The following is a 129,925-nucleotide window of genomic DNA, read 5'->3' as shown; positions in this document are numbered from 1 at the left end:
TAGGGCTGTAAGTAATTCAAGCAGAATGTTTAGAAAAGGTTAGAGTGGATCAGTGAAGACCTGAAAGAGTCATTAAAGAGTAGGACAATATGCCATCAAGGGAAACATTCAGAAAATGCAATGTCTTTAATAAATCAGATTTAAGAGGTGGCTTAAGGACACCTTATAAGTAAGTACATAGGGAACAAAACTTTAATAAAAGGTGTCTTCAGTCTAACCAATGAAAGTGAACAGAACCCAGTGGCAGAAACGTGATGTTAGAAAAATCAGGTTAGAAACAAGCTGACTTCCTGCTGTCTTACAGCCCTCTCCTCCACATTTGACAAAGTGTTGTAAGGGCTTTTTTTCTTGTTGGCAATTTTTTTGAGTAATAAAGGAATGCTCCTGCAAAGCAATTCATAAATGTATTCAGGAATGAACCAGTGTAGGAAAATTCTGCCTCTTTTGGTATGTTAAAGCTTTAATAAAAGAATCTGGATGTTTTACTCCAAAACTGACGTCTAGACATGACCAGTCTCTGCCTGCCCTTATAGACTGCCCTTATAACTGCTCCTCTGGGCAGCACTTGGGATCCTCTGCACAGCCTGCTGGGTATGGGAACAGCCTGGGCAGCAAGGACCAGCCTTATTCTCTTCTCCTTCCTTGAAACAGGTCTGGCAGCTGTGGGAACTAACACCTTTATTTCTTTATGCTCTTTCTAAGGCATCAAGTCCTCCAGGAACCATTGTCACAAGTCCAGGTATTGCAGGGCCAGTCTTTCAGGAGTCAAATCTGTTTTAAAAGGATGGTATTTTTAGGAAAGCACCAAAACTTCTGAACACATATTTAACTCAAATCTCCTTTCCGTCTGTGCTCAGTGTAGGCTTCGGTGCCTCCTGAACATGCCCCTTAATCTTCTCAAGATGGGTGACAAGTCAGATTTATCTGGGGACCACCACCACAAGAGCAGTGCCATAGCTGGAAGAAAAGATGCTTTCAGTCTGCAACATTTAATCAACACCAGACTAGTTCATAACAGCTACAGTCCTACCACAACAGCCTTTCAACAGAACATATTGTTCCTGGGTCCCTTTGTATCTTTATATCTTTATACCTGCTACGAGGTAACCTGCTTCAATTTAATAGTATTAATACTGTCAATCGAAGATGAAATCAGAGTCAGGAGCACTCAGAGCATGGTTTAAATTACCTAGGAAAATGTTGCAAATGTGACTGTATTGTATGCATGTTGAAAGTTACAGGCAAAAGTAAAGTGTATGAGTAAAGCTGGTAGAGTGGCAATCCCAGTATGACATTTCAGCTACTTAAAGTAGGTGAGTGGGTTCTGCAGATAAATTCAGTACACTTTCGAGCTATTGCAGTCATTTGAAAATCTCTCTGTAACTAGAAGGAATTCATGTTGCATCTTTTTTAAGATACCAATCACCAGCAGACCTAGCACTTCAAGAATCAGTGGAGATTGCTTAATTTCATTGAGCACTGAACCCAAGAAAGAGCATCTCATCTAATTAAGGCTGCTGCTTCCAGTGATGGGCTTCAATTTGCGTACTTGCTGTAAATTGTGCTTGAATAACAGCAGTGCAATATGGCTTACACACTCTAAATTACTAGTACGCATACACTGTCACATTTCTAATCATAGGGCTGTTGGGTACAAACTTTCAGTGACTTAAAAATACAGACTGATTTCCCTAGAGATTAATAAGGACATTTAATAGTACATCAGCTTTATTATTTTCCTTGTGAGCATTTCAGACCTTGCACGTGAATAAAAAAAAATGAAGTTATTCCACTGGTGTATGGGAACTGTGGAATCACGGCCTGAACCACTGATGGATCACCTGAGGTGAGCACTGAGTCAGCTGCAGGAGCACAGGTGAAGGCAATGCACTGTGTGACCAGAAGGGGTGGAGTCTGGCTCCACCTCTCCCAGACCCCATTTAAGGGCTGACCACCACTGGGGAGGGGTCTCTTTCTGGAGATTGCTCCTTTGGAGTTTCTTACTGTGCACCTAGGATACAGGTGAGCACTTTCATTTTTTTTACTTGCTTCTTTCTGTCATGGTAATCTTTCAACTGTACCGTTTATAAAATATCTTGGCTACTGTACTAAAGGGAAAAATAGAAAAATCAAACAATAATTAAAGATGCTGCAAAACATGCACACACAGTAAAGGCGGGACTGGTTTCTCATCATTAGGCTGTACTCATCTAACCTGCTGCTGTTAGGCAAATAAAATGCATTAGATCTAATTTAACTGAACTTCAGTGCATCATTTCCACAGCAGGAATTACTGGCTTAAATAGGAGCTAGGAAGAAGACTGTGAGGTAAGTATGGGCTTAGCTAATAATAGGAAAATAGGATGAGGGGGTGTTCAAAGTGAGAAGCTATTAGTGGTTTCTGAAAGGTCAATTTGGGAGTCTTATTAACATTTAATTTTTTTTGGTCATTAAATTACCAGTCAAAAGTGGGAGTTTTCTGACAAAATATGAGTCAATTGGCATTGTAAATGAGAAGGAAAAGGACAATCTCATTTGGAAAGAACTGAATTATCTGAAGAAAGAAACAATTATAAGTGAGATGAAACATCTTGCTTTTAATAGTATGATCATCTATTAGCTAGACTCCATCTACTAGAAAACATGCAGCTGCATATATCAAGGACATGAAGCAAACAGTGGATGTTATGTACTTGGAGTTCAGCAAGGCTTTTGATGCTGTCTCTTGTAATGTCTTCATAGAGAACCTTAGGGCATGTGGGATAGATGAGTGGATGGTGAGGTGGATTGAGAACTGGCTGACTGTCAGTGTTCATTGTGGTAAGAGGTAGAAAGTCTAGTTGGAGGCTTTAGCTAGCATTGTTCCTCAGAGGTCAGTACTGGGTCTGGTTTTGTTCAACATCTTCATTGATGATCTAGGTGAAGGGGCAGAGCACTCTCTCAGCAAGTTTGTTGATGATACAAAGCTGGGATGAGTGGCTGACACACCAGAAGGCTGTGCAGCAAGACCTGGACATGCTGGGAGAAGAATGTAATGAGGTCTAGCGAAGACAAATCAGTTTCTCACCTGGGGAGGAATAAGCACTTGCTTATTCCCCCTTATTCCACACTTAAGTACAGGTTAGCAGCTGATCTGCAGGGAAGTCCTGGGTGCCCAGTGGACACCTTTGCCATGAATCGGCACTGTTCTCTTGTGGCCAAGAATGCCAATAGTATCTGGGGGTGCACTAGGAAGACCTTTCCTGTGTAACCTGCTGTAGCACAGGGTTGGACTAGATGATCTATGGAGTTCCTTCTAACCTCTATGACTCTGACCATCAGCCACTGAAAATGGTAATTGAATCCTAGATCACATCAGGCAAAGTATTTCCAGAAAACAAATCTTCTGTTGAGAACTGAAGTATCACTTTCAGTTCTGTCACATGCATTCACACAGGTACTGGAATAGTACTTGTGCAGCAAGATCTTGCTTATTTAATGCAACAGTAATGAAGGCCAAAAGGGAAAATGATTGCTGTCACTAAATACACTTTTTAGAAAAGCCTCAGAGAAGAAAAATGAGCTGTTCAGCCTGAAAGATGATGTTGGTACTAGAAAACAAGTATTAAATGGCCATGGATATATTCCTAACATCAAGAGCAAAACCAGTTCACTAATGCTTTACTTTACACCTGCTTTAAGATGAAACCTGTTTTCTGAAATAACCTGTGTTGTGCTGTGGTAATAAGAGAGCAGCTGATGTTGCTGGGAGCTTCTTCTGGACTGAGAACTATCGTTATGGATACTGAGAGAAGCCAGGAAAGTGACTCAGAATTGCCCTGTTATTCTGTTAGCAGTCTTCAAGCTGCCTAATAATAGTTGCAGATCAAAGACTGGCTTGTTAGGAGATATTTTTTTTCCAGCTTATTTTTTTTTAATGTGATTATCTACTTTGATCTGACCATCTTCCCAAATGTTGGAGTGAGCAATATCTCTCCCAAACAGAAAAGTAGTAACACAGTGGGAGTAGAGAAGTGCAACTTATCACTCAAGGAAGGACAAGTAGCAAAGAGACAGTAGGAATTTGTAGCATGAGAATATATGAAACATTTGATGTCTTATTTAATAAATACTAAAGATGATAGATAATGTCAAATCTTGAGAATAAAGTGCCTTTTTATATGGAACAGGGACCACAGATATTCTTGTTGAGCTGCAGCACTGTAAAATCTTTGGGATATAGCTACTCTGCCCTGGTGAGGACTTATCTTGGAGTATTGTGCTCATTTCTTGGTACAAAAAAGACAGATCTCCTCAGAAGAGTCCAGCAGAGGGCCACAAAGATGATAAAGGGTGTGAACACCTCTTATGAAGAAAGGCTGAGAGATTTGGGTCTGTTCAGCCTTGAGAAAAGAAGACTCAGAGGGGATCTGATCCACTTCTGTAAATATCTAATGAGTGGGAGGCAAAGGGATGAGGCTGGACTCTTCTCAGCAGTGTGTGGTGATAGGATGAGGGGAAATGGCCACAAACTGAAGCATAAAAAGTTCCACACAAATGCGTGTGGGAACCTCTTCCCAGCGCAGTGACGGAGCAGTGGCACAGCTGCACAGAGAGGTGGTGGAGTCTCCTTCTCTGGAGACGTTCCAGACCTGCCTGGACGCCTACCTGTGCAACCTGGGCTAGGGAGCTGCTTTGGCAGGGGGTTGGACCCAGTTTATAGAGGTCCCTTCCAACCCCTGCAATTCAGATTCTGCATTTTGAGCTTACGTGAATTGGGGCTGGGGTTTCTTCCTATGCTGCCTTACAGAAGGTGTGAACTGTTGTGTATTTAGCTTTGCTGGGTTCATCATCATGTCTTTCAGCAGGACTGCAAGTTTAACTGCCTTTTTTTCCCCCCCTGTCCTGCAGCTACATGAGAGCCTCAGGAGCTCAGCAGGACAGATGGCGACTCCTCCAAGCTCGGGCAGGGGCGGACGCGCCGCATGATTCACCGGGCACTATTTGCCTTGGCCCCGGCGGCGCAACGTGCGGGGAACGGGATTTCCATTCCCCAGTGTGTCCCTGGGAAGCAGCGGGGGATCCCGTGCTGCCCCTGGGCAGAGCCGCAGGTCAGACGGGGTGAGACGGGGACACCGCGGCCGGGAGCTCGCGTCCCTCAGCATAGAGCGGGAAAGACTGGGCCGACGTGAGCGCAGCCGCCCCGTGAGGGGGGGCGGGGTGGGTGCGCTGTCCGGGGCCGCGCGGAGGGGAGGAGGCTCCCGCGGTCGCTACCGCTCGCAGCCCAGCGGAGCGGCCCCGCAGGTAAGCTCCGCGGAACGGCACCGAGGAAGGACGGTCGTGCCTTGGGGCCCCGCCGGGTGAGAGGGCTCCTTGAGGGGTGCGGGTGGCTCCGAGGGCGGGTCCTGCGGAGAGCCGCGCTGGAGGGCTTCCTTTCGGAGTGCGTGGGGCTGAGGAAATACGCTAGCTCGTATAGCGTGAGCCGCTAGGGGAAAAACTGTATTGTGCAGGCAGTGAGGACTTGGGGTGAGACTTCACCGAGCTGCCCGCAGGTGCTTTGCCGGACTGCTGCGGGAACTGCAGTGCGCGGCTCCGCGGGGAGGGACAGCAGCTCTGTGCCACGGACCTGCCCGGCACACCCAGAATGCTTGGTGCTCTGCAGCCTCGCGGAGGTTGCTGTGGCATGTGTTCTTGTTTCAGAAGACAGTACTTTGAGTGTCAGACTGAGCCTCGTCATCACACTCGGCAGTGTTGGCTCGGAAAGACTGCAGACTCCTGGTCTGTGTTCTACTTCATGGAATCATAGAATGGTTTGGGTTGAAGGGGACCTTGAAGATCGCCTAGTTCCAACCCCGTGCTATAGGCAGGGACACCTCCCTCTAGACCAGGCTGTCACAGCCCCATCCAGCCTGGCCTTGAGTGCTTCTAGGGAAGGGGTGTTCACAGCCTTTGGGCAAACTGTGCCAGTGTCTCACCACCCTCACAGTAAAGAATTTCTTAATATCTAGTCTAAATCTACCCTCTTCCAGTTTAAAACCATTTCCCCTCATCCTGTCACTGTCTGCCTTTCTAAGAAGTCCCTCTTCAGCTTTCCAGTATGCCCCCTTCAAGTGCTGGAGGACTGCTATAAGGTCTCCCTGAAGCCTTCTCCAGGCTGAGGAGCCCCAGCTCAGTCAGCCTGCCTTTGTAGGGGAGTGCTCCAGCCCTCTGATCATCTTCATGGCCCTCCTCTGGACCTGCTCATCATTTCCATGCCCTTCTTGTGTTGGGGGTCCCAGAAATGGACACATACCTCCAGGTGAGGTCTGAAGAGAGCAGAGCCAGCCAGTTGCCAGCCACTAGATTACACTGCCCAGGGCCCCAACCAACCTGGCCTTGAATGCCTCCAGGGATGGGGCATCCATAGCTTCTCTGTGCAACCTGTACCAGCATCTTACCACACTCTGTGGAAAGATTTTCTTACTAACATCTAACTTAAATGTCCATTCTCTTAGTTAAAGGCAGTCTCCCTTGTCCCATCACCATTATACTGTGTAAAATGTTGATTTTTTTTCCCCTCCTGCTTTTAAGCTCCCTTCAAGTACTTGAATTAAACTTGAGTTTTTCTATATCATAAGGAGAGACAGCGCTTAATTACATAAGGCTGAGATCTACACCCTGCAGGCAGTGTTCATACAATTACCTTCCATTGACTTCACTGGGATTTCTCACAAACAACCCCACATGTACGTCAGGGCTTATGAGCCAGGATCCAGTTGTAGCAAAGATGTTTTAATCAGTTCATGTGGACTAGGGAAAGGCTAATCAGATCTAAATACTCTCTTATGACTTATAAACTGTCTCCATGGGAGGGTAAAGCACTATCCTCTGTTCCTTTGCTATTTAATTATAATCTAGACATCATTAGCAAGCTCTTTTTATAAAGTGAACTCAGTGTTAGGTTGTGTTTTTGTTGTGAGCAAGGAGTATTAGGAACAGAGTGTTTTCTATCCCCAGCTCACTGTTTTACACTAGTGCTGGTATTGAGGTCAGTGTGGGTTTGCAAATATGTTTTAGAACTACGGTGTCTTTTTTTTCTTTTTAAGAAAAACTTTCTGTTTGCAGTTAGTCACAGTCCATTATGGTCTTCAAAGAGACAAAACTCAGCAGCTCTCATACATATTGTGTGTCATATAATAGATGGTTTTGTATGAATACCTTCTCAGAGTTGTAAAAGTGAAATTTCTCAGTTTTGCCATACCACTCTACTGCAAACTTAGTGGAAACTCTGATGTCGAGATCCCATTCAGAACCAGAGAGTACAAGTCTGCCCCCAAAGAACATGATAATGAAAAGGTCTATTGTCCGAGTGGAAGCTGAAGGAGCTGTAAAATGGAGATTGATGCTGTCATAAAGTGAAAATTCCCTGTGCTAAAGCTTTCTGTCTGACCATTGGAAACTATGTAGAATAAACCATGCTGCGTGGGCACTGCTTTACAACATCACTGCCAACTTTTGGATGACAAGTTTCTGAAATTATTGAAATGAGGTTCGGCTCTGAGCAGGGGTAGGATCTGATGACCTCAGGGTTCCCTTCTTTCTTTATTTCTTTGTTTCTGTGACTTGGTACTTACTACTTTTACCTCCGTGATATCAGGAAGCCTGTGCGTCATTTAGATGAGTTAAAAAAATATTTAACAGCTCCCTTAGTGTTCCTTATTTTGTTGTAGAAAATTAATTTATAGATGTAGCATGCGTATGCTGAGCTCTAGAAATAACAGTCTGTTGGGTAGAAATCCTACTATAATGATTGCACCTCACTGTAAAATGTAATGCAGAATCAGTGTGCTGATCTTTGCTTTTTCCTTATACACTGCATGTTTTGGTATGCATGCTCTTTAAGATGTGTGTGTGTGTGTCTGACTTCAGTGCTTGAATGGACATGCTGTCCTCTCCCATCCACAGCATTCCTCTGACAGCTTCAAGGATGTGGTCTTCCTTAAGTATTCTGCAGCACTTGAGCCACACTGCATACAGGAACTCCTGCACAGTGCTGGGTTTGTGGCAAGATTTGGCAGACAACCTGGTGTCATTCACATCCCTTTTATAAACTGCCCTGCTTTGGATCTTCCTTTTACTGTTTAAATACATTACATGTTCAAACTCACTGCCATTTTGGTTTTATTATTTATTATCTTGGTTTTATCATGGCATCAATCAGAATAGTTAGGTACACAACTTTTGGTCTGAATCTACTGCAGACTTGGGCTTCTCTTATTGTCTGGGTGCTCGTTTATCTCAGATTGATAAAGGACTTGATGTTGCCAAATCAGCAGTTTTGTCATCATGGTGGATTGCAAAGCTGTTATGAAAGCTACTTGCATTTGGGATTTCTTGTCTGAAAATACACCTCATTTACTAATGTACTTTTAGATCATGGGGTTTCCAAATGCTTTCATGCTACTGACAGCACAAATGGCCTAAGTTAGCCACCTAGAAGGAGCTAATGAATGTGCTAACAGGGGAGTGCCCTCCAGGGCTTGGTGCCATCCTGGGTAGGTTCACACACTCTTGTACACATGGTAGTGCCTGCCATCAGGATTGAGGAGAAATCTGCAAACTTAGAGCACCTGCTGCCTTGTTCCCTCATAATAATTTAACTGCATCAGTGATTTGTGTTTCACAACCATGGTTTTAGGGGAGTTCTACCTGTGCTGTTCTCGTGAGCCTGGCAAAGATCTGCTTGTACAATAAGGAGTCATGGAAAATCCAATTTATCTTTAATGGAACAGGATGACAGGAGTGTGCTCCTCTGTAGGGGTGAAGGCAAGAATGTTCTTCTGCTGATGTGATAAATATTCTCCAGCTGCCCCCACACAACACCTGCATAGCTAGGGCAGATATTTTCCAATGCTCTGAGGAGCTCTGTAACTGTTTATCAGACTAGAAAATGCCTGTGTCAGCAGTCCAGAAAGATAGAGGAAATTATTAATAATCTGTGTCCTAACATCCACGCCACACACAGTGATTTTAATGAGTAATGGGCTGGTAATGCATGTGCTGGCCTGTGGTAGCGAAATACCTTGGAACACATTCTAACTGATAGCTAACGGGGCTGTAAAGTGTCTGCTGACTTTTTTTGTGGTTGTATTTATTTTTTTTAATATCTGAGGCAATGGGAATTGAGCATTAGTTATTTTGTGGCTTGCATGTTATAAGGGATGATTGATTTTCCAAGTAGCTCACTGTGCTTCCCTGACTGGGAATGTGGTTTCTAATTGTATTGGCTTACACTGATCGCTTGCAGTTTCTTTAACTTCATTAAAAGTTCTTTCTTTAATCACAGTTTGCTGTTATCTTAAAAATGGGTGGATAATGAGTGCTGAAAGAACTTGAGAATGTTTCCCATTTATGCATTTCTGGTCTTTATAACATGAGGTGGAAGCAGGGGCAGGTAATGTGAGAGGAGTATAGGGATGCTGCTGAGCTGTATAGGGATGGGGTCAGGAAGGCCAAGGCCAAACTGGAATGGAACTTTGCAAGGGGTGCAGAGAAGGATAAGAGAGGCTTCTGTAGGTACCAGTTGAAAAAGGAAAGTCCAGGTGGGCGTGCCCTCCCTAATGAGCCATGCAGACAGGCTGGTAACAAAGAACAAAGAGAAGGGCTGAGATATTCAACAACTTTTTTGCCTCAGGCTTCACCAGTGACTGCTGTACACACAGCCCTTGAGTGGAAGGTTCAGAAGGTGGGAACTGGGGAAGCATTGCCCCTCCCTCTGTAAGCGAAGATCAGGTATGTGACTGCCTGTGGAACCTGAACATCCACAAGACTACAGGCCCTAATGACATGCAAGGGCATAGCAGGGTATGTTGAACAAGAGGAAATGATTTCAAACTAAAAGAGGGGAGATTTAGATTGGACGTAAGGAAGAAGTTATTTTATTTTAAGGGTGGTAAACACTGGAACAGGTAGCCTAGGGAGGTGGAGGTTGCCCCGTCCCTGGAGGCATCCAAGTTCAGGCTGGATGGGGCTTGGAGCAGCCTGATCTAGCTGAAGATGTCTCTTCTCATTACAAGGGAGTTGGCCTTAGATGACTTTTGAATGTCTCTTCCAAATCAAATAATTATATGAATCTATGATTCTAAAAATACTGAAGTTTGATCTGCTGGCAGCTTAATGAAAGTATGCATATCAACTATCTGTATCTTACCTATCCAACAGTGAAAGCTCAAGGCAACCTCTGCAGCAGTAATTGCTATTTGTGGTCCCTTTTTGTCTTCCTTTTCCTTCCCAGCAATGATGAGAACCTATACAAGTTTCAAGAAAGGGGATGCTTTCTTCAGTTAATAAAGGTGCTAAAATCCTGGGTCACTGCTGAGGATTAATTGCTAAGGAGCAGCAGAAGGCAGTGCATTGAGCCAGCTGTGGTAGCAGCTGGAGAAGGTGGACAGGCAGGGTCTGTGGACTTGCAGTGTCTGATTCAGCCTTGGAAAGGAACTTCTACTGCAAAGTGAGGATTGAGACCACCCAGAGGAGCAAGAAGTATGAGCTGAAACATTTTACTACCCTGGTTTCCTAGTTTGTTTTTCAGCATGATCTGACCAGTGAAGACCTGAATGAGGAAGGTACCTGTGTGAAAGAAATTTTCCTAAGGTGGGGTAAGAGGTGCAAGCACACTAACTTTAGCATGAACCACAGAGCATCTCATCTCCCTTGACATTGTCTATGAGTTAACACAGGATAGACAACAAATATTTATAACATGAACCACGCAATGGAGAAGGTCATTGATACATCACTCCTGGCCCTAAAAAGTTAGTAGCATCTCTTTTCAAAATGTAGCCGTTATTTGCTTCGGAGAGGACCTCCTCAGAAAGGTATTTTAAATTACAGAAGCAGGCTTGCATTATTTGAGTGTTGTCCATTGAAGGAAATACTCATCTGACAGATGAAGTCATAATTTCATTTTTGAACATTCTTCCACTGTAATTCATGAAATTTGAGAAAGTATTAGAGGGTATAAAAAATTATTCAGTAGCATGGACATATGGCTGAGTAAGCACAGGTAAAATTGATGAGAAAATGCCTTGGAAATGTTGGGCTCTTATCTAGCAGCCAGTTGAGGATGAAGGGAAACTTGAAAAGGAAAATGAGTGCTTTTCTTGATATGCTTTGCTTCAGAGGCTTTTGGGATGTTTGTCATACAACAGCTTGGTTTGGCGTCAGCCAAGCTCAGTTGTCTCCTGATAAATACGTTTATACCAGCCGAGGCAGCAGCTGGAATTGAAGTGCTTGAAACATATTTTCCAGGTAGCAACTGAAAGTAGGTGTTTGTAACTTCAGGAGCATGCTCTTAGCTTGGGAGGGAATGGGTTAGTCAGCAATGTGATGCTGCAGAGGGCTGTGCCAGCAGCCTGGCTTAGCCTGCTGGGAAGATGAGGTGTTAAATACCAAGTCTGGTGCTGTAAACGCCATCCAGCTTCTCAAGTGAAGACAGCAGACTGCAGAAAACCTAGAAAATAAACAGAACTGTGGGAGGGCTGTGGGCAAAGGAGCTTTGCAACCGCAATGCAGAATGGTCATGTAAAAATGCAAGCAGCAGCAGTCACAGGTATGTACCTGGAACTTGAGCAAAGCACCCGAGTCAAGGCTGCTGTTGCCTCTGGAAAACAGTATATTTTGGCACGTATCCTCATAGTTGTCTCGTGTCCTTAAACAATGTGCCAGAAGAAAGGAGGCTCTCTTGCAGAGCTCTGTTTGCTGATGTCCTGTGGAGTGAAAAGACAACTTTGGGGAAGATTTCAGCTGTCATCTCCAGCAGAAACAATTGTTGTTTACAACTAGATGTCCCATTTTGAGTGGCTCGTGCTGTTTGCAGTGTCCATCTGTTTCTGCCCAAAGCTGTGGAATTACTCTACCAATAACACCGTCCAGCTGTCCATACTACTAGGGCTCTAAAAGGTTGCAGTTTTGTGGCAACTATAATAAGTGACTGCTGTTTACATTTACCTCTTCTGTATTGAATGTTCTTACATGCTTTATTTCCTGTTATTGAGTTTTATTGAACATTTCAGCATTTTGAAGTTGGGCATTTTGAAGGCAAAGGTTCCCTTTATTTTACCCTGTGGCATGTACACCATTGTGTTCACATTTGGGAATACATCTTAGTTACCTGTCCAGGAATTGCCATTAAAACAAAGTTTTAATTCTGTTGCCACTCAAGTTTTACATGGAACTGCCCTGGTCTTGTTATGTGTGAGTGTTTTTAGCAATCTTGTCCCCATTCCAGGGCAAACCTAGCTCCTATGGCATTTTTTTTTTTCACAGCACACAACAGTAATGGCTTAGGGGAAGTCAGAACACTTGAGGATGTCAGCTACAGCGAACACGGTCAGAAAGTGAATCTTAGCTCTCTGCTCATGGGCAGTCAGCTGTGGCTTTTGATGGTGCCTTTTAACAAACTTTTTTTTTTTTAATTAAAAAAAATTGTTCTTCTGCACGAAAAAGCTTCTTAACTGGCAAGCTCATTGCCTGTCTTCAGAAGTCTTCTCCTGGAGTAAACAAGGTTCCATCTGCACGCTTATCTTCACACTAGCAACAAAGGACAGTCTTCTGAAAGAGAAGTGTGAAGGGTCACCAGTTCACCTTTATAGTTGCTCTTTTTGGAATATATTCCTTATGTACTGCTAACTGCTGCTTTGTAGATCTGATTTCTTGAAAGTGTGTGTATGTTGGTATATCTGTGTGTTGGGGTGTGATGAGAGGGAAGCAATACAGCTGGATGGTTAAAATAGTGGTGGGTTATTTTTGTTTGTTTGTTTTTGTTGAATTACAGAGCTCATCTCTTTCTTTATTGCAGTTTTATATCCTTGAATGTCCTTCTGCTTCTACAAAATGAAGACAATGATTGCATGCTCCTTTTTGCTGTTTGGGCATACTCTGCTGTCCACTGTCACTGTCATGGCAAAAGATCTCCCAGGAGGACATTTTACCCGAAGAAGGGATGTTAACTCTCAAACTCTATTAGGTAAGTTTTCAAAAAGCACAAAAAAAAAACAACAAAAAAAAAACCATCACTACACTAAAAGCAATTTCATATATAAAGATAATTAAGATAAAAAGTAGGAGCAGTTGGCCAAACCTTGTCTGAGTTAGTTTATAATAAAAAAGGAGATTGTCATTTTCAGGCAGGGATATGAGACTCTTTTGATTTAGCAGCTCTTGAAAGAAGGCATTTGCTTTTGGGATACTAGATCTACTTTATTACAAGTGCCATGTATTTGCTGCAGTTTTTTTGTACTGGATATAAAGGATGACTAAACTGAAATCAGTAGTTATTGAAATGGGGCATGTTATTAAATTACTTAATGTTAATCCCTTCATTCGGTCAGATTAATTTTGTTTGTAAGGAGTAGCTCATTTTTACTGTTCTGCTGAAAAGCTGACAACAGGATCTGACAGTTAGTTTGTGGCTGTTGTATTTTAAAACATAGGTTCATCTCTCTTGTTTCTTATTGTCTGTACTTCATCAGATGATTTGTGGGGTCAATCTGGGGGTTGGACTTGATGATCTCTAAAGGTCCCTTCCAACCCCTATAATTCTGTGATTTTATTTCTTTTTTTTCATCTGCAGACTGTTCATGACTTAGAATCTTTTTTCTTTACTCACTGTTTGAGTGGGTACATTATAAACTCAGATTATGGAAAAATAGCATGGACTTAACTTTGGACAAGGCCCACCATTAGGGCTTCGTGATACACATTAGTGGCAGATCTCACTAAATATCTCTCTCCAGCCAGGAGATGTTAAGTGGCCTGCCTCCTTATGCCTGTCACCTGACTTAGGTGAACATGGGGAATGTGAAATGTCCTGGAAAGAAGAAACAATGGGAGAACATGGAAGAAAGCATGACAGGGAGGAGAGCAGTAGGTTTTATCAGAGTCAAACTCTTCTTCAAGAAAAATGTGATCCTTTAAATGTGTAAAGTACAGTTCACACTTTGGCATGAGTTAGCTTTTTTAAATTTTTTTACAGGTTTTCAATTCCTGTAGAACAAAATGACAGTGGGTTTCTTACTGTCTCTCTTGAGACATTTGGGGTTCTGCAACTGGAGGCTGAAAAGCACAGCTCTGGAGATGTAGCCCATTAGAAGGTATGGATGTGAAACAGCAAGAGAAACACCTCCACTCACATTTTATTCATTAAGATTCTTATTCTTTCTAGGATCCTAAACTCTAAAATGAGATTTAAGTGGCAGCCCTTCCAGGAACTTCCAGTCTTCAGCAACTATCTTAACTTAGTTTTAAGAAATGAATCACCAATTTCCCTAGAAAATAAATTTGATAGTAAGGTGCTGTGTAGAAAAAAAAAAAAAAGGTATAGCGTTTCTCAGCTTTTTTTACATATATAAAATTGCTTTTATAGTCCCTTTTTCATATTTTGAATGGTGGAAAAATTAAAAGAACTAGCACAATATTAAATCAAATGCACAGATTAAATTCTTCTTTTAAGAGTCAAGCCATGTTGTGAACCTTAAAAAATTCTGCATCCCTATTCAGTTTGGCATATGCAGGATGCAAACAGTTCTGGCAGATCTTGCTGAAAGAGCTGTTTCTAGACATTAAATGATGCAAGAGACTTGGGACAGTCTCTGGTCCAGCTCATAAAAATACGTGGCAGTTTAGAATCAGACTCTTGGGCATTGCATTCTGTTGCAGTAAATTAGGTCACCTGCTTCTGATTCAGCAGTTGCATGTAAACAGGGGCATAGTCAGAACGTGCCTCTCTGCAAAGAACAGAATGTGTGAAATGCATGCCACTGTGCTCCAAAGCTGTAGTGTTCTTTAAATGACATGGGTAAGAACGGGGCCAAATCATGATCTCAGTGACATCAATTCTATTGACTTAATAAAACCATTCCAGACTTTAAGTAATTTAACAGGGATTAAAAGCCATCCCATTCTGCATAATATGTATATAATAAATAGTAGTGGCAGTGACAATTGCTGCTGTTGCGGAAAGTCTTGGTTAGCAAGCAAAAACGAGCGTTACAGCTGCAGAGGACCAACAGATAAATGGAAAAGCAATAAAAGTTCAGGAGTTTGGGATTTTTTTTGTTGGGTGGAGCTCTCTGTGTTTTTAGGACTAAAATACAGGATTATGCCATGTGAGTATTATCAAAATAATTCTGTTTTTTTCTTACAATTTTTAAAACTGACGTGTACTGATATGGTTGTTTTGTTGTTTTTTTTTTTGTAGAATACAGGTAGTGCTTATGTACAGGAGTAAAAGTCCTTGCTGCAGGAGACTGGCAGTATAAATAAGCAAAATGAAACAGACTAAAAGCCCTGTGGGATTGTCCAAATGCACGTACAAGTACTTTGGGATCAAGCTAAATTGGGATCAGTTTAACTTTTGGCAGCTGTACACTAGTTTTCCATTCCTTAATTATCTTGTTAGGGCTAATGGGTTATGTTTTAAGGAAACCTTCAGAAAACAGAGCCGTGTCTTTTCTGTGTTTTTCTTATCCAGTCTTCCTGCTAAACCTCAATGTGTATTGTGATCATTTTGTAGATATTTGCATTGGTTAAAATTGTTTAAAACTATTACTATAGCTAGTGATTTCCATTAAAATTTGATATGTTGTGTAGGTGTCAGTTGGACATAAAGTATTTGAAACTCTCAGTATGACCTTTGAAAGCCAATCTGCCTTGGATAGGTTTGACTTTTCACACTTTCTTTAAATCCTGAAGCAAACCCCTGGGTAGTTAAAACTTGTCAGCTGTGCTGATCTAATTAACTTTGTTAATATTATCTTAAATCTTCTTTGCAGAGTGTTAACTCCAGATTAATTGTAATTGGTTTAAGAAAATGTATATGCATTTCTTGTGTTCACCAGAACATACATTAAGTTGATGGAAATTAACATTTTAATGCAAGGTACTTGTGCTTTAAAGGATCGTTTCCATGGTCCTGCACGTGCTTGTGAAATAACAGGAAGAGTAGGGATGGCCCATGGAATCTATCTTTCCTGGAGCAGAGAGCAATCCCTTCTCCTCTTAAATGACACATAAACTAAAATTTGCCTTCCCTTTCCTCTCATCAGTAATTCGATCCTGAGTGTTGGATATTTTGGATTATCCTGGTATCTTAAAGGAAATTAATCTGTTGCTTTAGAATCTTCCCTTTCAAAGATTTTATTAGAGTTCTGAAGAGTTTTTACTGAGCTGTCTGACGAAATCTTTGTTCCTGCTGAGTGCAGCTGCTTTGTTATATTACACACAGATCAGTGGAAGCACAGTTTGCCAGCTCAGCTTTGCTTTTGGATACTCAAGAAGAGCAGTAATGGAACTAGAATTTGCTACATGTTTTTGAATATAAAATGGTGTCTATTGCATTAGCTAATTTCCTTCAGGTGTAACCGAGGTGGACCTCTGCCCTTAAATGGACTCATTGACCAAGATCTGTATCAGTTGTCCAGAGTGGTGATAACCACACCATGATTTCAGGACCACAGCAACTGTCCACAGCATCTTTCAGCAGGTTGAATGGTCAGAAGTGACAAACGTCCAGTCCTTGCAAGATACACTTGATGTTGTGTATTAGGGGAGGACAGAGTGGGTGGGAGAAGGCACAGAGATGTTCCTACCCCAATTCTGGCATTGGAAAAAGAAGGGAAAGCAAAACTTCAAAATTGTGCTGAACCCACAAGTGTGGGTTGTTGTTTTTTTTTTTATGAACTCTGTTCTTGTAAACGTAAAACTGATCATATGTTTCATGTCATATGGACATGTTTCTTTGGAGAGCATGGGAATAATTTATTAAATTGCAGAATAATATTGTAAGCACTTACATTCTATCCGCTCCTTAGGAATTTACACCTAAAACTGCAAGAGATTTACTGATACTGCAAAAACCAAAAGAAAGAGAGGGGAAAGGAGGCCAGGAGGAAAATGTACTTGGCCCCTGTTCAGTAGTAACTGCTGCTGAGCTCAACTGTCTCTGTCTGTGTTGAATTACATTTTGCAGCAAAGTATAGCATAATTTATCTCTTGGTTGTATGTATGTGGTTTCAGTAATGATACGGAGGGAAATAATGAATTACACAGTGCTCTCTAAATTTATGAATCACTGCTTTGGTCTGTTAAAATTACTCCAAACATCCCTATATCCAACCCAGTTCTTAAGCTTGTGTATATGTAACTTTAGGCTCTAGAGCATTGTCAGGTTAACCTTACAAGTTTAAATTTTTGCCACAAATAAGAGGGGAAAGTACATGATGGAAGTGAGTGCACTGTGTAATGCTTCTGTGCAGTGCAGAAAAGATTACTGGTTAGTTTTGATTGAGTTCATTGTACATTTATATGCTAAGGGCTGTCCTGAGATCTCTAAATCCTACTAATGTAGGCTACTGAACCACAAGATAACTGCTGTAGGAATGTTATCTACAACCTCAGCCCAAGTGTGTTCATCTTATTTCTTCATATAAATAGAATTCTTTTTTTTTTAATCCTCACAGGTGCTAAATAGAGTCATTTCTAGTGAATTCTGCATTGCAGGTGATGTCTTGACAACTGCATCATGTTTTTGATGTGATATGCTGGTACTATATTTGAGAAGATTAAAACTTTTTCAGGTAGTAGATAAAGGCTGGGAGCAGTTGCAAACTATCTCTCTCGAATGATCACATATTAGTTAAAATGCAACTGCAGTCCTTTTCTAATTAAGAGTAACCAAACTTTTATAAGGTTACAAAGTAATCAAGTTCTTATCAGTTTAGACTCTCGCTAATCAAAACATAAAATGGCCTTATAAAAATACAGATATGTTATATTTGGAAAGAGAGAGCAAAGCATTTTATGGTCTGTGAAATCTCCTGTTTCTTCCCTCTGAGATGTTTATGCAGTCATTGTGCCATGGTGGAGAATTAGCAATTGCATGCTTTGCTTTTCAGCAGTGATAGCTGAAAGGTCTCTCATGGCCTTTATGTCAAGGCTTCAGCTTTCATCTTAATGTCTCAGCTGCCAGCCTCTTCCCTCCAATAGCTGGTGTACTTACCCTACCTGGCAGGGTCTGAAGCAGTAGCAGGAGTTGCACTTGCCCAGACTTCCCCACTCTCTCAGGCTCCTGGGTTTTGTTGGCAGTAAAAGACCATTTCTCTGTAACTCTGAGGCTTGGTAATCTGACTCGTACTAAGGCTGTGCCTCCCCAACCCTTAGTAGGGGACCTGGAGGATGAGAAGCAAGATGTGATTGGGGGCTGTATCTCTCCTGTCAGCTGTTCCCTGCGGAAGCTGTTACCCCTTAAGCAGGACCAGCTTGTGGGATCTGTGGGCCTGTGACAGACTTCAGGGATTTGTGTCCTATTCTGAATGCACTCATGTGCAGCCAGCTGTTAAAGAGATTGGAAAGTTTGGGTTTTGATTTGGGTTAGCCATTTCTAGCCACATAACACTGTTACGCTTGCCAACTGTTGTATTTAGATTTCAATATTCATTTTCAAGTCTTGCTTCAAAATAGCATTCACATTTCAGCAACATAAAGCGCAATTCAGTAATTAATATTATATATGATATCATATTTCTAACAGCACAAGAAATTTTCTATTTGTATAAAACTTCATCATTCCTTAAATATTTCCTCTATATGAATATTTCCTGTAACAAAGCCTTTATGTTTCTCTTTTCTTTCTCTTTCTTCCTTTTGCCTTTCTCCTTCCTCCCTTCTCTCTTCTTTTGTTTCATTTTCTTATCCTCTTTTTTTCCCTCTCTTTTCCTTTTCCTTTGTTTTTTAAAGAGTTTTTTAAATTTTCTGCTTGGAAGAAAGAATATCTGTTTCTACAGGAAAAAAACTGAGTCATGTACCAAATGAAAATGTTCTTTTTCTGAAATTGTTTGTTACACCGCCCACAAGTTACTGTGAAATGCCACTTCTGTGTGAAGAATTAACGTATCTTGACACATGCTAAAGAAAATTACAAGCTCCATTTTATGTGTATTCTCAGAGAGCTCAAAGTTTTCTCTTGAGTATTTTATCTTGAAGGAAGATTAGGCTGAGAAAAGAACATAAATACTGAATATCACGAAACCACAGAACTGTAGGTGTTGGAAGGAACCTCCAGAGATCTCAGAGCCCAGCCCCCTGCCAAAGCAGCTCCCTAGCCCAGGTTGCACAGGTAGGCGTCCAGGCGGGTCTGGAACATCTCCAGAGAAGGAGATTCCACCACCTCTCTGTGCAGCTTTGCCACTGCTCTGTCACCCTTATATGTTAATATATACAAGTATGGTTTTTTTAGCTTCATTATATATCAGCTTAACAATTAAAAAAAAAAAAAAGCAACTGTGCAATATTATGTGGAAGACCTTGGAAAGAGCGTTTTCATAACCTAAGGGACAACTCATTTAAAGAGGTGAGTGGATAATCAGACAGTATTAGGTAAACAAACATGCTCTTTATGTTGCTTTGAAATATGAAGATTTTCTACTTACTTAAGTACTGCTGAACTGATAGAACTGTGGTTTGCCAGTGGATATGATAGGGCATGCACTTTTAGGGGCAGTGGGAGATGGTATATGACAGTATCTCATGGTGCTGTTTATGAAACTATTCTGGGAGAGAGTATAGTACTTAAACTGTTACCAGTGGATAGAAATATGTGGTTTCAAGTCAGCTGATCAGTGAGAAATGTTGAGGTTGCTAACAGCTTTCACTACAAACAAAGACATGGACAGCTTTAAAAAATAGTACTGATAAGAGTTTATAAAACATTACACTAATGTTCTGAAAGGAAGAATACCAACTCTTTAATCACTTTTTTTCACTCCATTTTCTGCAGTCCTGCTAGCAGCTATTTACTTTTTCTAGCAGTTCGTTCTCTAATAATTTGTGTCCCTCAAAGAAGGCAAGATAGAGGTTTCAGATTTTGAAGGAGAGAGAAAATACTTCATCCCTCTTTCCTGGTGTTCCCCTGCCTGCAAGAGAAAGCAACCCCACTCCCCTGTCCCCAGTCTTCCTCACTATGAAAGCAGGCAACCAACGGTTTCCATCTCAGAACAGAAGAAATACGCAAGAACTGAGACAGTTCAGAGCATCCCAGCAACATTGGCTTCATACCACAGACAACACCAAGTCTCATAAAGAACTGGAGAAGTAGTAGGAGTCACTTTGGGACCCTGAGATTAGATGAAACTTTATAGTATTAATGACCTTGTTATTTTGGAAAAGGTGACAGGAAAGTAAGGCACCTCCTGATGTGATGAACTTGCATGTAGGAGAAATGGAAATCTATGGATAAGAGCCTACAGTTCTCCCAGAAATTCTGGAATTTCAAAAAAGATTTTGTCAGAATCAATAAAGAGATGTCTAGAGGCTGTTATATCTGGAGAGTGTTCCCAGATGAAGAAATTTGTAAGGAGGAGTGGGCAAAATGCCAAACTCATAATGAATCTTTGGGCTAGGGCCAGAGGCTTGTGAGTTTGGGAAACAGCTCAGAGCAAGAATGGGGCCAGGGAGCACGAGGGCAGGTCTTGGACTAAGGGTCTGTTCCACAGCTGGAAAGAAGTGGAGTCACCTGAACAGCCAAGTGCAGGACATACATGTGCCAGATGAGGGGGTCCTCAGCAGTTCCTAACGCCAAAGTCAGGATCATAGAGAAAGGTGGTGGAAGTAACTTGCAAAAAATATCTCACTAGAGCCAGGAAGTGTTTAGAATTATTGGTATTTTTCATTTATTCCTGGTGACAGTCACAAAATGTGTTTTCCAAACAGGAATGATGTTTACTGCTGTGTACTTCATTCCTGGACCTGTAAATGAAGCTACTTCAGTTTCCTATAAGGTATACATAGGCAATATGTATGTATGTCTTCCCTCTCATCAGAGTGCTTTGTTCTTGATGTATTTCTGAAAGAATTGCAAATTTGAGTGTTGTTTGTATATATGATTGTACAGCAAGAAAGTCAAACCTTCTGGTTGAACTGAGAAATCCTTTGGAAATAGCTGAGTACCTGTCAAACCTAATCTTTCTGGCTGGATGCTCAGCCAGGGAAAACCACAATTTTGGAATTTTGAGAATATGCAATATCAACAAATTTGTACGTTTACAAAAAATTTGCTAAGAGTCATACCAAAGTTTATAAAGAACAAAGTTGTAAAGAAAAGGAAGGCAAACCAGACTGAGAGAAAACAAAATAATAAAATGACAAAGAAATGAAACGTAGAAAGAAGTTTTATAATATGCTAGCTGACAGAATAGTTCTCTTCTTTTAGTTAAGACTTTAGTTCTGTTACTCAGACAAAGATGAAAGTCTAAGAATGAATGTGGTGTTATTGCTGGCAGTCTCACATGGCATATAATTTTTGTATTTATTAGCTCACTTTACAGTGATGTGGATACAATGTTGAGTCTTAAAATTGCCATTAATGCATTGTCTACTTAGGTAATAATTTTTCTATGATCTCATTTTTTTCTCAACTGATCTCATCTGTCTTTTTCTCTCAAGTTGTCTTAAATTATAACAAAAGTTCTCATGGAACTAGTATTTACTTGTTATAAATTAATTTTTTTTATTGTCTAACTATCTTAAAATTGCTGTAGTGTTTACCAAATGGAGCTAACCTCCTTTTGCTTTGCATGCAGCATTAGCTTTTATAACAGTTATTTATCTCACTTGTTAGGAGAAAGATCCACATTATCAAGTTCTATCCCAATTACAAAATCCATTAAAACATCACAAAGACATAGGACAAAAATAGGAAATAAATAACTTCATTCTTAACAAACTTTTCAAGGCAGTTGGCTTGCAAAAAACTTCTGAAAAAATCATCACTGAAAACCTGGGTCCTTTGAAAATGTTCAGCTTGAATATCCCAAAGAAATGTTTGAGGATGCTGATGAATAAAATAATGCCAGAGGACATCCGTGGGCATTGGGATTCCGCTGTTATTATTCAGTTGCTAGAGCAGACTCTGGCCCATGTTGATTAGCACTCTCTGAACAATCCCTGTGCATGATGCAAAGATTATGGGGGATCAGGGTTTATTACCAGCAGATGTGTGGCCATTTTGCTTCAGTGGGAAAGTGAATTTAATGCTGTGAGTTCAGTTTAGCGTGTGTGATAGACTTCTCTGGCACTGAGACCAGTGGGACAATGCAGCCTGCACTGATACTACTGATTGATACTGAGATTGCAGAGTGCCTGCGTCCATATTGCCTGTTAGATGGGACCCTGGCTCATGCTTATTCCCATATCATGCCTGCATATTATTTGAAAAAGTGTTGATTCTCCTAGGCCAAACAATGCCACGAACCATTCAAATCTTTCAGCAGCATAGAAAATTCAGTTCTTATGCCCAGGAATACTCCATCACACTGGAGTGAATCCCAGCTGGATTCATTAAGGGAGAACCATTGTTCATTCCGCAGAGGTGGAATGACAGTACTCCTTTCTAGACAAGCTCTACATTGAGTGGAGGAGAATGCATTTACTTTTGACCCGGCCTTTAGTTTGCTGGCCTTATCTTTCCAACTTTCCAAGAACCTTGGAATTATGGACAATATAATTCACGCTTTCAGGGCTTTTTTTTTTTAACTTTTGCATTCTCAACTCAAAATATGTGCTAACTTTAATGTTGGTTTCTGTATGAGTAGTTCTTTTCAATGAATGTGTCAGTTTTCATAAGAGTGGAAAGGAATTTCATTGGGATTTGAAGACATTTGCCAAAGTTGTGAAAAAGTTCTTTGTTTAAACATAAGAGCTGGTAGGAGGAAGAGGTTATAGTTTACAAGGCAAGTGCAAATCTGTGGAATTTCTTAAAAGGTAGCATGGAAAGTTTATCTGAGGGAGTTAGTGTTCATCTGTTAGCCATTACTGATTGCCACTCCTCAAAGTACCAGCCACCTGGAGTTTTACTTGGTGAGAGATTTACACTGGGTTTTATGGAACCTGTGTTGTCTGAATCACCATTAATAATCACAAGGTTATTAAAAATCCTCAGAATCTGAAGACAGAGACTTTAAGCGTGTTTGTTTTTTTAACAAGGAAATGTTTGACATTTCTATAGGAAGGATTTTTCTAGCGAAAGTAGTTCAGAAATGCACAAGAGCTGTTCCAAAAATAGTACCTCCTACTTTATTTTGTTGGCCCAAAACTGCAGAGGCAGATGTTGATGGTATTGCAGTAGAGGTTGAACCTTCCCACCAATATTCCATTTCATTTTGTTGTTTTGTGACAGGTGGCAGCAGAGGGACAGTCGGACAGAATGGTGTTTGACATGGAAGCGTGTGTGATCGAATTCCTCTTTGCAGGAAAAAAAAATGTCACTCATTGACATTTATTGTCATTCATTGAATATTTATTGAAAAGATCAAACAATGGATGTGGGCACAGTGAGGTGGTGGGTGGTGCGTTTCAGTGGTGGTGACAGCAGTGTGAAAGACAAGCCATGTTCTGGATGACCACGTATGGCTGTCACACCACTAAATGAAGATTGTCTTGATCAGCTATCTGTACAAATAGGCTCATGGTTGTGGCTGTGTTGAAAAATAGTGTTTTGTAGCTGAGACTTTGCTCTATTTGATAGTTGCAAGCAGCACAATAACACTGTTGTAGTTTCCACGGGACTAAATAGGAAGCATTACTTTCAGAGCAACCCACTTACTATATTCATCTGCATAAGTAATTTAGCAAAATGGGCTTTATTTCTTGTAGTACTATCCAGTAACGCTATCCAAATTTCTTACTGCCCTGTTTCATATGCTACTTCAAAATAACGGACTGAGACTCCTGAGGCAGGGATCCAAATCTATATATTCAAATAAAAAATCCTCCCTGAAATTCAGAATTATTCAACAGGAAGGTTCTTGTTTTTGTAGGAAGTGAAATAACAGTGATTTTACGCTTCTCCGTTCTCTGTCCTTCCCTTCATAGACACTTAGCTTTCTGTAATTAACTTTTTTACCCTGTCCTGCTCCCTTAAATCTTATTTTTGTATTATCTTGTGTTATCTTTATATCATAACTGTATGTATAGTAGTAAGAGAATAGTAGTAAGAGAAATTAATAGATACACAATTGATATCCTAAGATAGAAGACAGCATGTCAGGATATCTGTATCCCATTAAAACTGGAGTTTTATTCTACTCAGTCTGGCTTGCACTCAACGTCCTCTGATTTTGAAAGAATAAGCAACTTGAGCATATTCCTACGCTTATGAATAAAGCCATACTGTAAACTGCACATGAATAAATCCAGGCAGTCATTTTTATTGTCAGCAAAGAGCATTTTTATTCTATGCCCACAAAAGTTCTTGGTAATCTATGAAAGAGGCTTCTGAGTTAACAAGTGAAAATAGGCATCTTTCTCACCCCTCTCCTTGGCAGGAATACATGGTTAGCATTCATCAGCAGTCACAAGCGAGCTCATGTAAAGGCTTGTCTGCAGACTGATGTTCCAGTTGAGTCTTTGATTTGTACTTGTGCTGTGTGACATGACCTTTAATTATACAATCAACCAACTACTTTTTCCGCAGGACATTTGCCTTATTTAATGCCTTGGTGGATAGGAGTGCTCTGGGAACTTAACTGGATTGTGCAGTAAGGGAGATTTCTGGTTGGAGTTAGCTTAGTGAGAGGAGGTTGCTACTGTAGTTCGATGAGATTCATGGTACCGTTAATTGTTCTATTAAATCTCAGTTGATTTCTCATCACCAGCATCCTGTTAAGTCCTTCAAATTCATTTTAAACTTTTACCATACGCTCTTCTGTGGCAAAGCTCAGAGCTCACATCCCCCTGCTTGCTTCAAGCAAGCCTTTCATGTGCTGGCTTTCTGTATAGGAAAAGCCAGTGAATGGTCAATCCGTATCCATTCTTATCATGCAACTTGCGTGTGTCTGCACTGGATTCTGAGCAGGGGCCGGTGAGTGTACCCAGGGCTTTTGAAAGCTTGTAGAATGCCCAGAAGGCAACTATGATTGTTGTTACCCATGATAGCTTGGTTTGCCTTCCTGTGCAATTTTCAGATACAGACATACTCTGTGGTATTTCCAGGGCTCTTGGAAAAAAAAAAAAACTGAAAGCCTGAAACAAGAAATGATGGGAAGTGGGCGGTCTTTTTTTCCAAATCGAATGCCATTGCAGAAAAGTGGATTTTATCTCTGGTGCAGCCCCAGAATCTCTGTGTGATGCTGAGCTAGTCCAATACGTTAGACTTTTCCCAGATGGCCATTAATTATGTGTTTGAAATCATGGGGTATGATTTGCAGGAGTGCTGAGCACTCACAGCTGCAGCTGACGTCATTGAGAGCTGTACTTTGTACATACAAAGTGCTTTTTAATGCCAAGTTCCATGAAAAATCAGTTCCTTCGTATCTCAGTCACTCCAATTAGCAGATACTTTTGACCTGTATTTCTGTTTTCTGTTTTCTTATTTGCAACAAAGGACTAGTACTACCTCATGTCATCAGAGTGTTATCCGATCAGGATTTCTGAATTCTCAGGCCCTACAACAAAAACCATTAAAGTGCAGCCCACTAAAATAATAACAGTGTAACTCAGAGGATTTCTACCACATGTGAGGTATGAGTTCTAAATCTTGACAGTGCCCATTCTGAGCACTAATCTCACAAAAAACTAATCTACTGATCATGTAACAGGCAGATATTAAACAGAAACCAAATTCAGATTACCCAAGGAGCATTATTTACAGCATTTCCTGTTTTTCCTGTATTTTTCCAACTCTTGGCAGGGTGTTTACTTAGCATCTTTCATTGAATAGCTTGGGTTGGAAGAGACCACAAGGATCATCAAGTTCTAACCCCCCTGCTGCAGGTTGCCAACTGCTAGATAAAATCCTAGATCAGATTCCCCAGGACCCCACCTGCCCTTGAACACCTCTAGAGATGGGACATCCACAACCTCTCTGGGCTATATCACCTCACCACACTCTCAGTGAAGAACTTCCCCCTGACATCTAAAGTAAATCTTCCCTCCTTTAGTTTAAGGCCATTTCCCTTTGTCCTATTACTATCTACCCATGTAAGAAGTTGATTTCCCTCCTGTTTGTAATCTCCCTTTAAATATTGGAGGGCCCTTAAGAGGTCTCCTCATAACCTTCTTTTCTTCAGAGTGTACAAGTCCAGCTCTCTCAGCCTGTCTTCGTAGCAGAGGTGGTCCAGCCCTGTGACCATCTTCATGGCCCTCCTCTGGGCCCTCTTGAAAAACTTGGTATCTTTCCTGTGTTGGGGGCCGCAGACCTGTGCTCAATACAGTTGAAGCCTCACAAGGACAGAGTAGAGAGGGACAATTTTTGACACTTCTGGTCAACGTAATCTGATCTGCATTTAAAAAAATTCTTATATTTTTGCTGTCATTTTGTCTTCTAGAAAATACTTGTAACAACAAACGTCTGGACCTTGTCTTCATCATTGACAGCTCTCGCAGCGTACGTCCTTATGACTTCGAAAAAGTGAAGGAGTTCATTTTAACAATCCTGCAGTTCCTGGACGTCGGTCCTGATGCCACTCGAGTAGGCCTGATTCAGTATGGCAGCACTGTCAAACATGAGTTCTCTCTGAAGACATTTAGGCGGAAACAGGAGATTGAGAGAGCAGTGAGGAGAATGATGCACCTGGCGACCGGCACCATGACGGGATTGGCCATCCAGTACGCTGTGAACATCGCGTTTTCAGAGTCAGAGGGAGCTCGACCTCTGAACCAAAATGTGCCTCGCATTATCATGATAGTGACGGATGGCAGACCACAGGATCCAGTGGCAGAAATCTCTGCTAAAGCTCGCAACTCTGGAATTCTGATTTTTGCCATTGGAGTGGGAAGAGTGGATATGAACACGCTCAAGTCCATTGGGAGTGAGCCACATGAAGAGCACATCTTTCTGGTTGCTAATTTCAGTCAGATTGAAACTCTGACCTCTGTCTTCCAGACAAAACTATGTGGTAAGCTTTTATATAGACAAAAGTAAAACACGGAAAGAAAAAAAAAAAGTCATGTATTATCATTAATTGATTCATTTTTTAAAATGGAACCTAATCTGTTAGATTATGTACATTGAAAAAAAGGGAAACTAGCCAGACAGTATTGAGAACAGTAATTATTCATACAGGGAAAAGCTCATTCTATTGCTCAGTGCCCTAAAATATAATTCCTAGTGATTGTAAGCAGCAAGATAAACACACATGCCATGATTTTCCTATTTTTTTTTGTTTGTTTGTTTTGATAAGCTGTTTCATCTACTGATTTTAAAAGTGATTTCCATTAGAACTGAAACTTCAGAATGGTGAAAGTTATTGGCTATTAAAAAGATTCTGTGGGTTTCATGGCTCATCCAAATTTGTATTAATTAAATGCAAGCAATTATCTCTTAGAATGCCTTGTGACTGGAAGAGACACAAGTATACAAATACAGTATTCTAACCGTTTTAAATATAAAAAGTTAGGAAAACCCTTTACCATGATTTTCATTCATACCATAAAATAAATAGTATTTTAATAGGTATTAATTTACAATAGAGAAATCACTTCCATCTGTAATTCCAAGATAAAAAATTACCCTTTACGAATACAGTGTCATGCAGAACTTGTTTTATTCCGATCTGGGTACTTAATATAATTTTAGTTTTTCCTGAGATATGTTGGAAGGATCTTCATATAGATTTGGCATGAAAGTGGAGCATTTCTAGCAAAGTCCAGAAAATGAATGCATGATGATTTGGATGCTCAATCATCTCTAGGGATGCTTTTGCCAGGAAAGAACTGAGGCTTATTGTCAGGATAGCCTGGAGAATTTTCCTTACTTGGTCTTTTCCAAAGTTGTTACAAAGAACAACAGAGCTCCAGCTGAACTGCATCAGCACAAGACACCATCACAGACAACTTGAGATAATAGATTTTTTCCTGTTTTTAACTTGCCATATTTTTAGCTGGCGTAAAATCCATTTAAAAAACAAACAAAAAAGTAAAATTAGCATCAGTTGAGAGCTTAAATGAAACAGATTGGAAATTATATAAAATTCAATTTTATTGGATTTTTAATAGCATTTTAGAAACAAATCCAGTACAAGTACGGCTTACTCCTTTTTTTTTTTTCTGAATAAGCAGTGCCCAGTAAATGTATTAAAGTTTTGTAGTTCACCTTTAATCCAAATAGACGTGATCCTCAATAAAACCGTTCGCCCTGCAGATGGAGGAGTATGGAGGTCACAAGGATTGCTGCTGCCTCCCTTTCTAAGGGAGTGCCTCCACAACATTTGCTGTTTCGAGAACTGAAGGTGAGATACAAAACAACCACTGACAGAACAAGTTCAACAAAGAAGTTAAGGTGCCAGCCTTTTATGGATGGATTTCAACGTAAAGGACTGAATGTCTGATAGGATCTTTAATGTTTAGTCGAGTGTGGGCTGTGAAGTGTTCAGCCTGCTGAATTTCATAGAGCTATAGAATATCCCAAGTTGCAAGGAACCCACAAGGATCATCAAGTCCACGTCCTCGCTCTGCACAGCTCCACCCAGAATTCAAACTAAGAGAAGAGTAAAGAAGTTGTCCCCTCTGTGAATCCAGATGACTCTTGAACTCCAGCAGCTCAGGGCTGTCGCTGCTGCCCTGGGGATCCTGTTTCAGTGTCCACCACCCTCTGATAAAGAACCTTTTCCTATCATCTAACCTACCCCTGCCCGGACACAGCTCCATGCCATTCCTTTGGGCCCTGTCGCTGTCGCAGGGAGCAGAGCTCAGCGCTGCCCCTCTGCTCCCTGTGAGGAGCTGCAGCTGCCATGAGCTCTCCCCCCGCAGCTCTTCTCTGGGCTAAACAAACCAAAGGGCTTCAGTGCTCCTTGTATGTCTTTTCACTGCCCTCCTTTGGATGCTCTCTATTGGTTTTATGTCCTTTTTGGTGCCTAAACCCACACTCTAGGTGAGGCTGCACAGTGCAGAGCAGAGTGGGACAAGCCCTCCCCTCACCCCCTGTCAGTGCTCGCCTGGTGCATCCCAGGATATAGTTGGCCCTTTAGGATGCGAGGGTACACTGCTGACTAAATTCAACTTGCCATCAAGAGAAAATATAGGCATTTGAGCCCCTGCTCCCTGGAGCACCTAGGTTCCTCTCAGGAAATATGGTTAGCTTTTAGATGTTGTCCCCAGTGAAAGCCCAGAGAGATTTACATAGTACTTGGACACCTTGGTTTTTTCCTGAAGCAGTTTAAGGCACCCCTCTGGTCACAATCTGCTAGGCTTCATTCATGCCTTGGGAAAAGAACTGGATTCTTCAGTTGCGTTTGCTCTGTGGGCAAGATAAAACATAAACTGAATTAGCTACTCTTACCTCATGGATAGTGGGGATTCCCCAGACCTTAGCAACTAAATTCTCAGAAGAATCCATTTAAACTGTGTGGTCTTTCCTTGTGGTTACTGCATCTGGCTCCTAAAGGTTCACTGGTGCTAGATACAACAGTTCAGGCCAGAGGATCCTGTGGACCTCTTTCTATTGCCAGTCAGCAAGATAAAGTAGAAGGAAGCAATATCTTGGGAAATTAGAAGCATGAGGAATCATAGGGGTTGGAAGGGACCTCAAGAGTTCATAGAGTTCAACCCGCTGCCAAAGCAGGTTCCCTACACCAGGTAAGACAAGATGAAAATTTAGAAGGGAAATGTAACTGGAGACAGAATCTAGGAATGGAGATGGAGATAGAATAAAAGAAGAGTGAGAAAGACAAATAAGTTGGGCTGGACCAGTCAGAAGGAAGTAGTCTTTTTTAATCTGCTAACAGAGATAGTGTTGTCATCATTTTATACTCACAGAATCACAGAATTGTAGGGGCTGGAAGGGACCTCTAGAGATCATCTAGACCAATCCCCTGCCAAAGCAGCTCCCTAGACCTGGTTGAACAGGCAGGTGTCCAGGTGGGTTTTGAACATCTCCAGAGGAGACTTGATCCTGATGATTCTGGATATACTTGGATCCTTCATGATCCTGGATAAACTGCAGCTTAATTTCTCTCACACAGCTCTGAGTGTCCTGTACAGCTGAGAGCTGCTCCCACATACAGCTTCACCACCTGTGTTGCAGTAGTCCCCTTGGGGAGCTCAAGGAACAAAAACACAGAACGAGGGTTAAAACTGTCAGCATCGTCCACTAACTTTAAAACTTTGATTGAGTGCACTCAAAGGTCTGATTTTCTGGAGCACTTAGCATTTTCAGCATGATGGAATATATCAGCCACGACACTACACCCATCACATGCAGCCAAGAGCCCTGCATTCTTGCAAATCCAGTTGCAAGTATTTCTAGCTGAAAACACGGAGTGTGAATGTTGATGTGTCCTTGAAGATACTGATATTATTGACTTGCCCAGAGACAAATGGGGGACCTCTGACAAAGGTGGGGATAAAATCTAATTCACAAGGTTTTCATTCCAAAACTGTACAATCCTTTCTATTATTGAAATCTCTGGCTTTGTCCACCAAATAACTCCTGCAACAAATCACGCAGAAGCTGAACATGCAGCAGCCTCTTCCACCACAGCAGTCTGACTGATGCCCAGAGCAGCACTGCTTTTTAAATGGATGCAGCAGAGGCCCCTTGTGGGAAAAAGTATTAATCATGTGAAGTTGGTAACAATTAGTGGTAATGTATTCTCAAAATGAATTCAGTAGCAGCAGATGCTTTTTTTTTTTCCCTCTCCTTCCATTTTTGAGTACTCTTATTTTACTGCTTTACATGATTTGATACTGGAGGTCTGACTTTTTGAAGGATTATTCTGGGGGAGTATTACAGAGGAATATGGTGAGATTTTCTGATATATAAACTGTTGAAAGTACTGTTTTTTTTAATTTGTCATATTTTAAGTGCCCCTTTGGTCATAACAAACTGTACCTGATGTTGAAAACTAGTGAGACCATGAACTTTACTTTTAGAAAGACAGAAGTATGAGGAGACCAGAAATACCAGCAGGTGTGCATTCACGCAGATAAAAAGTACTTGAGATGTTTTGTAATGACAGAAAATGAGTTCCAAAAGGCTCATGAAGAGATTTGGGAATTGTGGTGGTCTGTGTATTAGCAGTAAATGGATAACTGTGGCAACTGTTCCAAAGACTCAATAAATACTGTGTATCTCAAATAACTTTTTTTTTCCCCAGAATTTCCATGCATACCACATGTAAAGTTATTTATTAGGCTTTTACTGTGTCTGTTAGAAAATTACTGTTGAATATCTATTCCATAAATGTTAATGTTTGCCAAGCTAGCAGCATAATGAGCATAATGAGCACATCAGTCTCTAATCGTCCTTGAGAAAAACAGATTACTGTCCACTCATTGTTCTCAGAGAACAATTCACCTGTATATTATAGGAATGACATAACAGCAGTGCTCTAGTGGAAGAAAAAAGGTTTATGATATTCATTACTTCCCCACAGAAAATCTGATATGGAAAAAAAAAAAAACACTGAGTAATGAACTTGGCAGAATAGGTCTACTTTGTGGGTTTTTTTCTTCCTGTCACAGTCTGCTGCATTTTGCTACTTGCTATTAGAGACATAAAATACAAACAGAATAAAAAAATAGGCTCAAGAACAGTTATGCTCTGGAGTGTAGCTCAGCTCAGTTTCCTCTCATGGAGTTTTGGAGATGCTTGACTTCACTGTAGTCATTTCTTGTCCAAATATTCCTCAAAATTAATGAATTGGCAAGCAAGATGTATCATCAATCTTTTTTTTCCAGTTGTTCTTTTTTAGTATTGTGCTGTAGGGTACTTCATTCAGGAAATTAAATGTTCTCTAGAACAATTTGTAATTAAATTACACTTATTTTTAAATTTGAATGTGCTGCCTGTTTCATTGTTTTCATGGAACCAGCAAGTAATTAGTGTTTCCAGATGCTCTATTGTAATTTTTTGTTGTTGTTTATATCCCTCTTCCACAAGTAGTTTCATGACCAACGTCAACCAGATAATAAGTAAACTCTTATTTTTATTATGAATAAAAATATAATTCTGTTTGGTAAGGATTGTTTTTACACTCAAATATAGGCTTTACCCCATTTTTGTCTTGACTGTTGAAATTTAATTTTTTTTTAAGTGACTTCAGTAAAGTATTTTAAACCATTTATTACTCAGTTGTGACAACAAATAAGCATGCCCAGTGATTAATAACCTCTTACTTTTCTCTTTCAGTGCCCCATATGTGCAGTATAGCTGAGCATCACTGTGATCATTTCTGCGTAAATACCCCTGGCTCTTATGTATGCAGATGTAAACAAGGTTACGTCCTGAACACTGACCAGAAGACTTGCAGCAGTATGTTATCTTTCTTAACTATTCTCGTGCCCCTCTAAAGCATTTAACATCAGCGGTTTGAGTTTGGTTCATAAAGAAGAGCTGAACTTGTTGTATAATTAATGGTAATCACAAAGAGTCTAAAAAAGTGAAGTTGTTTTTCTTTTTTTTAATGAAGTTCTTGTAAGCCTTTGTGAAATACATCCAGCTCTAATTATTGTATGTGACTGCAGTAGTACACAGTGACTGCATGTAATATGCTCAAGAATGAAACAACAGCCAAAGAAAGAACTGTTACATCATCTCATATTAAATTATCCCAGCTACTGTAGTAACCTGTCTAGATAGTGGCCTACTGGTTGCTGTTCCTAAGTAGCACAGAAAAGAACAGTAAACCTCATATTAGAAAACTGGGGCATAACTTGCCATTCTGGAAAACTCTTCCTAACCTGTGCTTGAAGTATAACCTTACAGTCTTTCAGAAAAGAGTTTCAAAAGTCTTTCTTGTGCTGTCATTTCTTCTATAACAAGATCATTTTCTTTTAAGTAATTGGCTTTAACAATACAGTTCATAGCAACAAACAGTACTTCAGTTTAATTATGATCTCTGTAAGCAGTATTTCTTTTGTCCATTCTGTCTTGCTTCCTCATAATTAACAGTGGACTATGTGACAAAGGCATGCCAAATTTATTTCTCTATCCACAATTATTTTAAATTTATTGTGAGGTAATAATTTTTATTATCTGTGAAAAATACTCTTGCTAAAAATGCAGTTCCTTACCCCACTAAACTCTGTGAATTCAAACCAGGTTTGCCAAACTGATTTGATTCAGAAGAATTCTTTTCAATAATGTCTTTTGAAAGAACTGGAGGAAGCCATCATGGTGCGGGCAAAGGATGTTCCCCTCACTATACATAATTTAGAAATGAGGGGAAGCATGCAGGCTCAAATCCTGCCCTTGTGTGCTCAGCATCTTAAGTGAGTAATTTGGGATTAGAGGGTTCTTTGTCTCCTTTGTGATGAGCAAAGTAATGGGAATATGTCAGTATCTGAGAGGACTCTGCAGATTGATTATTAAGGCATTTACATATGCAGTGGGACATGGTTTTAGTCAGAGCCTCAGCAATGAGAAATGAGGACCAGAGGATGTCAGCACTGGAATTGTATAGTGATTTTTGCTGGAGTATGGAGACATGATCAAATTCTTTGGATTATAGGAGGAAACTGCTTTTTTTTTGTTTTTTCACTGTGGTGTTGAGCCATGGGATGAATGAGTTTGAAGAATCATTTTCTTTGCCCTTCTTCCTAGCATCCCTTATCAAATGTAGATACTTGTCATACACACCTGTCTGTATAATGGTTAGTGTTAAGTTTCAACAATTTATTCAACGTTTATTTGTATGTTTGTTTAGGTTTTTGTTTCCTTAAGAAGGAGTAAAAAAAGAAAATGAAATGTAATCTGAAATCGTTTCTGATTATTGCTTGGTTTAGCAGCTGAGCCAAGACAAGAATAGTGAAAAGAATAGTTTTTATAGAGCCTGTTCCCATGTTTCCATGCATTTATGCTTCTGAAAACAAGTGTTTGGAATCCCAAATGAAGGCTCCAACTATGCAGTCATATTTCAGTAATATTCCCTAACTTCATTCTTCCCCTTTTAAAATGCTTCTCATTTAAAAGCTTTATATATCCTTTAATCTTTCGCTTTAAACTCCTTTTGTGCTCTGCATTTCCTTGTACCAAAAAAAAAAAAAAAAATTGAAGGAAGAATTCATTTTCTCTCAACATTCTGGAATTTACTTTTTAAATACAAAATCTCTCCTTTCTTAAAATTCCTTCTTACACAATTTCCTTCCTCACCCCTAACATCAGTTTGGACAATTGAGTTTGGAGAAAATACTAGTAAAACTGGAAAATAATTTGGTTCAACTAAGGCTAAAACATTCAGAAAATCTTAATTGCAAGTATGAAAAATAGTTTATTGTGTCTCCTATTGTACTGTGTTAGATTTTCATTGTTTTTGTTAGCCAGTAGTTCATCTTTTAGTCACTGCTACAAATTATGGATTAATTTCCATGAGAATTTTGGAATTGTGTGGAGTTTTCCTTCAGATGGCCCATGCCTAGTAGCCCTCAATGAGTTGCTTCTATACAACCTTTCAAAGCTCACTGCTTTACTTTTCTTTTTTGAAGTTTCTTGTTATGATACATTTTTCTCTATTTATCTGTCACACATGATATGCTTGACTATACACTTGTTTTGATCATCAATGAAATGATAGTAGATCTGAGTTTGCTAAATATGAAAGGGACACAAGTCCTTCCATGTGTTTGTGGCCTATTTTTCTACATTATTAAACTCTAAGCTAGTTTGAGTACTCAAAATCTAAGATTAGATTATAAACTATATAAATAGTTTATATTAATTAAAGCAGGATAAAAGCTCAGAGAAGTAACAGAATTTGTGAGCAGAGGGGACCAAAGCTGGACAAACTGGTCAGCTTATTAATGGAGTGAGGGTGAAGAGCAGTGATTGAAGAACCTGAAGTCTGTGACCATGCTGGTTACTTTCATAGGTTGCTTATTTTTCATCAGTGCACAAGGACAACGTGTTCTTCACTTGACCTCTAAGTAAAATAAATCTACATTATATAGATGTTTAGTGCAGTACATGATCAACATAAAACAGATGTATTTATCTAAGTTTTGAGTGTATTTATTAGCTCACTCACGAATAGTTTCCTCACATGTATGTTTTAATACTTATTAAAATAAACAATGAATAAAGAATGAACTGCATGTGCATAAATATATATTCTTTTCAACTTTTGGAACTGTTTATGTTGTGAGAGTACAGCGTGTCACTGTTCAGTTCTTAAAAGCCCTTAACCAAATGGCTTAAATCAGCAATGAATTAACAAATTTGCTCCAGGCTGGAAAAGGACATTTCTTTTTTTGGGTGGATGGTAGTTTTGTTACATAATGCATTTCAGTACTGCATAGAAAGAAAGAAATAAATTGCTATATTTGTGATTTGTTGTATTCCACGTGAAAGGGAAAAAAAAATAGTTCAACGCATCTATCTTCCAGGACAAAATCAGGAAAAAAAGTTCCTTTGTTTAACCTACAATATTCTCGCATTTATGTCATTTAGGCGGTTTTGTTTTGCATCTTCTTTGCAGAAGATGGAAATCACTGAGATAGTTTTGTATTCGTGCAAGGATGAAAACCTCCTGTTGCTCCTTTTACCAACTCTCATCTAACTTTTCTAGGGAAGAGTGGCTATGTCAGATAGTGGCTTTTCTGTACTCATTGCACTGCTTGCTTAGTTTAGTCTCTTTCATTCTTCTGTAGTTATGCTCGAATCTTACATCATTACACAAAATAGTACCAAAGAGCATATGTGACTGCAAAAATTAACTTATTTTTGGATGTTTATATATAACAAGAGCATTAAATTACTGTTTATGCTGTTCATCATGCCCCATGATATGAAGCAGAGAGCTATAAAATAAAATTAGTATTTGTTTGGCTAATGTCCTTAAACATGTTCCAGAAGCTTTTTTATAGCTGTAAATTATACTTATGTGCTGAGCAGATTCCAGGCCTGATCCTGAGCAACACAAAGTACTCTGCCTTCCAGGGATTTCGCTGGGGAAATTTGGGATTCTCAGAAAGCCACTCTATTGAGTCTATTATAAAGAAAGAAAAATGTGTTTCATTACACCAGGAACTGAACTGGCCTCATTTGCTGTAGTAATTTTTCTAATGAGATTGCTTAGGAGGGGTAACTTACGCTATTTTGCATGAAACAAAAAAATGATAAAATTCAGAAATGAAATACTCATGAATCTTTCAGTGCTTCATTTACATTTTCTTTCCCTTTCCATCTTCATTGCTAATTTGAACACAAAAGGGGGGAAAAAATGGCACAAACACTAAAATTACTTTTCAATAAAAGTGAAGTGAGTGCAATGAAATGTACACTGAAGCAAATCTACTAAGTACCAGTGTCCCGGTAATTGTTGTTCCCTTCAGCTGAAGAGATGAGCTCCTCAGCTTTGAGTGGTTGTTCTTACTGGTGTAAGAGTTTTTCTACTTGACAGAATATTGGGATGTCCTGTACTAAAATGAGCTCAGTTCTAAAGAGTTCTTCATAGCTTCCTGAAATTTATTTTCAGTCTGTAGTCAACCTGTGCAATATTAAAGGTCAAAGAACTTCATATTTGTTCCATTGTGTCTTGTAGCTCAAGACCTTTGTGCTGTGGAGAAGCATAACTGTGAGCATATTTGTGTGAACACGCCTGGGTCTTACGTCTGTCAGTGCTATGAAGGGTACGAGCTGGATGTGGATGGAAAGAATTGTGTTGGTGAGTATGAGTTTAGCAATTTGTGTTTATCTCTTGACACAAACCAAAGGGAACTTAAATGTAAAGTATTGACCAGTTTAGACCTAACAATGTTAGGAAGCTCTTTTCTCTCACGTGAGTGCTAAGTATGGAAGTACGTATATTGGCATGTTTTTAGGCCTTTACTTATAATTTCACACAACAAGTAACTGTACTGTCTTGAAACGATGTACCTAATGTTTTATTGTATATCCATGCAGGTGACCAACACTGTACTGTTGTGATATACAATGCAACAGTTTTTGAAGGAAAACATTATTACCATACATGTATCTCGTTTCTCACTCCTTCCTCATTAACACACAGTAAAGGTTTTTAAGATGTTCTAGTTCGTTAGACTATCATCCTTCTGATAAACATTTCATCTCATACATTTCAGGAAAATACGGTCTTGTAGAAGCAAACACACACGCATGTGCTCACACTCCTGCGCACAAACACACACTCATACATAGTAGCCTAGAGAGTCTTTAAAGAAAAAAGGCTTTATTTGTTAGGCATTCTTTTCAGGCAAGCACTTAAATGCATGCTTAATTTCAAAAACATGCTGAATTTCCATGGAAGTAAATCCAAGTTGAATGCTTGGCCCAGAGTCTTGCCACAAGCCACTACAAATTACCAGGAAAAACAGCTTCCAACAGTTCACGCTTTCTTATTTTTTATAAGAGCTCTAATGTAATACAGTCTCTCTCTTATTACCTTCATAGAGTGACTGTCTTGCAGAATAATCCTATTTTGAGGTGCATAATAGAATTTGTTTGTGAAATTAAAAATTCCACTTGTGTGTTCACATGGGACACAAAAATGATGTTTTGAAGTTTTTTTCAGACTTAGAATAATATGGAACTTGGTGTAATATGAGAAAATAAACTCATCTCCTGGAAACCTTCCTTTACGTGTAGCTTCATTTTCTCAATGTATGAGCATTTACATGTTTTCACATAATTTAACCTCAGCATAATTTGAGCGCTAATATAACATTTTAAGTACCTGCTTTCTGAAAATTAAATGTTTTGAACATGCAGTTAACTATGGATATTTAGACAAGAAGCCTGTTAGATGTTACGTCCTACTTTTCTACCTCTAACACATCACAGAAGTTCATCAGAAGCACGAGCCTTAGCTAATCCTCCTGCCCTTCACCTGTGTGAAGGTCAGACGTTTCTCTGCTGTTGATGTAAATACAATGTGAAACTTCTCCAAAGGCGGTATTAATTGTTTTATTGACAAAGCTGCCAGCCAGCTACCTGCATGGCAATAATTAAATAAAATCTCACAACAGGAGCTTACAGTGCATCCTTATAAAGTGACCACTGAATGGACAAGCAAGTAGTCAGAGTGTTAGCAATGCACAGTTTATGGAAAATGTGTAGATTTAAACAGTATTTTCAACAGTAATTACAGCTAGCAGATTAACATCATTTGACTTTTTAAAAAGCTTTCCATGTTAACTGTCTGTCTGTCAAAATCCTGTCAGTTCAAGTATGGTGGTGATGAGCCCTACTTTCTCCATTATGCTTCTGAACAGGCCGTCTTCTCAATCCTAGTCCCACTCTCTCCATTTTACTGGTGTAGCTGCCTTTCCTGGCACTGGTGGACTATCTACAGTACTTACTTAACATTACCATTTATTCCTAGGCTTTATTCCACCCTTTTCCCTAGCTTACTGCATTCTCTTAAGCCTGAAAAACCTGTATAAACACTGGTAGTAAAACAGCAGTACCAGGGAAGGTTGATTTGTGCTGCCTACAGATCAGAGGGTAACACAAGCAGTTTGAGTGCAGAACTGGTAACTGGAAGTGAAAGATGGCTCTTACCTCTCAGTAGCTACTTCCAAGCAGGAAAAACATGGTGGAACAAACCTGGGGAGGTGACACCTGGATTCATTGCAAAAAGCCATTGAGTCATTCTTTTAGAAAAAAGATGATATTGAAGTAGTCATGGTTAATGTCAAATGTTAACACTCTGGTTTCAATATCATGAAGTACAGAAACATGAAAATAATAAAACTTAAGAGAAATGAAGGAAATATCATTGTACTTTGGTCTTACATAGATTTTGTACGTTTACAGTAGGATTACAGTGCTTCAGTATATGAAATGTAAATTTATAATTCTTCCCAGTTTTTTCAGGAAGATGTAAGTCCACTGGCACCTTACTTGCTGATTGACAGGCTGTTGGCAAGTTTCACTTTTAAGCAAGTACCACCAAAATGAAATGTGATGCTGAAAGTGAAATTAAATTGTAGGCAGATTACTAATGCCAGTCAGCAAAGCTAAGCCTGCATGGAATAAGGGCTTGGGGAGGGAGTGGAAAGATAAATACATATCTCCAAATGCAACTGTCAGGAGAATATTGTGATTTTCTAACTGTGTCAATGGAAAGGCTGTATTGAAATTGTTGTGCTTGTTATTGTTAGAGGCCAACAAACCTACTTTTGCAAGTAAGAGGCTCCCAGAATGGATATATGTGGAGCAAAGCAAGCTTGGAAAAATCAGTATTTTCTATGAATTAATTATTTCATGTTGTGTTGTTTTTTGTTGTTTTTTTTTCCCTGCCTTTTGTAGCTACAGTACATTAGCAACTGTGCAGACCTAATAAGGCACAGTCCCTCTTTGAAGGAGACTGTCATCTGAAAGTGCTTGGGGTCGTAGTTGCTCAAATTTTGCTCAAAAAGGATTCTAAGACTTGTTGACCTATTTAGTTGTCTCTCAACTTCATAATCATTAATTGGGCAGTTACAGGTATTGTGGCAGAACTGCATGTTCACCACAGTTTATATGCAAAGGAGGAGGTGATTTATATGGGCTGTTTCTTAAGGATGATGATGTATAGAAAAAATATATATATTCTTTGGCTTATTAATTTGCTAACATGTCTTCTGAAACACTTGAAAATATGCACTTAGTTAGAGTTAATTTAAGAGGAAAGCTAATTATATGACACATTAGATCCTTGAAATAGATATTCAGCAAGGACATTTTTTATATGAAGCTATTTGGTGTGGAAACAGAAAGGTACTTGCCAGGAAAACATTTTCACATCTTAGCCAGTAAGTAATCTAATTTGCCTTGATTCACCACAACTATTCTAAAGGCTTAAAAGCCTTTTCAAGGTAACTAACGAGGTTATTTACTTTCCTGTCTAGATGACCTTGACTAAGTATCTTAGCACACCTGAGTGTGCATTGTTTGCAAAGGGAGGACTATTACAGAGAAAAAAAATGACTTAATTAAAACAAACCATTCACTCTTAAAAGCAGTTTGGGAGGGTCAGCGGTATAGAGTATAGTGTAATAAAAAATATTACTCAGTTGGCAAATATGGAGAAACTGTCATAAACATCTGTGTGAAGTTGGATACGTTACTGTCTTCTGTGAAAGGAATCAAGTAAACTTGCCTAATGTGAGCCTGGTAGGTACTGGGGGGCAGGACACCTGCTTTGTGACTTGTCATTGATTTCTTCTAGGACTTTCTGGGTAAAGAAACAGCTTAACCTGCAAAGAAATAAGAGAACAAAATTAATTGTACTTCCTTAGCACTTTCAAATGAGAGTGTCTGAGTAAACTCTGAAGTATTACATTAGTACCCTTTTGGCAGTCTATCTTGCAAATATGGATTTGTGTCATAGATGACCAGACTTACAAAATATGTGACTAGACTAACAATATTTTATTTCTTTCTCACAAAAGGCATTATATAAGCAAAATACAAGTGAAAATAAGCTGAAGCTCTTAGGCTTCACAAGTTGTGCCTGATTTTCAGGATGATTTTGGAGCAAGGTAGAAGGTATTGCTGTCAGTCTTATATATTCAGGCTGCCGGGACAGGTCTTGATAACTAATACAGCTGGGAAGGAATTAAAGAAAACCACAGCAATTCCAGAGCTGGATCTGCAGAGAAAGAAGACAAAACTAAATAAAATAAATCTGCTATTCCCTGGTCTACAGTATGAAGATCTGGACAGAGTTAATGAATGAGGCATGGTTTCCTGATTGGAGAAAACACAGTGAGAAGGTTCCTGACAGAGTTGATAAATGTTCAAAAAGTAGGAGAAATAATCTGGGACTCATGTGAAGTCTTAATTCACTGTGAAGTCTAGTTCACTGCTTTTTGCAGGAAGGCTCTTCAGGACCAAAATTTTGCCAGCTTTTCCTTCTTTTGTTGGAACTGTGTGTAACTAGTATATAATCTCTATGTTTAATAGTTCTAATTTTGTATTTCTAATTATACATGTTGCTCTTGTTCTTTTTCAGTTGTAGACTACTGTGCTGTGGATAATCAGGGTTGCCAACATGAATGTGTTACCACAGAGGACTCATATTACTGTAGATGCCACCCAGGGTTCATTTTAAATCCAGACAAAAGAACTTGCAGAAGTAAGTTGTGATAAGGTTTAATTATGAACAGTATGTACTTCTTCCAGTTCTCACTGTTCCTGGCAACACTGAATAATATGTCTGGTATAGAAAATGGTGGAGTGCCCTTGAAGCCAAATATCATAAAAGCAGTTGTTTTGAGCAGTAGTTTGTTTTTATGGGGAGTGAGTAGGTGGAGGGGCCCCTTCTATGAGCAGGCTCCTGTTTCAATAATATAAGCCAAAAGCTTTGTCTTACATGGTCTCTTTGATTATCCAGATTTTTCATTTATAATATCATCTCCCTGCCTAGGTAAACAAGGCTGTACAAGACCATTTGTAATCATTTTGTTGCTAAAATTAAACAGCCTAAATAGTTCCACATCAGAAGAGACATTGCTGCCTATTTTCCTATGGATTTTCTTCTGTAGTGTGTTCTTTGATACCTTGTGCCAAAGGTATCTCTGGGAAAATGAATAGCCTCTACAAAGCTTCCATGTTTCTATTAGGTTATAACTTCAGAGGTTTGCTTGTTTCTCAAATTTAATTGACACTGAACTAACAAGTTCAAATGTTACCAGAGTTGCAGGAGATATAAAGTGGAAGAGAACTTACAGAACAGAAAATGCTCTTGCCAGGGTTTCCCTTAATTGAGTAAACAAGCTAAAATCTCTGAAGAATTTAATGTCATAACAAAGTTCAGGAAATAGAAAAGGAAAGCCTTGATATACCCTCCTAGTTGACTTCTTTCTTGTAAAGACAGACCATGGTAACTATACCTCACTATTGCATTTGTAAGCAGGCAAACCCCATTAGTTTTTAGGTGAGTGGAATTGCTGATGCCAGTGATAAATTTAGCTTGTATTCATAATGACAAGAACCATTTCCCCCCCCCCAAAAAATGCATTTTAAATATAGCACTGCATTTCTGTGCTTTTACAGGGGGCATTTCAGTCTTTATCTTAAGAGACTAAGTTAACCTTTAGACTTCTCTGGGCATTATGTTTGATACCTATTTCACTTAATATCTAGAAAGAAAATGTCTAATTCAAATTGTACATGTGACCTCATGATCCTGAAAAAGAGACGTACTTCCAGAAGTCATACCTCTGTCTGTATTTTCCTTGACTATGTAGGGAGCTCGATGTTTTGCCAGACTAAATATCTGATTTATAGATCAAAAGATTTCAGAGAGATGAATTTTCTTCATCCCCAAGGGACAAATTACACTTGAAACCAGTTCATGTTGCTTGTAGCTTGTATGAAGCAGCCCTTTTGTCAAGGATCTGTCATGTAAGAGCAGGCTGAATTCTCTTATACTTTCATATCCATAATGTTTTGGAAATCTAATATAGTGTAAATGCATTCCACTGCCCAAGCAAAAATTCTTGTGAATTCCTTCAATTTATGAATGAGAATTTTAATCAGTGTTTTATCTCCCAGTTTGAACTGATCAAAGACCTTCAAACTGCATCTTTTATATGATATTTTATATGTTTTGTATTTCATGTATTTTGAATAGTTTGTAGCTTATTGTCTAATCCTATGAGTTATTTTAACCTGTTTAACTTGATGAGCCTTAGATTCTGGAAGCTGAAAGAATGTTCTGCAAAGGTTGTATTTCAGGCCTGTCTCATCTCTGTCCTTTGCTTTAATTATTACCTATTGGTGGAGACAGGACATTGGGCTATATAGACTTTCAGTCTGATCATGTGCTGCTGTTTTATGTTACAAGCATTAAAGCTTTAAAATGTTTGAACAGGATCTTTGGACATCGTCTACTTCAGGCTTCTCTTTAAAGTTGAGCTCTTATAAACCATAGATCAGATCAACTGTGGCTTTGTCTAATTGAATCTCAGAAAGCTCCAATGGGGAATCCACAGCCTGTCTGTGCAACCAGTTCCACTGCTGGACTGTCTTTCCAGTGAAAAACATTTTCCTTTTGCCAAACCTGAATCACCCAAGCCACAGGTTGTGACCAGTGATCCTTGTTTTATCATCCAACACTATCAAGAAGGGTTTAGTTCCACGACCTTTATAATGACATAGTCTTCCTCTTCAGCAGGCTAGGACCAGAATCCTCAAGCACTCTGAACAAGACATGTGCACAATGCCCTAGACAACTTCAGTAGGCTTTTGCTGAGCCCTCTTGAGTTTATTGCCTTTAACTGTGTGGGAAACTACTGTTCCAGAACTGGACAATTTACATCAGTGTGACTTCACTAGTGCTGAGTGGAGGAGAGGGAGTAATTTCTGCTTGCTGTGCTTCACTTGTGCGTTCCAGTGTTTGGTTTGCTTTATTTGAGTGAGATTACATTGTTGGCTTCAATTCCCAAGGCATTTTCCATCACAGCTGTTACTCAGCTAGTGTCATGGTCCTGGTGGCACTAACAGGCCTTCGTGGCCCTGCCCACACTCCTCAGGTCCTTCTCCTCACTATATTCTAGAAACCTCATTTCAGCTCCTCCTGTAGCTCTCAGTTCCTACCCCAACTATGCTTAGTCATGCCGGTCTCCAGAAATGCAGAAGCGTGAGCCTGGCAGTAGCGCTCCTTGATGCTGACCCTGACCTATAGATTGACTTCCCAGCTTGACTGTGGCCTTCCTTTGCCACTGTAGACCTGACTGGTGATCTCTGTGTCAGACCCTGGCTCACTCTCTAGTGGTACCCTCATCTGATGTCTGGATTAGCTTCCTGGCTTGACCTTAGACCTGTCTCATCACCATGAACTGGTCATATGATGTGGACTCCTTGGTTAAACTTGGCTACCATTTACAGTCCTGCCTGCTCAACTCAGGTACTTCAGGGTATTGTTGTTGGCAAGACCCCTGCCCTGCTCTTTTGTTGCCCTTGGCTCCCTTTCTCTTAAGGAGCAGCTGGCCCATGCTTCTCACCAACAGGAGGTTTTGTTTCAGTCTGTGTGAGCTAGGGGGATGTTTCCACCTCAAGTGCAGAACTATGCAATTCTTGCAGAACTTAATAAGACTTCTGTTGGTCCAATTGCAGAGTTTATGAAGTTTCCTCTGTACTGCTGCTTGTCACAGTCACTCTCCCTAATTTAGTGTCATACACAGATTTGAAGAGGGTACACCTTGTGCCATCATCTATCTGTCACTAATTGAAATTTTTAGCAATGTGCCCCCCAGTACTGTCCTCTTATACTCTAGGTCACTGTCAGCAACCAGGCAAATGTGAGGCCATATGTCACTGCCCTTTCAGGCTGATGGCATGGAAAATTTTCACTCTTAACAGACTTTTCTTCCAGCCTATAATTCCTCAGCTTCCAAATGAGAGTGCTGGGGGAGACAGCATCAAAAGCTTTAGTAGTGTCAGGGGGTGTTAAAAGCACTGATCTCCCTTTGTCCACAGACCTGGTAGTTTCATGATTAAAGGCAGTTGGGTTGGTCAGGCATAGTTTGCCCTCAGTAAGTCCATCCTGACCTTCTTGTAAGTCAGTAAGTTCTGTTTATCTTCTTGTCCTTCGTGTATTTGGAAATTGGTTCTGAGAAGATGTGTCCCATGATCCTGGGAATGAAATAGTGCTAATTGATCTTTGTCTTTTTGCATTTTTTTAATGATGAGTGTAATGGCACCTTTTTTCACTTATCAGGGACCTCTCTTAGTCTCTGAATTTTCATCCATGATAGTGACCTTGTAATCAAGTCAGCTGTCTTTTCCACCACTCCCTGGCAATGGATCCAACTTCTTTAAGTAGATTTTAAACTGCATGGCTCGCCCCTCTCCTTCCTAAACTGTGCCAGTATACGTGGAAGTCTGGGAGTACTCTTTGCCTGTGAGAGCCAGGAATTAAAGAGGTTTGTTGTTTGTTTTTTTTTCCTCTTTCTTTATTGCTGCATTTCTGTATTTAGGCTGTTCCTCTAGCCACCAACAGAACCATGTTTTCTCTGACGTAATGCTTCTAGTATATCTGTAGACTCCCTTCGTATTACCCTTAGTGTACCTCAGTAATGACAGGTCCAGCCAGGCTTTTTTTTTTTTAAATTCTTCTCTATTCTCCCTTTCTGTGTTTTAGTTTATTGAGAAGTTCCTTAATTAGCTAAGCAGATTTTCCAGCATAAAAGGATCATTTGTTCCTGAGTTCTTAGTATGTTTTCTTTAAAAATCATTTGGCTCTCCTGGGCTCCCTTTCTCTTCATGGCTCTTTCCCAGAGGGTCCTTCTTAGCATTTCCCTGAATAAGCTGAAAAAAATCTTGTAAAATCCAGAGTCCATATTCTGTTGCTTCTTCTCCCATCATTCTTGATTGTGAGCTTAGTCATCTCATGGTCATAGCACTAAGTCAAGTAGAACATTTGCCATCCAGAATTTGTGTAAGGGAATTGTCCCCATGACTGTGCAGGAATGTTCTGAGTTGTCTGTACAGTGCCATCTTACCTTCCCCGTTTGTGTATGGATGGTTGAAATGGAAGAAAAAGCATGTAAATTGGAGCCGTCTGCTTGCTGTTTTTAGAAAAACTGATCTCCTACATCCAGATGGTCTAAAAGACTCCACCACTGCATCCTAATGTCATTTCCCTTCTGCTTTTGACTAGAAACAACCTGGGCACATCTATGGTTTTGTGTTGAATCTATACAGAATGGAGATCTTCTGTTGGAAGTGTGCTGCTACATGAGGGAATGCAAATTGAGGTCCAAGGGTGACTATAACACAAGCAGAGTCAGTAATCTCTCTGCCAGGTTCTTCAAGTCACACAATGCCGAAATAAGAACTGTGTCGACAGATCTTGTGACAGTACCCAGGCTCAGTCAGCAGTTCAGTGACCATCAGACAAGTCCATAGTGTAAAGAGATGTCCAAGGCCAATCTGGGAAATCAAGTCAGCTGGTCTGTAGGTCAGGATAAGCTATGCAAGGCCCTTGCATGTTCGGGCATGCCGATAACATAGCTCAGGCAAGAACGGGCAAGAGTGTAACATTAAATGCAGCTCCCAAATCAAGGGGTGGAGGCTTCAGGCAAGGCTTCTCACAGCTTTGCATCTCAGAATCCAGTTGCCTTATTAACTGCCTTCTCTTTTGTTATAAATATTTTATAAAGTAAAAAAAGGCTGAAAATGTAAACGTTATCACACAGTCGTGCATATTGTACGGATTTTTCTCTGAGGTTTACTCCAATTTTTTCAGAATGAAATAAAAGGAACACAGCTCATTAAGGGAATCCTGCCAACACCAGCAGAATACTCTGTGCGTAGTAGAAAGAAAGTGAGCGGTAAACTCAGATTGTTGGTTGAGAAAGTCAGAGTTAATTTGTAGCTACTGAGTTAAGTCAGTTATGAGGACTTCTTGGTTTATTATTGGTGAATGTTTTCATCATGTATAAAGGCTCACTTGCTTTAGATCACTACACAGAAAAGAACAGTTCCTCCTTCAGGAAGCTATTTATCTCTGGAAATAATAATTTGCAAGTATATTGCAGATCTTGTCAAACTTCCTCTCAGTAAAATAAGAAGGCAGTTTTGATGAGAGTGTATAGGACTGAGCCACAGAATGTTAAGAAATATTTAACTTTCTAACTTCTGTACTGCATGTAGTACAGGTGTTTTCCAAGAAGTCATTCAAGCACACGTATCTGGTATACCTAAGTATAGCAGGTATTTTTAAAGGTGAACATTTTATTTTCACAATTTGAAACAATATGTTAAAAGTTGCAAATGGTGCATATGTAAACAAACAAACAAACAAAAACTAAAGAAAAGAACATTAGGAAAATGGTTTTTACTAGCCTATTTCTGGGGAACTACGTTCATCACTGACTTAAGCTCTTCCCATTTAGGACTGGACTACTGTGCTCTTCAGGACCATGGCTGTGAACAGGAATGTGTTAATACAGATGATTCCTATTTTTGTCGATGCCAAGAAGGGTTTAGACTTAATCCAGATAAGAAAACATGCAAAAGTGAGTAATCTTTTGGACATAGTGAAGCTCATCTGCTTTCATTTCTTAAACTTTCTGTTGAATGCTCTCCTCTCTGAAAGGGTGAAAGTGTTCTCTATACTAAGGATTGAAACAAATCTTTATAAACTTGAATTTTACCTGAGCTTTTCATTCTGAGAAAATCCCCAGCTTGCTATTTTATGGAGTAGGTTGTGTGTTAAACGTTTTTTGGAGAGATGCAATAAAACCTGAGGAGTAATAAAGGAACCACAGCGGTTCAAGACCAAGAAGTTTATTACTCTTTTTGAAACTTTGTGACCTTGTCTTGTAGTGGTGTAAACAGTTTTGTTTAGTTTTTTGTTTTATTTTTTATTTCACCTTGCTTTGCTGGGTCATTTTAGCCAGGGACAGATGTACCCCATTAGCTTTGAGAAGGTAATAGATTGTAATGTAGTTACGGAAAGCAACTTAAAATCAAACATGAAACCCCATACTGTTTCCTTCAACCTGTATAAGCAGCCTCAGCAATGTTAGGATTATAAACCAATTCTACATATTATTTACTTCACAAAGACTTTTTGTGCTGCAGCTCTTCCTCAGTGGGGACTCAGAGTCAGAACAGGTTTTCGGTGTAATGCTGTCAATAAAGAACTAGCTTGATCTGGTGATTCAGTCCTGGTGGGGAAGGGGGGTGGGGGGGTTGCACTGCTGACATTCTATAAATAGAAAACTTAATTAGAGCAACATAATTTTTCTCTGAAATTTTTTTTTCTCTGAAAGAGTGGTCAGGCACTGGAATGGCCTGCCTAGGGAGGTGGTTGAGGCACCATCCCTAGCGCTGTTCAAGAAGCGTTTAGATGAGGTGCTAAGGGATTTGGTTTAGTAGATCAGTGGGTAGGGATGGTGATAGGAGGATGGTTGGACTAGATGATCTTGTAGGTCCTTTCCAACCTAATGTACCTATGAACCTATGAATTATATCTCTAGACTCTTCTAACTTGTGTATGTTTCTGAAGTGATGTTTACTTTCAGTCTTAGAGATGCTTTCTAAGAAGTGTCATTGTCTATAGAGTGCTTTTTGTACAGCAATCCATGGTACTCTTCCTTTAAAAATGTATAGGGCATTTTAATAAATTCAGGTTTTTATAGAGTGAGTGTGTATTGGTGAGTCTAGGAGCAAAAGGGCTGTATTGTCTAGAATACTTACTACCAAGGATTTAATTGAGAATTAAGGGCAAGCTAGGGTACTTTTCCTTAACTAGTGTTTTTGGATTTGGCTACAAATCTTATGCCTCTTCATAAAATCAAGAAAAAAATCATTATTAATGACCAGGCATTCCTCCCCCACCAAAGGGCATTGATTCTGATGACTACAGGAGCAGGTAAAGTCTATAGGAGCAGTGTAAAGTCTAAGATCAGTCTCATCTAGCCAGGTATTTGCAGACAGCTCTTAGATGCTCAAGTCCCTATCAGATGTACACAGCTTCAGAAGTTGTCCAGATCATAGAATCTGGTACCATTTAAGGAAAGTGACTTTTTCTAATCTGTTTTACTTCAGAAACCTTCCTGACAGACTTGAATTCTTTAGTGTTTTTCTCTCTCCGTAAGTAAATATCTGTGAGTTAGGTCAGCATGACTGTGAACATGAATTTGTTAATTTGGAAGAGTCATTTGTGTGCAGATGTCATCATGAATATGCCCTACAATATGACGGCAGTACATGCAGAAATGAGTGTCTCGTGAACTGCAGCAACTGGTTCCTGCAGTGGGGTGAGGTGTGAATAGGATGAGAAAATGCTCCTGAGTCCTCTCTGAGATCTTTCTAAGCTGTGCAAACCTACATTTCTGTAAGGTCAGCCACAAGTGAGATCTAGTGAAGTAATGCTTTAGTAAGATCCCAGATTCAACACGGAGCTAAGGTGTCATCTTCTCCAGTCCTAACAAATGGGAAACGTTGTTCAGCCAGAGAGCCAAAGGCAGAACTTGCTCTAAATATCTGTGTCATTGCTATGTGCTATTTAAATTGCAGCACACATAAAACTAACATATGTTAGAGATATGATTCGTAGAGATGTATAGAAAATTCCTCCTTTCATATGTTTACATTTTCCTTGATCTATTTGATAAAATGTCCTCTGATAATGTTCCAAAAGGACCAGCACTGCACCAGAAAACATCAAAACCATTGCCCACTTGCTGTCATTTTGTTTTCAGAATATGCTTTTCATTTTTTCAGAGAATTATTTTGCATACCACCTAAAATATTGGTAGCATTTTTGCCTAATGCACTGTTGACATATATTGCCAAAGGAACACTGTCAATTAAATCAAAAATAGCTTATAAGGCAGGGAGTAATATTTTTTAGATGAACTATTTGTGATAAGGCTATATTTAAGGAAACTTGAATGTGTTGTAAGAGCCCAAAACATTTTAACGGTTACGTTTTTAGGCTATCACGAGTTGAATATCTAAAAATAAATGTATCACAAGACACTAGTTGTCTGGTTGTTTTGGTTTTTCTTGTGTTTTTTTTTTTTTTTTAATATAGACCTTTCCTTTCTCTTATCTTCCTTCTTACAATTACTGAAAAAGGAAGAGAAATTAAAAATGTAATGAAGCACACACGATGAACAGTTATACTATTTTCTAAAAGCTGGAAATTGGCAACTTTGTGAGTACCCCAGTCCTTGAAAGCATGTGTTAAAAGATTCTGCATAAGAAACCAAAGTATTTAAATGTTAAAATTCACATTAGTGTAGGTGTTTGTATTGTAAAAGATGGCGCCAAACTGCTCTTTTTTTTTTCCACGTTTTTTGCTTGATCCAAGAAGTTACACAAGCCTCTTCATGATGATGTAAGTCCTTGGAATAAGGAGGCTGTTCCAGCTGGAACTTGCTTTAACTAATAAAAACTTACACCTCAGCTTCACTTGTTTAAGGCAACGTTATCTCTATTTATGTATAATGGGAAATCTGGACTGATTTCAGACTCCTTGGGAGTCCTGAAAACTTATTGCCTAGTTAAAGAAACAAATAGACATCAATATTTAAAAGTAAGTAAATTTTCATCAAGTGTAGGTCTGTTGCTTTATTGTTGTTGTTGTTTTTTATGTAGACAGCTACAGACATGTCGGATCACATCTGTAAATGATTTGCAAATAGAAACGTATGAGACTGTTCATGCCTGAATGAACTCCACTATACTTGATCAAGTTAAGCTGAAGTGATTTGAGCCTATACAACTAAAAATAGTCATTAATAAGTCAGGAATAAAATATTATGGGAAAGTTCAGTATTAAGATTTTTTTTCCAAAAATGTACTTTTTCTATACTTACAGAGTCAGCAGATTACATGGTACATTTGCAAGTGCACGTATCTCAGCCTACAGCTTTGCTGTCAGTTCTATGAACTGGTTTCATATAAGATTCAAAAAATATTCTATTTTATCTTGGTTTGAATCAGAATAAAAATAGGAAAAACAAATGGTAGATGTTAAGACACTCCCATTCTTTGAGACAACGTTATGGTGAACAAAAGAGAGTCTTGTCTTTTAAAGAAGTAAAATGTGATCCTGTGGGTAATACCAGGCAGGGCCTCAAGACTCTCCCCAAACTCCACTTTGGATTAGTTTGGCAAGGGAAATTTGTGCTTTATCAAATTTGTTGTTTGCTGTGTGCAGTTGTATTCGTTTCACTTAGTTGTTGTTAATTAACTCAGTTTATTCAAATAGATGGGAATACTGCATAAATAAAAAAAGTGTATTGATTGTTTTCCCTTGCTCTGTGAGGACATTATGCGTGAACTACAGTTTCGTGGTGTGTGCTTCTAAAATACATGTGTTTTCTTCAATTATTATCACAAATAATAGGAGTGGACCACTGTGCAGAAAGCAATCACGGTTGTGAGCAGCTGTGCCTAAATACTGAAGACTCCTACGTCTGTCAGTGCTCTGAAGGATTTGTCATCAATGAGGACCTAAAAACCTGCACACGTAAGTCATCTGAGAATATGCTTGATTGCTCGATCTCAGCCCACATGGGAGAGCTTTCTGTTTTCACACAGGATCTTTCCAGGGCACACCAGCAGGGTGGGGGAAGGGATGCAGAGGGATTCAGAGGGACATGGACAGGCTGCAGAGGTGAGCCTGTGCAAACCTTCTGAAGTTCAACGAGGTCAAGTGCAAGGTCCTGAACCTGCATCAGGACAGTCCCAAGCATGAATGATGAGCCATGACTGGAAAGAGAGCAGCTCTGAGGAGAAGGACTTAGAGATACAGGTGGATGAAAAACTCAATATGAGATTTTCTCTGATTCACTCTTGCAAGACCCTATTGGAGTACTGCACTCAGCTCTGAGGCCCTCAGCATGTGAGAGACATGGGCCAAAGCAGGTCCAGAGGGGAGTCATGAAGATGATCAGAGGGCTGGAGTAGTACTTCTTCTATTAAGACAGACTGAAAGAGGTGGTGTTATGTAGACTAGAGAAGAGAAGGTTCTGGGGTGACATTATAGTGGCCTTCCAGTACCTAAAAGGGATCTACAGAGTGCTAGAGAGGGACTCTCATGGAGTGTAGTGACCAAACAAGGGAGAATGATTTTAAACTGAAGGAGAATAGGTGAATATAAGGAATAAATTCTTTACTGTGAGGGTGGTGAAGTGCTGGAACAGTTTGCTCAGAAAACCTTTTGACACTCCAACCCTGGATGTATTCAAGGCCAGGTTGGTTGGAGCTTTGAGCAACCCTGCCTAGTTGGAAGGGGGTTTGGAGCTAGATGGTATTTTGAGTCCCTTCCAACCCAAACCATTCTGTGATTCTATGTTTCAGTTTATTCACACAGACTACATGTCAAAAATACCATCGTAATGTTTTGAAAATAAGCACAGAGAGAAAAAGGACTTGGGAAAGGACATTTGCCAATATGACTGTAAATTTTAGTGTTTTCAGAAAAGTTTTGGGAGATCTGTTCATCCCCAGGTGCTGAGGAGAGCTTTTCAGTCATATGGCAGATGTATCAGACTGACAGGTCATCTTCACAGCAGCATTCCCCAGGTCTGAGGTGGGAGAAATGTGAGTCCTGTACAGCTTTATAATTTCCATGTGAGCCCTTAATAAGCAAATAAAAGTTGTCCTGACAGCTCTCCACCCTTTATAAATCAAATGATCATTGAGAACCATTGTGGTTTCATAAATTACCTCTACCTGGAAAAAAAAATATATATAAAATAATATATAGAAAGGGCCAGGAAAAGAGGAATGTAGATGTATTTTGCTTGTTCATTTTTCCTGGACCAACTCTCTTTGATGAAAGAGAGTTTTGGACACCTTTTCTATAGATTGTGGAGGTATGGAGATATTAGAGGAGCTGCTCCGCTTGACCTGCTGTTCACAAACAGAGGTCTGGTGGGAGATGTGAAGGCTGAGGGGCTGTCTTGGACAGAGTCACCATGAAATGGTACAGTTTCTTGGTGGAGATTCTTGGTGGAGCCAGTTTTGGGGACCTTTGGAGCAGCTGCAGAGTTTGCTACTTTATGTGCACCTGGGCAACACCGTTTTAGCAGAAATCAAGTTGACACAATAATGACTTGTGGGGCAGATCAGCAAAGGCAATTTGCCTTTGTCTTTAGCCTTGTGTTTGCCTCTGTGCTACCCTTTTTAGTCCTACTCAATCTCTTGGCAGATTTTGCTTTTGTCGCTGTGACACTCTAAAGAGGGGCAGATAGTAATGCACATATTGTAATGTACATAATACATGGGGATTGGGGTCTACTAGAACTAGTTTGAATATGATCTAAAAGAGCCACTGAAAAATTAGAAATAGACAAACTGTATTTTTAAGAGTTTTGTCAACTTGTGACTGAAAAATCTGTTCTTCCTTTCTAGTAAAAATAGGTGTGGGTTGTTGCTGTTTTTTTTCCATTCAGCCATTTTCCTCCAGAATGTAGTTGGAGACACATCAGCAGCATTAAAACCATGCTGTGGCTTCTAGAATCCCTCTATACAATAAAATGGAGACTTTGGAATGGTTCTTCTTGCCAATGTGTCCCCCTCCTCATATTTATTTAGCTTTAGGATGTCTTACTCCTATATATAAAGAGTTCATCTGCAAACTCCAGATGAAACTGGATGAAACCTGATGGTTTTTTTAGACTATCATGAAAAGGTTTTAGGCACTTTGTGATCTCCTTAATGAACAACGGAGTGGAAGGGATTAGCATTTAACATCTACCCGTCCTGAGAGAAAATCATCTGGGAATCACAACACTGGTGTCATTACAGAGGCATAAGTATCTTAGGACAGCTGGGAGCACACCTGAGTGGTAAACAGATTTCTTCTCTGACAACTAAATTAAAAAAAAAAAATAGTGACACAGTGTTTGTAGCCTATAAAAAGCAGTCAGAGCTGCCTGCACAGTCATGGGAGGATTATGTCTTGGTACTTCAAAGAAGAAACCCTTAGGAAATTTGAAGAGAAAAAATGGACCATATTCAATAGGTCTTGCCATTTGCTATTCTTTGCAAAAGCTTAATTAGCCTAAGCCAAAGATCTCTAAAGTCCCAGAGGGATTTTCTGCCTGCATGTTCACATGAGATCATTTAGAGACCGTCTTTGAAGAAGGTTCACAAGGTAGCCATTCTGTCATTGCCACTGTCTTATAAAAACACTGTTAGAGCATCAGGTTTTTTATAAGTACTGAGACCCAGATTTTATTGAGCTATGATAGCTAAGTATTCTCAACTCCACTTGCAGCAGTTAATGCAAAGTATACCACAGGGACCTCTTATATTTTATTGAAAGTATATATATACGTGTTACCAGATAAGAGACAAAACTGTTGCTTATATGTCATGCAAATGTTAGAGATGCTGGTTTAATTGTTAATTGTTTCCATGACTTCAATTGCTTCTGCAGGAGTTGACTATTGTGCTCTGAGTGATCATGGCTGTGAACATTTGTGTATAAATGGTGACAAATCTTACACTTGTCAGTGTTTTGAAGGATACAGGCTTCGGAATGATGGGAAAACATGTAAACGTAAGTTATTCAGCAAGTCAATATTAGATTTTCATTACACGTGAAGAAAATAAATCTGTAGGGTAAGATTTGATTGCTTAAATATTGCTTTCCAATTACATTTTGCATGCTCTAGGATTCCAGAAGCTCACAGTCTTTCCCTTGGTGTCACATTTGCCAGCAGTATGTTGATGTCTTGGATGCTTGAGGGCTTCTGAAGTAGAAGTGAATACTTTTAGGCATCTGAATCATTCCCTAAATGTCTGGAATGTATAAAAATTAACTGTGCCTACACACACTGTTCTGCTGTGGATTCAAAATAATTGTATTCCAACTTAAATCCTTGTATCAGACAACTGTAGTTTTCTTCTCAAATCAAGGTAAAAATATGTAACATTTCAGAAGATTTATACAGCACAAAGAAGCCTTCAGTACTATTGGAATATTCATTCCTTTGCCCAGTGTGAGATAAGGTTGATTGCAAAATAGATATCATTATTACATTATGCATTTGGCTACATTATGTAGTTATGATGAATGACAGATGTATAAAAAAAAAGTTATCTGGTATTAGAGTGCATGCAACGTTATCTAAGAGGAACCATGGACAAGTCTTTGGAAAACACAGGCCAATCATATCCAGAATTTCCATCAACATCTTCTGTTAGATAACATTTAAAAGAATAAAGAAGAAAAAAAAGTAATCCAGGCACAGACATGACCAAAAAATAAAAATAAAAAATATAAAAGCTCTGTATTGTCAGTTTTGCATTGCATTTATCAGTCTTGTATTACATATATCACATCAACACCCTACTTCATTAGTCCCTGTGAACAGAGAAATTTTGTTTGTCTCAAAGAGTAGTTACAGTTTGATATTGCAAAAGCAAGTGACATTTTGTGTCCATGCAGCAGCCCTTGCAGGAAAACAAAGGATGTGGGGAAGAAAGTGAAAGTAAGAAAGATTTTAGTTTATCCAATATTAATAAATACGTGTAATTTTATTTTGAAATATAAATTGTAACTAATTTACATGTCACAAAAGTTCATTTAGCATTTGCTTAACCAGTTAGAGCTGACAATTTTCCAAAAGTCTACAGCAGGATCATACAATTTGTTTCTCATTACATTTCATCACTATATACGCTGAGCTTTTGCAATTTTAGTGTACAGAAAAATGACAAATACCATCTGAACTTAACTGCAGGGAAGGAAAGGTTAACTATTTCATGTTTGGGCAAGTTTATTACTGAAGATAAAATTATGGTGATGAAAAGATCTGTTTTTCACCAGAAAGTTTTCTTGAAACGTGGATGTGGGATTTAAATGTTTTTGGAAATCTTAGCAGGGCATTAACCTGCATGATGCGGACACATGAAGTAATGCAAGCTCTGGAACCAAAGCTGTGCACTTTTCCTTAATAATATTGTAAAAACTGAACAACAAAGACCTAACTCTTCGTTACAATAAAAACTGACGGTAGGTGCTGTAAATGATCTGCAAAACTGAGTCCAGAATTCCAGCAAAGACAAGAATATTCAGGAACTGGAAGCTGTAAGACTGAGCATCTTGCCCTTAACTAACACAATTATTTATATATTAATTTGTTCTCAGGTAAAAATGTGTGCAAATCAGTCAACCATGGTTGTGAGCATGTTTGTGTCAGTACTGACAATTCTTACATCTGCAAGTGCCGTGAAGGATTCATATTGAGACATGATGGAAAAACATGCAGAAGTGAGTAAGCCATAGATAAGAGAACAGTTTTGCATGTGTCAAGGAAAGAAAAGTGTTTATTACTTCACTTCTCACTAGAAAACATCCTTTTGATCTCTACATTTTTGAACACAATATCATTCCAAACTTTATCTAACTAATTCCCAGGACAGGACATCTGCAAATCAATCAGCCATGGCTGTGAGCATATTTGTGTTAACAAAGATGACTCTTATGCTTGCGAGTGTCACGAAGGTTTCCAATTGAGAGATGATGGGAAAACATGCAGAAGTAAGTATTTTATCTATAGTATGTGGATTTGTGGAAATCTTTTAACTAATAACACTTCTGTAACTTACTTATAATGTGGAATTAATATTGTTATACCTGCTAGAAGCTTGTAAGAGACTCAGTGAACAGTAATAGTATACTTTACTAGCCAAACTGATATGACTGGAGACAAAACAAAACAAAACCCTACAATTTTTCAGGTACCAAGAATTAGAAGTGTTTTTTCTGCCTTTTTTTGTCCATTTTTGTCCATTTCTTTGAATGATGTCAGTAAACCTAATAAAAGCTATTACTTCTCCTTGCATAATATATTCACTGAAGATGTGCTTTAACCAAAACCCATCAACTATTCTCAGATAAAGACATTTGTGGTTCAGTTGACCATGGCTGTGAACATGTTTGTGTTAATGCTGATGAGTCATATATCTGCCAGTGTTATGAAGGATTTGCACTAAGAGAAGATAGAAAAACATGTAGAAGTAAGTATTCTTATATTTAATTGAAGATTTCCTTTATAATCTGGGTGTTTGTAAACATGTTTTAAATACTGGCACTCTTATTTTTTTCCAGATAAAGACGTTTGCAATTCTGTTGACCATGGCTGTGAGCATGTTTGTGTGAACACTGTTAATTCATACATCTGCCAGTGTTATGAGGGTTTTGTATTGAGGGAAGATGAGAAAACATGTAAAAGTAAGTTACTGATGGTACTGTCATTTTCTCACTCAGGAGTCACTGAAGAAGCATGTTGTGTTAGAAACAGGTCTTCTTATTTGTGATTTTACCTGACAAAAAGGAGGATAGATTATTTACTCTACCAGGAACTTAGTACTTTTAGTCTTTACATTTTTTGAAATGATTAAACTGTAGTAAATAAAATCTGAATTATTTCTAGGTAAGGATTTCTGCAAATCAGTCAATCATGGCTGTGAACATCTTTGTGTTAATAGTGATGACTCATATACTTGCCAGTGCCATGATGGATTTGTACTGAGGCAAGATGGGAAAACGTGCCGAAGTAAGTTGCCTATGAATAAAATAGGAAAAATAATTTCCCTTCTATTAGGAAATCATTCACTGGTTCACGGTAGTCATAGTGGAATATTGTCCTCTACAGATCACAAGATTTCTATAAGTTATTGTTTGAATTTAAAATGTATTTCAGAAAATCAACCAATTTTAAGGACAGAATGTACATTTTAAAATGTGAACTTCATTTTTAGGCTGTGCCAAGATTTAGTCTTGAGCATAGGATGTTGCCAGATTTTACTGCAATGAGTTGGAGTTCTAACTGCCATTGTGCTGTTCTGTGTATACTCATGTGGACCATAATTTAACTGATTAAATTAGCCTCTTAATGTGGCTTTAGTAAATGATAAGCAGATGAAACTCCTTCAGGCTCTTTGTATGTGAAAACGGTCTTTTTTTTTTTAATACTTTCCAATATTTTATGAAATAAATCTCATCTCACTCTCCTAAAGCCTCTTGTAATGATCACCATTATTGTGGGGATGCCACAGTGTGGGAAGATAGTACAAAGTCTTCTAATACAACATGCAGCAGGGTCCAGCATAGAGGAACTATTACCCACCTAATTCTTATTTAAATCTACCCTTTTTTATGGTCAAAGATTGTGTTAGTTCATGACCAAAAGATTCTCCTAAAGCTCATTTTCAGCTTGTTATATACCACAAACATAAACCTTTTAAAACTCTTGTGAACACAGCCTTTGTTCTTTGTTTCTAATATGTAAGTATTAATATATTAACTTATATAAGTTTAGTTCTATTTTAAAATACTTACAGTTTGTTGTTACTCAGCTTGCAAAAAGATTTGGTTTTCCTTATATTGGCAGGGCTATATTTTTATTTATCATTCTCTCAGCAATAAAATAACCTATAAACTTCATCAGTGATTATTTTATATTTTCTTTAGGATTATTCATTGAAATGTTAAGCAGTAGAGAGCAGGGCAGAGTCTTAGAAAGAAAGCCACTTGATGCTTCCCTATTAACAGTTTATTCTGAAGTCCTCTCTAACCAGTGTTAATCCATTTTTGTTCACTCTGCAGTCTGGTTTCTTAATCAGTATGAATACCCAGACTGATGTCCTACTGAATTCTTTGTTACATTCTCTGGGCACTATGAACCAGCCTCATAATCAATTTTAAAGGTTCTTATTTTCTTATCTGGGACCTATTTTTTCCTAATATCAACTTGAATACTTTTCTTTATTTGATTTTCTCTAAATCCATGTTTATCTACTCTGTTGTTTGAATGTAGATTAATGTCAAGCTGACAGGCTTGCAGTGAATTTGTTATCCTTTTCAAACACTGTATGTGTATGCACTGGGGATGGAAACTCCTTAGTGTTTTGAAGCTTCTGTGGAGTTCCAGGAGGTAATGAAAAATAATACTAAGCATCCAAAGAGTTATTCAGCCAGCTATTTTTACAGCTCTTGGCTGCGAGTGATCTGGAATTGCTGCTGTTTCTTCAGTAGATACTGTGTGACCTACTTCTCATCTGACGAAACTCTTCATTCTAACAGTATCATCTGTAGCCTATTTCAAAAAATTCAGATCTGAGTATACTATTTTTTTCACCTTTTTTTGCGAAAATATTGATGATTCTATTATTTTTACCTACTAATTAGTATTATATTCTTAGAATGGCTTTTGTTTCAAATACCCTCTAAATAACTTACTTATACTGTCATTTATTTTGTTGGTTATGCATTCCCTTGTCCTGTATCTTTTCATTTTGGAGTTTCAAATTTCACATATTTTCATGTTCAGTAAATAATGTGAGTTTTCCTTTCATACATTATTCAAATCCTACAGACATATTCTGTTTCAATTTCTGTTACTTTTTTAATAGTTCTGGTATTCTTTTTACATGATGTCTGTCGTTGTTTTTCTTTGTTTGTTTGTTTGTTTTCTGGAGGAATATAGTAAAACAAGATTTAATCACAATTTTATCACAATAGCTTTCAGCTATAAAAAATATATCCTTTTCAAGTAAAGCTATTGTTGCAAACTAGGTTTGTCTGTTGCTGGTTTCCATTTCATCCTGTATGAAAAGCTATGTCTGTTGCTGGTTTCCATTTCATCCTGTATGAAAATAACAAATGTTGCACACAGCTGTGCGTAAGTTGATGCTTGCTAATGCTAATTTTTACCTCCAAAATAATTTCTTCTTTACCTGCTGGAATGGGATCTAGTTGAGATGGCTATGCCTTGAATGTGATGCTTGTTGAGTTAAAAGATTGTCCACACTGTAGTATTTTTTTAAATTTTTGTATTGGCTGAGCCTGAGCCCTTCAAGTAATGTGCATCAGGATGAAGTTTTTGTGAAAAAATAACCTAACTGGTTATTCTGCTTATTGCTAAGAATCAAGAGAATCCAGTTGATGTGATGTTTCTGGAATTCAGCAAGGCTGAAAGCTTTACCACATTATCCTTCTGGAAAAAATGCCCAGCTATTAAAAAACATAATGCAAAGGGTGAACAATAGACAGACAGGTTGGGCTTAAAAGGTTGTAATAAATGGAGTTACATCAAGCTGGTGGCTAGTCACCAGTGGGGTTCCACAGGGCTCCAATTTAAAGCTTGTTCTTTTCAGTGTTTCCAAAAATTACCTGGATGCAGGACTTGAATTTATGCTAAGTAAGTTTACGTGTGATACTAAATTAGGAAGAACTGTTGACTTCCTTAACGGCGGAGAGACATTGCAGAGAGGTGTTGACCATGTAGAAGGCTGGGCAGTCATCAACCAATCACCAATCTCTCAAACAAGAGAAAGTGCTGAATTCTGCACCTGGGATGGAGCAACCCTACATATATGTATTGAGTGAGGAACAGGAGGCTGGAGAGCAGCAGAAAGGGATCTGGGTGTTCTGGCTGACAGCAAGTTGAACATGAGTCAGCAGTGTGCCCTGGCAGCCACAGGGGCAACCATATCTGGGGTGCACCAGGTTCAGCACTGCCAGCAGATGAGGGAAGGGCTTGACCCACCATGAGGGCCCTGGGTGTGTGCAGCCCAGAGCAGAGGAGCTGAGGGGGGCCCTGATGGCGGCTGCAGCTCCTCACAGTGACAGGGCCCGAGGGAACGGCATGGAGCTGTGTTGGGGAGGGGTGGGTGGGAGTGAGGGACAGGGTCTGCACCAGAGGGCAGTGGGTATGGAACAGGATGCCCAGGGCAGTGGGCATGGCCCCGAGTGCCAAGGTTCAAGGAGCGTTTGGACATTGGGTTTGAATGCTGGGTGGTCCTGTGTGGAGCTGAAAGATGGAGTTGATGTCTGTTGTGGGTCATTTCCAGTCTGGGATATGATTCTGTATTTCTAACAAATCTGAACATTGCTGTCAGAAGCATCCACTGTTTTACTTCCTGCGTAAAGGTAGTTCTTCAGTAGCAATTGAGAATATTTTCTTTTTTGTTGCAGTGAGAAAGGAACAGGGAATGCTGATAGATGGGTTGACTTCCTCTTCTACTTTCTCCTTCTCTATTCTTCTTGAAGAGGTTATGACCAATTGGCTTTAACATTGCACTCACAGAAATCCATCCCCTCATCAGTTCTCAGCAGTACTGGTTGGATTTTCTTTATCCCCTCAAATGAGTAGTCTCTACTGTCCTGAGTTTTGCTTATGTAGATTCTTAGCATTGATGTAAGAATCCTAAGGAAATGCTTTGTTTCATGTCCTGTGGTTTTTTGTTCAGTTTTGTTTTTACTGGCATGATTTTTTCTAAATAACTATACTAAATTATTTCTTCCTTTGCTCTTTCTGCTGTCAATGTAAAGTCCTCTTTCTTAATCTATTCAGATGGATCCTAAAATGATTCAATATCAGTGGGAGACCATCCAAATCATGTAATTCTTTCTGTTTAGACAGTAAAGAACTTATACCTCACGTGAGCTAAGTTGTCAATCTTGTAACTAGCTTTCAATGTGCATGCTTCCATATTTCTTCACTGATTAGATCACCCCTGCAGTCTTTATTAAAAATAAAATAAAGTTTAACTAGCAAATTAAATTAAATTTTATCTAACTATTTCCAGGCAAGGATATTTGCAAATCAGTCAACCATGGCTGTGAACATGCCTGTGTTAATGCTGGTGATAAATTTGTTTGTAAGTGTCGGGAGGGATTTCTGCTAAGAGAAGATGGAAAAACTTGCAGAAGTAAGTATTGATATTTATCAGCATACCTGTAGTCTGCAATTCAAGCTCATGTAGAAATGTATTAACTAGCAAGAGCTGTCATCTGTTCTCAGATAAAGATCCTTGCAAGTCAGTCAGCCATGGCTGTGAACATGTTTGTGTTAATACTGATGATTCATATATTTGCAAATGCCATGATGGATTTCTGCTGAGAGAAGATGGGAAAACCTGCAAATGTATGTAGCATGAGAACTTAATTTGATGAACTTCACACATAGTCAGGGCCTCTGCTGATACATGTTAACTACCAACTCTTTTGATGGCAGACAAGGATGTTTGCAGTTCAGTCAACCATGGCTGTGAACAAGTTTGCGTGAATTCGGAAGAATCCTATGTGTGCAAGTGTCATGAAAATTTCATACTTAAAGAAGATGGAAAGACATGTAAATGTGAGTAGCCTGAGCTGTAAGAATGTTTTTTTGGTTTTAAGTGTTCAGTCTTTTAAGTGTTGTGACTGTGAATGTTTGTGTATGTTTGTTTGATTGTGATTTCTAGCTACTTGAGCTGGTTAATAGAAGATATTCTCTCTCCCTAAAGAGCCTCACCTAGCAAACTCTGTCCACTCTCCTCAGATAAAGATGTCTGCAAATCTATTAACCATGGCTGTGAACATATTTGTGTTAACACTGGTGATTCCTTTATCTGCAAGTGTCATGATGACTTCACACTGAAGGAAGATGGGAAAACTTGTAGAAGTAAGTTGTTTAGTCTTCATTATGGAGTTTCTCTGTTAATGAAACGTATTATTTATATAGTGTATTTTTTGTGTCTTCAACAATCAGCTTCACAGAATAACATGAAGTCTGTTTCTTGAAAATTAGCTCCTTTGTGGAAAATTTTTGTTCTACTTTTCTATATTTTGTGAAAACTATTTACATAGCTAACTGTGTTAATATAATTTTCATTACTCCCAGGTAAAAATATCTGCAAAACAGTCAACCATGGTTGTGAACATGTCTGTGTTCCAGCTGGTGATTCATATACATGTCAGTGCCACAGTGGATTTGTGCTGAGGAGAGATAGGAAAACATGCAGGAGTGAGTACCTAAAACCTTTATGGAGAATGTGTCCTTTCAATCATAAAAGTGATTACACACTTACTTTTTCTCAAAACTGGCTCATGCCAGCTTTGCTCTTATTAGAGTGGATCTAATAAGGAAATTATTTTAATGATTCTCAGATAACGACCTGTGTAAGTCCATTGACCATGGCTGTGAACATGTGTGCATTAATAATAACAATTCATACAGCTGTCAGTGCCATGAGGGATTTGTCCTGCGACAAGATGGAAAAACATGTCGAAGTAAGTAACAACATGTCTATCAGCCATTCTTCAGCACTGCTAAAGGAAAAAAAAGCAAAGGTGTTCTGCTTTGACATGTGTTCTTTAAATGTTGTGTTTGGAGTCTTTGAATTTATAAATATTTTAAATAGAATACATATAAATATTTCAATTTTTCGTAGGCAAAGATGTCTGCAAATCAGTTGCCCATGGTTGTGAACATATTTGTGTCAATAATGATGACTCATACATCTGTAAATGTCAGGAGGGATATGTACTAAAAGAGGATCAGAAAACTTGCAGAAGTAAGTATATTATGTCTGGAAAGAAGTTTATTTGAGTGTTAGAGTTACCTGATCTCACTTCAAAAGCCTCACCTCAAAACTGGTATTTAAAAGCCTGAAGCATATGTGAGTGTGATGTGAGCAATTTATCTTGATGCTCTTGTAAGCAAAAAACTAATGAATTGGAACAGTAGTTTTCATATGGCATCAAGTACAATAATAATCTTTTCCCAAGAGTCAAGAAAAAAATTGAAATATTATTATCAAGAAATGTGTAGTTTATTCTTATCTTTTAATATGACATGCTTAGAATGTTATATGCATTTATTGCATCACACTAATAATTCCTGGAAGAGAAACTCTTCTACTGGTGCTCAGTAAAAATGGTTATTCTGCAAAAATGGTGCCTTACTTGAGGAGCATGTTATTACCAAAACACGTTTGTGACTGAACTCAACTGTAACTAATATAGCTCACCATGAACTGTCGTCCTATTTTGACATATCTAGTGCTATTGAAGAGGTTCAGTTAGTGTGTTACCATTACTTCAGTACATGACACGTTTTTTCAGATGACTCCAGCAAGGAATTATTGGATAGTAGTTCTAAACAGGCTGTTGTCTAAGAGAAGTCCAAATTTTAATGAAGATGCCTTATTTCTACACTGCCTTGGTAACAGGTGTCTTCAGTCAAATCAGGATGCTTACAAACTGCTTTGAATTTTCACAGGATCACAGAATTATAGGGATGGGAAGGGACCTCTTAGAGTTCATAGAGTCCACCTCCCCTGCCAGAGCAGCTCCCTAGCCCAGGTTGCACCGGTAGTCATCCAGGTGGGTCTGGAACGTCTCCAGAGAAGGAGACTCCACCACCTCTCTGTGCAGCTGTGCCACTGCTCCGTCACTGCACTGGGAAGAAGTTCCCACACACATTTGTGCAGAACTTCTTATGCATCAGTTTGTGGCCATTTCCCCTTGTCCTATTGCCACACACAGCTGAGAAGAGTCCAGCCTCATCCTTTTGCCTGCCGCTCCTTAGATATTTATAGACATGGATCAGATCTCCTCTGAGTCTTCTTTTTTCAAGGCTGAACAGACTCGAATCTCTCAGCCTTTCCTCCTAAGAGCGGTGTTCCACACCCTGTATCATCTTTGTAACACATTTTACATGTGCACTTACCAAGTACAAGAACTGCAAACTTGTCAGTCTCTCCTGGATTGTCTTCCTCCTTCAGCAGGTAAAACATAAGTTAATTTTAGCAATGAATAGTTACAAGCAAAGTATATAAACCATTTTGATTCAACATTAGCAGCTGGAAACCTGTCTAGCACTTACTTGCCTCATTCTTTGCTGCAGTTCTACATGACTTCTAGATTTTCACCTTTTACATATGTGTGATTTCAGCAACTCTTTTTTTTTTTGTACCATGTTTACATTTTTGCTACTTCTGCAATACAAATGTAGCTTGAGCAATTCTCTTTATTTCAGATCATCTGCATGAAGGTAAAGTTAACATACTGGCCTATCCCAGGAAGAAAATGAAGGAAACTCTGTTTCTATATCCTAACGATGTTCTTCAGTTAACACAGTTTTCTCCACTAGACAGTCATTCTTAAGATTTGCTTAAAAATGCAATTTACTGCAAACTCTTTAAAAAAGTGCAGCATTTTTAGGAGTTGTAGTATTCTACAAAGTGACACGTTGATAGTCACTGTGATTAGATTATTGTTAAAAGTTCTTGGCCATTGGCACGCTCTTAGCTTTTGATATAGACTGTACATAAACAGCAGCAGACATGCTGGCAAGGTTGGCTGAGCCATCAACAAGGTACTCTAGGTACATCTGTGTTCATGCAGTCCTAGTTTCAGCTTTGTGCAATTTTTTCATTATCTGAACACTTCTGCTTATTTCATAGGATGCACTGAAGGCCCAGTTGATCTGGTGTTTGTGATTGATGGATCAAAAAGTCTCGGAGAGGATAATTTTGAAATTGTAAAACAGTTTGTCTCAGGAATATTGGATACACTTGAGATTTCACCCAAGGCTGCTCGAGTTGGTTTGCTTCAGTACTCCTCTGAAGTCCGCACGGAGTTTACATTAAGACAGTTTAGCTCAGCCAAAGATATGAAGAAAGCTGTGTCACAAATGAAATATATGGGGCGAGGTTCCATGACTGGACTGGCTCTGAAGCGAATGTTTGAGAGAAGCTTCACAGAAACAGAAGGAGCCAGACCAATTTCAGCAAACATCCCTCGAATCTCCATTGTATTTACGGATGGACGTGCCCAAGATGAAGTCTCTGAGTGGGCTGCCAGAGCAAAGCGAAGCGGTGAGTAGAGATGTCTTTGGTTCTTTCAAAAGGCTAAATATTGTGCTAAATAAGATGTGGTGATAGTATAGATATGTTGCACTATCTTCTAATCAAGCTAGAGTTTGCCCCAGCAATCTGGCTACTTGAGTGACCACTATAGCAGAACACCAGATCTTTGGAGTTCACGAGAGCCTTTTCTACAGAGCTGTCATTCCTACTGTGGGACTAATGCCGAGTGCCTCACTATTGGGGTTCTGTGCCATCCACAGGTAGTGCATTGACTCGCATGGAATGCCATGCTCTTCCCTTAGGGTAGGTACTTGATACAGAGAGCAGTGGGAAATTCAGCAAAAATTTTAACAGTGAGGAGACACTAATTAAGAAAAAAAAACAACCCTGTCTCTTCAAAATACAGAAATCTACCCTTCTCCTGAGAAGTTTGTATTGTCTAATAATCTAATAATTGATTAATTATTAATAATTGACCTGTGCAGGCTGGAGAGTTGATCTGGACAGGCTGGAGAGTTGAGCAGAAAGGAACCAGATGAGGTTTAACAGGAGCAAGTGTAGAGCCTTGCACCTAGGGAGGAATAACCACATACACTGGTATAGCATGGGGGATGAGCTGCTGGAGAGGAGCTCTGAGGAGAGGAACCTCAGTGTCCTGGTGGATGACAGGTTGTCTATGAGCCAACAGTGTGCCCTGGTAGCCAAGTAGGCCAACGGGATCCTGGGGTGCATTAAAAAGAGCGTGGCCAGCAGGTCAAGGGAGGTCATCCTCTACCTCTACTCAGCTCTGGTGAGGCCTTACCTGGAGTACTGTGTCCAGTTCTGGGCTCCCCAGTATAAAAAAGACAGGGATCTCCTGGAAGGAATCCAGTAGAGGGCTACAAAGATGATAAAGGGCCTGGAGCAACTCCCCTATGAGGAAAGGTTGAGTAACCTGGGTCTGTTCAGCCTTGAAAAGAGGACCCAGAGGGGATCTTGATCCACATCTATAAATATCTAAGGAGCAGGAGGAAAAGGGACGAGGCTGAACTCTTCTCAGAAGTGTGCGGTGATAGGACAAGGGGAAATGGCCACAAACTGAAGCATAGGAAGTTCCACGCAGATGTGCATAGGAACTTCTTCCCAGTGCAGTGACAGAGCAGTGGCACAGCTGCACAGAGAGGTGGTGGAGTCTCCTTCTCTGGAGACGTTCCAGACCCGCCTGGACGCCTACCTGTGCAACCTGGGCTAGGGAGCTGCTTTGGCAGGGGGCTGGACTCCATGATCTCTGGAGGTCCCTTCCAACCCTACAGTTCTGTGATTCTGTCTCCTCGTCAAGTCAGTAAGTAGCTTTATCACACACACACTACATAAAGACACAAACTGGGAACCATCAGAACAACTGGTAGGCTGATTTGTATGACTCTCAGAATCACAGAAAGTTTGAAGTTGGAAAGGACCTCTGGAGCTGTCTGGCCCAGCCCTAGGGCAGGCTGCCCAGGCTCAGGTGGCTTTTGAAAATCTCCAAGGAGGGAGACTCTGCAGTCTGTGGATAAGCTGTGCCAGTGCTCAGTCATCTGCAGAGTAGAAAAGGCGTTCCTGATTTTCAGAGGGGTACTCCTGTGTTGTATTCATATGCTCATGTCTTGCCACTGGGCATCACCAAAGAGAGCCTGGCTCCATCTTTGCATCCTCCCTTCAGGTATTTGCAGACATGGACAAGATGTTCCTTGACTCTTCTCCAGGCTGAAGAGTCCCAGCTTTCTCAATGTTTTCTTGTGAGAGAAGTGCTCCTGTCCCTTAATTATGTTCCTGGCTCTTTGTTGAACTCTCTCCAGTATGTACACGTCTCTCTTGTACTGGGGGCCTCACAACTGGACCCAGCACTTCAGGTGTGGGTTCACCAGAGCTGAGCAGAGGTTCACCTCCTTCAACCTAATGGCAACACTTCACTTAATGCACTGCTCACATTCTTAGCAGTGGGGACACATTGCTGGCTCATGTTTAAGGGCCCGGGGGTCCTCCTGAACACCCAAGTTTTCTGCAGAGCTGCTCCCAGCTGGGTGCTCCCAGCATATGCTGGTGCCTTCCCAGGTGCAGGATTGTACTTGTTAACTTCATGAGGTTCCTGCCAGTCCACCCCCTCAGCCTGTTGAGATGTCTATGGATGGCAGCATGACCCTCTGGCTTATCAGCCACTGCTGACAGTGTTGTGGTGTTTGCAAACTTGCTAAGCCTCATTAAATAGATCTGTAATGGAAATGTTAAACTGGGCTGGACCCAGTATTGGCTCCTGGGATACGTGGGTAGTTCTTGACCTCCAGCTAGACTCTGTGCAGCTGATTTACTTGTCTGTTTTGCAGTATTCTTTCTGGGTTCATTTACTACTCATAGTGGCCTAGCAATTCTCATCTCTCTAAATTAAAAACTATCTATCTATTAAGTAAGTTACAGTAAAGCAGTGTTTCTAAACATCTTCTAAATAACAGAAGCACGTTAAGCCTCTTCAACACAGTTTTGAAGATAATATGGCACATACACATTTCTCATGCTCTCCCATTCTTCTGAAATGACTAATAGTCATATTTTCCTTTCATGGAGGAACAAGAGTTTCAAACTGCTGATGTAATAATTACACGCAATTTATTTCGAATCTAGGTATAATTATCTATGCCATTGGAATAGGAAAAGCAATTGAAGAAGAACTGCTGGAAATTGCTTCTGAGCCATCATATAAACATCTCTTTTATGCTGAGGATTTCACAGCAATGGAGGACATAAGTGAAGAGCTGAAAGTTCAAATCTGTGAAGGTAGCAGTATTCCCCTTTAAAGGAGATAGAAGAAGAGTGCATGCTTTTAGATTTCTTTTGCAGGCTGAAGGAGGAGGAACTTTATTCACAGCAACCTCTATCATAGCAGAGATCACTGGTATGAGACTTCACAAGGCGTGAGTCACTCGTGGTGGTTTTTCTGCCTTTTAATAAGTAAGGAATATATATGCCTGATCTATCACTAGGTAAAGGTACAGAACTTCTTTTCCTTCATTTTCTTAATGCTTAATTCCTGTGCTCAGAAGAATTAATTGCTTCTTCCCCTTTCTTTTTGCTACACTTAATGCAGCAGCGTGCTGAACCCCACCCTGCCAAAGCAGTGTGATCTAGTTCATTAGGAATGTGGGAAAATAATAATGGATTTATAAAGTTTTAATGAGAACAAAGAATTGCTCTTAAGTTCAATAGCAAAAAAAAAAAAAAAAAACATAGAACAAATTATCAAGGTATGTGGTGCCTATTTATAGAACATTAAAAGTACTTCATTGAATATGCACTCAGAGCTACAAAGAGTGGATCATAGTTGTACATAAGCTCCAAGTTTTGCTCCACAACTATAAGTCTGTTACAGAAAGCACCCTTCCTCATTTTGGCACAACCAGCCTCTCTCTAAACATTCCCGGCTGATGTTTTGCATAGGAAAGGGAGAATGTGAGCTAGGATTAAGGCTGTACAGCTGGAGAGAGTGTATCTCTTCTACTCATATGCTCTCATTACTGAGTACTATAAGAACATTCAAATTTATACTCGAAGCAAAACACAGAAACGTCACAGTAAATAATACTGAGCACAGCACTAGTACAGGATGGTTTAATTTTCTCTACGTTTATTTGGTTGTTTTTTCTTGGAATTAAATGCAAAGATGTTTTACTTTACTCCTCAGCGTTGCTATAAACAATTGGCTGGCTAGCAACAGTGCATTTCTTCCTCATTCAGATACCAAGAATCTGAAAAAAAAAGGATGTGAGAATACTTCTTGGTTTGTGTAGTCTTTGGGCTTCTCTCAATCACAAGAATCTTCTAGCTCAGTCTTTCTGAAATTCAAAATACTACGGTAACAAAACCAAATCTGTTCATTAACTTTCTTATTAGGCAGATAATATACTGATGACAGCATGTCATCTTAAAAACCTGGTGAGATGACAAAGACAAAATTATCTGGCAGCTGGTATAATTCTCACTCATTAGCAAACTCCAGAGCTCAGTGACATAAATGCATCCTTCAAGTACCCTACATTTAGCAGCTGTAATGTTTTCTTTTTTTTTTTTAATACAGTACTTGCAATATGAAAAATAAGTAAATCCTGCCCCTTTGTGGCAGTTTTTAAACTGCACCTCTAAGAGCAGAGCAGAGGTGGTGCCTCAGAACTTCTGCCTGCCTCCCCCTGGCTCTGCTCGAAGCAATGCCTCACGTGTGTGGATTCTTCTGGACACTCCAGAACTCATTACTCATCTGCCGACTCCACCAGAAAGCCTGCCTCCAGACCTGATAACACAAGCTGGAAGTTGATTTTCTCCTTTCAGTTTTTCCTCTAGGCCTACTTTTTTCCTCTCCTTTTCAAGAGCAGTAATCTAAGGCACCAGCATGTGAGGGCAGTGAGGGGCCCTCTGAACTTGTCCACAGCCCAGACATGGGCTCTGCTGACAAAGCCTCTCATCCCCAGGCCCTGCCTGTTTCTATGCAAAGTAGAAGCCCTCCAAATATGTTTTGGGGTAAGGCTTTCTCCTTTTACTCTGCAAGAAAGAGTCACAGAATTGTAGGGGCTGGAAGGGACCTCCAGAGATCATGGAGTCCAGCCCCCTGCCAAAGCACTCCCTAGCCCAGGTTGCACAGGTAGGCGTCCAGGCGGGTCTGGAACGTCTCCAGAGAAGGAGACTCCACCACCTCTCTGTGCAGCTGTGCCACTGCTCCGTCATTGCACTGCGAAGAAGTTCCTATGCCTCAGTCTGTGCCCATGTCCCCTCATCTTGTTGCCACACACTGCAGAGTCCAGCCTCGCTCCTTAGATATCTATAGACAAGGATTAGATCCCCTCTGAGTCTTCTTTTTTCAAGGCTGAACAGAGCCAGGCATCAGCTCTGTAGAATAGCTGCTGATTACTTTTAATTATTCTTGGTGGCTAGTTGTGAAAATGTGTTTTTCTCTTATTCTTTTAATAATAGGCAGAATTAATAAGAGCAGTTCAGTTGGAAGGGTCCCATTCATTACCTCAGTTAGCATTCAGTTCCCTTATGACTGGAAGCACTGATGGGGCTACAGCAATGTCATATACAATAGGCACTCTTTGTGGTTGCCTTTTTACCCCTGATCCAAGTATGCCTTATGGGAACCTTTAATTTCAAGGTCAGATGTATGTTTGTCACAAGACCCCAGCCCCGATCAGATGAGAGCACTCAACAGCCTGCTGGTTAACTTCCTGTTCTTTCAAACTGCAGTCGTTAGGACTGCTGCAAATAGTCAGCCACTGCTTGGGAGAACACTTTCTCACAGGGTTTTCTTTCCCCAACCTATTATTTAGGTTTTGTTCCAAAAGAGAACACCAGAAACGAGCACCTAAGTTTAGCATGAGTTCCCCCCGAAACTAAATATTAATGTTCACTGCACTGACTTCACCAAAAGACTCAATGACTGTTAGCAGCCTGTCTGTACTCGTGTGATGATTTACAGCTTCCACAGAATTGATGAGAACAGAATTCTTCAGGTCCACACTAGTTTGTGTCTGAAGCCTGAAGAGGAGTTTCTGAAATACCCAATCGATCCCAAACTAGAAACATTTATCCCCCACCTCTGCCATCCTATCTATCTCAGTCTTGTTTCTTCCCTGTCTCACATCCAAATCCTGAGTGCCCAAAGCTCAGACTTTCCACATCAGTCCATCTAACCTAGACACTCATTAACCTACTGCTCTTCAGCAACTTTGGGGGCCACCCATTACCTGGTGTCAAATATTCCAGGTTCACCTTACCTGTTCCTTCCCTCGTGCATGTGGAATTTCACCATCCTTGCTCCTAGTTGCTCGACTCCTCACCTAGTTTGCTCCTTCCTTGCTTCATGGTCTCATCCCACATGTGTCTATCCTGGACTGTTTTCTCTGAGCTCTCAGTGTTCCATAAGCAAGCTCCCAGTCAGGCTTTGTAAAGTATATACACGCTGTAGTTCTGCCCAATGAACTCTGGTCATCTTATTCAGTCTCTTTTCATTCCCCATCTCCATTTGTTCGCCATTCATTGTGTTCATCCATTCCAGCTTTCACCCCGAGTACATCATCTGCTTCCCAGTGCAACATAATACATCTGCATGTTATTGTGAATTTGTCAAAACGAACTGGACCAACAGTAACAGAGCTCCCAACAGCTATAACAAACAGGTCAGGTCCCGAACAATCTTCCATCTGCCTGCTGCATCTTGGTGACAATCATCAGCAAACTGTATGATCACCTTGTCCCCTCACACATCCACTTTCAGTGAAGGAACTTTGGGTACACACTGCAATGTCAGAAGGAAGGGAGCCCCAGACTCTCATATCCACTCCCCCTCATCATAGTTGATCAAGGTGTGCAGGTGTTCAAGGTGCACTTTCTAGCTGAAAGTTCAAACTGAAAGTTGAAAGGTGAGTCCTGGTACATAGCCAAGGGCTGTCTGTCAACACTGGACCCCTGGAAGCCTGCAGAGGTACGAGGTAATCTCCATGTATGGAGGAAAACCGAGTAAGAAGCATCTCAGTTTCTAGGGAATTACATTTTTATTGCCCCTTCTGTGATCTCATTTAATTAAATGACCATTTCTTTCTACCAGCCTTGAGAGATTCAGCTCACCAACAAAATCTATCATCCGGAAGGCTCCATAGGACTAATCCACAGTCATCAGGTTGGCAGCTTTGCAGCTTTAACTCAGTGTCCTGCTGTGTCCCCAGTCAGCCCCGATCTTTGCTAAGCTGCCTCACCACAGCTTCTTCTGCAGAGAGCCCTAACAATTCCCTTAGGGGAAAACTGCTTCCCACACCCAGCTCCCCTGAAAGCCACGCATTCTCTTCTGCGATTCAAATCCGCTTCTGGTACAGAAAGTTTTAGACCCACTGTAACAAATGCATGGCTGCATGCTCCCTTTTACACCATGCAGATGATTACTTCAAGGAGAAACCTGTTTCAGCACCGTGCTTGGTTTCTGTGAAGCATGCCCAGCTTTCAACTACTTCTGTTTCTCACAGGAACCTTCACAACTCTCTTTTCATTCTGCAACCCGCAGCTTAAATCACATATACAGTAAATGCAGCCGACCTGCTCAGCTCCTTTGCATCTTTGTATTGCTAGTCCTCTCCCATGAATGATCCTCACTGCAATAAGTGAGATTGCTCACTAATTAAGGAGAACTCTGTGCATGTGAGTAGCAAAAAAACTGTACCACTATGTGGGTATGATTTTTAGACTTTTGGGGGGGGGGTTTCCTGCAGGACCTGAACCAACCACAGTAGAAATAACAGATGTCCTTGCCTGTCCCAGTCTTGCAGTACAGCATAAGTATCTTTTTGAAGACAGTCACACTCACTCAACAAGAACAACAGGTAATTAGGTTCTTTATTTAGGCAGTTCTGACTGGTCTGTTAAGGAGTGCTCTGTACTATTTTCTGGTATTTACAACATCTACCCCTGGCATTCCTGTGGATGTTCACTTGTTTCGGGAACAGGAAGCTGTACTAAACTTGCTCTGCATTTAGAGATCTTTGTCTTTCCCTCTCACAGTCCACTGGATTTATTTAGCATTTTGTCTATGCCTGACTTTTTCAGCAAAAACTTCGAAGGAACAATGCAAGTGTGAAAACCTTGTGACGTTCCAGAACTACGCAACCAACGAAGTAAGAAAACTCACGCAGCGATATATCCTTTCAGAACGTTCCTTAGGTGTAAGACAAGGGGAACGGGTTAAAAGAAATTGTAACCCAACAAGTGTAAGCTGCCTCCATGGCTCCCATCAATCCACCGTAATGGAAAGCTGAACTACTTAAGAGATTGTTAATCTCCAAGGAGCGAGGCTCTTAAGACTTGAAATCTCCTCCTTCATCACAGAAGGGACCAACTTATTAATAAGGATTTTAACTTCTAATAATTTCTAACAGTGAGTATCTTCAGGATCAGCAAAGGAACAACTGGTCAAAATCAGGCCTAACACTCTTTGCTTTGTTTACTTCAGATAACAACAAGAGAGCATTTAGTAGCTACAGGGTGTCATGGTTTTATCAGGAGATATTTCTCTTCTGGACTGCTAGGGGAAGCACCAGCCATAGTAAGGCATTTAAAATAAGATTCACAATGAAGAGGAATCAAAGGACATGCAATCTGATTAATTTTGCATGGAAGGAGTTAAGTGCAGGCAGATGCCCTCCCTCCACAAGCTAGCCTGTCTTTGCAAGGGAGCTGTTAGTACAGTAGCCTTTATGACATCAGCATCCAGCAGGTCTCAGCAGAATAGCAACTAGCAATGAGCTCTCCAGTATTTTACACCGTACAGTACTTACACAGTAAACTCGGCTGTTTCCTTCATAAAGCCTGCTTCTGCATAATCAAATTAAGTAGTAAGGATACATCACAGCTCTAAGCACTTTCTGCAAAAAGCACAGTGATGTACGAGCACTTATTTGTGCTTCCTAGACAACAGCTCCAGACTGAGGTACTGCAGAGTTAAACAGTATGCAGTCATGCTAACAGAGCCCCCCAGGGTCTTCCCTGCAGTGTGACCTTTACCAGTACCTTAAGACCTCCACATAGATGTTTTTTCTTGGAGATGCCTCCAAATGATGCTATAAGCACCAGTCATAGAATCACCAAGGTTGGAAAAGAGCTCCAAGATCATCCAGTCCAACCATCACCTATCACCAGTATTTCCACTCCCTCCATACATCTCAGTGCTCCTTGAACACCTCCAGGAACAGTGACTCCACCAAGCTCCCTGGCAGCCTGTGCCAACGCCTGACCACACTTTCAGACGTTTTCCTAGTGTCCAACCTGAATCTCCCCTGGTACAACTTGAGGCCATTCCTTCTATTCCTATTGCTAGTTAGGCAGAAGAGGCTGACCCCCACCTTGCCACAGCCTCCCTCAGGCAGTTGTAGAGAGTAAGGTCTCCCCTGACCCTCCTGAGCAACCCAAGTTCCCTCAGCTGATCCTATAAAACTTGTGCTCCAGACCCAACACTGTCCAAGTGTTCATTCACCTGTTCACAAACTGGGAATACACTGATGTACACTCATAGTAAAGCTCAGGCTCAGCGTAACGTTTCACATCCCAACTCAGTGCACATCACGTGGGCTCTGGCAGAAATGTCTCAGCAATATCTGACTCAAGCACCTGACATTTTTTAATATTACTGCATATCATCATTAGCTTTTCCTTAACTTCTATCTACTGGAAGAGATGACGAAGAGAATGGAAGACTTGGAAAACAGACTAAAATACTGATAAAGATTTAAAGCGTATTCTACGCTGTGTATTTATACATACAATGTTGTGAGAGCTATTTTGTTACATCAGTTCAAAGTGAAATAACAAATCCTCGTCTAAAGTTAAGAACAAAAGAAGTATTTTGGAGCCCTGCATCTATGCATGTGTTGTGTCTTGCATTGACTGCAGATAAGTTTTGGAAGTTTATATATGGAAAACAATTTAGCAACTAGCAGAAATCTTCATTAAGTAGAACTTAACCAAAAGAAGCTATGCAAAACATTAAAATGCTGTTATTTTTTCATGTGACAAGTCCACGTTTTGAAATGTTTTTAAGCTGTGAATTTACTTGGCTTGCTCTTCTCTGCTTCCTTCCTTCACTCATTCTGTTGCTATTTCAAGCATCCTATCTGTGCGACTGCGTGTATGTATGTAGATATACACACATTTAAAAACAGAATGGTGCTCTCACAGCAGTGAGGTTTCATACATTCTTCCCAACACGTGCAGCCCACAGAAAGCAGCTGGAGGTAAAAAGATTTATACACCTGTGTTGAAATTGTGATAATATAAATGAAGTGAGAAATATGTTATCACAGCATCACAGTCTGAAGTTCACGTACCATTTCTCTTGCCAGATCCAGACTAGATGATGCCTTCCCTTACAGGCCTTGCTCAGCACTCAGCCATTCTTGAACTTTCCTATTACAACTATTATTTTCATTATGAAGACATCCTTTGGGCAGTAAAACCAGCTGCACATTTGTTTGTTAAACACATGAAAATGAAACAGCAAATTGCTTCCAGACGTTCTGGAAGTGTCTTAATGCCAACTGAAGTGTTATTTCTACTCCCTTAGCAGCCCTCTTCTGCTAGCTTTATTTTCACACTGACAATAGTACCCAAACCATTTACTGAACCGATACAGATCTGCAGTTTAATAGAAGCAGAGTCCAGCTATTCCTTCTTTGCTTCACATGTTGGTTTGCCTCTTTACCATCTCCAACTTGAAATACACAACCTCATCTATTCCACATCAGAAACAGATAAAGGTGCAAAATTAAGTGATCATGGATCACCGTGCATTTTTAAGAGGCACTGACTTCAGGCCAGTCTGGAGATGTTCATTTGGTGTCTGACTGAAAGCATCATATACTTCATATCTAGCAGCTTTCCTATTTGTATCTGACATGCATATTCTCTTGGAAAGAAGACAAAAATAAGAGTAATTTGCATCAGTAGTCTGTGACTGATAAGCTTTAAAAAAAAAGTGTTAAAAAAATTAAGTGTAAATAAATCCTCTGGGTCTCCCATCAACATCCCAGATTTGCCACTGCCTCATAACAACTTGCTTTCCCTTTAGCACTCCAAAAAAAACAAGACTTAAGCAAGCCATAGCCTGATGGGATTTGACACCATACTTACCATGGTCAGGTCTCACTACTGAAGTTCAGCTACAGTAAGCACCAGGCCAGTTTTGTTCTGGGAAGGTTACTTCTAACACAACATGACAGACAGCAGTAATAATGAATCTTCATTTATATAGTCTGTTTTCTAAAACCAGCAGAAGTATAACGCAATACAAGTTTTCTTAAAATGGATCTGAAACCAGTTTTATTGTAGAAAGACCACCTTTACAGCATTTACTTCTCACTGGTTTGCTCCGGCATGCTTCTAATGATGTCAGAGTCACCTGTAAAGCAAAGATACATTGTCACAGCAACACCTACACAGAGACCCATTCCCAGAAATAAGCAAATATATATATATCTGTCACTAGCATTTACAAAGCCAGTACTAGAGCAGCAGTCCAGTCCTGGAGGACACAATGCATAGTTTTAATATAGCGAATGTCTAGCCTCCCCTGATCACGAGAATATCAGGACAGCGAGAATATTCGCATTGTACTACACAGCACAAAGGCTTAGTGCCAGTTCTTCAGCTCACAGCTGCCACCAGAATTCCCACAAACTAAAGGTTTCTAAAGAAACAGGGAATTTAAACTGATGTTAACTGGGCAGGATTTGGGAATGGCTCAAACAGAAATCCGTGTGTGCATTTCATTAGGATGTTTCTGGTCAAACCAAACAACAGAAGATAAAATTTGATTCTCTGGTAAGATTTTGGAAGGAAGACAGGAAGTCACCAAGTCAGTAGACTCTAGAAGGAAGTTGAACAATTCTCTGGAGCAAAGTATGCTACCAAGCCACAGCAATTATGCACAGATTTAAAATTTTAACGTTTAACATGATTTTCATTTCCACTACTGGATTAGTATCCATCTGTATACAGCTTATTCCTGTGTTATGTAGAAGGTAACTCACAATCCAGCTGTTTATTTTACCAAGTCCAACAGTAAAAGGAGCTGTGTGCAAATGTAAGAAACTAATTCCTGGACTAACAAAATGAGAATAGATCCTGGTCACAGTTAAACCCAGAGCTACGACAAAGTATGACTTTACCTCTGCACTTTGCTTGCTAAGCACTGCTTCTCACAGGTGAACATGGGAACCACAGATACACACTCAATTTGTTTATTACATGGCAGGAGACACGTACCTGGGTCAATAATAGCCAGCGTGCACACTCTGTAGTATTTTCCACATGCTGTGCCCAATTCAATGTTGTTGCCACTGTAATGATGGACGCCAGTCTTTGCAAGCATAGCGTAGTATTCAATCTCTGATTTTCTAAGGTTCAAAAACAGGGTATTAAAATCCTGACAAACAATCTGACTGACTGTGCAACAAGAGCAGCTTAAACTCCAGTTATACTTGAATCCTACAGATTCTTTCCACCTATCTAGAAAAACACATTTCTTCCCTGCCACAAAATAAAACAATGCTCCCATTTCTCAAACATCTACGTTGCTGTTTATTTTCTGCATCTGCAGTTTCTTTAATCTCTCCCATACTTAGCTCCAACCCCCTGTCACATGCAGGGACAGTTCCCACCAGATCCTACCTACGTTGTCAGTGTGAAAAAGCTTACAGAAGCTTCTGCAAGGCAAACTCTTTGTACCAGAAAGCTAAAATACAGCTGGAAAGCACTGTAACACATCCAGGCCTAAAATCTGTACACATCAAACAACTCACCACGTTTATCTCACAGTACTATGGGGCATGCCTACAAGCTGCTCCATGTTACCGCCCTGCGTGAGTCACATGCTGCAGAGCACCTGCCTTGGTTTTTAAGAAGCATTTTTTTGTGTGCATCTGCTTACCTCAAAGCAGGACAGTTGTTGGCTAGGATGACCAACTTGGCTTTGCCTTGCCGAATCATTTTCAGAGTCTGTTTGTATCCCAGCACATATTTACCGCTTTTCATAACCAGCTGAAGCCTGGAGTTTATGGACTCCAGGGACTTTTTCTGGAAAAATAAATAAGAAGTTTCATCAAATGTTCAAAATGGCACAGAATGTCAGATGAAGAAATTCCAACCACATGCAATCTTGTCACAGCTATTTGTAGTGCATAAAAAAAGAGCTGGCAGAGCACATAATTACGAGAAAGCCTGCGGATAAGCAGGATGCTGATACCGTGTTTGCCAACTTCACACAATACCTCTTACCCATAACTTGGTAACGAAAAGCGCTGTCTCTGCCGCCTACATTACCCACTGGTGTATTTGTCGTGCCTTAGCAAAGCTCAGCTAGCCACGTCTAAGTGCAAACTACCTCTGCCTCGCAAACCTGAGCCACAGGAGGGGATGGAGCACAGAGAAGCCGGCAACGAGCAGCTGCGCCCTGCTGCCCCCGCCTCAGCCCCGGCCCCACCGCCGCCTCGTGAGGCCACACGCGGCCCGCTTCCGCTCACCGTCTTCTTTGCGGCCACCATCGTCGCTGCCTGGCGTCGAGACGGGCGCTACCTGGAAGATAGGAGGCGCGAGGGTCGGCTTAGAGTTGCACAGCGGCTCCCAGGGCCCGCCCGGCCGAGCCCCACTCACCGCACACGCGCCGCCAAGATGGCCGGGCCGCCAGAAAGGAGCGAGCGCCCACAGGGCGCCGCCTATCCCCGCGCCACCTCTCGCGAGAACATCCCCACGCCACCTCTCGCGAGAACATCCCCACGCCACCTCTCGCGAGAACGTGATCTCCGCACTTTCCTGCTACTGCTGCAAAGGCGCCTGCGCACTACAGCCAGCGGTGGGGTGGTGTGGGGGTGGTGATGGTGGGCTGTGTGTCGTGTGTCGTGGCTGTCGCGATTTTGTCTCTTCGGAGTCTCACAGGAGACTTAAGCACTGATCCAGGCAGCTCTTTTCTGTGTGAGGCTGACGCTTTGTGAAATACAGCCCCTGGCTGAGCGCTGTGTCCGGCCCCAGACGGGTGGATGGCAGGCTGGACATGAGCCGGCTGTGTGTCCTCTCAGCCCAGAAGGCCAGCTGCATCCGGGGCTGCGACAAAAGGTGTGTGGCCAGCAGGGCGAGGGATGTGATCCTGCCCCTCTGCTCTGGTGAGGCACTGTGTCCAGTTCTGAGCTCCTCGGTACAAAAAGGACAGGGATCTCCTCAAAAGAGTGCAGCATAGAGCTACAAAGATGAAGGGCCTGGAGCAGCTCCCCTATGAGGAAAGGTTGAGTAACCTGGGTCTGTTCAGCCTTGAAAAGAGGACCCAGAGGGGATCTGATCCACATCTATAAATATCTTAAGGAGTAGGAGGCAAAGGGACAAGGCTGAACTCTTCTCAGAAGTGTGTGGTGATAGGATGAGGGGAAATGGCCACAAACTGAAGCATAGGAAGTTCCACACAGATGTGCATGGGAACTTCTTCCCAGTGCAGTGACGGAGCAGTGGCACAGCTGCACAGAGAGGTGGTGGAGTCTCCTTCTCTGGAGACGTTCCAGACCCGCCTGGATGCCTACCTGTGCAACCTGGGCTAGGGAGCTGCTTTGGCAGGGGGTTGGACTCCATGATCTCTGGAGGTCCCTTCCAACCCCTATGATTCTGTGATTCTGTGAAGCTTTCCTACATTTGCCTAAGTTTGCATAAGCATGGGAGAACATTATTTGCCGAGTTTAGGAAGTTTGATGCTTTTGCCAATATGCATTATGTAGGAACTAACTAAAAAGCAAACTGAAAACATACTGCAATGAGTTACTGTTAATGTAACTTATTTTGATTAACAAATTGAAATCATTCACAGTAATACATTGCTACACCTTTCTACTGGCATAGCTACCTCTGCACTGATTTTTTTTCTGGTGTACTCTCACGCACCTCCCCACATATTTATAGGAACAGCCTTCTCGGTGACGCACATGCACAGCTGAACCACGTGGGGGCAATATACAAGTAATAATCACCCAAACAAACAGGCTTCAGTGTGCTAATCCAAGCACAAGCTAAAGGCAGGTTTCCAGAGGACACACACTATAACCTACGTTCATTTGCTTTCTTTCAAAATTTGTATATTCACTGAATTGTGTCTCTGGCAGCCACGTTTTCTTTTCATGCGAAAATAATAAGTCAAATGTTTTATCTTCTTTAATCTGAAACACATGCATGTTTCATACTTCAATATAATTTCAAAACGTTCTCATCTAAGCCTGTCTAAATTTGGAAGCCCCACAGCTCCTGCAGAGGGAGTTGTCTGCGAAGGTTCCCTTCACACCCTCAGATCAAATTAGGTGAGAATGTAATACTTAAGAACTTGTAAAACTAGTTCTTTCCAGTGTTGTACTTCCACTTGTCCCTCACACCCCACATCTCCTTTGTGTGGTTGCAAAGCCGCCTCCTGAGATTCTGTGGTCCACAGAATGTCCTTTATAAGTCCTAAGGGCTGTTTCACGTCAGATGAAGGCAACTTGAAAAGCAGGGAAAGGCTTTGGTGTCTTGAAAGTTCTTTATCATATGGTTGCTCTTTTGCTAAATGTCAGCAGCTCGAGTGGATGGGCATTTACAGTACTCCCCCCATAGGGAGGAGGAGGCAAAAAGGCAAGGCAGGGACCTACTGATGTCACGTGCCCCTTGCACATGCAGATCAGAAAACTGCAGTGCAAGCAATGGTAGCAGTGTACATCCTTGAGAAAGCACAGGCAAATGAACAGGTTTTCCTTCACAGATGGAGCTGCCTAAGGTTATGGATGTGGTCTCCTGCAACAGTTGAGCTGCAAGCAGTAAGTACTGGATGCACTGAGCAAAGGTAGACCTGTCTGTGCAGCACAGGCACATGCATTTGTGCAGAGAAATCCCAAAGCAACTCATTTTGTAGAACATGAGGCATTGCCCCCTCAAATGCAATGATAATCATACCACCAACTTTCTAGTCGAGTCCTCTCCCTGCTTTTCTAAAAATTACATGTAATCCTATGACAGTAAAGTCAGGCACTAAGAATAAAGGTCAGAGCACTAATTATGTGTGCTCCTGTAAACAGTGTGTCATCAACTGGATAATAATGCATAATATGCAAAGATAGAATTCTGTTCTCTCCTACATTGTTAGCCCTATCAAAATCTCTGCACAGTTCTATAACAACTTTGTGTGAGCACCTGCACTCCTTTGCACTTGTCAGGGCTATTAAAAGTGACAGACTACGTTGTCTGATCATAATCATATATTATAGCAAATTCAAACACGTTCATCCAATTTGCACAGGGCCATGCACTCAACTATCCCCTTCATTGTCAGGCAAAGAAATACACATCTTTGTTCCAGACCACTGGGAATTTGGAATCCAAGTAATGTACAGGTCTAAGAATCAGTATTCATATCACAGCCATTGCTCCAATGACTTCACTGTGAGGTGGGAAGGAAGGAAGGAAAAGGAAGGAAGGAAGGAAGGAAGGAAGGGAGGAAGGGAGGAATGGAGGAAGGGAGGAAGGGAGGAAGGGAGGAAAAGAAGGAGGGAGGGAGGGAGGGAGGGAGGGAGGGAGGGAGGGAGGGAGGGAGGGAGGGAGGGAGGGAGGGAGAGAAAACATTTTGAAATGTCTACTGTGATGTACTGAGTCCCAGGATGAGGGTGTGCTTTCTCAGGGATCAGAAGGCAGACACTGATATACAGTTGCAGTAGGAATCTTGTCTAAAATACTCAAAATTATGATCAGCTGTGAGCTCCAGAACGAGTGACCCAACTCTGATCATGAAGCACTGGCCTGGAGCACTTAAAAATTGCCAGGACCTTATTGTCAATTTTTACAATGATTGCCTTTAGCAGTCTTTCTTCTCAAGTAAAACAGGACATAGGTATTTGTTGCTTTACCTCTTGAGCAATGCTGGTAGAAAAATGAGCCTGTCTCCTGCTGTCATGGAATCATAGAATACTGGGGGTTGGAAGGGACTTCTGAAGGCTGTCTGGTCCAACTCCCCTGCAAACAACAGGGACATCCACAGCTAGATCAGGTTGCTCAGGACCTGATCCATCAAATACATGGCATGGAACAACAAGACGTGCTTGTGTTGGCTGATCTGCAGAGGGCAGACATTGTCCAGGCCTGAGGTAATACATGGTGGTGGCACAGATCCCCTCAAGTGCTGTGTCACTTGAGCCACCTACTCTAGGGAATGGTGCTTTACACTGGACTTGCTTATGCAAGCAAGTACATTACATTTTTCATCCTTTCCCTTCACAAATTCTAAGCCCTGTGGACTCCTGCTGAATTGCCTGTGTGCAAATATAAAAATCCTCTTCACAGAACTGTAGGGGTTGGCAGGGACCTCTAGAAATCTAGTCCAGCCCCCTGCCAAAGCAGCTCCCTAGCCCAAGTTGCACAGGTAGGCGTCCAGGCGGGTCTGGAACGTCTCCAGAGAAGGAGACTCCACCACCTCTCTGTGCAGCTGTGCCACTGCTCTGTCACCCTCATTGCGAAGAAGTTCCTACACATATTTGTGCAGAACTTCCTATGCTTCAGTTTGTGGCCATTTCCCCTCATCCTGTCTCCTTTAAAGGTCATCTGGTCCAACTCCCCTGCAATGAACAGGCTCACCTACAGCTAGATCAGGTTGCTGTGAGGACAGTGAATCAGAAATAGGGCAGCCAGCAGGAGCAGGGAGGTGATTGTCCTTTTGTACTGGCACTGGTGAGCCTGCACCTTGAGTGCTGTGTTCAGCTTCAGGCCCTTTGCTATGAGAAACACATGGAGGTCCTGGAGCATGTCTGGAGCAGGGCAACAAAGCTGTGAGAGGTCTGGAGCACAAGTTTTATGCGGAGCAGCTGAGGGAGCTGGGATTGCTCAGTCTAGGGAAGAGGAGGCTCAGGGGAGACATTATTGCTCCCTACTGCTGTCTGAAAGGAGGCTGTGGCAAAGTGGTGGTTGGCCTGTTCTGCCATGTAACAGCAACAGAATGAGAGATAGTGGCTTTAAGTTGCACCAGAGGTGATTCAGGTTGGATATTAGGAAAAATTTCTACACAGAAAGAGTAGTAGGGTATAGGCATAGGGTGCCCAGAGAGTTGGTGGCATTGCTGTCCCTGGAGGTGTTCAAGACCCATGTGGATGTGGCGCTGAGGGGCACAGTGAGTGAGCATGGTGGGAATGGGATGGAGGTTGGATTAGATGATCTTTGGGGTCTTTTCTGACTTTGATGATTCTATGATTGTATGGATCAGTGGAACAACCACCCCACGGACTTGATAAAATCCCCATCACTAGTGGATTTGAAGGTACAGTTAACAGGGTGTGAAGTAATCTCATCCAGACTGCTTTTTCCAATGAAGTCTGAACCTGATGATCTTTCAGGGTCCCTTCCAATGTGGGTTGTGCTGTGACTCTCACCCCCATGCCTGCACTCTCACGTTCATAAGCAGAACCGAGGGAGGTGGGGGAGTCTCCTCAATGTAAAATCCTAAAGGGAGGGTGCCAAGAGGATAGAGCCAAGCTCTGTTCTGTGGAGCCCAGTGCCAGGACAGGAGGCCATGGGCACAGGGGTTCCGTGTGAGCTCCAGGCAGCACTGCCATGCAGAGCCGGATCACTTGGCACAGGTTGCCCAAAGGCTGTGGGGTCCCCTCCTTGGGGACCTTCAGAAGAATCAAAGAGCAGACAGACATCCCCGTGCTTAAACCTCTTGGCACGGCGGGAACTCAGCCCCTCCTCGCCCCCCCGCCCCGGCCCCGCCCGCTGCCTTCCCCTCGGAGCTGCAGAGCCATGGGCTGCTCCAGCAGCGCCCGCAGCCGCCCCCAGGAGCCCCCCAGCAGCAGCGGGGCGCCGACGAGGGGTGAGCGGGGCCGGGGCGGGCGGGCGGGCGGTGCCGGGTGCTCCCCTTGCCCGAGTTTTCCACCTGCGTTTTATTCTTTATCTCTTGGCCCGGAGTGCTGCGGCTCGTTGCGGTGGTGCTGGGGGTTATGTGGGGGAAGTGCTGCATGTGCCGCAACGAAGCCAGAGTGTGGAGCAGAGGTGGGCAGGATGCTCCTCGCGTCCTACCTGTGTCACGTTCACCTGTGCGGATGGGCCCGTACCAGCTGTGATAGTCGCTTTATGACTGAGTTGAATGGGAGAGGAGAGTTTAAAACGGACGCCTCTAAATGTGCTAATAACAGGGAAAATAGCCTTCCTTTCCTTCCACGGGGGTGTAGCTCACAATAACTTGAGGCTCTTTCAAAAGGGAAAAAGGAAGACAAAAGTCACAGCGTTGTAGCCGTTGTGTTCAGTGCACTGTTTGCTGGAAGTGCCTGCAGCAGGGAACATGAAAATGTAATTGATGTCCAAAACAGAAATTATAGACGATAAACTGAAGGAAACAATAAGGCATCGTAGGAACACTGGCTGCCATGTGATTTTCATTCTCCTTGAGGATGGAAGTACTGAACAGATTACCAGCAGGCTTTGCTTTTCCATATTAGAGAATTCTTTGCATTTCACTTGAGAGCAAAGAATCGTTTCAGGGCAGTGCAAATGTCTCATTGCGTGAGAAGATCTTATAATCCAGTTCATACAATCAGAGGCCTCATGTTTATGGGAGCTGCAGAAAAATCCCTGCACTAATTTGTTGGTGTTTCTGTTACTGGCAGTCCCAATTCAAAGCTCTGTGTAACATGCTCGTTTTCATGGCTCATCTGTTTCTGCCCATTGGTTTTCAGTGTTCCTTGCCCACCTGGTGCTAAGTGAGGTGAAGGCATGAGAAGCGTCTAAAGGGCTAAAAAAAATAACCCATGAAAAGATGAGTCTGTTCTGTTAGCATGCTTTGTAGTCACTGCTTAGGGTGGCTGCTGTGAGACTTCTTGGAGGTGTGTAACTTTCACAGAGTTCAACCCCAGAAGCTGCTGAAATTTGGATGGTGGATGAGCACACATGAATTCACAGATCCCCACGCAATATAGAATCATGGAGTGGTTTGGGTTGGAAGGGACCCTTAAGATCACCTAGTTCCAACCCCCTGCTATAGTCAGGGACACCTCTCTCTAGGCCAGGTGGTCACATCCAGCCTGGCCTTGAATGCTTCCAGGGAGGGGGCATCCACAGCCTTGCTGGGCAACCTGTGCCAGTGTCTCACAGTAAAGAATTCCTTCCTAATATCTAGTCTAAATTGACCCTCTTCCAGTTTAAAGCTATTTCCTTGTTCTGTCGCTCCATGGGTGCAGTGTGGGGTTACGGCTGATGTGCTGTAACTGCACCTCTGTACAGCTGCACATCTTTGTGTAAGGGGCCTTTTGCTGTGTGTGTGTACTTCTCAGGGTTGTAAGGGCTGTTACAACCCTGTGTGCTGCCTCCTTTGAATCACGGCCTCAAATTCTTCTCAAATTGTCACATTTTGTTTCTCAGGCATCACAAGGTGTAAAAAATCACACAGAGGAGTTAAGCTGACAGATTTGCCTGCTCATGCTGTAACATGCATAATCCCAGTGCAGTATTATAAGCAGGCCATAATACTGCTCGTGGCAATACCCTAATAACTGATGCATTGAAGACCTGGGGTTTTGCCCTGCAGTTCTAAGCCTTGCTGACATCCACTTGGCACACAGATTCATTACAGTGCCCAGGAGGAGGACTAGGACCACAAAGCAGCTCAGCTCTTGCTCCCTTTTGTCACCACAGGACCTGAGTGGGATGAAGAAGGCTTCCCTTGGCTGTCCCCATGGCCTTCTCTGATCCTCCATTGGGCTCAGGAGGTGGCTGAGAAGGCAAAGCATCTGGGATGCCTGCTGGCCACTGCTCAGCGTGAGGCCTGGCTCCTTGCTGTGTTTTTTGGTGGGGGTTTAGCCTCTCCTCAGGTGGTCTTACAGTTCCCAGGACAAACAAGATTTTATGTGTCCTGCAGTCCAAGTTGCTTTCTGTTGCCAGCTCGTATTTTCTGGTCCTGCCCCCACCTGGTTCAGCTGTCCTTCCCTGTGCCTGCAGGAAGAAAGAAAGAGCTGTGATTTTATGTGTAAAGCAGCAGTATTTCAGCTGCCTGTTTAGGAGTGAGATGTATTACATTTATTTTCACTGCTCTTGTATAAATTGCTTTACAGTTCTGCTCTCAGGCTTTGACGTTGTAGTAATAATTCTCCCTGAAAATGTGGATCATCCAGATCTCATAATTATTACACAACCAGTTTTGTGCATGACCTCCCAATCTTTCAATCCTGACATTCCTTCTGAGAAGGTTAAGTGCAAGCTCTCGTCAAACTGAATTTAATTAGAAGGTGATTAAACCGAACTGATAGGTAGGTAGAGCTCATTCTGAGTCTTTAACATTTATCCCTGAATACATGTCAGGGCAATTTTGCCATTTCTTTGTGCCTAAGTTTTGCCTGCCAAGAAGGCCCCATTGCTTTGAGTAAGTTGATGAGATGTGAAAGAAGTTTTATTGAGGTGAGCCTTCCTGTCATTGGATGGGACAGAGTCATATCAGTGGCAGTTTAGTATTTAAAAACAGAAAAAGAAAGAAAGAAACAAACAAAAATAAGCCGACTGATGTTTGTTTAAAGAAATAACCACGGTCTTGCTCTGGGATGAGAAGGGTATTGCCAGAGTTTGCAGTTTGCCAATCTGTAGGCACCAGCAGTTATGCCTGGAGCAGTGGTCCTGCTCAGTGTGTTGAGCTGGTGCTTGCTTTGGGCAGGAAGAGTTGCTTCCTGAAACAGCATCCCATCTTCTGGCAAAACTGCTGCACACGTCAGGTCCTTAAGGTCAGCTTTTTTCAGGTAAAACTATATTGTCCATCGCAGAATCACTGAGTTGGAGGGGTTAGAAGGGACCTTTGGAACTCGTCCAACCCCCCCTGCTACAGCAGCTCCCTGCAGCAGGTTGCACAGGAAAGCATCCACGTGGGTTTTGATCATCTCCAGAGGGGGAGGGTCCACAGTCTGTACTGAGTGCGTGTGAGGGCAGCATCTCTGTTGAGTGAGTAGTGTCCATAGGCAGGTGTGAGCTCTGACAGGCAGTGCTTGTGTGGTGGCAGGCCCAGCTGCCACTCAATTCTCTGTAATTCTCTTTCTTTCCCTTGCCACGACTGACAGCATCGTCGGGGGAGAACTCCCCGTTTGCTGATGATTATGAAACCATAGCTGACCAAACACAGCTGGATGCAGTGGGGGCTGTGAGCCTGGCCTCTGAGGAGTTGAGATGGGGCGAGCACCTGCCAGGGGAAGAGGCCACAGCCGTGATTCCAGCTGTGGAGCCAAAGATCGACTCGGTCTGTGAGAGGGAAGAGCCAGAGGGCACCGAGCCGCCGCATGTGGCACCAGAGCAGAGCTCAGAGCTGCCATCTGGGTGGCCAGAAGAGAGCACTGGGACTTCACCGCCGGCACTGGGGGACAGTGGTGGGCCACCAGCACTGGAACCGGCAGAGGACGGTGGGCTGGTGGAAGGCAGTGACAGCTTTGTGGTGGAAGTCATCAAGAAAGTGCATATTGCTGAAGCGGACCACTTCATCGAGGGTAATATTTATGCTTTTGTAAACCTAGGAGACCAAATTTTGTCTCCAGAGACATGTCAGGGGGTCCTTCTGAGTTTAGCAAGAGCCACCAGTGAGCTTCTAGAGCCACAATTTTGGCCATGGGGCCTGTCCAATGTAGGGCACAGAAAGACATGGCTGGGGAAGCCTCAGGCTCACAAATGCAAGCTGTAATAAATCAGTTGTTAGCCCTGCTATTTCATTCCATGCCCTCTATGTTCTTAGTGGTGAGAAGCCCTACCATACCCCTCATTTAAATTCTGTGTTTCTGTGCATCCCAGACACAATGCTCCTATCTGCCCAGGCCAAAAGCTCTATTAGTTACCTGGGTTAAATAGAAAGTAGCTGTCCCTGTTCACATGAAGTTGGGGGGTAGATATCTAGCTATAGCAGCTCTTAGATGTGCCCTTGCCATACCCCAGCCTAAAAGCCTGGTGACCAAACAAGCATAATGGACAAGAGGTGGAGGAACATGAGGCTGAGGTCCCTGAAGATCCCTGGGGGTTTCCAGCTTGGGACATAGGCCAGAGGCTGTGCTCTTCAGGTTGGTGCCCTGAGAATGTATGCCTGGCTGCAGAAAGTGAACACTTCACAGGAGAAATCAGTTTTCTCCTACGTGGTGCAGAGCAGTCCAGTGAGGAATTAAATACTTCCTCAGGGAGACAGTTCTTCAGGGAATAAGCAGGTGAAGCATGTGAGAAGTATTTCTCTGAAGAGAAACATGATATCTGTGGACTTCCTCACTCCACATGCACCCTGAAGAAGTGCAAAATGCAGACGGACTGGCTTATGGGAAGCCCAGTTGCACACGCTGCTTCTTAACCCTGGAGCTTTGCTGTGCATGAGCTGGCTGAATCAGTCTGACTGCATTCCAGTAGCCAAGTGTGAGCATTGGCTTGTCCTCCCCCATGTCTCTTTGTAGAACTTGGTGGTTTTCTTCTACATAAAATGGAGATCTGTTATTTGGAATAAGGTCTCGTTTTATGTAAGCAGTAAATGATGGGATGCCCACTTGCATAAAATGGAGTCTGACCCAAATGAAAATTCCAGTTGCTTTAATAGCCATTCCAGGCTTCACACTGCAGCACTGGAGGCAGAACAGCACCCGCTGAGCAATGCACAGACACCTCGAGCTGAATGTTTGCCTGCAGATCAGTCACAGGGCTTTGGCCACTGAGCAACTCATGCTGCTTGCAGGGCAAGAAATTGAGCTTTGCTCTTATTTGTTCCAAACTAGAAATAATGTGGAATCACAGCATGTTAGCTCGTGTGCATTTTCTTTCCATGAGGTGTGTGATGAAGGGACGTTCCATTTTTACGCTCCGGTGTGTAAGATACTTTGAGCTTGTTTTGTTTCCCTTTGTTCTTTAGTAGCTGCATGAGTAAAGATGAATTATGTAGCAGCTTCCCTGCTGCAGCCCGGATGGTATATTACTGCTTTGTTCCCATTGCAAATAAATCTGCACATACCTAAAATAAAATCCAAAACCTGGAAACAAAATGTTTTGAACGGAGCTGGTACTTACGATCAAGAGTAATGCAGAGTGCTAAGGGCACCTGGTGAAAGCGTGGGGAGGACTGCACCTCTGTGCAGTGCCCCTGTGAGGGGTGCTGGAGAGCTGTCAGAGGATCCTAATATGATCTCCATCATTACCGTTCCCAGGTGAGACGGGAGAACAGGTGGAAACTGAGCTGCTCAGTCAGATAGTAAGTGGAGGGCCTGAAACAAAAGAAGAGGAAACAGGAGAAGCTGTGGATGGTGCGGCAGCGACAGAGATAGGTATGTTGACAGAGGAGGGAACGGCTGCATGGGTTATTGCTCAGGAGGCAGAGGCTGTGCTGTCCCTGGTGTGCACATCTTGTCGCCCCCATGCCTGAGTACAGCGGCTGCTTTCTGCACTTTATGACAAGACAGTCATCAGTGCTTTTATTCATGTTAAGAAATACTGGTGCTTTTTGCTAAGTCTGACTATGCTTTTTTCATGGGTTATCTTTATACAATACACGATAAAAAGTTATCCTTGTCTAGAGAGAGTGCTAGACTGTAACATCCAGTCTGTGAAAACAGAAATCAAAGTTAAAATTGTGACTGTGCTGATTACTATTTGCCACACTTTCTTTTACGGGTTAATGTCTTATCACTGCTGTGTGATTCCATTCTATGATGAATATTCCACTTGTTTTCATTACCAGCTGAAATCAGCAGTGTAGCACTGGGATGAAAGCACGTCACATAGCAAACACAGTCATGTGGAGAGAAGCAGAAATAGCATGGCAAATGAACTGCCTTTGGAGAATCATAACAGCAGCAAAGGGAATCATGTGAGGGGACAGGAGTGGGACTGTCCCTCCTGCAGACTTTGAGATTATGTTCACGTTTCTGTTGTCACATTCTTTCTGCAAATTATTTCTTCTCCCTGAACACTCACTGAGGATCCTACACTCACTGGGAGTTCACTGTGTAAGGCTGCAGTCATCACAGAATCACAGAACTGTAGGGTTGGAAGGGACCTCCATAGATCATGGAGTCCAACCCCCTGCCAAAGCAGCTCCCTAGCCCAGGTTGCACAGGTAGGCGTCCAGGCGGGTCTGGAACGTCTCCAGAGAAGGAGACTCCACCACCTCTCTGTGCAGCTGTGCCAGTGCTGTGTCACCTTCATTGTGCAGAACTTCCTATGCTTCAGTTTGTGGCCATTTCCCCTCATCCTGTCACCACATGCAGAGAAGATTCCAGCCTCCTTTGCCTCCTGCTCCTTAGATATTTATAGACGTGGATCAGATCCCCTCTGAGACTTCTTTTCTCAAGGCTGAACAGACCCAGGTCTCTCAGCCTTTCCTCATAAGGGAGGTGTTCCATGCCCTTTATCATCTTTGTGTCCCTCCACTGGACTTCTTCAAGGAGATCCCTGTCTTTCTCGTACTGAGGAGCCCAGAACTGGACACAATACTCCAGGTGAGGCCTCACCAGGCAGAGTAGGTGCTTTTGTGCCCCAGAAGGCAGACATTTGACCACTGGCATTGCCAGGACGCAGAAAAGGCTGGGAGGGCAGTGAGAGCCCTCTCTTGTAATGACTTGCACACATAGTAGTAGTGTCTCTGGGTTACTGAGTGTTCCTAGGGTTCTGTTTCAGCATAGGGGCCTTACACCGCTGCCTTTCTTAGCTTCCCAGTGAACCTCTCACAGTTGGGATAAGTCTTTGCTCCCCCAGCACTGCTGGTGTACGCTCTCTGGCCCTTGAACCACAGAGCCCTCCAACAGAACAGCAGGTCACTTTCCACCCATCATCTTTCCTGATAGCTGCAAGGACGCAGTTTGCTTCGGTGAGAAATAAATGGGAAGCACCAAATGTCTGCATTTCAGCAGGGTGCACATGTTGCTGGGCAGGACTAGAAACACACAGACACAGTAGAAGTTTTGCAAGGGTTTTGCAAGCCGTCTTCTGGGGTCAGAAGAGAAAGACAGGTTTTCAAAAGGAAAAAGCCTGATGAGATTCTAATGAAGACTAAGAGATTTCGTCATGTGATGATTACAGCTTTCTTGGAACATTCTGCATTTGCTTGGCTTGGCAGTATTCTCATCAACAGTATTTCTAGGGATGCAGGAGGAGCAGCTCCACTTCTGTCACTGTAGCACATCTCAGATAGGAGCATGCCAGTGCAGACTGCTCAGCAAACAGCTGCGAGCAAGAAAAGCAAACAGCACTAAGAATGGGACAGTGACCATTTACGTGTGGGACAGTTATGTAAGGGAGCAAATTCTTCCATCCCAAAAGGATATTGGAGAACTAAAGGTTCTGGGCATGGAGGCAAGATTGCTGAAGGGAATGGAAACATTCATATGCTGTGAGAGATCAAAGGCATTCCCAGCCTTTGCCTCCAAGAGGATACGACTGAAAGGATATGAGCTGATCGCAGCACAAAATAAACAGTGCTTGAAAGGTAGCTGAGGTTTAGCTCCGAACAAGGGAACATGCTCTAAGAGTGTTGGATTGCTCTCTGGACTGCACAGAAATGAGGCCTAGAAGAAGGCAGCCATGCCCAAGTAGGTGGGGGAAGAGGAAGCTCAGCTGGCACCTGCACGTGGCTGCTTCACGTCCAGACAGAACATCTTTACAAATATGGAGGAAAGCAGATGCCCCCTTCATGCTGTAATGCTTCAAAGGGAACTTGCACCTTGAATTCCTGTAGGATATACTGAATACCAATAACCTAAATTAATTGTTACATTATTTTTTTCCCCTGTGTTTCAGAGATAACTAGTAACAAAGAATAGAAGCTACGTCTGTATGAACATCCTCTTCTTGGGCCAGCCCTTCTGTCCACACAAAAGTTTTTTAGTTTTGCTGCGTTGGGAAAATAGAGCTTTTATAGATGGAGCCACAAACCAGAACGAGAGGCATCGAAAGAGTCAAGCTGCCAAGACTTGAAGTGTTTGAAATACCTGACCTGACACCTCCCTGCCACAGAGTGCCTTCCGTACATCACCAGCACTGCGGGACATCACACAGCTCTACAACCATCCAGCTCTCAATAAGGAATCTTTCCAGGCTCTGACTTCAAACCTCTGAAACCTTCAGCATTGCACAGGATAAGGAATATACATCAAGTGGTTTTGGTTTTATATTGATGACACTGCAAGCAGAAAGGGAAGTCGAGCTCCTGGGAACTCCTGCATGTGCAGGTAATTCCTCCAAGTGCCTGCAAAGCACACAGCCAGGGTACAGAGCTGCTGAAGTGTGTTGCACGCAGAGGACTGGAACCCAGCTGCCCATTTTCTGGCTTGTAACTAAATGCACAGGTCAGTTTTGCAGACAGCAGAAGATACACGGGTTGCAATGTACAGTATCCAAGTAGGTGTCTTCTGCTAACTCAATTTTTAAGTACACTTATCAAGAGAAGGAAAAAAAAAAGGCATTTTTAACTAGGAGGAGAATGGTTTAGTCTTCTAAATTCTGGCACACTCAAATACAGAATCACAGTTGCTAGCACACATGGACATTAATACACCATCTTTAGCCATATAGCTCCTAACATAGACTCATGGCTTCTAAAATAGATTTCTAACCCCTGACCTGTGCCCATAGGAGAGGTCATGGTTCCACTGCCCCGTTTCTCCAGGAGAAACGTGCATTCAGGAAGGGCATTATTTTCCAGAATGTATTTTGGAAGCAAAGCTGAATGACAAAACCTTCCAACAAATTTCCTGTTGAAAAGTAGACCCCAAATATAACTGGTGTTGTGGATCTGACAGAGAGTAGAAATTACATCTGATGGTGAATGATGCAGAGGAACTCTGTATTTTTACTGGAGTCTGTTTGCCAGGCTCTACGGCATAAAGAAATAGATTATAGAGGACATGTCAAGCATCTGAGAAGGGCCAGTGTTGCTATTTTTGATTGTACAAAAGGACTTCAACAAATGTTATTGTCAGCAGCAAATTACCAAAATCCTCTCTAAGCTGAATTTTGTGCTGCATGCGTACGCCTGACTGCAGCTGACTTTAGTTTGCATTAAATACTTTAGTGGATATCCTTGGCCTATCAGCATTTTTTGCTTTTACTTGTGCTGCTGTTCCTCAGCTGTATCACCACACCTAAAGTTTTCAGCCTATCAGCAGTCTTTCCAGACTGCAGCTAATTTTGTCAGCTTCACCTAAGGTCACCTTCATGCAGGCACACACCCCGGGGTCTCCCAGCTGCAGCAGTTCCAGAGGCTGGCTCCCTCCTGGCAGCTGGGGATTTGGCTCCACTACCACACCTGAGCTGGCACCACCCAGCTCCCAAACAGAGTCACAGAAGTGTAGGGGTTGGAAGGGACTTCTAGAGATCACTGAGTCCAATCCCCCTGCCAAAGCACAGGGATCCGCTGCGCTGGCTGCTTGCGAGCTGCATGTTAGAGCTGGAGATGCAGACTGACCAGCTGTATCAAAAGGTTTAACAGCAGACACTGATGGCATTGCCATGACACAGATGAGTAGCATTAACAGCACCAGCAGAGACAGCGCTTGGAAATGAAGATACCAGGAAGTCAAGCTGTTCACTTCAGGATCAAACTCTCACTGCCACCATCATTACATGGAATTCAGGTGACAATATACACTTCAGCTCCTTATTCAACTCAATCAGTGACTCAGCAGGTCAGCCCTTCTCTGTCACCTTCAGTCTTTACATACCTTGTGATTAAAATATACAAAAGCTGTGTTACCTTTTCCTTCAAGAAGTGCAATATGCTCCACACTGTGCTAAACACAAAGTGGTAATTGTGTAAGAAACAACATTAGAACTCAGATGCTAGATTTATTCTTAACATCTCTCCCTTGAGAAGTAAGACAGTCATTATCCCACTGAGGCCTAGTGTTTATGGTCTCTAAGCTACTAAAACGTGTACTATGCATAAAGGGCCAAAAGATGTGCAGTAATTTTCCTTTGCAAACCTCTGCATCACAGAGATTGCCAAGGGCAGAACTTGGTCTGTGGATCAAACAGCTCTCTCAGCTTACATGCTGAGGATGTGCTCCAATACCTGATGACAACATATACCTAAAGAGCTAGTACAATGAACCTTAGCACTTTATTTATAACCAAAATAAAAACATGTTTTCATAAACATTTAGCAAAAGCCATATAATCTTAAGTCTTAAGCTTCATCCAAGCTAGCACTTACCATTCTGTGCTACAGCAGGTGTTGAAAAGGACCCTTGATTGAATAGATCTCAAATCTAACAGGAATGGTAGGAATTTTGTTTCAGTTACCAAAAAAACCAAAAGATGTTAAACCAAAAACCATAGCCTTAAAGATGTTAATTTTGGACCCCAGTGGCTCTATGCAGACTAACAGGCATAGTGGTAGGAACCAGAAGACACTAAGCAATCTGGCTTGGAAAGCTTGGCTCTTCTACTGAACAAATAGCTTCTTTCAGATGAAAACTGCATCAAGAGCAAGGTGTTTGTAGCAGATTAGGGCAGGTTAAGTTTTGTTGTATGTTTTAACAGAGAAAGAAATTTATTAATAGTCGACTGAGCTTTATTTTTGCATTGTTTAATCTGTGGAGAACATAATTATTAGGAGAAAAAAAGCTACTAAAAGAAAACCCTGGTAGAACATGCACATTTAGGAACTGCTTTGCATTTGCAAAACTAGAGGACCTCATTTTGTTTCATGCTAGCAGCTCAGCCTTACAAACAAACAGCTCCACTTACCTCAATCCCAGTGCAAACTGGATCTATTAAGTGTTTTCTACTTTGCTGAACCAAGACCAAAGAGGTACTCACAACACTTCTGTTTCATACTGGAGAATTACACTGCTTTTCTTTTTCAAATTAAAAAATAAATAAATAAAATCAAGAAATAAGTGCTTTAAAAAAATAAAGTTTTAAACATTTGTGGGAGGCCGATTGTTTATGTTAGGAACTGCTATGTTATAGCTGTAAACAGAGTTTCTTCCAGTTATTCAACAATTCATGTACCTGAAGAATTTGTATTTAGATGCCTGATTCCCTGAACGTCTCAGGCCTACCTGGCTTTCAGCTGGAGTCCAGCATTAGAGCTAAAATTGGACTTTTATTCCTTACTGCAGAAGGACACCTACATACTGACAAGAAATACTTTTAATGACATATCAGTTACACTTCAGACTCAGTCTGGGCCTTTCTGGGGAAAGCAGTGGTATAGTCACACTCTCCATACCAATGAAGACAACCAAAGGGAGCTCTATGTTTCTGTATATGTTGTACACAGGAACATGCAGTGGGGAAATACTGGTGATAGGTGGACGGTTGGACTGGATGATCTCTGAGGTTTTCTCCAACATTGGTGTTTGTATGATTCTATATGAACAAACAGACAAGTCACCAGCAGGAAGAAAAAATAAACAAAAATCAAAACTGCCATCTAGCGTTAGGTTTAAGTTTAGCAAAGCAGCAGCACAGCACAGTTAAGGCAAGCAGGCACCTTACTGTGAAGCATGTTACAAGGCACAACTGTTGCTATTTATTATACATAGATGGATTTAGCTCACATTCAATGTTACTGTAATCTGAAAAGGTCAACTACAGTTCTGCTACAAAAGAGTTACATATACTCCAACAAAGCAATTACACTCCAGCAAAGCTGTAGCACAGAAACATTCTTAATATCTACTTTTCTATCTTTGAATAATGTAATTCCACTATATTATTACATTATATTATTCTTAACTGAAAGAATGAAGCAACATATGCTCTAAGTTTCCTAGAAATTTATATTCACATTACTACCAAATTAATTCCTAATAAGTCTGATCACGTTTAGATGGGATTGCTTCTTAAATCAGAGCTGTAGAATATGAAAGACATTGACATCATAGAGAGAGAACATGGAGAAGCCAAGACTAATAGCATTCGTGTGTAGAAAGTCTACGTGCTGCAGTCAGGTACTTTTCAAAGTTCAGACAGAGAATTTGTTCATTTACACTAAATAAACCAATATTGTGCTTAGGTAAACAGCTGTAGGGGGAGAACAATGAACTCTAGCACGAGTTAGCTACTTCCAAACTACTGACATCAGCCTGACTTCTCAGTACTGCTTAAACACACCATACAGGTTCATTCTCTCTCTTCATGGCAGAAAGGAATACCAAGAACTGTAGCTGAAAGCTTTCTTTCTCTCTCAGCATTGTTTTCACCCTTGCTATAAGGTGAGAGATAATGAATCTAACTTTTTGTTAGAATCATTTCTTAAAGAAAAACTAAGGGATTTTTTCATAATGAAACACTAAAGCATCATCACGAGAAGAAAGAAAAGTTTGCTCCCAGAAGAGACAAGCACATTTTTAAACACAAAATTATTTATTCTCATTAAGCAGGTTATTTTCCTTCATACAATTGGAATGTTTTCTCCCTCCAGTCACAATGTGGCCTAAGTTGAATTGCTATGAAAAACACTACAAAAAAGGTTGCAGGTGGAGATTCATTCGCAGCTGATTCATAACTATGAGGACATGATTTTGGAGAAGCATCACCACCTTCTTTCTGAAATGAATATCCACCTTGTTTAGCAATTGCTTCAGTATGAAAAAGCGTGATTAAGTTCCAACAATAATCATTCAAAGCATTTCAGATTGTTTAGAAATGAATATAGCAAAATTTCCCAAAACACAGAAGTGAAAATGTATGCTAACCAACACAAGTGTTCTACTGTTTTCCCATATTTAAAATTGTTACTAAAAAACTATTACAAGTAATTAATTTTGGATGTCCTGATCACCCACAGTGTTAACTATGGCACATTGACCTAAAATGTATACTTCAATTCTTGATTACCATCACAAAATAAGGCTCCTGTTCTACAACCAAACCCAATGGATTTTAGCAGCATTCCCATAGGTTTCAGGCTTTGCCTGCAGAAGTCACTGTAAGCTTAGTGTATAATACTCAGTCTTCACTTAGAGAGAGGCTGAAATATCTTGGATGGGTCCTTGAATGGCAATAGCTTCGATCTCAATCCGGGCACCCTGTGAGAAAGAAATGAAGAAATGTATTAGGAACTTCAAATACCTATTTTATGAAGCTATTGGGTATATAACATGACCTCGTAAGAATAAAAAAAATGACATCTGAAGATTATATATTCCCTGACAGTTGAATTACTAATTTAGCAATGTCAAAATTCACTTTCTTAAGTATTATAAATATAAAAAGTTCTTCCTTAAGTATTATAAATCCTTATTTCAGGGTTACAGCCATGTTTCACTGTACCATCAGGTTCTCTCATATTTTCAGAACTTTTATGTGCAGGAATACAACTGACATAATTAAAAGCAAACATTTTATTGAATGTAAAGTATTTAATCACAAGGAGAAGTCTTTCGTAATGTTTCTGAAGCAAAGACTTTCCAAATTCATCTTTGTAGGCAGACAGATTACACTTACTTTTGGCAAAGCAGCAACCTGAAAGGCTGCTCTGGCTGGGAAGTTCGATGTGAAAACTGTAATTAAAACAAAAACATGCACTAAATCATTTAGATTTGCTTGATAAAGCACACAGTTCAAAAAATCATTGGTATAAAACACAATTGAGTTTCAAATTCAAGAATACAAGACAAATGATGTTCAGTCCCCACTCTCTCCTCTCTGACTCCTCCTGCCTCTCATTTGATTCCCCCCTCATTTTTTCAACTAGTGAAAGTTATCACTAAGTTCAGAAATGGTGCACTCAAGGTTCCTGCAGGAACAATGCAGGTTAATAACTCACATCAAAGAACAGCAATCCCTTTCCTTAAAAACAGGTAGGAGGGCTTATTGGCAACGAGTAACTAAATATCCAGCCAATCTCTTTTCACTTTGCTTAACATAATTCCATTTTGACATGTGAAACATCGTTCATCTAAGAAGGCTTCATTCATGATGAGATATTGCTATTTCAGTAAAACCCAAACCTATATAAGATAAGGAACTTATGCACATAGGCTCCCAAATTCTTCTGCATGACATAGCTCACTAATCACACACTTCAGTTCACATGCAATTTGGTTAACCATACATTATTACTTTATTTCCAAGAGCAGCAGGGTAGCTCAACCTTACATAAGCTCAGCTTCATCCTAACACAATAATAATGCAACGATTATACGAAAGATAGACTGATTTTTAAGAAATAAAGATACAAAATCTGAAATTAAACACCTTCAGGCTGATTACAGCAGAATTGTATTAGGAACAACACAGCATCCATCAAGGCTAGAAGGTGTTGAAGCTCAAACTGCATATGAAGCAAGTTAGTGGAACAGTAGGACAAACCCACACCTAATTAGACTGTATTTGTTACAGTGCTTGCACATAAATGTTTCATTTTCATGTCGTTACTTCTATCAGCATCTCAGAATCTGGAACTACGTTAGGTCAGTCACTGAAATGCTGCTTACAATGAATATCATCAATCCTGCAAGCTGTACTGGTAGAAAAGAAGCAAGTCTACTTACATTGTTTGTACACATCATTCATATCATTGAAGTCCTTCATGTCTGCCATCAAAACCGTAGTCTTCACAACTAGAAATTATGTTACTGCAGTTATTTTTACCTTTTTAATTCAAAAGTCTTAAATCTTTTGTGCATTCCTTGCTTTTATTCCAAACATTTATCTCAAATATTTGACACATTTTGAAAAGTGTTGCAAACATATTGACCATTAGAACTATAACCTGCACAACCACCTAGAAAAAAATTAGTATCTAGTAGATACAACTTGTATATTCTTGACCTGTTTTGAAAACAGATCTTCCATTTTAGATTTCATTATAAGCCCAATTCTTTAAAAGAGACCACAATCAAGCTTTTGTATGTCAACTGTTGGCAAAAAAAGAAGTAAATCATATCTGCTGCCAAAATAGTTCAAAAAAATATCTGAAGATAGAGATGCAAGACCTTTTTCCCCCTCCTAAAACTGCCCAAGCCAATACTAATTCTAAATTTGGTTCTGTTTTTAGAATCAGCACCAAAAAAGATACTGAACATAACTAGAATGTGAACACCACAGACCTGCTTTTTTATCTCCAGTAAAATCCAGGATGCACAAAATGCCCATGGTCAGTTGTAGCTTTACCCATACTGAGCTGCTTCAGTTTGAATTAAAGTAGTAGTACCATGGACAGAGCCTTCAGGTGAGAGGCAGTATCCCACCGATACCCATCACATAGAGGGAAGAAATTAATGTGCAAGTCTCTATCAATTGATAACAACTGCACATTTACATACAGCTTCTTTATTTCTTTTCAAGGTCACCTCTTTTTTTTTTTTTAAATCCAAGTGAAAATAATTGTTTGCACTTGCTTGCTGCCTTCATATCAGCACTTACCATTGCCATAGTCACACCCTGCAGCTTTCAGGATTTCTCCCAGATTTTTTAGTGCCTAATGAGAAATGAGAGAAGTCTGTATCAGCTAGGTTGTATTTAGGCAAGTATATAAACACGAGTGGTAACCTAGCTACATCTATGTTGTAGCTCACCCAGCAGCACTTCAATAGTCAAAGCAAAACCAAAAATAGATTAAAAAGTGAAATAGTAAAAGCTAGCTTCTAATAAACTCCTAATACCAAGTTAATTTTTTATTAGATGTAAATGCATGATGCAGCTTCACCTCCTACCTACTACCTTGCACAGCTTCTGCTGAGGGAACAAATCTCCAACTCAGACACTGGGGTCAAAATTCTGTTCAAAATATCGATTCCTTCTTATAGGAAAAACGATGTTCCCCTGACCTCCACATTGTTTAGATGGAAAATGACAGAGAAGAAATTAAATTATTTCTTGTTTCCACCTCACCGTGGAAGAGGTGCAATATGCTCTAAGTCTATTCAGTTTCTCATGAGTTAAAAAAGCAGAAAAGTTTATTGGTAGAACACATCTTACCTGCTTAGCTTCTTCCTTGACACCTCCGGAGACAAGCTGCCCACTGGAAGGTTCTATACCAACCTGTCCTGCAATGTACATGGTCCGGTCTACAAGCACTGCTTGGCTGAAAAGAGAAGTGACACCTCAGGCTGAAAGTTTCCTCACCAAACCATTTAACTATCCCAAAGTACTCTCTTAACTGCAGAAAATGTGAAATGTGCTTATATTTACAATGTTTCAATGATAGATTATAGGCGAGCATTGCCCTTGGCTGATTGAAACTGAGGCACAGGAAGTTCCACACAAATGTGTGTGGGAAGTGCATCACCTTCTTCCCAGTGCAGTGACGGAGCAGTGGCACAGCTGCACAGAGAGGTGGTGGAGTCTCCTTCTCTGGAGACGTTCCAGACCCGCCTGGATGCCTACCTGTGCAACCTGGGCTAGGGAGCTGCTTTGGCAGGGGGCTGGGCTCCGTGATCTCTGGAAGCCCCTTCCAACCCCTACAATTCTGTAGTTCTATAATAACTTAAATTGGACAAGATCTTCAATATCAAGTCCAACATCAACCCGACCTACCTAGGCCCATCACTAAATCACAGTACTTATACACAGGCCATGCATTCAGTCTGTACACATTTGATTCAGTTGGGAATGACACACCTGTAAGAGCACACAACTCTGTGAGCATAGCTCTGTCTTTGAGGTAATAAATACTGATTCTCTAAAAGGCACAAGACACGAGTGCAGCAACACAACACTGAACACTTCCCATGCTGCAGATTGCACTGGGGGAAGACAGAGCAAATGTACATAATTTTGCAGCTACTCAAATAAATATGCCATCCTAGCTTAAGAGGCAGTTGTTTCTTTGCCTACCTTACATCTCAGAGCGGAGCAATAAGGCAAAAGAAAGAAAAATCAAGAAGGCAGATCACTACAGTCATCATTTACTTCTCAAACAGGCATAAGTGAGTTACAGCTGCAAGATGAAGCCTCACAAGTTCTCTCTGGAGATATTTGTCCAGTGGCATGAATGTGGCCAGTTAGCACAATTCCATACCCAGCACAGTGCCTCTCCTCTCACCACCTAAACTGGGTGGCTGGGTCAGTCCAGCAGATGAAGAAGCCAAGCTATTTTCATATCTATGTCAGGTGTGCTTTCGCTGAAGTACAGTTTGCAATTATTGACATCTCCAGGTACTACAAACAGATTAAAAGATTAAAACAAAGACTTTAACCACCTAGTAAACATTATGCAAGAGACGTAGCACACATCTCATCAGCTGGTAGAAGTATTTTGCAAAGGAATTAAAAGAAAGGCTCATTTCAAAGTGTTTGTGGTTTGTCAACATGAACTTTCTTATCTCTTGCCATCTGATAAGAAATTGTACTCTTCTAATAGTTGAGCAAGCCTCTGAAATTGCACGAACTAGAGTTAAGCTCCTCCCTAGAAGTATCTAAGTTAGGACCTTAGCTTCACTTCAGCGTCAATGTAAAAAGAAAGCCACCCTATAATGAACACTTCATTACACCTCTTAATCACTCATCTCGTTGACAGGAAATGTATATATGAACACAAATTCTTCTTCTTTAATTTTCTTTTCGAGCATACCATACTTCAAGGCCATCAGACTACAGCTCGTGTTTCTATTGAATGCGTAGGGCCATGCAACAAGTTGTTAGCTTTCTGGAAAAACAAGACTGTCTTATGGTGCTTATCATAAAGCAAATGACAACAAAATATTTATTCTAATGAAGCTTTGGAAAATCCCAAATCATGAGTAACGGTGAGGAGGGCAGAGGGAGAAGCACAACAAAGCCTTCCACTGCCAGATCAGCACTTTCAGCAACCTTGAACCTTTTTCTCTGTTCTCCTTGTACAGTTACCATGGAATCTCCACTCACTGACACTTTAACAGCTCACCAATTAAATATACCTCCACTGCAGTCAAAGGCATGAACAAAGTTCACAGAGACTCCAAGCACAAAGACTGTAATCAAACTTTTAACTGCAGACATATCCCATAACGAGGGTCAACTGCGTGTCTCTGCTGGAATCATAAGGAGTAGTTGAGTGCGTGCCACTTGTCATTCACATTTCAGTGCACTCGAATGCAAAGCTATACGAGATTATGAGCTTAGCAGATGCTCGTCCCTCTGGCAGGACCAGCAGACCTCCCAGCAGCCCTCTCCTGCCCGAGCCGTACCTGTAGGCACCCACTGGCGCGGGAGCCTTAGCGGTGCTGATGATCCTCCTCACTACAGCAGCCATGACAACGACCACCCCCACACTCCGCCCCTCACCCCGTCCACGCGTGGTAAAATACCGCCTCCTCCCGCCCGCCCCCAGCGGTGCGCGCGCAGCCGCCCGCGGGGCATTATGGGAAATGTAGTCCTGCTGGGCAGCGGCTGCGAGCTGCGCATGCGCGCTGCTGGGGCTTGGGAGGCCGCGTGTCAGGCGAGGCGGGGGATCCGTGCCCCGTGTGGAGGGGTCTGTGTGCCCTGCTGCGCTTTGCGCCCATCGTGTGAGCTCCCCATCCCAGCCGGGATGTCCGCGGCGAGGGAGAAGAAGCGGGCCAGGAAGATGAGGAACCAGCCGGCCAGCGTCATGCTCTCCGCCGAGCCGGGGTCCTTCCCCGGCAGCAGCAGCAGCAGCAGGGCCTGCTCGGCCCCAGGTACGGCCTCCCCTCCCCTCCCCTCCCCTCTGGCCTCCATTGGGCACTGAGCCGCTCGGAGTGCCGCCATTCAGCCACTTCCTTACCAAGAGGGTCGTCCATCTATCCATCATATCCGTTTTTCTCCTGTTTTGCGACCGGGGTGCAGGACAGTGTCAAACGCTGAGCTTCCCAACAGCGATATTAAATTGCACCTGAAATCCTAACCTAGACCTTATTGTATCAGCCCATCTTTCAGTATGGACTTCAGGGCTCTCTAGAAGCGCTTCCTTGAAGTGCTGTTAGGTGCTTGTCGTTCTTAGAAGGTATTTATGTACTTAAGGAGCTTACTTCAGATTTTTGTTACATAATTTTGATATTGATTTAGCTGTCTGTGCCAGGAAATATGCACTATAACTTACTGCACCAGCATACATGTGCCATGCTTACTTTATTTGTTACTGCAACAGAATGCATGTGATGTCCATAGATGGACAAAAATAGCTATCCTTATGGGGAAAAAAAATAAGGGAAAGAGGAAAAAGTTTTGTTCTGACTAAACAGCAATAAGAATCACTGCTGATGGCAATCACATTGGCTGATTTTGATTAGGTCTTTCCCTTTGGGCTTAATGAGGTATGGGATGTATGGCTTGGGTACACATTTTAAAATGTGTAAAAACTTAATAATCTGCTGCTGGCTTGTTGCAGGAAAATACAGCTTTTTTTTTTCCATTGAAAAATAACTTTTTTTTTTCAGTTATATGTCTTAAATATATCCAGAAGAATGCAGTGCAGTCTGTGTTTGTGTCTAAACCCTTCAGGAGATGTTCGCTCTGAGCAGCAGTGTCAACAGCAGAAATTTTTGCATCAGTCACCTGGACCTCACTACAGGAAAGACCAAAATAGAGGAGACTCGAGAGGCAGAGGAAGAGGAGGATGGCAAGGAGAACATCAGAGTTCTTCTGAGGAAATGCCTAGATTCATAACAGGTTGGTATGTACGATAAAAGGTCACGGTTTCCAGGGCAACTTGCTAGTAATTGCTTGTTGTTTTTGATTATGTGCAATAGCAAAAATCAGACCTGATGTTTTGGTCAACACTTGCCTTTAGTCTTCTGTTTTTTCCTAATTTCCTCCAAAATACAGAAAAGTTTGTGTTCTAGAATGAATTACCAGGTGCTGATCAGTGAGTCCTTTCAAAATGAGTTGAAAAATTGCACTCCTTATAACAAGGGATATGCATTTGGGTTTCAGTTTACCAGTAAAATGAATACTGACAGCCATCTGTTTTTCATATAGTCAGTGAAACTGTTTATGCTTATATTGTGAGTTAGAGTAACTTCTAACAGAATGTTTGTTTAGGAAAGCAAAGAGACAAATTAGTTTTCCAAATTATAGTAGTGCTATGATAATGAATACACTTCCATAAGTATTAAACAAAATCAACCTCTGACTTCTATAGTTGTTCATTTCAAAACAGTATGTAGTGTGATCGTTGCTTCCTGTTTTTTCCATGATTAAGTTCTTCCATCTGTCTGAATAATAAATGAAAACATTGCTATCCTGGTAAAGAAGTACTTTGTGCAAGTAGAACTTGTTGGTTATACCTCAGCTTTCAGTATAGGTAAACATATTGGTGAGTTTCAGGATATCTGAAGAATAGAAACTGCTTCTTCAATAGACAGTAGAGGATAATTTGTGTTTTATCTCAAAGTTATTAGATGGATGTCCTAGAAATACTCTGCTGGAGTTGAGTAATTCATGCGTGTTGTTCCTTTTTCTGATTTTTGCTGTTTGATGGAGTTCTTTTTTTTTCCAGTGTCTACCTTTGCTCAAGCTCGTGCTGCTGAGATCAAAGCCATGCTGAAAGCAGTCACGCAGAAGTCTTCCAACTCTCTGGTCTTCCAGACTCTGCCTAGGCACATGCGGCGGCGAGCAATGAGCCACAATATTAAGCGCCTACCCAGGAGGCTGCAAGAGGTTGCCAAAAAAGAGGTACAAGTGAATCTTACAGTGTTTGATGAGCTGTATAGTGGATGTAACTATTGTACGTGTGTATGTTTATTACCGTTCAGACCTGAGCTTGTCTGCAAAGCTTCCCTATACACAGAGGCTCACAAACTTGGGCTGACATTTGGATGCAAAACCTACTTTTTAGATGGTGGTTCAAGCAGATTTCAGAGTAGTTGTCAATACCTTCTTGGCTTTGTGATTATTTTATGCCTTGAAAAGTTATTGGAGTAATGATGATGAAACCCTCTACTGCAGGAGCGTTTGTTTGGGTAGTTTTTCAAGGTCTCAGGGTGATCTAGGAGTCCTCAGTAACACCTGCCTAGCTTGCAGCCTACCACTGCTTTGAGCTGTGACTTCACAGGACTCAACCCAGCACAACTTGTTCATATCTGACACAATATAGCTTGGGCAGGGTGAGTACAGTGGAGCAGTTGACTGGGGTTGCATGCAGCTTAATACCATTCCTGGTAGGTCATGAAACTCATTTTGGACTAGTGTCTTAATATTAGTCACAGTGCTTCTATGTGTTTACTTATGCTGTGGCATTTCTATGTGTTAAAAAAATTAAAAAAGATTCAGTGGGTTTTCTTCACGAGGTGATCTGTCTCATGTTTGGCTTTGCTCACTTTCTCTGCATGCATCTCAAAGTGATTAGATGAGTTTGCTTGGTAAGTTTGCTGTTCATTAAGGTTGATTCATTGACGCATTTCGTGCATTCCTTTTCCCTCTTGCTTTACCTTTTTGAAGTTCTCTGAGACCTTTCCCCTTCTTCAAGTTCCTGAAGATTCATGATTCAGAAATTGCATCAAGTACTCCTGCACGTGTTCCTAAGGCAGTGGCTGGATCTTCATAACCCACATCTCTGCTGTTATTGCTTTACTTGGCATCTTTTTATTTGTTAGTCATTATGATACTTAGCGTCTTGAGGAGGAAGGCAGCATGGGCTGTTTTGTATAGTTGCACGCTCTGTCCTTGTTAAATAATGTAGATTTCTTTCATGTTTGTATTTGATTCTTTTGCATCCTACTTTTTTAACTCCTTTCACGTGATAGTATTTCTAACTTATGTGTCCATACTCACATTTATATGTCCTTGCTTTCACTTTAGCATGATTCTTGGATTTCTGGGGTACTATGACTGTCCCTGCTGTAGCTGTTTTTCTTCAGCCACGATCTCTCCCCTGTTTATCTTTCTGAAGTTTGTGTCCTTAGATAGGATGTTTTGTTTCATGCTTTCTTAGAGCTTTTGTGTCTCCTGATATGTTTCCGTTTTTTATAGGTTCTGCCCATTAGTTCTCAAAGTCGATTGTTCTGGTTCTCCTCCACTTCCTTCTTTTTCTTAGGTCCTTGAACATGATCATGTTGATGCAAAAATTTATCTGGGTTTTCTCTTAGCTCTTCACAAGCTTGAAGACAGATTTTTTTGTATACAGCACCACACTGCTTTTTCTCTAATTGCCTTTCTGTACACTTATGTACCATTTTACCTAGTGGTTTATATTGCTTGCTCTGCAGTGGAATGATTATTGTGATTATGACTTAGAACTTTAAAATTATTCTTGCATGTCTTTCTTTACATCATTGTTTATTTCCATGTTTACTGTGCTCACTGCAGTGATCTAATGTTCTCATTCTTGTAACCAGTTCTAATTCTTCTAGTTCTAACTCTAGTTCTAATTCTTCTGATTCTTTTATTCTTATTCATATAATCAGTGGTCTACTGTCAGCCATTTCTTGATGAGCCCACAAAGGACATCATAAGAACTAAGATTTTTTTTTTCTGCTCCTTCTCAAAAAGACAAGTCAAACCTTGAGAGACAACCTTCCTCTTCAGCCATTCACCCTTAGTAATTCTATTCTTGACTACGTCTTTGTCAAGGAGTTTATCTGACATCACCGTATTGGCTTCTGCACACTGTAGAGACTATAAGTATCATTAGGTTCTGACTGCCAGTCTTAGAGTCCATGCTGCTCCTGTTTGAGCTCACATCTTTAGGTTCACCTGATGCCACGTCCATTTGTTCATATGCATGTGCTGATATTGAGTAAAAGCTTTACAGGGGAAAGCAGCAGTTCTTACAGTTTTACTGGCAAGCTTCTGAATGTCTGGGAACTCTGGTTTAGGGGTTCAAGTTAAATTTTGGTGCAGTTGTGTGGATGGGATGTGCATCTACTCTTTCCATCTATTTATTATCCTCAATCCAGATTGTAAAATTGTGAACCAACATCAAAATAAAGCACAGCTTAAATTATGCTAGTACTTCCTGTATCCTTATATATGCTAACCTTTTTCTTCAACAGAAGCTTTTCCTTTTGAGTTTACTTCAGTCTTCTCTTTTGCTAACAGGCTGAGAAAGCTGTACATCAGAAAAAAGAACAGTCAAAGACAAAGTGCCGCAAAGCTAGAAGACGCCACGTAAATTTGGTGGCAGAGTTTAATCGTAGGCAAAGGAAGAATATTTGGCTGGAAACGCATATTTGGCACGCAAAGAGATTTCATATGGTAAAGAAATGGGGATACTGTTTAGGAAACAGCCCTACAGAGAAGTGCTATAGAGCTTGTTACCGAGCCATGACAAACCACTGCCTTCTTCAGGTATCACATTTGCATTTTCTTTGTTCTTTTGCCAAGGTGAAGTAATCAGCTGTTCAGTTCTAATGAATGCTTCTGTCCCTTTGAAGTAATGTTGTGTCAGCTGTTAACAACTGCTAGCTATGAGAGCAGGTTGAGGGAAGTGATCCTGCCCCTATACTCCGTCCTGGTGAGACCTCACCTGGAGTACTTCATCCAGAGGCCTCAGCACAGGAGAGATGTGGACCTGTTAGAGAGTGTCCAGAGCTATCCAGAGAGTGCCACAAAAATGGTCCAAGGGGTGGAGCATTTTCAGTGTGAGGACAGGCTGAGGGAGCTGGGGCTGTTCAACCTGGAGAAGGCTGTGGGTGGACCTGAGAGCAGCCTTTCAACATCTAAAGGATGGCTGTAATAAGGGAGGGGATAGGTTCTTTAACAGGGTCTGCTGTGATGGGAAGAAGTGTGGTGAAGCACTGGCACAGGTTGCTCAGAGAGGCGGTGGATGCCCCCATCCCTGGAGACATCCCTGGAGTCAGGCTGGATAAGGCTCTGAGCAATTGGTCTAGGTGTAGATGTCCCTGCTTATTGCAGGGGAGTTGGGCTAGATGACCTTTATTGATCCCTTCCAACTCAAATGATTTGATGATAAGTGAGTAATTTCAAAAGTGCTATGGAACGTGGACAGTATCAGAGAGAATGTGATGAGGCTATAGAAGAACCTTGTGTATTAAAAAGGTGTCTACAGCTGAAATCATCAGCAATAGGAACTAAGATTCTGTGAATCCCTGCATCATCTTGCTGAGCAGGATGCTACTGAAGACACACTGTTGCGTGACCTTTCTGGTTTGTTTATTCTAGGGGCAGGTTGTTCCCCAAACGGGAAATGCCTGACAGCTGCCCTACAGCAAGCACATTTATTTAATTAAAAATTAAAGTAAAATTGTAGTAGTGTTTTCTCTTTGACTCAAGCAGTTTTTCCTTTACTAAAATTCAATTGTAAATTTTGAAGCTCTGTGTGGACCCTTCCTTGTCTCCTTTCAAGAATTCTTCTCACTTTTCCACTGTCCTGTTGTTACAGGATTTGTCATATTATTGTTGTCTGGAGTTGAATGGTAAAGAGAATGAGCTTCTGAAGCAACTTGCTCGAATATGTAGTGTTGACACAGGTAAGATTTAACTAGTTTGAAAAAACAGACTAATAGACTAAAGCAGATATGTCCAACCTGCAGGTTGCATGTGGACCAGGACAGCTTGTAGTGTGGCCCAACTCCTGCAGCTGTGCTGTCATGGTGGTAGCTCTTAAGTTTGTTTTTATTTCTTAAGCAAGAAGTTACTTTGGTTTTCAGTAAGCATCTTCTTCTTCAGGATTAACATTTGGAGCAGCAAGTTGTCTGTCTGGAAGGTTCCAGGGCTCCTTGAATGTTTACCGAGCGGATCGCTATCCCGAGGACATGCTTGGTCCTGTTACATTTATTTGGAAACTGAGAGATGGGTCTGAAAACAGGCAGTTATGGATCTGGATGCATCCAGCTCTCAAACAGGTATTCTGCTTTTTAGAGCTGAACTCAAATTTCTTCATGCATTGCCTATTTCTTATGCTTCAGATATCTTCTGAAAGGTTTCCGCTCTTAACTATATTTCTGTCTGCATCTTGTTCTTAGAGAAGTTGTACAGAATGTGCATGCAACCGAGGTATTTCATGTGAGCTTGTTAGAAATTTTTACTGTTGCTTTCTGGGGGATTTGTTCACAATATGTTGGTGTGTGTTCTGCTTCTTTCCCATTACCCATGACAGGCTGTTTGGTCCCTGTCATCACAGGTAGTCATAATCTGAACTTAAATTGCATGCTTGCTTTTTATTTTTTTTTTTCTTCTGTTAGTTTTTGACTGACAATTAATTCCTAGCAACAGTATTATTTTCTGAACATGACAGTGCTCTCCATGGACTTAAATAGAGTGAATATCATTCCTTTAAATCTGTATAGGAAAATAAATCACTAGACTGTAATTGTTAAAGCTGGACTGCTTATTCTCCTCATCCAAACCTTTCACTTTTCTTTAGGACATACTGAATGAATTGAAAGCAATTTTCCAGTGTTCAGAGCCTGAAGAGATCTGTATTCCTCAGCCAACCACAACATTAAATCAAGAGGAAAAAGACATGGATGTTATTCAGAACCTTGGTAAAAAAAGAAAGAAGGAGGACAGAGAAGGAGATAAAGCTGTTCCAGTGAAGAAAATAATTGGTGATGGTACTAGAGATCCATTCCAGCCCTGTACCTGGGCCTCAGAAACTACTGGTGTTGTGATCAGGTTTGTTCATCATGGAGTTAGAAACTGTGACCCTTAATTTGTTAATGTAGCTGGATTATAGCTTAACAGAACACTGGAAGAAACTGTGTGCTGTACGATTGTACACTCATCTGAAACTTCCCTCTCTTTCAGTGATCAAACTATGGAGATTCTCAGGTATCGACTGATTGGCCCATTGTCACACTGTGTCCTTACAGAGACCCTGAAACCTGCTTCTATCCAAACAGTAAGGAAAATGGCCTGTTGGATATTGCTGTAATTTTTATAAGGGTTCTAAAGTGTGCAAACTTCTTAGAAAGACTCATAAGGCATATTTATTATAAAAGTTAACCTGTGTATTTCTACTCTGTTAACTTCCATGCTGAGCCTCTTGACTAATGCTGACCTCAGAATGAGTTTGTATCTGGATTTCTGGTGTGGGTAGAATGAAAATGGAAGCTATGGTGCTACTGAGAAGGCTGTGGAAGTTTTTGCTGCTATGTGTTGAAAGATCCAAAATAATTCATACTCTTTTTGACAAACCATAGATTATATTTCTCATTCAACAAGCTAGAGGCCCTTATAGGGCAAGACATAAAAGGTATTGAAAACATTTGTGTTTTAAATCAAATACATTCTTTCTCCAAAATTTAGTATTTTGTCCACCTTTTAGCACATAGCATCACTGTAGTTGTAATAGGCTGGGTTTTTTTGTGCGTTTCTTGGAGCAGATTTGAGGAGGATGTGAAATCTGCTTTTCTGTAAGAAGTTGATGACTGCAGAGTTGGGAAGAATTGTGGATTGCTTTGTTTACTTTAGGAACACAAACTGAATGTATTGCAAAGTGAAATATAGGAATAAGCTTCATCAGGAAAAAATGACTCTGGTTTGGAACTTGAAGGAAGCAACTGTAGTGATTAAGGCAAACAGACTGAATTCATGCTGATTAGAAGCTACTGAATTACTACTTGAGTTAATTAGATGATGTTTTTCCAGGAGATGGTGGATTCGGAGTCGAAACTGAATAGCTGGTGGGTAGAAAACTGCAAGGACTCTGAGAAAGTATCTCTGCATCATCGTCAAACTGCTGTCTTTGAGCTCTTAGAAGGTATTTGGGCATGGCTGATAGGGGAAGAAGGGGAAACTCTTAAATTCTAGTGGTCAGAACTGGCATGCTACTGAGTTAGCTTCAGTTTGGTAAGGCATAGTTTGTGCTTGATCAGGAGAGTGATGCTGTTAAGCATGTACTTGGGTAATTACTGTGGCACATCAAAGACTTAAGAAACATTACTTTTTATTTTTTTAATGGAACTTTAGCCCTTTACGAAGGCCAAACTCTTAACAGATATATTCCATTTTGTTTCTTGTCTTCACAAATGTTTCATTTCTAGCATTGAAACAGGTAAGGAACTGACTGTGGTAAACCTCAAACTGTTCGAGCCATCCAGTCTGAGACAGTTAAGTAGAGATGAGGTAAAGCTTTTAAAGATGTTTTATAATTTCTTTTAACGAGCATTAGTTAGTTTTCAAAACACGCTTATTGAATGTTCTGAATTGCTGCTCTGGTTTATAGTGATGTCACATCCCTGCAGGCCAAAAGGTGCAGAATAACAGTGCAGAAAAATCACAGTTTTATTGGTGGTTTCATGGCAGTGTTCCTTTGTATATTTTTAAAGGGATAAGTTCGCCATCAGAAATGCCACCAGGTACAATACTGGGCCTCACTGTTGGAGATCCTCGAGTAAATCTGCCAAAAAAGAAGACAAGAGCCATGCCAGATCCAGAAAAATACCAAGGTAAAATGCCTTGCTTACATTGTTCATGCATGGAACTGTCAAAGGCATGAAATTCAGTTTCTCTATACACTTCTGTTTTCATTTACTTTCTTTTTCCAGCAATTTTTTTTTCTCGTTGTTTTCCTTTAGCATTAGATTTCAGAAGTTTCCTTCTTCTTTCTACATACCTTGTCATAATAGAAACAGGCTTAAAATTGCACGAGTTGCATATGTTTTAGAGCAGCAGTTGTGAGGGAGGGACATGCACCATAGCTGGTCTTGTGCTCAGTGGAAGCCTCTGTCTGACCATACAGATGATCCAGGTTCGAATCCTGGCAAGGCCAACCGGGTGCTAAAAGCTACTCAGTAACTTTCTGTTTAGTATTTAGTCTTCCAGGTGCTGTTTTTCTCTCCAAAAACAGTTTTAGAATTTAGTTTATAGTCTGAAAGTTGCAATTTCATTGCAGGAATAAAAACAACAACAACCTGTTGCAACATTAGCGTTTTAGATTGCTAGGAGGTGCAAGGGTGATTTTGCAGACTTTCATTTCAATGCAAAATACAAGATCAGTTGGATTTGAACTTCCTTGAAAAATATGCAAGAGCAGATACAATGGGGTTTGTGTACAGTACTGTGTAAGCATTAACATTTAGGTTGATAGCACACGCTGTCTAACCTAGTGTGAGGAACAGAACAGCCAGCTAGCAAACAAGACAAGTGAATTTCTTTGGTGTTATGTTTCTAAGGTACTAGAATAATACAACCTTATCTTTTTTTAAACCAAATTAAATACTGATTTCAGTTACCATCTTACCAACTCTTCCTATTCAGTCTTTCTTACATCTTCCTGTTCCAACCTCTGTATGTGGAACAGCTTTTGTCCTGTCTATTATAATTTGTGCACAGTTACTTTCTCATCATTAATGTTCATGTTGGAAATGTTGCTGTGTATGTGACCTCTGCTTTGGTTCCTTCCTGCTGAAGAGTACGGTGACTTATGGAGCGCTCATTTACAGAGACTGATTTCAACTGGTAAAGTAGTTAGCAAGCCAAACAAGTAATTTGTCACTGTTCATTCTGCTTGTCATGTCTGTGAAAATATGTCAAGAAGGCAAGATGAGCTGAAGGCTTCTAAGCATTGGAAATGTCACATAGTAGTTTTTCTCCTGCTGGCAAAGACTTCCTCAGGAAGGAGGTAATGATGTGTGATGGGGACTTAAGGGGAAGGAAGGTACTTATGCCTTTTTTTTCTTTGACTGGCTAGAAATGACCATCTCCAAGGCTTACTGTTTGGGGTTGTCCTTCAACTTCAAACCATGTTTTCATGGTTTTGTTTTCTGTTTTCTTTCTGAGTGAGCGATGTTTTGTTTTGGTTTTTCTTTTATCATAAAATTAATACTGTATATGCCCTTTCTGACCTTTATTCAGGTGAGGGAGAATGTCCTTGATCAGCAAGCAAGAAAATATAAACTGCATATAATGACTTCTAATTTAGGTTCTACTAATGGACTTGATGTCCACTTGATGTTAAAAGTAGGCAGAAGAGTGAACGAAAACAGATAATACAACTTCCTTCTAACAGAAAATAAAAAGGACATCGTGGTAAGAGAGTAGAAAAGAATAGTCCTTCCACAAGAAACAGTAAGGAGGTAATTTCCCACTTGAGTGATTTCTTAATACTGTGTGGGAAGACTTGGAGGATTATTCACAATCTCCTGTGTACCTATTGCATTGTATAGTGGAGAAACCTTATGGCATGGTAATTAATCTCCCCTGTCTAGGAACCTCAGAACTGAGGTGTAACTGCCACTCCTCTCTGCCTCATTGATACTCCGAAGTCTTAGTTGAAGAGAGAAGCTATTACTACTCTCTGAAGCCTATCTTTTTTTTTTCCTCCGAAGTTCCTCTCTTAATTTTGTAATTGACTGTGTGACAGCTACTGCCAGTGCTATAGCTTGCCTTATAGGCTTATTTGTTCAAGTAGTTGAGAGAAGTTACATTTCTTTTCTATACTTCTAGAAGATCTATCTATATTGGTTGATTAAACTCAGATACTTATGCAATTTTCTAGTCTGGGGAAAGCTTTCAGTTGCATTTGATTCCTGGTTTTATAAAGAAAAATTGCATCAGTATTAATAAAAGGAAGCCTAGGCATAATCAGTTATTGTGCAAAATGCATACAAAAAGCAGATTGGATATAAAATCTAATCAGGTCCCTCTATGCAAGCATTATGATTTCTTCCCACTGTATTCTATTTCAGGACAAGGAATTATGTGCAGCTTAGTTGTGATATTGTTAGGGCGTGTGGTCTTATTGCACTTTTCACTGCCTCTATAATTCCGCTGTATTATTTTTTTTCCTGTCAACCTACTTGATAGCCTGGCAGTTTTGCAGTTCAAAAATCCATTAAATAAATGGAAGAGAAGCTAGTGAACGTCATTCTGTGCAAGAAGATCACATCTAGGTGAAGAATGTAAGTCACAAATGTCTGGAATGACAGCACTGAACACTCAGTGTTGCACTCTTCCATAGCACCCTGTTACTGTCCATGTTTGATGTCAGATCACTGGAATATCCAGCAAGAATTTCATCAAATGCAGCACGTTACCAAAGATAATTCTAGTTCAGTTTGGCAGTTTTACCAACATTTTTTCCTTTCAGTTCCGTCCTGTTTCCATTGTTTCTTTTGCCCAACAGATGCCCAGGAGAGGGATTCTTCTTCAAATTTGTGAAGGGCAGTTTGTTTAACTAAAAAAAAAAAAATTTAAAAAGAAAGGAATTTACTGTTGGCAAATTGTATATCTTAGTATGGCAACAGTACTACCAGTGTTTTCACGGTAACACCCACAAAGAAGGTTAGGTTTCTCTTCTAGATAGTTGATCCCCTGATGGAAGATGAGGTCTGAGTTGGTTTTGATTTTGTCCCTTGAGCAGATAATTTTATTAGCCTTAGAATTGCATAAACTTTCTGAGTCTTGGTTTTAATGTAACCTTACTCAGCTGTGTTTAATACAGTTAGATGATATTTATGTGAGTAATGTTACCATTCTTGCTCACTGTGATGTTTTTTCCCTTTTGCTTCCTGGACATTCAAATACAATTGGCATTAATATTAGTAAATTTGAAATGGTACTGCTTATCTTAGGAGATCCCATATTTGTTTTAATCACTCTTGTTTTTTAATGGTATATAGAAGCTAATTGCTTTTCTTAACATAAATTTACTGTTTGAAAATGCAGTACTTGTCAAATGTGCAGATGATTTAGGTAAGTTATAGCCATCTTAGCCCATGGGTTGTTGTCGTACATGAAATCTATGAAATGATATGCATCTATCTATTTCTTCCCTCCTTGATCTTCTTCTAAACATTGTAAGATACGTTTGTGTACTTTTTCCCCCTGTGGATGACATATTAACAAATCAAAGTAAATTTCACTGTCTCCCACTTACTCATACTCCCAAGTGCATATGCATGGTTTCAGTGTAAAGGTCGTGTGCTGATGGGACTTAAGCACAGAACTGTCCTGATTTCTTTAGGCTGCAAGATAAGTGATTTACTCAGAAACTCTCTTTTACTGCCTTTTCAGCAGGTTTATGCCTTCTGGAAGTCAAGCCTCTGAGTTAAGTGGTCACTGCTTACATGACTGCAAATTAGCATTAGTCTTCTTTTAAATTACTCTTCTCATGTTTTGGTTTGCTGTCACTGTCTTAGCATGGTTTGCTGCTCAGCACGGGGTCTGATGGAACTTCTAAACAGACAGTGAATGAAATGCAGAGGAGAATGTGTCATGAAAGATGGGTGAGCTGAAGTTCCTTCTGCAAACACAGAGCCAGACTCTTTGCCAGTGAACACATTCTTGCAGAAGTTGACACATCTGGCCTTTTGCATTGGCTCTCCTGGTACCAACTACATATGTGCTCTGAAACTATTCTATTGAAACAGAATGAAACCTTCCTTTCCTTCCGTGTATTTCCTGAGCACCAACCATTGGTATCAACAGAAGTAGGTGATATTATAGTTGTTAGTCACTTCTGTGCGCTAAGTAGTTTGTGTGCTTAGTGTTTCCTGTACTAGCTGTAGCATCTTATTTGCAGCATCATTAACAACTTACTCATCAAGAGGTTTATTTTCCCAATATTCTTTGAATGCAAAGTGAAGAAAATGAAGGGGGAACGATTTGAACGCTGTATTTTTTGCAGAGGTAAAATTTCTCCAAGTTGAATGGGAATGAAGGAAAAACCATGCATGAAGTTAGAGATTTTAAGGTAGTGAGGCAAACATTGGGTAGGCTGAGGGAGTGGAAAGAGACAGGCATTAAAGGGCTCTTTAAAGTAGGAAAAAAAATACATTCTGCAGTATAGGAACTTTAAGTAATGTGTGTTCTTTAAGCAAGAATGCTTAGCAAGTATCATTTTAATAGCACCATCTAACTCAGGAATGCTACTACATTTAACTTTTCTGAGGTTTTTTCAACTCGTAGTAACATGGACAACTTTAAATCATTTTAATGTAGTTATTGCAGTTATGTTTGGCAGTACCTGTCCTCTCGTTAGGACAACTCCATAATCCCTATCTTCTGTACTGAAAGTCTTTGTCCACGGTAAATGGAAAAATTACCTGAATTTTGTCTTTCAAAAGATTAAGTTGTTTAAAAACAAGCAAGAAATACTGTGTTCCTTAAATATGTAAGATCACTTAGATGACAAAGCATTCCCTGTAAGTTTTAACCACAGAAATTAACAGCTTCGTTGTGTTTTTTTTTTAATTTGTAAAGTTTATTTTACTTAAAATGCAGATTGATATGCATTACATACTATATATGGAATGCTGAGCATTTTTAATCCATAGAGTAAAAAAGGTAGGTGTACATTTTCTTTATTTTGCTTGTATTGGAGAGTTGAAGCAGAATTACCCTACTGATGAGTTTTAAAGCTAAAAGTCTTATTCATCTTCAGTAAGTGTGCAACTGTTGGACTGTGCAGACGTATGCAATACATAGTCTTCCTTGTAGTGCAAAGCCTGAAAAGATGCAGAGTGGGAATCTAGTGCTAAATAAGCATCACGTGGTAGTCATATCCATAGAAATATTTCCTGTGTGTACATTTTTTTACAGGTCATCTTTATTTTTCCTGTAAGTTTGCTTAGGTGGACTTATTTCAGGCTTCAGAAGATTGCTCTTTGGTAAACTTCACACTTTTCCTGACAGGTCAAAGTCCGGAATATTTAAAGTGGCATTACAACTTGCATTTCCAAAGGTGATATCATGTTTACTAAGAAATATCTGCCTGTGTGAGAATGCCAGGTTAACCCTTCTAAAAGTAACAGGTAGTTTATTTCATGTTTTGTATTTGGAAAAACATACATTAAGGTAAGATGCTCCAGATGCTCAAATGATTACATTTTTAATAGTCTGTTTTCTTAGCTGTTTGTTCATTACTCAGGACAGTGGAGTGGTTCTGAAAATTTGAGTTTTGTTTGAAGGTTCTCTTCTCTCGTAGATAATGATAAAGTTAGGCAGCTGTACCTGGAGGGTGTACCCGTTGAGTGTGCTCACAGCTTTATCTGGGACCAAGACATCTGTAAGAACGTCACTGAAAATAAAATCTCAGAGCAGGTAACTGAAGTGGATTGCTGTGGAGAAAATGGTTAATGGTCTGTATAGTGAGGATCTTGAGACTTGTATAAATGCAAGAGCTGCAGTGTCCTAATGTATTAGCATATGGCAGAGTTGAAGTGTGTGTTCTATAGCCTTTATGTGATATTCTTGTATAAAAGTTATTCATATCCAGTTAAAAGGAAGCTTTACTGGATTGTCCACTGGACTAAATAATCATGGTTCTATTCATATGAGATATTTGAAATTGAATTTTCATACATCCTACAGTTTGAACTATAATTCTGCCGATTCAAAACTTGACATTTACATTCACGATAGAGGGACAGGCCACAGATACACTTCCAAAAGGGTGATTTAGCCACCAGAGATAATAAACTTTCAACATCATTGTAATCAAAGAGAAAACGTTTGTGTGGCAGAAACATCTCTAAATATTCTCTTGATGCAAATTAGTTTTTGTTTGTGTTCTTTCCAACTGTCCAACAAAATGTAAAAAAGCAGAATACTTCCACAGTGTTACAGTTATGCATAACTATATGTTGTGTTAACGTCTTAGTATGTTCTTCCTGTTGTTGTGGCATGTACAGTTTACAAAACAGCTTGTACAGAAGAGACATGTACAGTTGGAGTCTGGTGTTCTGTTTTTTTTTTTGTTGTTTTTTTTTCATAAATATTTTTAAAGCAGTACAATGGAACGTAACAAGTGATGATTGACAAAGCCTTGGTACCAGCATGCTTTATGTGACACTTAATTCATGATGACATGCTGTTTTCATCTCTCTGAATGTAGTTCATGTTTTCCCAGTGAATCGACAGGCTGTCTGAAAGCACATGCTCAGTACAGTCTTGTGCCCTTGTCTGTGAAGTGGAATACTTGTCTATGAGTTGGAATACTCGCCTTTTTTCCTCATCTGTAGTGTATGTCTTTACACTTGAGTTTCAGTACCTTCCCTCCATCAAGGGTTGTGGAAGTTAAAAGGAGGTGGGGGGCAAAGGATTCTTATGTACTTTTTCTAAAGGGTTTTTTTCATGCCCCAGTGAAAGTCAGTTCAAATGTGCAGAGTGTTACTAATTTATTTTTTCAAGTTGTAAGTTTATCTCATGTCTATCTCAGAAGAATGTGTAGAAGAGGGGAAGAGCTTACTAACTTATGGGAAAATTCTCCTCCTCAGGAATTAAACAAAATGAGAGCCCAGTTACTGGTACCTGGATCTCAGCTTGATTTGGGTCCTTGTGAATCTAAAGTTCCTATACTGTTGGTGCAACAGCCAGGAAAAATGGCTGGAGAAGATCGACCAGGATGGGGGAGTGGCTGGGATATCTATCTCCCAAAGGGCTGGGGCATGGCTTTCTGGATTCCTTTAGTAAGTAACATTCATTAAAAACAGCAAGTAAATACATCAAATGATACCATTTGGTCTGAAATACCATTGTTAGCATACTTTGCGTTGTGTAATCAAACCATCACAGGATCAAAATCCCACTATAAAGAGGGTGTATGAACTGGTTGATGACAGAGTCTTGGTCTTAAAAATAAATAAATGATAGTTTTCCATATCTTCTTCTGGGTCTAACTGTGCCCATATGGCAGTTTGAAGCAGGAAATGAGAGTAGGGGGTAGGAAGAGAAAGCTAATATAATACTTGTTTGGTTTTGTGTTTCTAAGAGCATATGTCTCTAACAAGAAATCATTTGGTGCCAGTTGCTAATTGCTTCCTTGGTTTGGCTATCTGTGTCTTCCTGTCAGCAATACGGTTGCCTCTGATTTGGAGGGGGAGGTTGAAATCTGGTTTAAGCTAGTCTGACTACACCTCAGGCACTGTTAGGAGCATCCTACTTTGAATGTTTAGATAGTTGTTCCAGTGCTCTTAACGTTGCACTTCTGAATATAGAGGGGAAATAACTGCAATGTTACCTATTGTATAGTTCAAATTAATTGGATAGTAACTCTCAAGTTAATATCAAATCTCTGGAACATACAAGATGAAAACCTGTGAAATTCTGCTTGTTTTTGTTGATTATTTTTCAGAATTAAATTTAAAGAGAACAAGCAATGTTTTTGTTGAAGTTATCACTTAGAACTGTGAAAACCATACTTAAGTTGATCAGTTTTGAAAGCTGAAATTACAGACCTTCCATTTTCTACAGCAGTGGCTTCAACATTATTAATGCTTTATTTCAGTTAGAAATCAGGAATCAAACATTGCTTTCTTGGGATTTTAATTTTTTTATAACAGATATATCGAGGTGTCCGAGTTGGTGGCTTGCAAGAAGCTTCAAAACATTCTGAGTATCAAAGAATACCTCACACTCCAAATGATTTCCCTGATTGCCCGGCGGGAATGCAGTTTGCTAAAGAACTGGAAAGCAATCTTCTTGATAAATTCAAACGGTAATATTAATGTTGTTTGATTGCAAGAATGGAAGAGAAAAAATGAACAGTGGTGCTTAAGATATTCCCTTTGTTATCTCTTGTGTTCATTTAGACTTTGACTTAGGAAGGTCTTTCACTGTTATATTTACTGATATACAGTAAAAACATTCAAGCTTTACATAATAGAAAAGCTTTGCTAATCAGGTCGCATAAATTAACTAAAACCTTCTAGGGAGAATCTCAGTTACAAGGCTGAGTAAAAAATAAAGCCATTTCAGGCAAGGTTCTCTGCTGATTAGAAAGAATACAGAAGTTTACCTTTATTTTCATTGTAATCAGTGCAATACCATGCTTTTGGGGTTTCTTGAAGTGTCTTCTGGACAAACTGGTGTCAGTTCTCCTTCCAACTATGACAAGTAGGGGAATTTCAGAGGAAGTAGTGATAGTGTCAACGGTATCCAGCATCACTGGAAAGATATAGAGGGCAGAAATCATAGAATCATAGAATGGCCTGGGTTGAAAAGGACCTCAAAGATCATTGAGTTTCAACCCCCCCTGCCATGGGCAGGGTCGCCAACCACTAGAGCAGGCTGCCCATTGCCACATCCAGCCTTGCCTTGAATGCTTCCAGGGATGGGGCATCCACAACTTCTTTGGGCAACCTCTTCCAGTGCCACCAGCCTCTGAGTGAAAAATTTCCTTCTAATATCTAACATAAATATGCCAGTGTTGTCTAGAAGTATAACTTGAGATTTATTAGTGAGGTTATTGAATGCACAGTTAACTTTCTGTTCTAAATGTTTGTTTACAAAATAGAAAACATTAGAACAGCATGGCGAAGTAGGCAATTAGCCTTTCTATAAGTGCCAATTTGAAATAAGAACTCTGGATATAAATATTTTTATGTACTTGATTTATTGTTTAGACGTCCACCTGCAAAAAGGGCAAATTATGTCAAACTGGGCACTTTGTCTCCTTTCATCTGTCCTTGGGGGCAGCTGGTGAAGGACTGGGAAGGAACAGTGAAAGCTTCAGGAGAATTTGTGCATCCTTCTTCCCCACATGCTGAGCATTGTGCAACTGAAGGACATGGCTTTTGTGACCCCAAACCAGAAGTGGTGAAAGAAGCTTCCTCTGAGACTGGTGAGGTAGAGGAGACCATGGAAACAAGCTCTGAAGATGCCGTAAAGGCAGAGAGTGGTACAGGCACCCAAGGTTTTGGTGAGAGAGGTGAAACTATGAGAAGTGACTTTATTGTTCTCAGGTACGTCAAAACGGTACAAGCATGTGAGGTGTTATTTCTTTATTATCAATAATTGGGAAAGGAAAAGGAATGGCTCAGCCTTGATTATTAAGGTGAGAGTGCTTTGATCAAAATACAGCGAGGAGGAGAGTGAGTAACTTTGCTGTTAAGTAGAAGTCCTACTTTCCTCAAACAACGTGAGTAGATGGAGAAAGAAATTGTCTAAAATATGACAGGCTTGAATTTAGCACCTTCTTGAAGTAGTGGTCTGTGCTTCTAGGTAGAGCTTTGAAGATCTTATTTGTGATTTAAAACTTGCAGTGTATATCAGCAGGCATTCTCTTTCCTAATGCGTTATCTTAGGTGGTCTGCAAAGAAGACAGAACTTCCTGCATTCCGGTGTAACATATGAGAATGCCAGCAGTGTTTGGAAAGTGCCTGAATGCAGATCTTGCATTTTTGTGTAGTTATCAGGGGAAGAAAATATTGGCAGTTCAGAACTGAATTGTGTCACTGAAAGTTTTAAAGCTTTTGTGATCAAAACAAGCTTTAACATGCTGAGTCAAATTCACGTCTTCAGAGTAACTAGCCTCCCAACACGTGAATTTCACTCGCCCTTCTTGTGCTGAGAGTTACAAACATCAGCTTGAAAGGTTACAGAAAGCCCCAGGGCATTTTTAATTGTGCTCTTTCAAATAGGTGACTTTCTGGATTTCTGTTGTACTACTTAGTAATAACTGTCTTTTTTGTTTATTTTCAAAACTTTTCAATAGAAGTCAGAAACTACTAATGCAGGTGTCAGCCTGGTGCTACCCTACTTCTGGAAAAGATCGGCGACCACGCCTTGTTTCTCAGCTGGGAGGAAAAGAAATGACTGAAGATGTTCTTTTGCCAATCTTGATGAGCTATCCCAGGGCTCTTGTATGGGTCAACTTGTCTCTCTTGAGAAAAGGGAACCCTGAATTACATGCCATGATTTGCATCCCAACAGAAGACGACTTGCTACATTTAAGCAAGGACAAACTCTTCTGTGGTCCTCAAGAACCCCGGCATCGTGATATATTCAAGCATAAGGTACAGAAGCTGAAAGAGAATAAGAAGAAGAAGAATGAGGAAGATAATGAGAAGGCTCAAGAAAGCAACCCTCTCAGTCTTCCAGAGAAAGAAACAACTGAGGAACGTAAAGACCTCATTCTAGGTCTTTGGTCAGGCACCCTCCCAGATGTTACTTCCCATTGCTCCAGAGCTCTCTTGGGATATGTAACTCGAGGGGATTTTTCACTGGCTACAGGCTGTGGAGAAGCACTGGGTTTTGTTAGCTTGACAGGGTTGCTTTGTATGTTACACAGCCAGCCAGCAGATAAAAAAGGGCTGGTTTTGTTGAGAACTCCAGCATCTTTACAGTACAGATTTGCAAGACTTAGTATTGAGGTTTAAGTATCATTGAAATCAGCAGAATGCAAGAAATAACCAAAGTATGTATTATGTCTTCTATGGCCTTTCTGCTAGGCCTCTAATTTGAGGAAGTGCTTCTGAGCCTAGAGGAATATGAAGCAATTGTAAAGGTTTGTAGTATTATTAATGAAAATAACCCGTATGTCAACCTAGTATTACTTCTGATGTCCACACTGTGAGGGATTTCTGACAGCAACATAGGTGTTACCATGATATTGTGTTGCTAGAATAGTTCTTAAACACAGCATTACAGATTTTCCTTTTTGAAATCTTTTGATCAGACAACTGACAAATAGTGACTTTCCAGATCACTGTTCACATGTAAGCATGTGCCCTCTGGGACTGTATATATAGCAAGTGGCTTTTACCAATTACTCGAGTCTGAACGTGTGGCTACAGTGGAATAGAACTAGGGAGACAATTCTAGCACAGACAGCAGATAAGATATGTTGGTGGAAAAGCTCTATGTTTAAATGAAATGCAAATATATGATAGTCCAGCTGTATAATCTTTAAATTAGAGCAACCGGAGCTCTTAAATTGGAAAGCATATCAATTTCTCTCTATTCTGAGAGAGGAAACTGTCTTTTTGAAAGATAATAAGCTTTTCAGATGTAAATTGCTCTTGGTGGGTCGGCATACATTTTCTGTTAAAAGTGGGAATATTTTGATTCTGTGTAACATGATTTTATTTTTGTATGGAATGTGATGGGACCAAGGGCTTCTTCGTTTTACAATAGGGTTTATGAATGTTGAACAGTCATAACCTATAAAATGTATGAGTATGGAGAGAAGGTATTTTATTTGATTGGGGAAGGGTGGTTACTTGGTTTTGTTGCTTGTTGGCTTTTTTGTGTTTGTTTGTTTTTTAATAGTAACCCTAAACTTCTAGCTATTTTTGAGCTAAGTAGTTTAAAAGCGAGCTTATAGTAACACACTGTAGATTAATATGAGCATGATACAAATGTTTACCAACTGGTACCGTTAACCTAAAATGATACAACACATAAAAATGGAGTCTGTTCATGATCCAGGGATCTAATGATTTGGCTTGATTTGTTGAAATAATAAATCAAATATGGATCAGTTATTTATGTCTTCCTAAGTATCGGTCTGTATCTTAAACAAAACTGGCTGTGGGAATTGAGAAAGACATGGGTGATTAAGTGAATGTTTTGTGGAGTTCTTTTGCTGCAGGGAGGATTTAGTGTAACTTAACTTCATAATTAGTAATACTTAGAGCCATTGTTGGCTTTAATGGAGATACTGAAGACCCGCCTGGGCACACACCTGTGCAGCCTACTGTAGGGAGGTTGGACTCCATGATCTCTGGAGGTCCCTTCCAACCCCTACAGTTCTGTGATTCTATGAAATACGACATGCACACGGGGAAGGGAGAGAAACAAGGCAGATATAGGAAGATGTGAGAATCAACCCAATTCACTTAAGTCTCAACTCTGTTGAGGATTTTCCTGGCCGACAGCCGCTAATCCACTTGTTGAGTTTGCTGCGAGTGCAGGCTTTGCTTTGCACGGCGCCCGCGGGCCGCTAGGTGGCTCCAGAGGAAAAGGGTTGGCGCCGTGCGGGTCCCGCCTTCACATGCCCGCCATGTGACTGCGAGCTCCGCCCCGCGTAGGTATGTGGGAATAAAGAGCCCCTTAAACATTACGGTCTGGCCGCTCTGAGCCAAGTTCTCTCGTGGTAGTAATCCTGGATTTAATGAACCTTTTGAATTGTGAGCTCAATTGAAATATTTCTAGGATCAGAGTTTCCAGAACCGCGCTTCTTGGGAAGGAAGGGAGGTGATACTTATATGACAGATTCCCCCGTCTCCTCCATCTTCTCAGATACATACTGTCTTGCCCACATAGACCTTGACTGTATGTGATGGGGGGGAGGAAGAGGAGAAGCTCCCCCCCCCCACCCAAGCTATCAGTTTTCTTTCTTTCCTGCTTCTAGTTCTTTTGTTCACTGAATCTCTCCCAGGTTTCCCCCCCCCCCCTTTTCTTTTTTTTTTTTTTAACATCTGGAGTCTTTTTTCTTTTCCTCTTATTGGTAATTTCTGCCAGGTTTTCATTTTGACACTTCCTGTTACTTTTCTTTGATTTTCATTCTCTATTTCTGATTTATGATCCTTCTCTCTGGTGAGCCGATGAACAGAAACTGGAATCCAAGTGCATCCTGTTCTGTATATCTTGTAATATTGTTACACAGTTGTTTTCCTTTAAGTCAATGATTTATGCCCTAAGTCTTCACTCTCCTTGTAAAATGCACTGCAAGCCTGATAAGTTAAAAATGCTCAAAACTCTCGGCCAAAATTTGTCAGAAAAATACTGTGATCTTATGTAGCTGCAAGGAAACTTTTATCTGTGGTTGGGATTTCCAGATTTGGAATGTCTCAGGGGTGACTTAGTCATAAAAACCGTGTCAACACTGGATAATCAAGCTGTGGATAATTAAGCCTGTTCTATCTCTGTGTCAGCTGGACAGTATGTGTTCATCATGTTGAATCAGGTGTAGGTTGTGGCACACATCTGTTCTTAGGCTGTATCTCATTGCAGTTACTACCCTTTAGTTAACTACCCCAGAGCACCTGGGTTGGCTCCCATGAGCTCTGATACATGAGCATTTTCTGGAACCCAGGAAACTCAAACCCAAGGTAAAAAAAAAAAAAAAAAAGAAAAAAGAAAAAAAAGTTTTCATAAACTATCTGGCTCCCATGCTGTTCTCCAGATAACTCTCTCAAAATGGATGCCAGCACAGACCCTTAGCTCTCATTCCTGGCTTGGCAAGAGCTTTTGGAAGCTGATGTGAATGAAGCACAGAAGGCAATTCTGGCATTATCTGAAGCACTGTTGAGCTCAACTGCTACCGCGTGGTCATGTAGCTCTACATAGAGCTCCCCCAGAGCAGCTGAACAGATGATATTCTTCAGCCACTCACCTGGCTCAAGTGTCTTCTCCCCAGCCTGGACTGTGGCTTGCAAGTTGGTTCCTGGTACACAGAGAGGCCACAGTGACTAATAGACCTACTCGCGCAGAGAGCTTCACGGTCATGAGATGCACGTGTTTTACCATTGTAAATCCAGAAAATGAGGCTGCAGAAGAGGCTGGAGATTACTGAGTAGAATGAGGTGACGTGGGACTGTTGCCAGAGAGTTGTGTGTTTCTTAAGGAAGTTCAGAACAGGTCTAGGGCAATGGGTTTGTTTAGCTGTGCGTAAGGCATGGAAGAAGTTACCTGACAGAAAAGCATGTGGGCCTGTTGAAACAAATCTGGGAGAGTCATTGGCAGGGTGACAGTCCGCTTGATGGAGGTGTAAGGCCTGGGGGATCATGGCACACACACATAGAGGGTAGTCAAATGCAGCATGACAGCTTTCCTTCAGTGCTCTAAATCTGGAAGAGCCAGATATGTCAAACCTGATTCATTCACATGTCCATGTGGGTAGGTATTAGGAACAGAGCTGCGGGGGAAAATAAACTACCGAAGAGTGCTATGACTGAGAAGAGCAGAAAAGCAAGAGTTCAGTTTTATTTTCCAAAAATACAACATGTTTAAAGAAAAAAAAGCCCCAAAGTCCCATGTTTGTAAATGTTCTTCCCAGAGGTCAACAATCTAAATAATACCCACAGTTTACTTCTTGCAAATACAGCTCAGCTGTACTAAAGCTCTCCTTCATGAGCACTGGTCTCATCAAATCCCTCTGAGAGTAAGTAAATTTGTCCTGAGTGAGGAAATCTGAGAAAGTACAGATGAAATGTGCTGACACCATGGTGGCAACAGATAAAGACAGAGCCTACTCATCCCTGGGCAAAATAAGAATGAGTTCAGTGTAGTTCACAAAGAAGGTGGGTGGCAGAAGAACGGAATAAACAAAGCACAGCTTTCATTTATTAAATTGGGTCTCATCTTGAAGAAGGATGGTTTCTTCCATAGTGTAAAAAATGCCTACACAAAATGATGTAAAACAAATTCTTTTAGATGCTGTGCAACCTACAAAACTTGCACCAAAATCAGCTTGCCTGACCCATTTTAGATGTCTAATGTGACAGCACAGCCAAATTCTTAGCAAACAGAAATTAAAAAGATGTTCAGGGCAGTGCAAGATGAATGAAAACAGCAGAGAATGAAAAGGCGGTCTGAAGGACGAGAGAAGCTCAGATTTCACGATCCAAATATATGAGGATTTGCTGCAGTTTCTACAAAGGAGGGTGTAATTTGGTGTTTCATTTGATGTCAAGATGATCAAATAATAACTGTGATGAGAAAGACCATTTCTTTCTGTTCGGTCCTTTTTTCAGCATCTTATTTCGTAGCGCACAGAATGTTTTATTTTAGAAATAATACGACAGTTGTGATGGGTGGGAGAACTCATGCATCTGTAAGCCAGTGTACCTACTGGGATTCATTTGCAGACATCGCTTCTGTTAATTTCTGGGTTTGTTCTTTTGTCACTGGGTGAAATATTCACTCCTTTTGTTTGGTTGGTTTTTTTTTCCTCTCTCCTGTCTTCTAGAGAAAGCATGAAGAGAAAGCAAAGTAAGGCAAGCACAACCTGAGTTATCTCGAGCTTATTTACTTGAAAGGTGAGTTTAAAAGCTATCTGTCTCAGAATAAAAAGCATCCTCCTCATTTGAGACAAACCCTAGAGCTGTGTCTGTAGTGACGCATCCTGTTTGTCTACTGTTGTGATCAGTGATAAATACATATCCTCACCTCAGGGGCAGATTATTGTATCGTGCATATACATCCTGAAAAGTGCTACCTGAGTGTAACAGGTGTTTGTCCTTGGCATTTTTGCCTGTGTGATTAGCCAATTGCTCAAAAGCTTTGAATGGGCTGGGTAAGAAAGAGAAATCAAACCTATCGGAGTTTGCTGCTTTTCCCTAGAGCTCAAAAAAGGCACAGAGGAGCAAATTGCAGATATTTAATTAAAAAATACAGTTTACAGATTAATAGTTGGGTTTTGTTTGTTTGTTTTTTGTTTTTTCAAAGATGTGCGTGGCCTTGGTACAGGCCAGTATGTATTAAAGGGTTAATTACAGGTGATTTATTTTCCTGTAAGACACTTGATTTTACAGGAGTCAATTGCATGTGGGTTTTCTGAATAATTCTACAATGCAATAATTCTTGTAAATTCATTGGCAAAATTAATCAGTCAGGTTCTAAATAATATCACAAAAAATTACATCAGATTAACTGAACATTGTAACCACTTTATTTTTGAGGAGAAGCAGATGAAAATAACCATTAGTGCATTAATAAAATAGTAGTCTGAGGAAAGCGTTAGAAGTAAATGAATTATAGTTTCTGTTAGTGCTTTTAAGACCTTCTCTGAGCTACTATACTTTGAGATGTTCATGATTTGTAAGCATTAGAGTGAACTCTTTAAAAAAGAAATTAGCCATGGTTCCTATTAGTCCCCTCAAGAATTTAATTGTACGTCTTTAGGAAGCACACAGTGAGACAACTTCTAAAGCAGCAAATCTGAATCTATTACTTATGTAGCCCTTGAAGTGCCACCACATTTCGCCTTTGGGACGGAGGAGGTTTCTCAGACAGCCCAACTTGGATGCTGGCATTGCCTGGTGTGCATGCAGCTGCTGGCCGGGCTGGGATGGGCACTGGAGCAGAATGGAGCAACCTCTGCAGATGTCTCTCCTTTGCTAAGCGAGAGCAGATCCCTGCTGAAAGCTCTGGAAACCCACCCATCCTGTGTTTACGGCAAAGCTCCTGACTCCTTTGATGTTGGAGAAGGAAGGTTGAGTTTTGCCAAGAGTGCAGAGCTTCTGGTTCAGGTATTCTGGGTTCATACACTGTCAAAACTAACATTGACCAAAAAAAAAAAAAGAACGAAAGAAAGAAAAAAATCTTTTATTTTTTGTTAGTAGATGTGCACAAGGCTAGTTTAATTCCTTTTTTATCTAGTTCAACAAAACGAGACATATCCAGAAAACAGCAAGACACTGCCTGCAGGCTTGTTTCTCACATCGGCTGCATTCAAGCCTGCACTGCTGTACAGCTCAGTGGTGTGAAGCGAGAACTCAGCACTGCTGCAAGTTGTTACCATGCAAATGTTTCCACATGGGCAATCACGCGTGCCATGCATGGTAAGAGGCTTTCTAATGAAAGTACATTTAAATCACTGCTGCCCTTGGAGTAGGCCATGCAAATAATTCTCTTTGATTGCCTGAGGTGTAGAAGAGGCTTGACACAGCTTTCAAATCAAAACCTCAAAAGCCTGAGATGTTTTTCATCTCTCTTGCTAAAAAGCACTGTGGTTTGAAATTTGAGTTTTCTCTTTACTTAGAAAGGTAGTTTGAATAGCATGCTATGTTTTAATTTGCAAAAATGTCGTAAATTCCATTGCTGTGGAAGGAGGACATCCCTGCAGCCTGTGAGTATGCTGGTGAAATAATGTTGCAAATGTGTTAAAATGGATCACATCAAAAATAGGGAGTCCTGAGAAAGGCCGACTGATAGTACAGAGCCATAAAAACATTAAAATGCAGCAGTGACACCTTGTTTGGGGAAGTTGCTTTTCATTTACATTTTTATACAAGGCAGAAAGATGCTTCAAGTCCTGTATCCTCCCCGCAGTGCCTCAGGCATCCTGGCTGGATTCAGCTCACACCTGCAATTCTTTCAAAAACCTGGGTAGAGCAATAAGGAAATCTACACGTCAGTGACACAATCTTTTGGCTGTCTCTCTGGGTGAGCAGTAAGCCTGATGATTGAAGTCTTCTGCTGGAACAGTGGTAGTCAACCATTTGCTGTCTTTTCATTTTTTTTCTACTGAATTTCTCACAATGCTATAGCACTTGAGTTGAAGTTGCATTATTGTAAGACTTGGCATCATTTTCCACAGGATATATGCTTTAAAAAGCATCAAATGAGGAGTTAGATGTAATATGCCCACAGCATCAGCATGTCTCTCAAAAGACAGATCTTTTTCTGTACTTAAATGTTTTTTGGGTTTTTTTTTCCAGCTCTTTTTTCCAACTCCAACTGTGCAACTTGCCATCACCACCACCATGCAGACCTCAGCCCATAGGAGCTTTGGGCCTGTTGTCCTCCAATAGATCCTCCAGCTTCTCTCCTGAGTTTCCTCCGTGGGTTTGGAGTTGGTTTGCTGTGGAATGGTTTCCTTCTTGACAATTTTCCTGTTCGAATGTAGTATAGAAGACAGCAGAGGGAAAGGCCACATTTATGCTGTAAATTCCGCTCTGGTTCTACTCCGAGTAAATCTTGGCCTTCATTTTGAAATATTGTGTACTTTTTATTCAGACTTCCTTTTGTAAAAGGCCATCAAAAGCTGAGAGATTACTGTCCCATAGTACAAAGAAGGACGATGTTTGTCTGGCCAAGTAACTATCAAAAATATGCAGGAAATACAACATAAATTCATTTTTCTCCAAATGTTTTCTACAGGCAGGATCCCAGACGATTAGGTTAACTGCAGGGACTACAGAGACAATGACTTGAACTAGAAGTCCCAGGACAGTAGCCAGTTTTCATGTGGTCTTCAGGGATAGGAACAAAAAACTGTACCAAAAATGATAACTTCCCTTTTGCCATTTGACACCGAGCCCCGCTGTCAGATGGATTTCAGAATTTTTTAAGAAGCAGGAGCTGCAACCTCTTCTATCTGCAAGGTCATTAAGTTGATGACCATTAAAAACTGATTCTCATCCAGATTCATTCATAATATTAATTTACATATTTTCAAGAATGTGAATTAGTCTGTGGGGACCTAGACTTGGAGAAAAAGCATACAAGTTACAGGATCTGTTTTCGTCTTTTCAGTCCTCAAAATGTTAAGAACAGTGTGCATATTAAAAGTTTCAGCCAATCTCCTGGCTGAAGTATGACTCTCTTCAAACAGGAGCTGAATAGGGCTTCTGATCTCATGGACAGGATTATCTCATAACAGAGAATGACAGAAAACCCTAAAAAGTATCCCCTTTGAACTTCAACTGCTATCATTAAAGATTCATTCCTTTAGTGTATTGCCTATCTTCTCTGACAGACTGCAGTAGTCACCCTTCAGTTCACTGGACGTTTTTCTGTAGTTGGCTTCAGTTTTTGTCAGGGTGAAATTGTTTCAATCAGAAAATAGGAGTGGGAAAAATGAAAGGCAGGCATTTTCCCTGACCCTTTAGGCTCTTCAGATATTTTTGCCCAAGTGTGAATCAATATGTCATACAGAAAGCTCAATAGGATTATTGTTCACAATGAATTAAAATAAATAATTTATTAATTTAAATGTAAAATACAAATATTTTGAATGAAGTTTTCTGTTTCCATTAAATCTAACTGGATACCACTTCCAAGCCCTCAAACATCCTTGGAAAACGTTCTGGGCACTTCTCTTCCCTAAATCATTTTTGGGCACAAGAATGCACTCTGGACTATTTTCTTTTAAAGAATAAAACCATCAATCTCTGTTTCCTTCCACTCCAAATTCAAGCCGGATGTTGAAGGACAAAA

The 129,925-nt window shown here is 40.7% G+C and overlaps 5 protein-coding genes and 1 non-coding gene across 9 annotated transcripts; 3 read left to right on the top strand and 3 right to left on the bottom strand.

Annotated features, from left to right (window-relative positions):
* The first annotated feature begins 12,831 nt into the window (after positions 1–12,831).
* On the top strand, positions 12,832–74,644 carry MATN2 (matrilin 2). Of its 4 annotated transcripts, XM_065751683.1 has the most exons (26): positions 12,832–12,985; positions 26,337–26,906; positions 32,138–32,260; positions 36,486–36,608; positions 40,902–41,024; positions 46,792–46,914; positions 50,763–50,885; positions 53,805–53,927; positions 55,521–55,643; positions 55,791–55,913; positions 56,270–56,392; positions 56,484–56,606; positions 56,809–56,931; positions 60,968–61,090; positions 61,183–61,305; positions 61,396–61,518; positions 61,702–61,824; positions 62,044–62,166; positions 62,310–62,432; positions 62,594–62,716; positions 64,610–65,023; positions 67,652–67,804; positions 71,622–71,693; positions 72,277–72,387; positions 72,611–72,700; positions 74,226–74,644. In XM_065751683.1, the coding sequence occupies exons 1-26, from the start codon at positions 12,832–12,834 to the stop codon at positions 74,276–74,278; spliced, it is 3,831 nt and encodes a 1,276-aa protein (XP_065607755.1). In that variant the 3' UTR covers positions 74,279–74,644. The 4 variants fall into 4 exon arrangements, with proteins under 4 accessions (XP_065607755.1, XP_065607757.1, XP_065607756.1 ...); XM_065751685.1 differs by lacking the exon at positions 62,310–62,432; XM_065751684.1 differs by lacking the exon at positions 72,277–72,387.
* A 1,202-nt stretch (positions 74,645–75,846) lies between these two features.
* On the bottom strand, positions 75,847–78,287 carry RPL30 (ribosomal protein L30). The gene is made up of 5 exons (XM_065751695.1): positions 78,206–78,287; positions 78,076–78,127; positions 77,484–77,629; positions 76,820–76,950; positions 75,847–75,953 (listed from the first exon to the last, which is right to left on the bottom strand). The coding sequence occupies exons 2-5, from the start codon at positions 78,094–78,096 to the stop codon at positions 75,904–75,906; spliced, it is 348 nt and encodes a 115-aa protein (XP_065607767.1). The 5' UTR covers positions 78,097–78,127; positions 78,206–78,287; the 3' UTR covers positions 75,847–75,903.
* On the bottom strand, positions 76,029–76,163 carry LOC136059543 (small nucleolar RNA SNORA72). Its single transcript, XR_010623240.1, has one exon. It is a non-coding gene; the product is annotated as a small nucleolar RNA SNORA72 (small nucleolar RNA).
* Positions 78,288–83,338: 5,051 nt separating the features above from the next.
* Positions 83,339–92,868, top strand: ERICH5 (glutamate rich 5). Its single transcript, XM_065751698.1, has 4 exons — positions 83,339–83,408; positions 86,632–87,051; positions 88,732–88,848; positions 91,319–92,868. The coding sequence occupies exons 1-4, from the start codon at positions 83,339–83,341 to the stop codon at positions 91,339–91,341; spliced, it is 630 nt and encodes a 209-aa protein (XP_065607770.1). The 3' UTR covers positions 91,342–92,868.
* A 3,006-nt stretch (positions 92,869–95,874) lies between these two features.
* Positions 95,875–101,751, bottom strand: RIDA (reactive intermediate imine deaminase A homolog). The gene is made up of 6 exons (XM_065751676.1): positions 101,644–101,751; positions 99,455–99,560; positions 98,900–98,954; positions 98,026–98,094; positions 96,977–97,032; positions 95,875–96,558 (listed from the first exon to the last, which is right to left on the bottom strand). The coding sequence occupies exons 1-6, from the start codon at positions 101,706–101,708 to the stop codon at positions 96,490–96,492; spliced, it is 420 nt and encodes a 139-aa protein (XP_065607748.1). The 5' UTR covers positions 101,709–101,751; the 3' UTR covers positions 95,875–96,489.
* Positions 101,752–101,937: 186 nt separating this feature from the next.
* POP1 (POP1 homolog, ribonuclease P/MRP subunit) lies at positions 101,938–121,423 on the top strand. Its single transcript, XM_065751984.1, has 15 exons — positions 101,938–102,111; positions 102,914–103,081; positions 103,911–104,086; positions 106,451–106,699; positions 107,754–107,841; positions 108,041–108,216; positions 108,738–108,988; positions 109,121–109,214; positions 109,964–110,075; positions 110,644–110,763; positions 116,244–116,359; positions 117,535–117,726; positions 118,600–118,754; positions 119,662–120,000; positions 120,753–121,423. The coding sequence occupies exons 1-15, from the start codon at positions 101,985–101,987 to the stop codon at positions 121,414–121,416; spliced, it is 3,027 nt and encodes a 1,008-aa protein (XP_065608056.1). The 5' UTR covers positions 101,938–101,984; the 3' UTR covers positions 121,417–121,423.
* The last annotated feature ends 8,502 nt before the right edge of the window (positions 121,424–129,925 follow it).

Source organism: Cyrtonyx montezumae, unplaced genomic scaffold (genome assembly GCF_038088225.1).
Source record: "Cyrtonyx montezumae isolate F1298 unplaced genomic scaffold, pur_monq_1.0 scaffold_8, whole genome shotgun sequence".
NCBI classification, from domain to species: Eukaryota; Metazoa; Chordata; class Aves; order Galliformes; family Odontophoridae; genus Cyrtonyx; species Cyrtonyx montezumae.
The sequence above is the reverse complement of the archived record's forward strand: the minus strand, read 5'-3'. Positions and strand labels throughout refer to the sequence as shown.

Bases quoted from the DNA above. Each gene is read 5' to 3' on its own strand.
- RPL30 (XM_065751695.1), bottom strand. From the start codon at position 78,096: ATGGTGGCCGCAAAGAAGACG. The intron at 77,630-78,075 runs GTGAGCGGAAGC...TTATTTTTCCAG, and splicing joins TGGTGGCCGCAAAGAAGACG to AAAAAGTCCCTGGAGTCCAT. The intron at 75,954-76,819 runs GTACGTGTCTCC...TTTGCTTTACAG, and splicing joins GCTGGCTATTATTGACCCAG to GTGACTCTGACATCATTAGA.
- RIDA (XM_065751676.1), bottom strand. From the start codon at position 101,708: ATGGCTGCTGTAGTGAGGAGGATCATCAGCACCGCTAAGGCTCCCGCG. The intron at 99,561-101,643 runs GTACGGCTCGGG...TTCTCTTTTCAG, and splicing joins GCGCCAGTGGGTGCCTACAG to CCAAGCAGTGCTTGTAGACC. The intron at 97,033-98,025 runs GTAAGTAGACTT...TTTTAATTACAG, and splicing joins GAATGATGTGTACAAACAAT to TTTTCACATCGAACTTCCCA.
- ERICH5 (XM_065751698.1), top strand. From the start codon at position 83,339: ATGGGCTGCTCCAGCAGCGCCCGCAGCCGCCCCCAGGAGCCCCCCAGC. The intron at 83,409-86,631 runs GTGAGCGGGGCC...CACGACTGACAG, and splicing joins CAGCGGGGCGCCGACGAGGG to CATCGTCGGGGGAGAACTCC. The intron at 87,052-88,731 runs GTAATATTTATG...TACCGTTCCCAG, and splicing joins AGCGGACCACTTCATCGAGG to GTGAGACGGGAGAACAGGTG.
- POP1 (XM_065751984.1), top strand. From the start codon at position 101,985: ATGTCCGCGGCGAGGGAGAAGAAGCGGGCCAGGAAGATGAGGAACCAG. The intron at 104,087-106,450 runs GTACAAGTGAAT...TTTTGCTAACAG, and splicing joins AAGAGGTTGCCAAAAAAGAG to GCTGAGAAAGCTGTACATCA. The intron at 120,001-120,752 runs GTACGTCAAAAC...ACTTTTCAATAG, and splicing joins AGTGACTTTATTGTTCTCAG to AAGTCAGAAACTACTAATGC.
- MATN2 (XM_065751683.1), top strand. From the start codon at position 12,832: ATGTCCTTCTGCTTCTACAAAATGAAGACAATGATTGCATGCTCCTTT. The intron at 36,609-40,901 runs GTGAGTATGAGT...GTTCTTTTTCAG, and splicing joins GGATGGAAAGAATTGTGTTG to TTGTAGACTACTGTGCTGTG. The intron at 71,694-72,276 runs GTTGGCAGCTTT...GGTTTCCTGCAG, and splicing joins GACTAATCCACAGTCATCAG to GACCTGAACCAACCACAGTA.